At 34.7% G+C, this 144,179-nt stretch overlaps 3 protein-coding genes, 1 long non-coding RNA gene and 1 other non-coding gene across 9 annotated transcripts in view; 1 reads left to right on the top strand and 4 right to left on the bottom strand.

Moving 5' to 3' along the window:
• The window catches only part of si:ch211-198m1.1, a 31,656-nt gene extending 5,672 nt beyond the window's left edge, over positions 1 to 25,984 (bottom strand). Inside the window, exons 1-2 of the mRNA NM_001328094.1 lie at positions 25,361 to 25,984; positions 20,278 to 20,359 (exon numbers count right to left, since the gene is read on the bottom strand). Of these exons, the coding sequence (NP_001315023.1) occupies positions 20,278 to 20,359; positions 25,361 to 25,439 (161 nt within the window). The 5' untranslated portion in view covers positions 25,440 to 25,984. The remainder of the gene's footprint in view (positions 1 to 20,277; positions 20,360 to 25,360) is intronic.
• On the top strand, positions 3,317 to 6,320 carry LOC137490529 (uncharacterized). 2 transcript variants are annotated; one of them, XR_011010124.2, is made up of 7 exons: positions 3,317 to 3,417; positions 3,522 to 3,629; positions 4,420 to 4,502; positions 4,623 to 4,677; positions 4,777 to 4,852; positions 4,927 to 5,103; positions 5,437 to 6,320. It is a non-coding gene; the product is annotated as an uncharacterized lncRNA (long non-coding RNA). The 2 variants fall into 2 exon arrangements; XR_012400917.1 differs by lacking the exon at positions 4,927 to 5,103.
• A 15,488-nt stretch (positions 25,985 to 41,472) lies between the features above and the next one.
• Positions 41,473 to 121,749, bottom strand: tmem104 (transmembrane protein 104). 3 transcript variants are annotated; one of them, XM_688664.11, is made up of 10 exons: positions 121,501 to 121,749; positions 121,156 to 121,216; positions 116,041 to 116,162; positions 108,720 to 108,801; positions 106,397 to 106,493; positions 106,208 to 106,288; positions 99,618 to 99,717; positions 96,285 to 96,381; positions 65,016 to 65,109; positions 41,473 to 42,554 (listed from the first exon to the last, which is right to left on the bottom strand). In XM_688664.11, exons 2-10 carry the CDS (start codon positions 121,198 to 121,200, stop codon positions 41,791 to 41,793), a joined length of 1,482 nt encoding a protein of 493 aa, XP_693756.3. In that variant the 5' UTR covers positions 121,201 to 121,216; positions 121,501 to 121,749; the 3' UTR covers positions 41,473 to 41,790. The 3 variants fall into 3 exon arrangements, with proteins under 3 accessions (XP_693756.3, XP_073800385.1, XP_073800386.1); XM_073944284.1 differs by lacking the exon at positions 41,473 to 42,554 and adding an exon at positions 63,613 to 64,767; XM_073944285.1 differs by lacking the exon at positions 41,473 to 42,554 and adding an exon at positions 63,613 to 64,715.
• A 4,725-nt stretch (positions 121,750 to 126,474) lies between these two features.
• Positions 126,475 to 144,179, bottom strand: part of tnpo2a (transportin 2a) — a 28,656-nt gene continuing 10,951 nt past the window's right edge. Inside the window, 18 exon segments of one of the 2 annotated variants that reach the window (NM_001004003.2) lie at positions 126,475 to 126,995; positions 128,832 to 128,974; positions 129,084 to 129,158; positions 129,556 to 129,655; positions 133,285 to 133,360; positions 133,547 to 133,642; positions 135,123 to 135,221; positions 135,356 to 135,443; positions 137,274 to 137,432; positions 137,511 to 137,618; positions 139,315 to 139,401; positions 139,483 to 139,654; positions 140,661 to 140,886; positions 141,433 to 141,585; positions 142,632 to 142,803; positions 142,992 to 143,052; positions 143,663 to 143,781; positions 144,166 to 144,179. The exon segment at positions 144,166 to 144,179 is cut by the window's right edge and continues 109 nt beyond it. In NM_001004003.2, the coding sequence (NP_001004003.1) occupies positions 128,867 to 128,974; positions 129,084 to 129,158; positions 129,556 to 129,655; positions 133,285 to 133,360; positions 133,547 to 133,642; positions 135,123 to 135,221; positions 135,356 to 135,443; positions 137,274 to 137,432; positions 137,511 to 137,618; positions 139,315 to 139,401; positions 139,483 to 139,654; positions 140,661 to 140,886; positions 141,433 to 141,585; positions 142,632 to 142,803; positions 142,992 to 143,052; positions 143,663 to 143,781; positions 144,166 to 144,179 (1,913 nt within the window). In that variant the 3' untranslated portion in view covers positions 126,475 to 126,995; positions 128,832 to 128,866. 2 annotated transcript variants of the gene reach the window in all.
• Positions 142,879 to 142,947, bottom strand: LOC137490812 (small nucleolar RNA SNORD41). The gene has a single exon (XR_011010873.1). It is a non-coding gene; the product is annotated as a small nucleolar RNA SNORD41 (small nucleolar RNA).

The following is a 144,179-nucleotide window of genomic DNA, read 5'->3' as shown; positions in this document are numbered from 1 at the left end:
TTTTATAAACTGCTACTTGTTGATAATAAAAGTTGTTATTTTGTTGTTGTTTCAGTATTAGTGTTTGGTATTCAGTGTCTGACCGGTTTAGGCACAAGCCAACAGTTTGGTGATGCTGTCTGAGCCTTACTTCATATTTTTTTCTTTTTATTCACCGTAATACCGTATATCTAAGTAAAATAGAGAGTTTAAACTTTATCAAAATCTGGATACCACCCAAGCCTAGGGTGAATGAGGATGTTTTTTCAGTACTAAGTTGCTGCTGGAAGGGCCTCCGCTGTGTAAAACATATGCTGGATAAGTTGGCGGTTCATTCCTCTGTGGGGACCACTGATCAATAACAGGACCAAGCCGAAGGAAAACTAATGAATGAATTTTCCACTGAAAAAAAAAAAAAGTCACCTACACCTTGAATGAGCTGAGAGTAGGAACAGATTATATTTTACTTTGTTTTGTGTGTTTAGATAGGAGGTTTGAACAAAAAGCTTTTAAAAATATTATATCAACATTATTTAAATATACATTTTCAAATCACAGTTTCAATGAATAATTTAGTGACTCATAAAACTTAATTACCAGTGTTTTGAACAAATCTCTTGAAAATATTATTCAGTGTTCAAACTTTTAATGGGATAAAGTAGGGCTGCACGATAATGAACAAATCTGACATTGCAATATTTCGTTTTTGTGTGATATACATTGCGATATGAATACAATTTTGTTGCATTCAAGCAGCAGGAGAGAACAGAACATAAACATGTTTGCATATGAGCCCCTGCGTAATGCATATTTCATCTGTCCTTGACACCCAGTAACAACCTCCAGTCTCGAGTCTAATTTAATCTTATTATCAAGGGTGCTGTTTTTCATTCTGCAGACATCTCTACTGAGCAAACCTCTCTCACATGCCCAATTATTTCAGATAACACAGGTAAAGCATGAATAATTAAAAATGCATACTATATACACACCCACATTTGAGTACAATGGAAATGGTTTCATTGCATTCGTTTTTGTCCACTCTTTTAATTCAGTCAAGCCATGAACTATACCAGGAGTGCAAATGAACTTTCCTCTGCTCTTCCAATTAAAGGAGGAAGGTGTGTCATTTATTGATCTGCGTGTGTGAGTGACAGCTGAACTGCGGAGACTTGATTTAAATGGACATTTCCTAGAGGAGGAAAATCAGGTTGAAGAACGAAAAGTCTCTGAAAAGGTTTAAACGTACCTAAAAACAAAAGTCTTCATGTCATTGCATTACATAACAAAATATCAACCGAGGCTTAATGGACTAAAATTAAATCAACACTACACGATAACTAGCAAAACTTAAAAAAAATAAATTAATTAATTAAAAATAAATTTAAAAAAAGAATAAAAAAAAACATTTAAAAGCTGAACTAAACACTAGAGGTGGCAAAACACCAACAACTTTTAATCCGTTTCATGTAAACATTCGGTTCAAGATTATAAATGAATGCAGATTGCTATGAATTTTTATGATGAAACAATTTGTAAACTCAAATATGTAAATATTTTCCCAATTCAATCTCATATTTCTATTTAAATGGCTTTTAAATGTAGTAAATGCGATAACATTGTACTTGTACTAAAGTATATGGTTTGGCAAGAGCTTAAAACCCTGCAAAAATAAAAAAGCATGTCTGCTTTGGTAAATAATTTTTTTGAGTGTGTTTTTTACACAATTGGTTAGGTTTTGTGTTGGTGGGATGTTATTATCAAACATGGAATTGTGTAAATGATGTGAATAAATCAACAGGGAACTAAGGACAATTTTTTTCCACAACTGGCTGGAAATTTCCCTCTAAAACCCTAATGAAACACTAGAAGCAAAGTAATGTAATGTTTGAGAAAATATCACCACAGGTGCATAGTTTTCAAAAAATTACTTCTCAAAAGAAGTTTAGGTTTTTTATAATCAAACAGCAGTTAATGGAATGTGGTTAAAGGGATAATATGTTGATTTTTATTTCTTTTTTTTGACTTATGTACTTACATTATCCCAAATGTGTCGAAGAATGTTCGAATCCAGAGAAATCAGCAATTTTATCTATAACACAGACTGTGTGCTGTGTGTTTATGCTAATGAGGTCATACACCCTCAGTTTCTGGTTTGATTTTATTACACACTTTCAAAAATATAGGTACACGAGCTGTCACTGGGGTGGTACCTTTTCAAAAGGTACACATTTGTACTTGAAGGGTCCATATTGGTACCTAAAAAGTATGTATTAGTACCTTTACATTTTCACTTTTGTGCTTTTTAGGTACTAATATGGACCCTTGAGGTACAAATATATACATTTTGAAAAAGTACCACCCCAGTGACAGCTGGCATACCTTTATTTCTGAAAGTGTAGAAAACAGAGAAACACACAAAAAAATGCTTTAATATGGTGTGTGTTTTACTGCATTATAACAGAAGCCTAAAATATATTTAGTATTAAAAAAAACAAAACTGCTTCTCCACAGGAAGTAGATAACTGTGGCATAATAAACGTTCTGCTGCTTTTTTTCCTCCTTGTCAGACTCATTTCTTATGAGCAATTGCTTAAATGTCTTGTTTTACTTACTATACTTCATGCTATATAATGATAATATTGAATAATGCCGAAAGCTCATCTATGACGGTGATTTCAGCAGGAGTGCTGTACACTCTCAGAAAAAAAGGTACAATGAGGGTACAATTTTGTTCCTAGAGGGAACAAAATATATAATTGTACCTTTAAAGATCCCATATTGGTCTTTAGGGTACAATTTTGTACCCAAATGGGCTATAAAGGTACAAATGTCCAGATTTAGGTTTGAAAGGTACATTTTTGTACCTTTTATAGCACATTTGGATACAAAATTGTACCGTAAAGGACCAATTTGGCACCTTTAAAGGTACAATTATATATTTTGTTTCCCTATAGGAACAAAATTGTACCTTCAGCTCATGATAAGATCAAGACACTATATAACACTAATTTAAATGCATTAATACTAAACATTAACACTAAAATACATAATTTAAAAATATAATAAATAAATAAATTGATTGAATTAAATATTTTAATAATTAAATTTTTTTTCATGTATTTAAATTACATTTTTTTCTCAAAAATGTTAATAATTTAATTTATAATTTAATGTAATTTTAATCATTAAAAACGTAAATACTGGTCTTTGCTTACTGTTTAAGACCCTATAGTTTATGGGATGTAGAATAAGAACCATGCAGAGTGACAGCATCTTCATACAGGTGGTGATGTTGCTGTCTCTTTAAGAATTTGGCTTGTTGAGACGTTATAGTAGTGTTTGTTACTGAGGCGGTCCGTCGAGTATGCTGGGTGTTTACACAGAACTTCGCACGCTTTTCAAAGAAAAGTCTATTTTGGAGTCCACACTTTTCAGGTAAGAATGCATTAAAGATATATTTTCAGTCTCATTTTTACATGTGAAGCCGTGTTCTGTTGATTTTGTCTGACTCTCGGGTCTCGGCTTTCCCCCGCTTTTAGTGCTCCGGGCTGGCCTGCAGGATGGAGTTTGCTAAGATGTCTGCTGCTTATTAAAGAAGTTAATACAATGTGATATCGAAGTCACCGAGGGACATAACGTTATAGACGGTGAGTACTATATGCTGTTAGTTTTATCGGTGTAAAAGTTCCCTTTATCGCCTACGTTACGTATTCGCGCCTTATATCTTACGTTACGTTACTGCTTTATTAATAAGTGTTGCCATGGCGGAATATAATCGCAACCCAATTAGCAAAATACACTCGGGCCAGTTGCGGCGGCAAAAGCGAGCCGACGCTGCCGTATCCGTGCACCGGAATCGGGCCGTGAGTAATGTGCGGTGTGGCCCGGAGCTCGCGCGAAGTCTTCATATACCTTGATATAAAACCTTTTGTTATTAATACTGGGAATTTGTAATTATCGATAATGTTTTATATTTTTAGGCCATTTTCTAGCCACGGTTGACCGCTGAAATGTAATTTTAGACGGTTATATAAGTTACACCACCATTTTGTGAAGAAAAAATCACAATTTTGTCACCGACAAAGCGACTGATTATGTAAACGTGGCTAGTTACAAACGTGGCGTACATATCTTCATTTCAGTGTCTAAGTTACATTAATGTTGAGGAGTGTCCACAAACTCTCATGTCCAGAATTGGTGCTTTACTATCGTTTAACGTTATACTTATGTTAATGTAGAGTTATTAACATACCATGTTGTATAAATCGACGTTTTAAGTTATACTTTGTTTTTTAATGTAATAAGTTGTCTCATCTGTTCTGAAACTGGTACCTTGAGCTATTTTACCTATTTTATTAATATCTCAAAATAAATAAATAGTTATTGCTTTATCTTATTGCTTTCCAGAAGTTTTTGAAGTTTCCAATTGTCTTTCAGGACAAGATTGAACAACAGAATGCAGCCTAACAGCATCAGACCAATGAAGGCATGTCATATGAAAGCATGGCTCAGTACAAGATGTAAGTATGTCTCATTATCTATACCATGGTTTTAATGGCTTACATACTATTTTAAATTTGTAGGTTTTTACTTACAAACAACAATAAATGTACACCCACATGTTTAAAATTATTTTCTAGGTTTTCATCGAAAGATGAGAGATCAACTGAAGAATGCTATTGACCTGACTCTAAGGTACTCTTTCTAAACTTTCTCCACTTGATTAATATTATTAAATTCTAGCTTTGGATGGATTCCTTCATATTTGTTTGTATGCCACATCTTATGTTCCAGGAATTGATTTTACAGCAGCACTTCTCATGTTGCCAGCCTTGTTAAGCGAGACACTTCAACATTTCGTTGTGCTCCGGTGCGCATGTTGTTTTCTGTTTAGTATATGCTGTGATAAATGCATTTTATAATGCTTGATATTCTTTATATTAGGATGACGCAGTGGGTAGTGCTGTCACCTTACAGCAAGAAGGTCGCTGGTTCGAGCCTCGGCTGGGTCAGTTGGCATTTGTGTGAGGAGTTTGCATATTTTTCCAGTATTCGTGAGGGTTTCCTCCAAGTGCTCCGATTTCCCCACAAGTATAAAGACATGCGCTGTAGCTGAATTTGGTAAGCTTATTTGTCTGTAGTGTATAAATGTGTGGTGAATAAGTGTGTCTGGATGTTTCTTAATACTGGGTTGCAGCTGGAAGGGCATCTGCTGCATAAAACATGCTGGATAAGTTGGTGGTTCATTCCACTGTGGCAACCCCAGATTAATAAAGGGACTAAGCCAAAAAGAAATTGAATGAATGAATGAAATTTATATTAGTCTTTTAATCTGTGATACTTTTTTTTTTAATCAGTGAATATTAATTATTTGACTTTCTATGCATGTTGATTTTCTCTTCATCAGTGATAGAGTGACTGATATTAATGTAATTATTGCTTTGTCATTTACAGTGAACCATCTTCACCACATCCAACAGTTCAAGTACAGGAGGAGGCCACCGACTGGACAACTGTGTTAACAAGACGAGTCACGGCAGTCTTCAGAGTTGATGGGATTGCGATTGGCCGGGCTGATGATGTGGACGAATATACATTTTTGACATATCCATCTTATTAGAAGATCACCTTGATGTTTCTGCAGTGGAATGTTTTGAATGAACGGCGGACGGTGACAAGCCTCGATCTACTCCAGTTACCAGAGTGATCAACCTTGTTTTTTGTTTCTTTACATGCTCTTGGGATAATCACAATCATCAAGTTACTCCAGCACACTGCTATCATTCATGCATAAAGCAAATTTTTTAAATAACTTGTGGTCCTAATGACTATCAAAGAACATTTTCCAGATATGAGTGCTTTACATGTCATGTTTATCAAAAGCATAAACACATATTGTGTTACAACTAATTACAACTCCACTAAAGGAGTAATCTACTGATGTTGAGGAAGAGGCTACTGATGTATTTGGTTTTCTGCACTGTTGAAGCAATTTATAGAGAAACATTGCCTTCATTCTGAAATTCAGAGAAAATGTTGATGACAAATTATTTATTATGACCGAGTATTCTGACTAAAGACAAATACTTTGGACTTTATAAAGTGCAGTACTTGATGTAGCCTGTGTAATGTGTTTATAAATCTTAAACAGTATTCTTGTGGTCTTTGTATTAAGTGTAGATTATTTAGTTTTTATTCTTATCTAAATTGTTCTTTTTACTGTTTTACATGTCTGCTTTATACTTGCTGTGTAATTTTATTTCTTAACACATTCAGTTGTAAGTTGTAATGAAATATTTCTACATTAATAAATAAAAATGGACATCTGTGAACCAAAATATTTTATTTATTTATTTGTGCATGCAGTCACCAAAGGATCAAAATGCCAGGGTCAGTACCCTGAAAATACTATATAATATAAAAAGGTACATTTTTGTTCCTTCAGTGTCTAGGGTACAAAATTGTCCCTTAAAGGGTACAAATGTAGAAGGTACAATTTTGTACCTTTAAATAGAGGTACAAATTTGTACCCTTAAGGGTACCACCCCAGTGACGGGCCATTTGTACCCTAAAAGGTACAATTTTGTACCTTTTTTTCTGAGAGTGTAGGTTACAAATAAAGACTACAACTGCCATGACTCCACACTCAAGCCTGGTTTATACTTGTGTCGAGTGATTGGCGTGACCCATGGCGGCTGCCCTGCGTGTAGCTGTGCATTTATACTTCTGCGCGCTGTTTGTTTTGCTCTGCAATAACACTTCCAAATCGCTAGCTGACAGTAGGTTCTTATGTTTCTTTGTGTCGAGATTCTATACTGGTGTTTTGTTTTTTCAGAAAGCTACCTTAATGTTCAAGTAGTTAAAACGTATTCATTCAGAGATGGGAATTGGTGGACGTGCAACAACTTTAATTATAAGGTAAACACAAAACTTTCGATTCGATACTTGTAAACATTTGCTCCAATGAGTTTGCATGGCTCTGGGTCCCGGCCACTCTTGTTAGCACTACCAAGCAGACCAATCACAGAGCTTACAATACGCGTCTTTGCGACGTGTAGTTACTTTTTTTGAGAGGTATGTATCAGAGATAATAGCATACTGGGCCTTTATGTCTCTAAAAATGGAAAATTGAAGTCATTTAAAAATCAATAGAACAACAGCAGTTTTGATGTCATTTGGTTTGTGTTACAAAAAAATTACAAAAATTTAAAATCAATCATTCTCCAAAAGTGTCCAAATACTACTCCTGAAAAAAGCAGAAAACAACAAGCTTTCCTTTCTCACCATGTTGGACTATAAAAAGACAAAATGAAAAAGCAAACGTACTGTGTGTTCTCTGAAAATCTTCAATGTGACCAAGAAAATACACTTGAGGAACTCCAGACACTGTACAGCTATTTAATAACTTCGTGCTAAACTTTGTGCCTAGAAATGACACTTTTAACAAGCTTTGGGCTGCTTCTTGTTAGTTGTAAACCATCCTTTATTGTTGGAAGCAACATCACCATGATGTGCTCTTGCTCTCAGTACCTCTGACCAATCAGAACTAACCCAAGGCTATTTTCAACATATGAAAGTGAGGAAATGAAGTGAAAAAAATAAACAGCAAACATTTAGACAGACATGACACTTGAATATTTTCTGTGGCGGGTGATGTAGGAAAGTGCATACGGCTCTTTCATTTTGATTAGTGGAGCTCGGTTACGGACTTGAACAAGACCCAAACCTCACATTTTAAGCTTCAGAGCGTATCCGTTTGTATTACGCACATAACTGACTACTCTTTTGAGGAGAGAAGTGGGCTTGTGTACTTTTCCAAGCAGCCTGGCTTAAAAGTTTGGCTGGGAAGACTCTAAAATGGATAGGAAAACTTTGCAATAAGGACGACACCTGAAGTACATCTGAATGTTAGCGGCATGGAGAAAACACACACACACACACACACACACACACACACACACACACACACACACACACACGTGCGCACACACGCGCACGCACACACGCGAACACACACGCGCACACACACACGCGCACACACACACACGCGCGCGCACACACACTTTACCTCAATTTTTAGCAAATGCATGCAAGGTCTTTCTTCTGCTGGACACAAAAGAAGATATTCTGAAGAATGTTTGGTAACAGAGGATGTTACCCAATGACTTTCATAGAAGGAATATAATATCATTATTAACTGCTTGTTTACCAGCATTATTCAAAGACACCAAATGCTAAAAAAATACTAAGACCAAACAAACAAACAGACAAACAAACAAAAACAAACAAACAAACAAACAAACAAACCAATACTATATAAATAAATTGGGTGTAAAGGACATATGGTGTACAAAAAAAGTTCTAAAATTTCTTTCCCATCAGGATTTTTCAGGGACATCTTTTATGGATAGGGCTTTTCTATAATAAGGCTTTGGAATTAATCGAATTTCAACTTTTGACTGGAATGATTACTGTGCCCTATCCGGCAACCTTTCAGGCAGTCCACATTTTTTCATGAAATTTAGTTTTGTTACTTTAGTATTTCTGTGTGATATTGAGAACTTTAGAATTTCAAGATCTATGAAATGTACAGGTGCAATAGCAACCTACATTTATAAAGAAAAAATAAAAATCTTATATCTTGACACAAGTCTCCTCATATCTGGATAACAATATACATGTAGAACTATTTCAGTAAATTCAATCAATTAATAGTTGATATATACCAACTGCACCAAAAAGGACTGTTTCTTTTTTTTACATTTTAAAGTATATACTCAGAAATGTACTCAGGATCATATTTTTCACTTTATTTAGAACTTCAAGGCAAATACTTGATTAAAAATATAGAAACATCAAATAAATATTATTAAAATTTAAATTTAAAACACTACAAAAATCGAATGATATACAGCATCATATTGCACAGCCCTAACGTGATAATAATATACAGTATATAATAATAATAATAATAAAAAACAATAATAAAAAACAATAATAATAATAATAATAATAATAATAATATATCGTAAATAATCAAAAAAAATTGAGCAGCCCTACTCTCTTCTATGTCTTTGATTTCCTGGGTAATGTAGCAATATTCAGGTGCAGAAAGCGAAGAATCAATACAACAACATTGTGCCTATCAGAAACAGAAGGAATCTATATCAGTAAAATGAACTCAGACACCCAACATGCAGCGTGCGCTCGGAGTGCTCTTGTGAACAAATTAAATTAGTGAGTTTGGCTGGTGCACTGGCTCGGGTTGAATACCTCTGCCCTACAACCTTCTTGATCAGCTTTCCTTCCGACTTGGCAACAAAACAAAGGTGATAACAAGGTCGAAGTAAAAGCACTGCATCAGAACTTTTCTTTTTTTTTTTTTTGAAGCAGTCAGCTCTACTGAAACAAAGTTGTTGCCTGGCCCACAGCGTCCCTATGAAACTAGAGGGTAATCTATGGGATGCCAGGCTGTATTAGGAATGATTTAACCTGCATGTCCTCCATTGGCCCTGGGCACCAATACAGAGTATCGGTTTCCCCTCGGCGGCCGATGGGCGGAGGAGAAGAGCAGGCATAAATCCGTACCCTCCATTATGGATGAAGTAGCAGACAAAGAAATAGAAGTAACGGATTTTCAGACAGGCAAACATTTAGTATTCCAGCCATAAATAGTGACTATAAAACAAGGCCTTGGCTCAGGCTCTCAGAAGGTTCTCAACAAATCAACTTTGCAGATTATTGGTGTGGCAAGGGCACCGTTTGTCCACACACATAAACCTGTGGGACAAAAGTGTATTTCTGAGAAGATGCCATAAGATTAAAGTCTGCATGAACCGGAAGTTGCTGAAGCTTTTATTTCAGTATGTTGATGTACTTATAAGTGAATCAGAATATTGAGAAGGGACGGGGCTTTCTTCTTGCACATCATTCCCTCATAGCACACTAATGGTAGGAGGGGCGTGGTTAAGAATGTTGTGGTGGAAGCCGTCAAAATGACATCATCAGGGAATGACAGATGCTCCAAACGCAGAAGCAAAAGGTTTTTGACTGAAGATTACACAAAACAAAATTTGTGGATTAACTTGCACTGATTAATTGTTCACCAAAAGAATAACAATGTGCGTAAGCAAAATAAACATGGTAAATTTTGATTTCACACAAACTTTAATGCTCATTAGTAGTGGGAATGTTTAAGCATCTCCAGAATTTCAAAAGCAGAAGCAAAAACTTTTGAAGTTTTGAAGCAGAAAATCAAGGGAAGTACAGGGAAAAAACTTTGAGCCTGGAATTTAACCTGGATCGCTGTGTGCACTTTGGTGCTATGTGTCAATAGGCATGGGACGATAACCATTTTCAAGGTATACCACAGTTTGGTAAAGTGAAGTTTTTAAAACCACCAAAATTTTCTGCTATACCGTTCCTAAGGTGTGTGTAAAAAATTTTTTTTACGTTTTATTGTAGTTTTTTAGGACAAGAGTATCTCCAGCTGAAAACATCTCCAAAGATGTCGTTTTAAATTGTGAAGAAATCTTTGTCTTGGTAACTAATGAAGACAGCAAAAATCAGCGATTCTTTTCAATTATTAAGTCTGACACGTTTACTGCTCCAAAAGATGTTAAATGTTTCTCAAAATAAAATCTATTTTGTTCAAAAAGGAAAAAGTTGTTGTTTTTACCCGGACATTTAAACAGAATATAATTTAGAGCAGTAATCACAATACAGTGAAACTGTGAAATTTTAATCCAAGGTTATCATTCCGTCAGAATGTGTCAGAGCACTTAACCACTAGGCCAGGGGTGGCGCTGTCTGGTACGGGCCCTATGAAAACATTTTGTGGGTGTCATGGAAGAAAGTGAGGAGCTTAATAGCATCTCTGAAGGCCCCAAAACGGTGTGGGCCCTTAGAATCGTCCTGACTTAGCAGCGGCCCTGCACTAGTCTACTGGTCATGATTGGATCAAAGATGTTTTTAATGTTTTTCAATGTTTAGCGGTCTTTTATGCTCAGTAAGGCTGCTTCTGTTTGATCAAAAATATAGTAATTTGTGAAATATTATTAATATTTACAATAATAATAATAATATGTTTGTATTATAATTAGGGCTAGGCGGTATATCAGGTTCTGGGGATATATTGATATTATTCCCCAACGCGATGCAGTATTATCCAATATTGTTTATATCAATATGGTTTAAGGCCACACGTGCGCATTCTGCGCAAAACAGACCCCTCCATGGTAGGTACTGTAGCATGCGAGCTCCACTTGCACAAATCTGCGCATGCGCAAATGAATGATTCACTCCATGAGTCAAACAAAAGATTTGTTCAAAATGAACGAATCATTCAAGAACGACTCATCACTGATGCGACATGGAGGACTCAATGTGGTTCTTTTCTATCCTACAATTTTTTTGTTGTGTTACTATTTAAGTGGGTTCCTTTAATGCTCTGATGATGTAGCTATGGTTTCTATGGTTCTGTTTACTTTGTTATTTGCACAACAGCACAGTAGTGTTTCCTGTTAAACAGAAAAAAAAATGTACTGTATTTATTTATCAAAGACTTTGTTTACAAAGTGAAATGTTGTGCAACAATTAAGCAGGAAAAAAACCTGTACTGTATTTTATTTATCAAAGATTTTGTCCAGCTGTTATTTTTTATGCAGCTGTTTATTTGTAAACAAAGAGGGGAAACCCCTGTGTTTGAATTATATCTTACTCAAAACATGTTTAATAATGTTTTAATAAAGGCTTGAACTTTCAAGTAACCATTTATGGAAAAATACCAGATATATATCCTATACCTTCATTCCTCCTAAAAATATTTGGATATGATATTTGGCCTATATCACCCAGCCCTAATTATAATTAGTACTGGGTAAAAATGAATTGTGATTAATTGAATCCAAAATAAGTTTGTTTTGACAATGTACAGGGGCTGAAGAATATCACTGAAACACTGGCCAATTTTGTGCTGGAGGTTTCATGGATAAATTTGAGCAGCCTGGTGGCCAGTCTTGATTGATTGCACATTTCACCAGTAAGAGCAGAGAGTGAAGGTTTAATTAGCAGAGTAATTAGTCCTTCTTCCAGATTTGCTTAAAATATTGCAGTGCACACAACATTGTGTGAAATTTCAGACGTCAAAAGAGGACAAATTGGTGCATCTGTGACCAAGACAGCAAGTCTTTGTGATGCATAAAGAGCCACGTTATCCAGGGTAATTTCAACATACCACCAAGAAGGACAAACCACATCCAACAGGAGTAACGGTGAATGTAAGTGGAAGCTAACCTGGATTGTAACCAAAAAAACATAAAACCACAGCTGCCCAGCGCACTACAGAAATAAATGTGCACTTCAAGTCTCCTGTTTTGATCAAACTTGTTCATCAGGAGCTCCACAGGGTCAATATAAATGGCCAGGCTACTAGAGCCAAACCTTTGATAACTCATGCCAATGCCAAACGTGCATTTCAACGGTGCCAGTAATGAAAATTTTGGACTGTGGAAAATGCAAAACAATGCAACCTTTACTGTCTTTTCCACATCTGGGAGAGTTATGGTGTGGAGAAACCAGAAATAATCCACACCCAGACTGCTGCAAGCCCATAGTGAAGCATGGGGGTGGATCAGTGATGGTTTTGGCGCCAATATAATGGCCTAAACCCAATACTTATACTATAATGGTGCATCACTGCCAAGGATGAACCATTCTGGAGGACCATGTGCACCCAATGTATCAAACATTGTAAGCTGATGGCAGTGCCGTGTATCAGAATGATAATTCACGATACACACAGCAAGACTGGTGACAGAGCGGTTTGATGAACATGAAAGTGAATTTGAACATCTCCCATGGCCTGCACAGTCACCAGGTCTAAATTTTATTGAGCAATTTGAGGTGTTTTTGAAGAGTGAGTCAGGAAACCTTTTCCTCCACCAGCATCACGTCGTGACCTGGCCACTGTTCTACTAGAAGAATGGCTCAAAATCCCTTTGGCCACTTTGCAGGATTTGTATCTGTCATTCCCAAGATGAATTTATGCTGTATTGATGCTGTGAAACAGGCCCTACACCCTAATAAATTATTGTAATCTAAAACCAGGTGTTTCAGGTTCATGACGGACGGACGGACAGATTCATATAGTCCCCATGTGGATCTTTATTAAAGTTCAGACATTAAAGGTCAGCAGACAGCAGGATGAACTATTCTCTTTTTGTTTATTGATCATTTAATCAAGTGTGTGTTAAAGGTCATGTAGACGGAGGTCACATGACGCACCTGCACTAACCCGTCTTCACGCTCTGCTCCACACGACACAGACAAAAACAGACCTTTAGATGCTGCACTGTCTTCCAGCACTCTGCACTTCATTCACACTTCCTGTTAATTACTTTGGCCAATCAACACCTTTCCAGGCCACTTCCTCCTAAAGAAATTGCGTCTTTATTCAACATCTCTGGTGGAGATTGCAGATATTCAGAGGGAAAAAAACTAATCAACTTATCTTCCAGATATCAAAATGTAAATATGAGCATTTCTAACTTTGAGCATTGCATTAGTTATGCCATTTGTCATGTTCAATACTGTAAATCAAAAATAAAAATGTATGAAGATTATTCTTAGCTAATTTTAACTGATGTGTTCTTGGGTAGTTTTAACATCAGAAAGATAGCCCTCTAAGCTAGTTTTTAAAAGTAGATGGTGCTCTATGCTAGTTTTTAACAGCAGATAGTGCTCTAGGCTTGTTTTTAAAAGAAAATGGCGCTCTAGGCTAGTTTTTAACAGCAGAAAGTGCTCTACACTAGTTTTTAACAGCAGATGTGGACATAGGGAAGTTTTTGACAGCAGATAGTGCTCTAGGCTCATTTTTAAAAGTAGATGGCGCTCTAGGCTATTTTTTAAAAGTAGATGGCGCTCTAGGCTATTTTTTTTACAACAAATACAGCAAATGGCCCTCTAAGCTAGTTTTTAATAGCAGTCAGATGGCACTTGAGGATAGGTTTTTTAAAGTAAATGGCGCTCTAGGCAAATTTTTAACAGTAGAAGGTGCTCTACACAAGTTTAACAGCAGATGTGGACATAGGGAAGTTTTTAACAGCAAATAGTGCTCTAGGCTCATTTTTAAAAGTAGATGGCGCTCTAGGCTATTTTTTAAAAGTAGATGGCGGTCTAGGCTATTTTTTTTACAACAAATACAGCAAATGGCCCTCTAAGCTAGTTTTTAATAGCAGTCAGATGGCACTTGAGGATAGGTTTTTTAAAGTAAATGGCGCTCTAGGCAAATTTTTAACAGCAGAAGGTGCTCTACACTAGTTTTTAACAGCAGATGGGGACTTAAGGGAGTTTTTAACAGCAGATGCAGCTTCAGGCTAGTTTTTAACAAGCAGATGCTATTCTAGGCTAGTTTTTAACAGCAGATGAAGCATATGGCACTCTAGGCTAGTTTTTAACAGCAGATGGCGCTCTAGGCTAGTTTTTAACAAACAGATGGCGATGTAGGCTAGTTTTTAAACAGCAGATGGCGCTCTAGGCTAGTTTTTGACAGCAGAATGCGCTCTAGGCTAGTTTTTAAAAAACAGATGGCGATGTAGGTTAGTTTTTAAACAGCAGATGGCGCTCTAGGCTGGTTTTTAACAAACAGATGGCGATGTAGGTTCGTTTTTAAACAGCAGATGGCGCTCTAGGCTAGTTTTTGACAGCAGAATGTGCTCTAGGCTAGTTTAACAAAAAGATGAGGTTCTATGCTAGTTTTATCAACAGTTGGCGATCTAGGCCTGTTTGTATCAGCAGATAGTAATCTAGGCTAGTTTTTAGCAAGAAGATGGCACTCTAGGCTAGTTTAACAGAAGATGGTGCTCTAGGCTAGTTTTTAACAGCAGATGAAGCAGACGGCGCTCTAGTCTAGGCAATTGTTGTTGTTTTTTTTACAGCAGATGAAGCAAACAGCCCTCTAGGCTAGTTTTTAATAGCAGGCAGATGGCACTTTAGGCTAGTTTTTAACAGAAGATGGCGCTCTAGGCTAGTTTTTAACAAGCAGATGGCCCTCTAGGCTAGTTTTTAACAGCGGATGGCGCTCTAGGCTAGTTTTTAACAAGAAGATGGGGCTCCATGCTATTTTTTATCAGCAGATGGCCAGTTTTTATTAGCAGATGGCGCTTTAGGGTGGTTTTTAACAAGAAAACTGTGCTTTAGGTTAGTTTTTAATAGCAGATGGAACTTTACCTAGTCTTTAACAGCAGATGACGGTATTGGCTAGTTTTAAACAGAAAATGGCTAGACCAGTTTTTAAAAGCAGATGGCGCTTTAGACTATTTTTTAACAAGCAGATGAAGCAAATGGCGCTCTAGGCTAGTTTTTAAACAACAAACGGCGCTCTAGGCCAGTTTTTAACAGCAGATGGTGCTCTAGGCTAGTTTTAATAACTAGATGCTGCTCTAGGCTAGTTTTTAACAAGCAGCTGGTGATCTACGCCAGTTTTTAACAGCAGATTGCACTCTAGGCTAGTTTTAAACAGCGGATGGCACTCTACGTCAGTTTTTACCAGAAGATGGCACATTAGGCTATTTTTTAACAAACAGATGGGCTCTATGCTAGTTTTCAACAGCAGTTTGCGATCTAGGCCAGTTTTTAACAGCAGATGGCACTCTAGGATAGTTTCTAACCATACACTCGAATGCTTATGTGGAAGATCGCTTGCGCGTTCAGCGGAGTCATGTAAGTTGGCTTTTATGTCATGAGATTAACGTAAACACAGCTCACTATGAACAGTTGTAATTCGCTTAAACCTTTTCTAACTTTAACAATTATTTTATGTTTGAGTGTCATTCGTAAGGAATTGGATGCAAGTAGAGTACAGCTCAGTTTGTAAGGCTTACATCATACCCTGATGTTAAAAACCAAGCTAAGAATCCATAAGCGATGAAAAGTGACACATTTTGAAAATAAAAAATAAATAAATAAATGCAAAATCAATTTCTCAAATGACTTCGCCACATCTCTATCCAATAGAAAAGCAAAATTATCTAATCAACTCCAGACTGAAAAAAATGCCATACATTTGTCTTTTTTCAAAAGAATTTTCTTCTCTATTGTGATGTATATCTGTGTCACGATAAAGAAGAAAAGTTTATTGAGACCTTTGTTTCATGTCAATGTCAAGTCAAAATCAGGCATGAAGCACTGTGGCCTGATTTGCCACCAGTGATCAAATGCTGGAGAACTCATTATTGATGTCTGTGACCTCATGACAATGTCAGGCCAACAGTGTAATAAACCTAAACAACTAGCAGAGGCAGAAAGGTAGAGTACTTCATGACAGAGGCCCTAAACAAACTGATGAGGACAGCCAGACAGTCATTGAACTCAGTTTGCCATCTGTCAATAAGTTAAAAGACCTCTATGCACCGGCTTTTTTTATGCAAAATGCTTTGAGAATCCAAACAGAAGAATATTGCAGCTTCATATCTTGCATTATGCAATTTAATATTATTATTAAACCTTTACCATTGGTTACATTCATGACATCGTCTAATAGGCTCTTCAATAAGTATCAGAACACGAATATGAAGAAAATAAGTGTATCAGATTATGACTAAGTATCAGAATATGAATATGGATTTGGTTGCTTATAAAGGCCTATTAAATTATACAATATATATTGTGTTTTGCTTTTTACTTGATTCTTATTTAAAGAATATACAACATTTCCTCATTTTGCATTTAAAGTGCATGTCAGACTACTTGAACATGTTTAATACAAGTGAACAAACTTTTGAACCCTATAGAGCCGCATAAAGTCGTCGCATATAGTTTCTAAGACATATATAATATCAACTAGATCAATACTTTGTTTAAAAAAGCCTGTTGTAAATGATTTTATAAAAGGTAAAAAGTAAAAAATATAGTGGAAAAACTGCCTAAAATATAGTGGAAAAAATGCCTAAATGGCAAAAAATGTTTGTCATCAAAACTAACTTGTTGTGAGCAACAAGCCTTGCACAAACGCCTGATGTATCAAATGTGTTACAAAATAAATATCATGTATATGTATGCAAATCTGGCTTTTTTGGCATTGAACAAACCAATGATTGCTGAAATTAGCATTATGCAATGCATTTTTTCTCATTATTCCTTTACTTCACAACATCTATTCAATCAAATAAAATTTAATTAAAAGAATCTAGTAATTTAATAAAAAACTTTTAATAAACACTAGTTAGCTAAATTTAACTAAAACTAAAAAGTCTCTGCATTTAATTTAAAATAAAATATTAATATTTAAATTGATCTAAAATTATTTAATTAAATTTAAATTAAAATGAAATAAAACGAAACGCTGGTAATTTAAATGTATCTAAAATAATTTCATAAAATAAAACACTACTTTGCTTAAATTTAATAAAAATAATTTAATTAAATTTAACTAAAATAAAATAAAAAATAAAACACTAGTAATTTAAATGCATCTAAAACTATTTGATAAAAATTAACAACAAAATTTTAAAAAATAAATAAAGCAAAAGTAATTTAAAATTGATCTAAAATCATTAAATTACATAAAATAAAAATAACTAGTTAGCTTAAATTTAACTAAAACTATTTAAATAAATTTAACTACATTCAACAAAAAGTTAAAAAAAACACCAGTAATTTAAATGCATGTAAATTCATTATTAAATAAAATTTAAATTAAATTAAATAAAAAACATAAATTTGTCTAAAATCATTTAATGAAATTTAAAATAAAATAAACACAAAACACTAGAAATTTAAATGTATCTAAAATAATTTAATAAAAACACACCACTTAGCTTAAATTTAAATAAAATCATTTAATTAAATTTAACTACTTAACTGAAATAAAACACTAGTAATTTAAATGTGTCTAAAATAATTTAATTAAATTAAAAATACTAATTAATTTAAATTTAACCAAAATTATTTAATAAAATTTAACTACATTTAACTAAAATTAAATTAAAATAAAACAAAAAAACTAGTAATTTAACGTAAACTTATTTTAAATCATAATAAGATAAAAATAAAAAATGTAAAAAATACACAAGGAATTTTTAATGCATCTAAATCATTTACTAAAATAAAATAAAACAAAAAACACTAGTTAGCTTAAATTTAACTAAAATAAATAATCAAAAATAATAATTTTAATTTTAATTTAATTTTATTTTATTTTAAAATCACAAAAATTTTAAAATCACAAAATAGGATAAAAAAATAAAAAAAATAGTTAACTTAAATATAACTAAAGTCATTTAAAAATGATTAAATGTCACTGTGTGCCTAATATTAGGAAAATATCAGAGAGAAAGCAGAGGGGGAAAAAAGACATACGTAGAAATTGTGCTCCAGGAATGAAAGGCCATCATTTACAGTTGATAACCAGTTGTCTACCATGAACATTGACCTTAAAACGCAGTTTTGCTCTGTAAGAAATGAGCCTCAGAGTAGATGCTAGAAAATTGCATTTGCCGACCGACTGTGGGAAATTTAGAGAAAGGAGCACTCAAGACTCGGGGCAGGTCAGGATGACTTCAACTAAGAGCACCTCAGTGATGAGTTCCAGACCATGCAATTAAAGGTAGAGCGCTGAATATCGAGCAGGACCGTGATGGTATTGAGGAGCTGACAGGTTTATGAATGTCAGTGTAACCAGTGTTCCTCCACACCATCTCAATGAAGCGGAGAAGCCCTCTGGGACCATCAGTCAACTCCATGTCAATGAGAAAAGACTGCCGTGTGGCCATCTCGTCTGCATCGTGAGAATAATTTTCAGATTCTCCCTCAACAAGAGGGCAATATCTCTAAAGAAAGCCAGTTAGCCTTTCTTGCCCTTTCTATCCTCTCAATGGCCTCATGAAGACACAAAAACAAATGATATGATACAGTCTCAGTCAATAAAGGAGCAGAGGTTACCATTTTCACGTTAGCAATTAATTTGGGGTGCAACGACAACAACTCAATTAAGCTAGCTTTCACACTCAATTCTGCAACTTCACTACTGATAATTTATTATACATAGACGGCACCTTTTATATATATACTGCATTATAAACTTACCGGCCACTTTATTAGGTATACCTTACTAGTACCGGGTTGGACCCCCTTTTTCTTTCACAACTTAATCCTTTCAGTCTTAATCCTTCGTGGCATAGATTCAACAAAGTATACTTGAAATATTCCTCAGAGGGTCATATTGACATGATAGCATCACACAGTTGCTGCAAATTTGTCACATCCATGATGTGAATCTCCCATTCCACCACATCCCAATAGTGCTTTATTGAATTGAGCTCTGGTGATTGTGTAGGCTAATTTTGTACTGTGAACTCATTGCCTTGTTCAAGAAAACAGTCTGAGATGACTTGCGCTGTTATTCTGCTGTAAGTAGGCATCAGAAGATGAGTACACTGCGGTCATAAAGAGATGGACATGGTTAGCAACAATACTCAGGTAGGCTGTGGCGTTGACACAATGCTCAATTGGTATTAATGGGCCCAAAGTGTGCCAAGAAAATATCCCACCAACAACCATGCCATGATCAAACTTAAAATCACCTGTCTTCCTCATTCTGAGGCTCTGTTTAAACTGCAGCAGATCGTCATGATCATGTCTACATGCCTAAATGCATTGAGTTGCCGCCATGTGATTGGCTGAATAGAAATTTGCGTTTAAGAGCAGTTGAACAGGTGTACCTAATAAAGTGGCCGTTATATTGTCCACCCTATACACAACACCTTAACTCTGATTTTGACTGTAATGGAATAACGGTGACCTTTTATAAAGCTGATTTGAAACATTAATTATTGTGAAAAGCGCAAAACAGAAAAATCTTTAATTGATTTGAATTTGAGTTACGTTGCATTGAGAGGCTTTCAGAAATTCAAGTGTCAAGGTTTTACATGCAGACAGACAAACAGATCAGTTTATTCTGTCACTTAAAGAAATGCGTGCACATTAATATATACATTCAGAACTTTGGAGTTGATATGTTTGTTGTTTTTGGTTTGTAAAAATCTCTTCTGCGCACCAAAGTTACGTTAATTTCATTAAATGAAAAAACAAAGTGAATGGGAATGTGTCATCAGAGCACAACAATGCATTCTGAGAGTTTAGGACTTGGGAGCATGAAAGCTATTGATCTCTATAGGTTTATTGTATCATATATACACTGATTCGCAATAAACTTTAAGTGCTCAGACAGCAAATAAAGATGGAAATTATATATGGAAATGTTTTCTTGTGGCAGCTCATTGATATCCTCTCACTTACGTAGAAGCTGGTTGATTTATTTGACTCGCTCCTTCCACTAGTTCCACTTCAGCACTGAAGACTGAATATTTTGGAATGAATCCTGTAATTTCAGACACACAAAGAGCATTTGCTTAAATAAAGATATTTTCACGTTGGTCAATTTTATTCAGAACGTTTAAAAGATTGAAAAGTATTACTATAACAATATAACGTGTCCTTTCTATATATATATATATATATATATATATATATATATATATATATATATATATATATATATATATATATATATATATATATATATATATATATATATATATAAACATGCATTTCTAAACTAATAAATCAGTATTCTGGTAATTTTTTGGTGAGGTGGACCACATGGGAAAACTGGGTTGCTGTTGGAAGTGATATTAGAGAGGCCAGCAGGGGGCACTCAACCTGTGGTCTGTGTTAGTCTACATGCCATAGTAAAAGAGAAGGTAACAATACACTGTCAGTGGGAGCCGTCTTTTAGATGAGACGTTAAACCGTAGTCCTGACTCTCTGTGGTCATTAAAAATCTCACGGCACTACTCGTTAAGAGTAGGGGTGTAACCCAGGTGTCCTGGCAAAAGTCCCGCCATTGGCCCTTACGATCATGGCCTCCCAATCATCCCCATCCACCGAATTGGCTCTACCACTTTCTCCACTCCACCTATAGCTAGTGAGTGGTGAGCGCACTGGAACTGTTGTGAATGCTGCACACTGGTTGTGGTGTGGAGAGACCCCCCTAATGATTGTGAAGCGCTTTGGGTGCATGGCCATACACAATAAATGTGCTACAGTATATAATTAAATACACATTACATACACACAATACAAGTCACAGGATTCCTGCAAACTAAAATCTCATGTATGTGTTTTTATTGTTTATTTTCTCTATACTGTACAGATTGCTGAAAAAAAGTACACAGAAATAAATTTCTTTTTGCCAAATTGTTGCCAAACATTTATTTAGGTTGAATTTAAACAAATAAATTAAATGTATTAATGTTCAATTTAATTTGCTTGTTTAAATTCAGAAAAAAAAAACTTTTAAAAAATTTTTGAAAATCCAATGTATCTTTTTGTGGAAGAACAGAAAGCCTATATCTTTACCTGAACTTCTTACATTTCCAATTCCCATCAACTAGGGCTGTCACTATACCATAAATTTAGACCATGATACTATAGACCATTTCAATGTGGTCATGTCATTGGCCCATTAACATTTCCTGCTTGTTATCGTTGTTTTTGTTAAGATTCTTAAAAATGGTCTAACCAGCTGAAGTATCACGATCCCAAGTAGTATCATGATATTGTATTAATTCATAACTCAAATACACAAAATAAAGCAAATTGTCAGATTTTATAATATTTCACACTTAAATTCAGAATTCCCTAATCATTGAAAACCTATTCTTTGTTATTTGTACAGGCATTCTCTGTTTTATTTATATGTACTGTGACTGTTTGTTCTTAATGCAATAAATAAACAAATAAATAAATCATTGATCCCACCATTTGATCTGTCAAGACTGATTCTACGCAGTTTTGCAGCCTTAATGTAGTCTGTTATTGATGATCTATTGATTATTTGCCTGAACAAATGTATAAGCATTTTAATGACTTTTCCCACATGCAACATTAACTATTTTAGAAATATTAATGACGATACTACCATTTACAAACTACAGAGGCACTGCCAGTATTTTGGAGACTTGTGGTGCTGCTGAAGTACCGGTAAACCACGCAACCCTACCATGAGCTGAATTGAAACTAACTTTGGTGCAGCACATCCTCATCTGCACTAGGGAACCATTATTGCTCTAACACTTACCTTTTAGCTATAGCAGGACCATATTTGAGACTACCTGTTAGAAGAGGCTGACATGCAGGTTTAATTGAGGCCAAGAATAGTGTTTAGACCCACAATATGGAAGCTTCTTTCCAATCTCAGATACAAGCTGGCAAAAAAAAAAAAAAAAAAAAAAAAAATTCAACATCTGGTGTTCCCAAAGTGTAGTCAGGTTTATTGTTGAAAATAAACCAAATGAAAACTTTAGATCTGTTGTACAAATTGTGTTACGCTGCCAATGAAATAGTCCTGATTTTGCCACGTGTCAAGGCTGTATGTATTCAAGTCACTGAATCTTTCCTCAGCAAAAGATGTAATCAAAGACATTAAGAAAATCAGCACATAGAGAGGTTAACCAGAAAGGTTAAATGCTCCTTTAGAGGTGTGAACGCCACAATCAATAGACGCCCAGTCAGCGTGTTGAAAACATGGACATCATCCTCTACATGAGAGATCTGAGACTAACCAATAAACAAAGTTCATCTGCAAAAACTCTCAGAACAACATTGAGCGTGCCCTTGAATACCGAGATGGAGAGAGAGTGAGCTATGTAGTCTGCCATCAATACTGACGAAACTTGTCTTGTTTGCTTGTTTGGGTCAAAACTATTAATATCCAACATGGGCTTCAGGCTGTCGGTTTGACCCTTCTGTCGGACAACATCAATCCAAAGGTTTTCTCTGAAGCTGCACCAGCCCAGACGGAGGCCCTCCAGTGGGATGGGGAATCCAGAGATGAAGCACTCAGACGCTCTCTTAACGAGGGTTCATCTAGTAGTTTTATGACGCAATTAAAGGTGATGACCTGACTCTTAAAGGGATAGCTCAACCTAAAAAGGAAATTCACTCACATTTTACTCATTCTCAAATGGTTGCAAACTAGGCATGGGACGATAACCGTTTTCAAGGTATACCGTGGTTTGGAAAAATCAAGGTTTTAAAACCGCCAACATTTTCTGTAATACTGTTTCTAACCTATGTGTAAGATTTTTTTTGTTTACATTTTTTTCCAGCTTTTTAGGAAAACAGTGTCGCCAGCAGAAAAAAAAAAATACCCAAAGATGCTTTTTTAAATTGTAAAGAAATCTGTGTTTTTAAAACTAATGGAAAAAAGCAGCCTGATATGTATATTGCTCCAAAATATTTTAAATGTTTTTAAAAATAAAATATATTTTGTTAAAAGGGGAAAAAAAGTTTTTTTTTTTTTTAAAGGTGTTCGCAAGGTATTAAAATGTCTTCAAAAACTAAATTTAAGGCTCTTACAAAATTCACTGAAATATGCTGCTGTTGGTCTTAAATACTTTTAAACAGGTCATAATTTTCACTATTTGTCAATGTAAATCTATAGCCAATCAGCGCAACCAACAAATCCATCTGAAAAAAAATAGGTTTAACAAAACTAACATTAACTATTTAACAAAATTGTTTAATTGTCTTAAACCTTACATCCTTACAATAACATTTGTTTGAAAGTTCTCCATGTTTTCATGCATAAATTTATGTTGTGCCTAAATGTTGTTTATTATACCCTTTAAAACTTTGAGACATTCTGATTGTCTTTGATACTGTTTATGCCACATTGCATTTGGAAAACTGAAAAGTATTCTGTTTTCGTTTAATTTCCTTTTAGATAAGTGTCTCATTGTGAGCGTCCATTTAAATAAATGACACCAAAAAATACTGCTTTTTTATAGCACTTTAAAATAATCTAGAAGTTAAAGGTGTAGTTACCCCCAAAATAAATATCAACCTTGATTTAGACCTCAGAATTCTGAAAATATTTTATTGTACATTAGAAATAATAAACATTACATTTTAAAAAATGCTATTTATTTTATGCATGAATTATAGCTTTTAAAACTTATATTTTTTAATAGGGCAACCTTTCTTTAAAAAAAAAGACATGTACATAACTAGAGTTTGCTTGCTTTGGCACATTATTTAAATATGTGGCTAAGAAATAACTGGATTTTAATTTTAATTGGGCAAGTTAAAAAAAATCCACTGGTTATTACAGACAATTATTAGCGTTTTGCCCTGTGATAGTCTGAAAATTTCATTTATTGATAATGGTCATATGAAGGAATTAAAAAGTCTCAAATTTGACGCGATGATCATGAAACATGCAGAAACCCTGTTTTTACCCAGACATTTAATAAGAATTTATTTTAAAGCAGTAATAATCACAATACTGTAGAACCGTGATATTTTTATCCAAGGTTATCATACCGTCAGAATCCTAAACCGGCCCATGCCTATTCCAAACCTTTAAGTTTCTTTTGAACACAGATATATTTTGGAGAATGGTATAAACCTGTAGCCATTGACATGCATAGTAAGGAAAACAAATACAATATTGAAGTCAATGGTTAGCAGTTTTTACCCTTTTTCATCTTTTCTGTTTAAAAGAAGAAAATCAAACCGGCTTGTAAGAAGAGAAGGGTGAGTAAATGATGACAGAATTTTTAATTTTAGGATGAACTGTCCCTTTAACTGTTACAAAACCTATTGCACTGTGAAAACACCACATAACTTGTGATTACTGGAATAATGCACTCCTAATGCATAATATTTAATCATGTTGATCAGTATTTGTGTACAAAAGTTGAGGCTGTTACTTGTGTATGGAAATAAAGGTACATCTGGCATCCCGTCTCATGCTCCAGCAACATGTTACTGTCAAGCTGTGCATAATAAACAAAACTTGTAATAATATTAATATTAGATGTGCAGAGACAGTGCTACCAAATCAGGAGTTGGTTCCAGAAACATTTGAGGAGATTAGTGACACAAGCGCTCTCAGATGTTAGTATGGAGCCCCTTGAGTCACATACTTTTAATCCACATAAAAATCAGTCAACATACCTTTCTATCTTATAGACAACATACGAAATCAAATAAATTAAAATGTAACAATTAAACAAAGCATTCACATCAATTTAAAAGCCAATTGTCTGACTGTAAACAGCCAATATCAAAACTTATTACTGATATTTTCCTGTCCAATACATAATTGAAAAATCTTATTTATTTAGCGTTTGCAGGTGATGTAGGCTATAAATCTCTAAAGGATAAATGTAAGTCTGGTTTTGTGTGATCAATTGTCACAATTTTATATTTAAGTTAGTGGCATATCGATACAATATCATTCAATAAGCGCGGCGTACATACAATACAATATAGCTCGGCGGCTATATTTCAAAACAATATTGGGCGCTCTTACCTTCTACCTGACAAGAGGGTGAAGCCATTTCAGGTGTAATTAAAATAACGATGGCGTCATCATACTCCAGAAAATCCATTACAGACAGCAAGAAAAGTTCTCAGATTGTGTAGGATTCTTGTAGTGGAAGTCTTTCAACACAACATTATGTCATAAGCAAAGTAGGGCCAGGTTGCATGAAGAAGGCTATCATGACTAATCACGTGTTTACTTTTTTCTCAGCAAACGTGTATTCATCTAGAAAGTGTCTTGTGTTTTGAGGGTTGCTTTATATCCACTGTATTTAGATTCTAAAAGGAGATCGTCTGTCGTCTTGCTAAAGTGTTTCAGTCCAGTCTTCAACAGTGGCAGAGGCGTTTTCTCCGCTTTTCTGTGCGTTGGTCGGGAAACGCCGACGTGTTTTGTAAACTGCTTTGTTTGCTATGCGTGCTATTTTGTGGAGATTTAACGATTCTTGCTGGTATTCACTGTAAGAATTGTAATCTTCTGATGCGGTTCATCAATTCTAGACACTTTTGTCTCTCGGTGATCTAAACAGGCGAGTTTCCGTGTGTTTTTTGTTCAAACGAAGATGAACGAGGTTCTGCAACAATGAAACAATCAAACCTATGCACCAGTTTACCGCGCAAAAGTTTGATTGGTTAATTAATCAATCAACAATCAATCAATCAATCAACAGTCTTTTTGTCCCAGTAAATATTGGAAGTCAGTTTGAGTTCAAAAACTCATACTGAGAAGAAATAATCTGAAATTAAAGCTGTAACTTGGAAAAGTAAGGAATAAAAATCTATTTTACTTGATGCATTTCTGACTTATTCACCATGACAGTGGTGGATTTAGACATGGGCAACTTTTTGATGTGCCATAAATATTTCCTAAAGATTGAGAATAAAAATATATAAATATCATATATCATTAGCCAAAAAAAAGTTCTTAGTAAAAAACTGTGGCATATTGTCATTTATTAGGCAAATAGCAAACTGGCCAGCACATTCAACTGGCCATTTAAATTAAAAAAGAATTAAAATTTCCCTGGCCCACACAATCAACTTTTACTTGGCCCACATGCCGCAGTGAATTACGGTACATGACTAGACCAAGTCTGGCTTCCAGAAAAGGGCCAAACATGGACCTTATCTGGATCAAGTCTCACCCAAGTTAATCAGCCATGTCTGGGCCTAATGGGACCCATGACCCATGTTTGGCCATTTTCTGGAGGCAGATTTGGTGCATCACAACTGCAATGAAATAGGTAAAAATCAATGCATCACCTGTTTTTCGTTTTTCATTTTAAAGCAGAACAACTCTATGTGTGCTCATGCATGAAATGATCCATTCAGAAAAATATTATGAATAATAAAATTTCTTATAAAAAATAAATATCTTATTAAAAAACTACCATTGATATATGGCTAATAATTTGTAGAATAATAAATCGGTTAGTGAAATATATGTAATGTGGGTTAACTTCTTAAATTATCATCAAGATAGGCCAAATTTACGAGGCCAACATATAATTTTTTTCAAATCTTGGCCAAATATTACATTTGACATCTGGCCCATATCTTGTGTGCCGCCTTAAATATGGTGCCACCTCTCCCAAACCTGGGCCATGTTTGGCCTTCATGCTGTATGCCAGTGCCAGATGAATGCTTGCTGTGCCAGCTTTTTGCCAAACCCGGGCCAGAATTCTTTATCACCTGGGTAATAATAATAATAATAATGTAGAGCTTTACATTTTTTCTAGCCTCTTTTTGTAGAAATTATGTTTGAAAATTCATGGATAATAACCATAGCCAAAATATATTCAAATTAATTTTAAATGGGCCACTTTTGGTGCTTTACACCTTTTTATTGGTCCTTTTTGTTTAAAGAATAAGCCCCAAAATTTATATTAAAAGTTACTTGTAACATATTTTCTCTATTTAAAAACAATGCAGTAGCGAAAGAAGACTTCTCTTACGTCAGACAATAAAATTTAAATATTTGTTAGCATTGGTCAAAACTGATAAGTCACGCCGAAGGGACAGCCAACAGAGGATTCCGCTTGGTCTTAAAGCCTTTTTTATGGGTTATTATCAATATTTCATGATGGCATAGCAGTCAAAATAGGACCCATAAGCTCATGTATTGGACAAATTCTGGAACTTTGTTTGTAAGGGGTGAGTCTTCTGAACCACTCGAACCCCTCCAGCCTACAGGCCTGTATATAATCTGCGTGTGTTCAAAAGTAAAAAGAAGTTCTTCAAGGTTTAGATTACACACATTCTTCACAAATTGGTTTCTTTCACTAAGTTTACTCACTCACTGAAACATTTGCAGTAACAGTGAATTTTACAAGACAGAAAACAAATATAACTGTGACTCGACGTGTGATATGTAGGAAGTAAAACATGTCAGTAACAAGAACATCTGCATTCAACATGAAAATGACTCTATACTGCAGGGGAATATCCACAACAGAATCAAATACAAAGCATCAAAATAGAAAGACATGCTTTGGGTCTTATGCTCCTGAAAGAAATGCAAGTCAAAAAGTTCTTAATGTTCTTATCAGATCTAGTCACTAAAAGAGGGCTACACTAATGGCTTAGAATAGCAGAATATGTTTACTAACAATGCAGCAACTAATTTAAAGTGGTCCAGAAAACTTTCGGATTTGATGGCTGGCAACATTTATTATCCATTAACTCTTGACATAAGAATGACCCACACACCGAAGGTCAAAATGGCACTGTCAACAGGATTCCACATTAGCAACCAATTATTTCCCTGTCTCAGGCAACTGGAAGTAGATTCACAGTTTTTTTTTTCAACCGCTAACAAGCATTATGCTGTACTGAATTCATGTTTTTAAAACTGTTCAGCCAAGCACAGTCTATATGAAGAGCATATTGTGAACAATTTATCAAAGCTTTCATGCAATGCATACAATGAACACACAAAAGTCCCAATCACTTTCGTCATTCATACTCTACAAGTAGCAAAAAGTATACATTTTCAGCACATTCATTGAATGCTTACACTCATTTCATTACTGTTAATCATGGGCCTTGCTAGGCCTATTTTAGAGGGGTTGTAGCCCCCCTATATTTCTACTCAGCCCCCCTAAAACTTTTGCAATTAACTCACAAACTGTGCACTAAATTATCACTTCAGTCCCCTTTAAAGTTAATATGAAAACGGCAGCAGAATTCGTTTTAACTGTCACTGACAGAGATACTGTAGAAACATCAAGTGTTGACTAAAAAATCCTCATTTATTATTATCATTCAGATCATGAAATATGGGAATTAGCCAGTAAGTTAAAAATATTTATATGTATGCCATTTAATTAGAAAAGCGGCAGTTAATTTATTAAAACATGGAAACAAAAAAAATACACTTGAATATAGAAGGTGTTTTTTACTACAGTAAACAGGTGGGTTGAGGCTATGTGGCTTATTCAGAACTCAAATGCTATGTCTGTGTAATACAGTGGAATACTAGTATACAACCCCTATTAACATTTTTAAGTGTATTACTATTAAACTACTACTTATAAATAATATTAGGCTTTATATATAGGGAGTTGAGCCCCGCTAAAATGAAAGTCCTAAAATTGCCCCTGCTGTTAATCATTCCCTTACAGACCCTTTTTTCTAGGCCATGTAGTAAACATGGGCATGAGACAAATGTGCATGGGCTTTTATTAACATCAATAGGATAAATTGTACATAAAAACAGTTTGTGATAACAGAATTATGCATTTATTGAACATGCAATACCGGGTTGGAACCACTTTTGCCTTCAGAACTGGCTCACTTCTCGATGGCATGGATTCAAGAAGGTACTGGAAATATTCCTCAGAGGATCCATATTGACATGATAGCGTCACGCAGTAACTGCAGATTTGCCGGCTGCACATCCATGATGCGAATCTCCTGTTCCACCACATCCCAAAATCTCTGAGGAATATTTCCAGTACCTTGTTGAATCTATGCCATAAAGAATTGAGGCAGTTCTAAAGGAAAAAGAGGGTCCAACACGGTACTATTAGGGTGTACCTAATAAAGTGGCTGATGAGTGTATATAGAGTTATATACACATATTATTTGTGTTGATATCGTAACTTGTTGGGTTTGTGTTCTGCCTAAAATACTCAGTTTATGAGTTACCATAACTCTTTTTCATTGAGCCAAATGAACTTTTATAAATAATTATAAGTTAAACTAACTTCATTTATTTAGTGATTTTTACTGTTGGGTTTTACAGTGCAGATTACATTTCCTTAATATGCTAATGATGTACATCTTAAAACAAATATTTTTCTTGACTATCTTTCATCTAAATCTGACAATTTTCATCCTGTGATGAACCTGGGTTAACGGTTTAGCCAGAATATCCCTAACCTTAGTTTGCCACCAGTGAGAGACGACAGTGCTGTCAGTCCAGGAGTCTGACATTTGTCTTTTCACCAGTCACCAAGACTTTTCCAATGAATAATATCATTCTTAAAGGAAAAGTATTATGATGATTGATGTGTCTGTTCATTGGTGCATCAGTTGATTGTTCGATTTGATAAACAATAACTAAAATGAACTATTGATTTTGCTGCTTCCCAAGAAAGAAAAGGAATAGGATCAGCAGATTTATATTTTGTTATTATTATTATATATGAGCACTCTATGTTTTCTATTGATTGATATTGAGTGTCTTTTATTCAAATGCATTTCATTTGGTTGAATGAACTTATGCACGGGCTTGGTCTCAGCATTGATGGATGTTAGGAGACTCATGTGAAAGGCTTGTTGCATATGTTCCAGACAGTTTAACCAGCCTTGTTCTGTCAGCTGGGATATACAAACACACGTCTGGAAAGCAATTGGTGTCAAAAGTGAATGCGATTGTGTCAAAATGCAGTTTTACTATGTATACGTATCAACATGCACAACTACCAATGGAAGTGCTGAATTTGAGACTATATTTGCATGTGCGCTGCTTCATCACAAGTAATCTGCCTTCTTGAATTTACATAATTTTTAAAGATATGATCAAACTGCATATGCTGAAGAAAAAACTCATTAAAAATTATAAATAAATAAAAAGTTGCTTTGTGACCAAACTGCATCTACGTGTTCTTAAAAAGCATATTAAAAAATGCTACTTCTTTGTCATCTGCTTTATGACACAGGTGTCAAACTGCCCTTAAGATCTGCAGCTCTGCACAATTTAGCCCTTTTTAGCACAATTTAAAGGCAAGTTTTTTTTTTAAAGCCCCGGTCACACCACACTTTTCGCCCCATAGACTTCCATTCATACGCATGCGAATGTGGCAGAATGCAAATGTAAGCTTATGTTAAAAGTTTCAGTTCGCTGCGTTAGAAAGTTTAAGCATGGTAAACTCTGACCTGTGAAATCGCATCATATTATTGCATGAGACCAATCAAAAATCAAAACATGACCTCTCTGAACAGAAATTTAAAATATGGAGCAATCGCTCGCTTCTTTGAATGTCTAATCATCTTGTTGAACCCCGCCCCTTTTCGCAGCGCCATAAGACAGAATTTTGAAACTCAAACTCTAGTGTGACCACAGCTTTAATGCATTAAAACAGTCTTCCAGTTTGACACCCTTGCTTTATGACATTCAGACTGTGTTTGTCTGCACTATTAAATTTTACATCTTCGGTTTAATGTTTTGGCACTAATAGCCTTCCATATATAATACATATACCTGTTTGTAAATATTCCATAATTTGGTACTATCGATCACCCTAGTTTTAAGATGACATTTTTTGTATTTTCTCCATATTTAAGCTTATACTGTATATTACTGGTCCAAAATCCACAGATCTGTATTAAGTGCATTAGTTTTCTTTTTAAAGTGGTCGTTAAATCAATAAAAACAATATATCTTCAGTTGTATCGAAAGATTTTCTTAGAGCTACAAATGTTTAAAGACAGTGGCTTTTTTTCACAAATATTTTAAAGGCTTTTGGCACTTATAGTCTTTCATACCTACATTTAGTCCTTCATAAATGGTTCAAATGATCTTTTTATATTAATAGTCGTGAGCATCAAGAGATTTTCTTAGAGCCATACATTTTTTTTATTGACAAATATATTCTTTAAATTTAGTCAATATTCCACACAATTCCTTCCGGTTGTCCCAACACAAATCGATTAAGTTAACTTAATTGTTTTATGTTTAATCCACTTACATTCGGAAAAACGATGAAGTCGTCCCCTCCCCAAAAAAAAAAACCTTAAGAATTGTGTTGCTTTAACTAATTTTAAATAAGTAGTTTGAACAAGCAGTTCAAGCAGTCCATTCATGATTATTACCGTTGAATTTTGCACACTAAAATTTTACTTATCGTTACAAAAATTAAGCATGTAACTTACTGTAAAACAGGCAAACTCTGCAAAAAGGGACATTTAGCTTTGCACACTCCAATCAAGAATCCCATTCTATATTATCAAGTCATTTATTTTCAATATATATATATATATATATATATATATATATATATATATATATATATATATATATATATCTGCCCTTTTCCCCATTATCTGAAAATATTAGTATTTATTGATTTAACAACAACTTCAAAGGAACATTTTTATTCTTTACCAATTTTATTTTTGAGCCTATTAGATCTAGGCTTAGATATAGAGGACATACAAAAAAGTTGTCTGGGTTAATTCATTACAGGGATTCCTTCATCTCAGGGGTGATTTAAAATGATGGAATGTGATCAAATCCACTCAAAGTCTGTTTATATGTAAACCCATGTTGAACTAAAAACTTAATTTCTGAATGGCTTTTAACATTCCTTGAGTTTCATCAGCATTTGACGTCCTCTGATTTTTCATTTAGTTCTTGTAAAGCACTTTTATTAATATCAGATGTTTTATTTGTGCTCTACTGTATAACTAAACTTGTGTTGTATTCATGTCGGTTCATCATCCAATCTTGTGTGTGTCCTTGAACAGTGTTTCCCAACCCTGTTCCTGAAGGCACACCAATCCTATTCAAACACGCCTGAATCAAATCATCAGAACATAAGAAAAGATTCAGAAACCTAAAATAAATGGGTTGGATAAGGGAGATATCTAAAATATGTTGTTGTGCCTCTTTGAACAGGGTTGGGAAACACTGCCCTAGAAAGAGAGTAATTCTTTGTAGTCCATTAGTGCTTGTTTTTGCACTCAGCAGCTGAAATAAAGAAGGATCAGGTGTTTAAAGCATCGGTGGAGGTGTGGTGACTGTGAGAGAGAGAGAGAGAGAGAGAGAGAGATGCATTTGATCTGAGTGATAAAGCTCTCTGTCAGAGCTGTCCTGTGTGTGTGTGTGTGTGTGTGTGTCCTGCATGGACAATGAGGACGCGCTTTCACTCAAACGCTATAGGTCACAGCACTTGACCACTCACTGCTGCTCATTCACACAAATAACCTACTACTTTCATCTTGCATAAATAGTAAATAGCTGCAAATTATACAGTGCTAAGTATTTGCACAGTATATATACTGTATTCGCATTTTATAGGCTCTTAATGAAGATACAAACAGAAAATATGTTTTACATTTTTGGAAAATTTTGCTTTACTTTTTACTTTAAGCAAAAGTCTTTGTTTATTTTGACCACGCGAGGCACCAAGAATAACTTGAGCAGTTTTGGGGAGACTATCCTGACTTTTTTCTGAGATAATTGGTAATAGCAGGCCTTCTTTAACACCTCCCAATGTTCTACTTTAGATCTATGCTCGGTTCAAAACAACAACAAAAATAATAAAAAAATCAAGCCTATGCACAAGTAGATTACATATGAAGTTAGGGTAAATGAATGAACAGAGGTGAAATTCCACCGGGCTGTGCGAATGACAAAAGATTTGTGGTGCATTTTATGCAAATGCAGGGAATTCAACACAAACTCATCTACTGCAAAAGTTCAAGTAATTCAGCTGGTAAAAAAACATCCTGTGAGAAAACTAGAGCGAGTGACAAGGAGGTCCGTGTTTGTTGTAAACTCAGCATTAGGCTGTCATATCTTTCTTTCACTGTCCAGACAATCTCATACTGCCTCTATAATATTAAGGTCTGGACTCTATGGAGGCCATTTCATGTATCACATATAAAATTAGCATATATTGAAATCAATTATGCTTTCGCTACATCAGAACTAATTTGGCAATGGCATTTCCATCAACCATCACATTAACTCTTCTTGCAGGTCAAAAAAAAAAAACAACCTCAAGTGCATAAAAACTTTTTTTTAGTGATCTATTTAAATTCTACATGTGGCATTTTATCACTCATTTCTGATGTGATACTTCAAATTAACCGCTAAAACAGGGGGATGCAGAGTTTCTCACAATACATCCATGCTGCCCCAGCACAAATCGATTAGGTTAACGTAAAAACATTTAAGTGGGTTGAACAAAAAACAATTCAGTTGCCCCCAAATAAATCTCAAGAATTGTATTGTTTCAGCTCATTTGAAATAATTAGTATGACCAAGCAGCAAAAATCCTCTTTTGAGTGTACTGACTCTATAATAATAATAATAATAATAATAAGGTCTAGACTCTATGGAGGCCATTTTTATGACTTTTTTTTCCCCCTCTAAATATGATTTCAGTGGATTAGCATACATAGCATACAAATATGTTTTTATTGCATTAGACAAAGTCACAATTAGAGAAACACTCTAAAATGTACTTTTGCTATTTGTTCAAGCTACTCATTTAGTAGGAGTTGAAACAACACAATTCTTATTTGTTTTATGTTCAATCCATTTAAATTTGTAAAACAGTTAATTTACCTTAATCAATAGGTGTTGGGAAAACATGAAGAAACTGTGTGGAACCTTGCATTTTTTTAGAGTGGAAATTTTGCTACATCAGAATTGATTTGGCAAATGTGTTTTCATCCACCATTATTCAAATTAACACTTTTTTGCACTTCAAAAAACAACAATAAATTATGAACTTTTTTTTAGCCATTTAAGTTAGATAATTTCTAAATGTGGCATTTTATCACTTGTTTCTAATGTAATACAACAACATTTCTATCAACCATTATTCAGATTTATTCTTTTTGCAGGTCAAAAAAACAAACAACCTCAAGTGCGTAAAAACTTTTTTTAGTGATCAATTTAATTTCTACATGTGGCATTTTATCACTCATTTCTGATGTGATACTTCAAAATATGAGTTTAAACAGGGTGATGCAGCGTTCCACACATTTAATTCATGCTGTCCCAACAGAAAACGATTAATTTAACGTAAAAACATTTAAGTGGATTGAACAAAAAACAATTCAGTTGTCCCCAAATAAACCTCAAGAATTGTATCGTTTCAGCTCATTTGAAATAATTAGTATGACCAAGCAGCAAAAATCCTCTTTTGAGTGTACTGACTCTATAATATTAAGGTATGGACTCTATGGAGGCCATTTCATGACTGTCAGTGTTTTATCACACTTGTTTCTTTTTCCTCTGAATATGATTTCAGTGGATTAGCATACATTGAAGCAAATATGATTTCACTGCATTAGACAACGTCACAATAAGTGGAACACTAAAATTTACTTTTGCTGCTTGTTCAAACTAATAATTTATTAGGAGTTGAACCAACACAATTCTTAATTGTTTTATGTTTAATCCATTTAAATTAGTAATATTTGAATTGTGAGAAACCCTGCATTTTTAACAGTGAAAAAGTTTGCAACATTAGAATTGATTTAATACTTTAAATGATATTTAAGTTATATAATTTCTAAATGTGGCATTTTATTAATAGTTTCTGATCTGTTACTTCTAAATATGCATTTATAAGAGGTTGATAGAAACAGCTAATGATTTTATACGATAAAGAAAAACCAATTCAAACACTGTCTATTTACTGTGCTACTTTTCGATTGTTTTTCAATCTCCGTCTTAAAGCATGGCATCCGAAACACCTGGGGCTGCGCTTATCAACACGTTTCTGATAAGAAAGCAGTTATAAAGCCACAATGCAGAAATATGATTAAGATGGTTTTAATACAGTGTCACGTTGAGAAGCAGCGTCATAAATCAAACCGTGACATGTTGTCCGGCCTCTCGCTTCACAATACTCAAGCGGCAGCTGTCCAACAGTTGATCAATAGTCAGTCTGATGGTGTGAATTACAAACGCACTATTTACAAAGCAATCTGTGCAGCCGAAGTCAGTGTTAATCTTAATTAAACATGAAATTTACATCTTTTTCCACTTCAAACTAAACAAAAAGTCTGTCTGGTGATATTCTAAGTGGTTCAAGCTAGAAAATGTGAAGTGTAAGCAACACAAGCAAGCGGATCTGCTAAATAAAACTGTTGTTTTATGGATTCTTCTATGCAAACTCTCGACTGTACTTTTGTTGCAAGCACAGATTGGCTACAGTTGATGTGCTCTGCCCGTGTTGTACTCTATTAAGTCTAGTTTGTGCAGCAGATGGGATCAATATCCTTCTTGATCTGATCAATAGAGCGCAGCTTAAAGGCAGGACATGAATGAATGCAGGTGAGGCTGTTCGATCACGGCTGACCTGCCGAAAGATGTCCATCTATGAGACTGACTGACCATGTTTACCTGCATACAATACACTTAAATCACAGAAAAGACAGCTTAATGAAATAAGCTGCTGTCCCAGTTTACGTGCAACCCAGTAACCTGGTAATGGAAGTAAACAGTGTTTACAAGATGATGTTAGTATATCAGTTTATTTGGTGGAAACGGCATCAATGAATAATTTGTTTACCTAGCTTTGAATGTTTTTGTCTCGGTGTAGATGACAGGATTGGTTTATGTTTAAGCCATTTATGACCTTAGTATTTTAAAGGAATACATGACCGTGTGGACGGTTAACCTACACTACCTGACAAAAGTCTTGTCATCTATCCAAGTTTATGGAACAACAATTAATAACTTGGCTTCTATAGTTGATCATTTGGTTTCAAAAGTGGCTTATATGAAAGGCAAAGGCCTTTAGATTACACTTGCTTTACCGAAATAAAATATGATCATGGCTTGATTTTTAATTATTTAACTTTGCAACTTTGATGTGGAGGATGGAGTATGAGAAGGAGCTTCCTGCTGAAGAATTTGAATGTAACCCCAAACCATGATTTTTCCTTCACCAAACTTGACTAATTTCTGTGAGTATCTTGGGTCCATTTGGGTTCCAATAGGTCTTCTGCAGTGTTTTAATGATTGGGATGCTTCAGATGATTCATCTGAAAAATCCACCTTCTGCCATATTTGCAGAATTCGGCGAGTTTCCCTCCCTCCAGGACATCTACACCAGGCAGTGCATGAGGAAAGCCAAGAGAATTATCAGTGACTCCAGCCACCCAAGCCATAGACTTTCCTCTCTGCTACCCTCAGGCAGACGGTTCCGCAGCATCCGATCACGCACCAGCCGACTGAAAGAAAGTTTCTTCCCTCAGACTATCAGGCTGATGAACACTTAACACACCCCACACAGACTCTTCCATATCCCTCACTGCACACCATCAATATGCAGCATGCACTGCACTTTAACCAATCCATACTTGAAACAATACTGCCTACAACTATGTGGACATCTATTTACTGTACATATCGCTGTCAATTTCACATTGTCGTTGTATTTGCACTGTATTTTGTACTGTCTGGGGCCAGCACCTAAGCTTTTCACTCATCATAGCACACGTGCTGCTGATGATGTGACCATAAAAGTGATTTGATTTGATTTCCAAATTATCAACTAGAAGTCAAGTTATTATTTGTTGCTCTAACAACTGGGATCGACTACAAGACTTTTGTCAGGCTGTGTATATATGAAGCATAATCAGATTTTTTTTTTTAAATGCATGTAAACACACTTATAGAACTGGTAGAAATAATTGAAATTCTGAACAAGTTATAATAAACTATATAAAAATTAAAAAAATGATAGTAAAGCGAGGTTTATGATGAAGTAGTAATTGGCTTCTCCAGCATTATTACTCAGAGCATGTACTAGAAAGCAATGAAAACTGTAAAAATGCCAGATTTTATCAAATCAAATGAGCACTGTGAAACCAGCATCATCAAATCTGCATAAATTAGGGAAATAAGAACGGACGGGGAGGTATTTTTATTTGACAAAACAGCCCAGAATGGACATAAAAAGACAGGGTTTGTGATGAAGCATGTGGGACTAACATTCAGAGGTTTATATTGACAATAAAGAGCTACAGTAGACCTGTTAACTTGGAGACAAGGAAAAGGCATTGCTACAAATATCTACAAAGACGATGCTTTATACCCCGCAAAGCCATGTGGGGGCTCTCACTCCAGCTGCTTTTTTTTATCCTTTAGGATCTACAGTGCATCCGGAAAGTATTCATATCTTGAATTTATATCCGTTAAAAATTAAGCAAATGATTTTTTAAAAGTGCTGAACAAGTATAGAGAAAACCAGATTAAACACGAGTAAATGATTAATTAAAAAAGTAAAGTTTTAAAATAAAAATGCATTAGAACTATAAAAAATAAAACCAAATACTAATTACTATCAAAGATAAATGTAAATAAATACACACATTTAGAAACTAAATTCTTTATAAAACTTTTAAAAACATCCGGAGGTATTTCTGAGGTAATTAAAGAATTGTTTTATCCGACACTACAAACAGTAAAATGCAAAAAGCGAGAGAAAAAAAATGTCTCGAAGATCAAAACGAGCATATCCATTTTTATTTTAACGAGACATCGGAGGATGTGATTGTCAAGAATTTGAAGTGACTTACATGCAAGTGACGAGCAGCACAATACACACACTCAAGACATTTGACAGAGAAAGAAACAGACATGGTTATTCCTGTGAAATCGGAGAGATCTCTGGAAAGAAGGCACATTTGTTACACTGAACACAGAGTGGACATTTCACAGAAGCATTGGGTAATATTTTAACAACATGTAAAATAAAATAACTCACTTTGTGCTTTAAGGGGTCCCAAATTCAAACATTGTGGAGCAGATCAGAGTAAGAAGTAAATAAGGAGAAGTCGGTTCTGTCCACAAACAAGAAGTGTTTCCCTTTAAATCATCGGCTGAAAAGGTGTAAATTAAAGAACATCAGCTTCTCTCAGAACTCTCACAGAGAGCAGTGATCAGTTTACAGTATCAAACACGCCACCGATGATCAAACCACTCAACCTCTGACATAAAACACAGAAGAAAACAGAAGAAAATGTGTCGAATCAACAAACCGGGGACAGATTTGCAATGCCTTTTTAAAATCTGAGGCAGATATGAGGATGGACAGAAGAAAATAAACACAGACTTACAAAAACGCTAAAGGTAAAGTTCTTTTTCAAATTTACATTTGCTTTTAGTTCACTCACCCTTAGTTTGTCCAAGGTGTATGTGACTTCTTTTTCAGTTGAATTAAAAGATATTTGAGGTTTTTGGTGTTTCCTAAAATGAAAGTTAATGGCTATGGCACTTTGAGGGTCCAAAAAAACTAACATATACAGGCAAACCAAAATTTAGACCCAATAGGGAAGATTTAGTTATAAGAGACATCAACACAACAAGTTTTTAACATTTAAGATGCATAATAACGTAACAGGATTCTTGTAATCCAGAAAATTAGGTCTGTTTATAGAGGTCCTGGATTAATAATGTTAGAAATAATTTTCAGTTACTTGTACAGACAAAACATTAGAAGAAGATTTAACTTTTCATGTATTTTTGACCCCTAAAAGCACTGCTTTAAGCAGGCTAAAATGTTATGAATCCTCAAGGACTCCAAGAAATCTATAATGTTATACTGGAAAAAGGTCACCTACACCTTGAATGGCCTTAGGGTGAGTAAATTAACAGTATTTCTTTTATTTTTGGGGGGTAAACTGTCTGTTTAAAGAAACAGAACTCAGAACCAAAACTGAACTCATTTACTTGCCCACATGACATTTTAAACTTGACTTTCATTTCTGTGCATAAAAGGTGAGGTGAAAAGGGCTTTGTATGTTTGTCTCCAAAACAAAGGAGGACAAAGTCAACTTCATGACAACAGGGTACAAAAGTAAACTGTGCATAATACGGGCAAAAGGAGTTGAAACATGCATCAAATTTCATCAAAAAGTGTCAAACTATTTAAAACAACGAGAAATATGATTTCCAAACCCATAAGACTCAATCATCTTCAAAACACAAATGAAAATATTTTAAATCAAATCTGAGATATTTCAGTCCTTCAATTGATTGCCTTCATGAAAAACTTTAACGGGTCATAAAGACATCAAAAAAATTAATTCAAATAAATGATGTAGTTTAATCCAATTATTATCAATTGTTTTTTATGATGTGCAGATTTAATGTAGGCATGTGTTATTCACATGTAAACATTAACCAGCAAACATGAGCAGAAGCTTGAATAAAAACAAACCCAATTGGTTCATTGTGAAGCTCGAATGTGGCATGTGACAACTGAAAGCATACCACGTTGGTTCGCACACTTCAAGCAAGCATGACCAAATTCCAATACTGTAAACATTGTTTGCTGATCAATGTTTATATTTAAAAAAAAAAAACATTCTAATCAATCATGTCTTTACAAAAAACAAAGCGTTGATTTATATGAATTATTTTTGCTGTGTTTCGTGTTATGAAAGATTTGGTGGTGACAGAAATCTCTTAATTTCTTGACTAAATCTTGATACTTGACTGATCATTTGACTAAAATATTTTGTTAATTGTGTTTGGAAGATAAACAAAATTCTTACGGATCTGGAAAGACATGAGGGCAAGTAAACAATAACACAATGAATGAACCATCCCTTTTAGGAACGTAAAAAGTAGTGGAAAAAAAAAAAAACACACAAAATGAAGGCGGAGTAGGAATCAGCTGCCATACATTTAGACTTGAATTTAAGGGATAGTTTAACCAAAAATGCAATTTTTGCCAACATTTACTCATCATTCAGTTGCTTCAGACCAACACAAAGGAAGATATTTTGAAGAACGTTAGAAAGCTGTAACTATTAACATTTATAATTGTAAAAACACTATGGAAGTCAATGGTTAAAGGTTTTCAAAATATCTTCCTGTGTGTTCAACAGAACAGCAAATAAAACTTAAAACTGGTTTGGAACAAATCAAAGATGTGTTAATGATGGCATTTTTGGTTGAACTATCCCTACTATTAAAATTGCGACAGCTTCGTCAGAACTAAAGTGACGTTAATGCTAATATTCGCATGAGGCACGGTAAGGTGCTCCATTTTGATAATGATAAATATCAGTCTCTGTAGATCCCCAGGCAGATGTGTCCATTTAGTGCCAAGTTTGTCTTCCCTTCCCGCTTCCCTAAGGGCCCGTTTGAGCACCCATGAGCTCCGGGTAAGACGTCAGTACATGGAGAACATATGGAAGCTTTCAATGCCTCCATCAATCTGCTGATGAACTGAGATTGAACTCCAGGTCTGGGTACATTATTCAGACCCGCGTTGCGCCCGTGTCTCCATTCGTCAGTGCAGGAACGCCGCAAATGCCAGCTGTGAAACGCTAACAATCTTGGAAGACCAAAACTAGGAACGTTTATTGTCAGTCTGTTCGTCTTTGACTTGATGGATATCAGACATTTATATTTGGTGTATTTGTTTGGGCTTTTTTTCTTTTTTTTCTTTTACAAAAAGGACGACAACAAAAACCAAAAAACTGAATAAACATACAAACAAACAAACAAAATTAGCATTGTTTCTTGTGTATATATATATATATATATATATATATATATATATATATATATATATATATATATATATATATATATATATATATATATATATATATAAATGATGACAAAAAAATCTAATAAAACATAGCAAGGCCATATTATTTTTCCCAATTTTAAATAGATGCAAAAAAATAACAGATTATGATTAAATAATTAAATTATGGAATATCTAAATGTTTTTATTTAAATATTCCATAAATGATATAACATTTAAAAATGTTTTTTTGCTTTTAATCCATGTATATACTGAAAATAAATTACTATAATCTATTATGAACTATAATGAACACCATCTTACAGTAGTTTTACCGCAACAAAAAGTATCTTTTATCATTATATTTTTTCTTATTTAGGAATTTATTTATTTATTTCTTATATAATCGTCTTCCTTATTCAAAATAAAAATGTTCAAATTTTGAAATATGAGCCAGGCATGTTTTAATAAGACTCATAAGACGGAAAATACAGACTGTGCTTGCGAGACCAAAAACTATCTAACGTTTGTACAGTACAACTCAAGTAATGCCAAAACATCCTTTGGTCCCTTTTACACATTCAATTAAATTACACTGTATTAGACGTCAGCTAACGCCGCTGCTTTAATGCATTAGCAAACAAACACCCTTGAAAAAGAACACACAGATCTGCTTTTGATCTTAGTTCTTGGTTTCGTTAAGGACGATATTAGCAGTCACGAACATTAAGCAGAACGTCGCCCACAGCACCACAAAGCAAACCCAGAACGTGTGTCGGAAGGGTGACCGGTGCTTGTTTACAGCATCCCTTCCTAAAACAGGCTCTAAGTGGCGTCGGCTAAAATACACCAGGAAGGCCGGGATGATGTACTGAATGCCCGTTCCAGCGTACGCTCCAGTGATGCCCACGAGCGACTCCAGATCGTGAGTACAGAAGGCCACGATAATGGGAGGCACCAGAGTAATGAGCGGAAAAACAACACGGTCCACCACCCAAGGGTACGTGCCGCCATCCCGATGGAAAAGAGTCTTCCAGTTGTTGCGTAGCGTGACTGCTATTATGGGAAAGTTGGTGCTGATGGTGAAAACGGGAAAGAGGCCTAGGAAGTAGCGCAGCACTGGGACGCCTAGAACGTCGCAGTTGTCAGTGAAGTTTAAAGTGTACATGTCGCGCAGAAGGGAACTGTCGAAGCAGAATATGGCTGTGAGGGAGAGCAGGGCATAAAAGCACAGGATTAGAATGTAGTCGGCCATGACCAGGATGCTCATTCGCTGCTTGTTGGAGATGGGCGTCACGAGCGAGGGCAGAGAGTGCTGGCACATGAATGAGTAAACGCAGACTCCGAAGAGGTTGGGCACTCCTGAGATCTGAGCCACGGATGGCTTGCCCTCCCCGTGACCCTTGCCGATGCGGATTAAGGCCAGGATGATCATCATGGTGAACGCTGAAAGAGACACAGAGATGGGAAAGGCATTGAAATGGTTATATATAAAATAAAAACAGTTATCTGCTTTTGTATCATCTATAGAAAAACAGATAAACTAGAAATAGATGTATGTATTGTGGGGTCTTCAAAATGACTTAATCTAAAGGGTTTGTTCACCCCCAAAAATGAAAATTCTGGTATTAATCATTCATCATCATGTACTTTCAGTCCCCTGAGACATTTATTTATCTTCTGAATACAAATTAGGATATTTTAGAGGAAATTTGAGAGCTCCCTCATTCTCCATACACAGCAATGGTCTCAAGACTATGGATTGGGACAACAACCGGTTTCAAGGTTTACTGTGGATTAAAAAAAGTCAAGGTTTTAAAACTGTCATATTTTTCTGTTATACCGTTCCTACGATGTATGCACGTTTTTTTTTTTTTTACAACTATTTTATTTAGTCTATTAGGGAAACAGTATCTCCAGCAGAAAAAGACCCTCCATATCAAAAGCTACTGTCCCAAAATAGTTTTATTGTTTCTTAAAATAAAATATATTGTGTTCAATTAGGGCTGGGTGATTAATCAAAAAGTAATTGAAATTGACATTCAGAACCTATAAATCAATCAAATTTTTTTTAGATCAATTCTTTCAATTTCTTTTCCCTACCGTGTGTAGAGTCACATGACCCCGCTCTGTTAGGGCTGATTTATACTTTAGTGTCGAATGCACGTGTATGGTCCGGCGCAGCCTTTGCGTGGTCGCATACCTGTCCACCTCTTACAAAATATAACTACACGTCCCACGTTTGCAATACACTGATGATGACTGGAAGCTGCGGCAGAGATGCCTTGAGATGGCATATTTTTATAAAATAAAAGAAAATAAAAAAATGAAATAATCGTTCATTAATCATAATCAAGTCAAAATGTTCAATTAATCAAAATTTACATTTTTGGCCTAATTGCCCAGCCCGATGTTCAATAGTGAAAAAGTGTTTTTTACCCAGAGATAAAAAAAAAATAAATAAATAAAATAAAAACATATTTTAGAGCAGTTATCACAATAACATGATACCACAAAACCGAGGTTACCATACAATCAGAATCTTATACCAGCCCGTGCCAACTAAGACATTTGAATTACATTCAAATGTAATCATAAGATGCTCCAAAAACAGTTTTGTAGACCAAAAAAATCACTTTGTTTGCCAGTGTCCTTCACATCAGGTCCGGGTGTGCATTTACTATGGCTAATGTGATGAATTTCCATTACAGTTCGCAGCGCAAAATGAAAGAATTGTAGCAAATGGGCTATAGTGAATGCATACCATAATCTGACATGGAAGACATTGGAGAACAGTCATTTTTACAGTTTTTTAGAGCACCACTGAAGTCACATGAAACACTTTGACAATTTTATTGGTTTATTTTCTAATAATAATAATAATAATAATAATAATGCGTTACATTTATATAGCGCTTTTCTGGGCACTCAAAGCGCTTTACACAATGGGGGGGGAATCTCCTTATCCACCACCAGTGTGCAGCATCCACCTGGATGATGCGACGGCAGCCATTTTGCGCCAGACCGCACACCACAAACCAGCTGATTGGTGGAGAGGAGACAGAGTGATGATATGCCAATCATGATATGGGGAGGGTTAGGAGGCCATGATGGACAGAGGCCAGTGGGCAGATTTGGCCAGGATGCCGGGGTTAAACCCCTACTCTTTTTCGAAGGACATCCTGGGATTTTTAACGACCACAGAGAGTCGGGACCTTGGTTTAACGTCTCATCCGAAAGACGGCGCTCACTGAGCAGTATAGAGTCCCCGTCACTATACTGGGGCATTAGGACCCACACAGACCGCAGGTTGGGCGCCCCCTGCTGGCCTCACTAACTCCACTTCCGGCAGCAACCTAGCTTTCCCAAGTGGTCTCCCATCCAGGTACTGACCGGGCGCAGCCCTGCTTAGCTTCAGTGGGCGACCATGTGAGACTTTGAACATCTGGGGACTGCTGCTATCCGTGGAGGATAAGAGGGCTCTTGGGTTTCATCTAAACCATCTTAATTTTTTTTTTTACACATATGAACAAAGATCTCAGGGGATTGGAAAGACATTTTAATAATGAGTAATGATTAACATTATTTTCATATTTGGTTGAACTATTCCTTTAAAATTATTGTTTGATTGTTATTCAACTTTGTTATTATTGCAGAATACATAAAATATCCTTGGGGACCTTTAAATTGTGTCTTTTTGTACACAAGAGTTCCAGTGCATTTTACGGTTATTAAAGTAAGTCATTAAATCTTCCTCCTACAAAAAAAGAAAAGAATTGATGCAATATCAGGCAAGAAAGCAATAATAAATATATATTTTTATATATATTTATCTCATGCACCGAGTCAGAAATCTCTCTAAATTTCAAACATTTTATTTTTTTAAATATGATGTTGCTTTCCTGAAATCTATAAATACCCCAGAGTAAAACCTTTAACACAGTATAATACACCAAAACAAAGGAAAGAAGAAGAAATAAGACTTTTAAAACATTGTTCAGTCTGGAAAATATGCAAATAAACGTAAACTTAATAAGGCAAGACCTCGGTTGCAAAGTTATACTTAAAATTTCATAACAAAAACTTAGGTTAATCAATCACCTGGAGGACTATGTTAATATATTTTAGATACTTTTTTTTTTTACCCTATTTACCTGGGATTTCTTGCCTTAACACTGCACATTCATCTCATCCACTATTTTGCCAAGTTGAGATGATTATTTGTTAACACTGGCTGACTAAAGCCGATTTTGAGGCATCTGACTCAAATCCTTTTAGTTTCATTTGTAACCCGAATAGCCAAAAAAGCATGAAATCTGATTTCAACTAAATCATTTGAAGTCTCACGAGGATGTGACTTGAAATCCAGTAAATTGGATTTTTGTAGAACCATTTGGGCATCAACTATACGAACAGATATCAAGTTTGTTTCTTATTATCTGGGACGTAACTAGATGTGGCTTTCCGTCCCTTATGTTGTAAGCTGTTTGGCCTGCCATAATAGATATGAGTGTTCTGGTCTGTCCACACTGACAGATTGCTGCCCATAAACAGTGTCTACACTGGAAGCCAATGACGCAACAACTTGAGTCTGTCAACATTGGCATGACACAAAGCTATGATGCATCCAATGTTCACCAACCCCAGGCCAATCGGCTAAAAGAGCAAACCAAACTTTAGCAGTTTATTTAGCCATTTTACTCTAACAGATCCAATTGTATATCAAGTAGACTGAGTATTTTTTAAATAAACAATTTTAGCACTACTCCATTCTACCTGGAAAGTATAGCTGTGATTTTAGCATATTTTTGTGCTTTTGTCACAATTATTTCAGTTAATTACCAAAGTCTTTGCAATGCAATGCTGCTTACTTTCATCTAACATTTGGAATGGATACAGCATAGGAAATGAAAGTGATAGTTCACTCAAAAATTTAAATTTACTCACTCACTCTCAATAGATTCAAACCTTTGTAAGAAAGCTGAAAACCTCAAACCAATAACTTCCATGGCAAAACAAATATTATTGAAGTCAAGCATTACAAGTTTTAAACCTAAAAAAGGGTTACAACATTTAAAAAAATATCTTCCTGATTGTTTCTTAAAAAAGAAACTCAAAGGTTTAAAACAAGAAAATTGAGAGTAAATTATGAAAGAATTTTCATTTTTGGGTGAACCATCCCTTTATCTTTAAGCTCACTGTCTAAAAACAATTCACAGTTTAATTTCAGTCAGTCAGTCGTAGTGTACATTTCTTGTACCATCTACAACTAATCGTAAACACATTAATGCAAATATGTGCCAGTGGATATACATTAATAAAACTGACCTCGGATTCAGCTATTTCCAATTGGTTTGCACACAGAAATAGCAACAGGTCAAAATCAGGGCCTTTAATTAGCCCTGTTTATTAATGCGTCTGCAAATTCTAACCTATTTACTTTAAGCTCTTTGTTATTTCTATAACATTGAATTTACAGAGGGGAAAACACATTCTGTATTTCTAATTTGATCACTGTTGCAATCAATACTGAACAAGATGAGATTGTTAAGGATCTAATGGGTTGCTGGAAAATGCTGAGCCGGTGAGAACAGCCCAATAACTCCTCTAGGTGATGTTTCCTGCATGGACAAACAAGCAGATTGAAAAAAAAAAACGGGTGATAAAAACCCCAATCTACTGCTACACCTGCTCCATTTGTAAGTTTGTTAAAGCTTGATGCTAATTGAAGTCTTTACAAAAACAATTAAGTAAAAAGGAAGTCATTTAATAATAAAAAAGTAAAAATAAAATCATAATAATACAACTAAAAAAATGCATTTGTAAGTGTATTAAAGCTTAATGCTGCTAATAGAAATGGCAGTAATTTGACAGCATGGAAAAAAACTAAATTAAATTAATAAAAATAAATAAATAAATAATAAATGAATCAATCAATAAATAAAAGAATAAATGAAAAATGCATTTGTAAGTTTGTTAAAGCCTAATGCTGCTAATAGAAATGACTTTACTTTGACAGCATGGAAGTTAAAATAAAATATTTTAAAAATGAAATAAAAAAAATAAAAATAAAATAAATTAAAAATGCATTTGTAAGTTTGTTAAATCTTAATGCTGCTAATTAAAATAGTAGTAATTAAGTGGCATGGAAAATAAATATAAAATTAAAGAAAATTAAATAATAAAATTGAAAAAATTATAAAAATAAATAAATGAAAATAACATTAATAAAAATACATTAGTACGTTTGTTAAAGCTTAATGGTGCTGATAGAAATGGCAGTGCTTTGAGGGCATGGAAAATAAAATAAAACAAATAATTAAGTTAAAAATTAAATAAAAATAAATAAATAAAAAATAATAAAATAAAAAGTCGCATTTGTACGTTTGTTAAAGCTTAATGCTGCGAATAGAAATGGCAGTACTTTGACAGCATGGAGAAAATAAACAAACAAACAAAACATTTATATAAAATAAATTTTATTAAAAATTAAACAAAATTCTAAATAAATAAAACTAAAAACAATATTTGGATTAGGGACTACAGTTATAAATTTTGCATGCAAGCCTTTCCATTCAAAGGGTAAATGGATCGTATTCTTCCATGCATGTGAGAGTCCAACAGACGTGCAATTAATTGGCAGTGCTCATGACAGCAGTTCTGACCCAAAGGTCTCAATTAAAGGTGTCCACACACACATGCTCATTTAGTTCTTGAAAAAGATGCATTCGTCCCAGCAGAAGTAAAACATTCTGGCTGTAAACAAGGGCCAGAGTGCATGTCACGCTAATCTCAGTCTATTAATCAAGGCCAGGTTGCATGTAAGGAGAATAGATAATTCACTACTTAAAAAAGAACAAAACATAATCGCAGTGATTTTGCAGTACAAGGATACACGTCTCTGGAGTGAACGCTGCCTCCCTGACAATGAGATTTGGAGAAACTACAGATAACTAAAAGCAAATAATCATTATAAATGACTTTATAAAGGTCTTGCAAGTACCACACAAACAAAGTAAAGAAGAAAAGAAAATCTGTGAACCCAACACTGCATTCAAACAATAAAAGTCTGGTCTTGTTTCACACCTATAAATGATTTTAAAACACTTTCTGGACTGGCACAACAGTCTATGAGATTATACGCAAAAAAGATGATAACTTAATAAATAACTCTACATAATATACACTAACATTCAAAAGTTTGATGTTGATAAGATGGGCCAGGAGTATAAGAGATGTTCATTTGGTTTTGGCTGTATCTGTTTTTTGTATAACGGCTGTACTGTAAGTGTTTTATTGATTCTAAAAACGAAGCCATAATCTTAAACTTTATGAATATCCAAAGAGAACAGTTTAATCTAAATATCTTCTATAAGATCCCTTTGAAGAACTATTGCCATCACCTATATCGCTTATCAGACCCCCTAGTTTTTCATTATTTTTTTGTGATAAAAATCACTGATTTTGTGCTGGTAAATCCCAGAAATTTGCAGAAAATTTTGCAAAAAAATAAAAATTATATATTTTTATTTAACATATCAGGTAACCTACTATTTTAGGTGTGCAATCTGACATAATGACAATAACACATGTCATAAAAATAAAGCTTCTTTATTTTGGTCTTGTCAAGACAAGATCTAAAATGATAGGGATTAAACCAAGGAAAGGTTGTATAACTCTCATTTTTATCCAGGATCTTACTTTCAGATTTCACTCCCTGGAGCATCTGACATCATGTACCTCACTCTAGACATGCATTAAGGCTTCCCCTACCTTAATAGACCAAAAATTTAAATTGTCGTAAAACGCATCAATAGAAGGGAAGCGTTTTCTCTTGTTAACTGCAGAAAAAAAGGTATACAAAAACATCTATTGATTTTACACACATCATAATACCAGCCTTAGGTAAAGAACAAATAATCTCCTTCAATACGGTCATATCCCACGGCCGTCATTCTTTAACCGACCTCCATCATTGTATGCTGCTTGCTTTTCTGTCTCTTTCATTGCTCCGTTTGTTAGATGTTTGCTCTAGATTTGCTCACTTTCCTTTGCGGTCTGAAGTGAGTCAAATGCATAAAACGGCCATTTCTTGCCACTGGATGTCTAATCCAATCTTTGCATTGATTACACATGTAAATCACTCGTGCTTTACCCACGTCTGCTTACTGCACAGGTGGAAAAACACTTTGTTGATTTTGCATTGGATTCAGCCATCGAGGAATCGTGAAAAACTAGGGGCTCTGACTTTTTTTAATGTCCAGATGGAGAGCACGCTGTAACACAATTCTGGGTCCCGCAAAATTCCTTTGTGTTGTCCAAACACAAATCAACTAAGTTAATTTAATTGGATCTAACATAAAACAACTAAATTGTCCTTGAAAAAAAATCTAAAATTGTGTTGATTTAGCAAATAAGGAGTTATTCATATTTAATATATAAGGAGTTATTATATATTAAAAATTATTTGAGTGTACATTTTTGGGGAACTGTCCCTTAAATTTTGTATAAATTTTTTTTATATATTATACGATACAGTATGATATTGGAAATCTGTCAAGCTGAGGATGTACACTACAATGACAGACACATCAGCTAAAGTTAAACCAGGAAGTTGCAAACCCCACCAACAAAAAATTAGGGGTCAACGAACACAATCTAATTTGAGGGTTGGATAAAGGTTTGGTAATAAACAAATTCTCAACAGTTACTGTTTTAACAATCCTTAAATGCATATTTAATAACAGCGATTCGTAAAAACTCTGTCAATTCTGCCCAGCATTAATCAGAGTGAGTCCCATATTGAGTTTGGCTTGTGTGAAAATATGAAGGAAGGCAGTGAGAGATTTTAAACTGAGTGCTAAGAGGAACTACATTAATTGATTTATGAATGAGTTAATAAATGTACAATGGAATGGAACTGACTGTCTTGGGACAAGTGTCGATTTCCCTTTTCCATCATTTTATATACTAATATAGTAGATTTTGTGCAAAGTAGTTATGAGGGAAACAGCATTTCAGCTTTGTTAGAAGCACCATCCAATGTCAGAAAGTGTATTTAGAAGAGGATGGTTCAATGCAATTTTACCTTTTTAACTTTAGCTGAATTTTAGAGCTGTTATACTTATATATTTAAAAGGTGGCAACAACTAAATATGGATTAACTGCTCTTGCTATTAATCTATAGATCTTTAAGGATGTTTAGTGTTAATAGAAGTCTCCAGAAAAAAGTTTGGGAACCACTAAGCTAAATCAAATACAGTCAAATTAGAACACAAAGCCAAAAAGTGCAACAACTGCATTAACGGATAACCTTCATTGCACAACATGCTTAATATAGCAAAACGGATCGGCAAGAGATCAACTAGAGGACACAATGATGGAACAGCAAATCGCTTGAGAAAAATGTAAGCGATGAACCAATCGGAGTGGATGCAAGCATGGATGGGTTGTAGTCAGATTCAAGATGCATGACTCCTACTCATGACGAAAGAAAAATACAAAAGTCAATGCACCGAAAGAATGTGGTAAAAAAAATATCAAGGGCACACTTAATTCAAATACTCTTGACGTATCACGGCACAACTGAAGTCATTGTATAGACGCTTAACCTTCAGCACGGAGGCCTTTTGTTGTTTAGGGATGAGATTTGATTGCATCCCGGCACATACGGCACAGCGATTCATCACCCGCTATAAATTCCCTCAGTGTAAACGCTGATGGCCATAGAAAATGCCACTGGTATCTGTGTCTTCAAGTCTTATTCATCATGATATATTTGTATCTGACAGAAGACGCCACACAGGTAGACAAAGAGGACACCAACAAAAAAAGACCAAATAAATTTACACAGTGAAGCAAACATATCATGGCATTATAATAAAAAAAAGACTTTAATTGCAACAGTTTGCCTAAAGGACTGCATGTTGGGTTTTGAAGGACACTATTCATTAACAAGACACCCATGAGGTGTTGAGTCACGTGACCATCAAGTGTATAGAGAATGATGCCTGCAAAGTACATTAGGCAGACGTCTGGGAAAAGATCAATCATCATCCATAAATTTTGTTATTTAGCTATCAAAAGCAGCATGCGGTTATGTTGATTGTCAAGTAGTAAATGTCCCTGAATCAATAACCTTGCATGTAAAAGAATCATGAAAAAATATGCATCCATTGCTATTAATGATGCTGAATAATAGGAATAAATGTCACTTTAAATTACATTATAAATGGAAAACAGTTCTTTTCTTTTCTCATTTTTGTGATCAAATACGTACAAAATTGTTGAAGAGGCTTATTTGAGAATTTCAAAATTAAAATATCTTACTGAATTTTGAATGGTATGAATAGTATCACTATTAAAGCAATGACTGGATCAATTTGTAGTGATTTATTAGAATACAATAACAATTTAGAAAAGAGTACAAACGTAAAAAATTTAATCAAGTCAAATCAAGAGTTTAAAATGCTTCTAGTAACCTGAGTACATTGCGATAATGAGCATATTTATTTTGATGACTAAGTTTTTATAGCCTCTGATTATTTACATACTTATTAACTGTTTACTTAAAAAGCTGTATGTAGTTTTAAAATATTACTCAAAGACAAAACACAAAACCAAGAGAAACAAACCAAAATAAAAAATAAAACGAAACCAAAAACAATAAACAAAATTAAACCAAATCCATACAAAAAAAATAAAAAATAAACCTAACCAATAAAAAAACATAAAAAAAAATCCAACATAAAAACAAACTAAATAACAAACCAAACAAAAGTAAATGAAACAAAGCAAAACCAAACCAAAACAAAACAAAAAGAATCCAAACTAAATTAAACCAAACCAAAAGTAAACAAACTGAATGAAACAAAAAACTAAAAGTAACCAAACTAAATTAAACAAAACAAAACCATAACAAACAAACAAAAATAAACACAAAAGCAAAACCAAACCAAATAAAAAGCAAAACTAAAGGAAACAAAATCAAAAGTAACCAAACTACATTAAAGAAAACCAAACATAACCAAACTAAACGAAACAAAACACAAAAGCAAAACAAAAACAAACAAAAGTAAACAAAGCCAAACCAAGCTACCAACCAAAAACAATTACTTACAGTGAATGAGTCACAAGTATGACAGCACAATAGAACTATTGCAATCAGCAGAAACAAATATACTGCATAGAAATGTCCTGTTGATGCATTATTTGAGCAGACTTAGCTTTTTTTAATGGTGAGCATGTGCAAATCATGCAATAGCCTACATTAGCATACAAGTACATGAGTGAAATATCTACAGAGCGAAATATTGAGATACTTTGATCTTTGACCATGGATGCTGCTTAGTACAGCAACAAACTGCCCTTGTGTGTCATAAGCCATTGAAATGAATGGGTTTCATAGCACAGTGACAACAGCTGGAGGATAAAACCAGTGTGCTGCATAACCTTTTTTCACCCATTATTAGCCCTAATTACAGCAGATAAATACACACTGCAAAACTAAAGCAGGTGAATGCATAAATTACTTTATCAATTTTCCACAATAACCCTCATGCAGTATGTCAATCCACCAGGTAAGCATTGTGCTTGTTTTGGTGGAAATAAAAAAAATAAAAAATTCATAAGAATGCCGTACTTAAGAGAGACACAAATAAGCAAATAAGCAAAATCAGAGTAATCGGAGCAATCTAATGTCTTGCTCAAAGACACAATTAAGGGTGCTTTCACACCTACACTTTTGTTTCGGAACGTATCTCGTTTGCCCAGTTAGTGCGGTTCGATTGGCATATGTGAACAGGGCAATCGCGCTCTGTTCCGCGCCAAAGTAATCGCTCCGAGATCGCTTGAATGAGGTGGTCTCGGCTCGATTGAAACGAACCCTGGAGCGGTTCGATTGCAGTGAGAAAGCGATCCGATCCGAGCGCAGTTATATCACAGTGTTTTATGGATATGTAATAGGCTTACGGCTATATGAAGAGAGAATTATGATTAGGGCGGGAAGTTTCGCGAGTCTCCGGATGCCCGCAAACGAGTGATGATCTCCCGGTAATCTCGCGTCTCTCTCCCAGTCTTCAAATAGGCATCGTCGCGCACCCTTCTCACCCGTCCCTACCGTGTCTCTCCTCAGACACGTCACGCGCGCGCACCCTGTCAATCACCACCAAACCACCACCTCTCCTGACAGCTGAGCGGGACGCTGCAAAATAAACTCTGACACTCTGACCAATTTAAGGAGAGTTTACTCGCACGTGACTTGTTTTAGCTCTTTTGGTCCGATTAGAAACTTTGCAGTGTGAAAGCGAACCGCTCCAAGAGCAAAGAGCAACAATGTAACAATTTTAATCTCTGTTTCGGAACAACTGAATCGATTCACAGGTGTGAAAGAACCCTTAGACAGTCTTTCTGGTTCCCAGAATATATTCTGTACTATTAAAACTGTTACTTTGAAATCCACATAAATTGATTTTTTGACATTCTTTGTCAATATGTTTCTTTTAATTTAGTGAAAAAAACTCAAGTAGCAGGGGTTGAATATACAGTGTACACAAATCTCCCTTAATACCTAAACTTTATCCTGCACCTAATTATTAAAGTAATTAAAGTTTAAACAGAACCTCATTAGGGAGGCAAATGCGAATATCAATACATAACAGGGCTTAAGAGAGCTCAAAATTTAAGACATCTATTTTACCGCAGCTAAAGCAAGTCATCCACACTTTAGACCAACCAAGCCATTTGACATCACTTGATGATCCTCTGAAATTTTCAAGCAAATGAGCGAGTGGTTTTATGGTCTGTTAAGGAAAGTAGCGAATGGTAGTTTGTAGCTTGTCCATATCGCAGGCCTTGCTAAATGAGAGACGCCGATGCATTTTCCTCAGGAGCAATTTTCAGGTTCTATGAGCTGAACCCCTGCCTGCGGTATTCATTAAGGCACAGCTATATTTCAGAACACCTTGAGACTACACTGCAGGATATCCCACAGCCAACACCTTTTACAGGGTTTCTGACCTATAAAAGCACCATAAAATCCAAATGCAATTTTAAGGGCTTCCCCTTCAACATTTAAAAAGCTGTCTCCTTATAGCAGCTATGTTGTTCGCTGTTAATCTGAAGGAGGATGATAGCTATAATATATAAATATTTTTTTCCAACCTTTTTTTTTTTGATTACTGAACTTTCATCCCTGACTACTATTCCCTTACTTTCAAGATTAGATGCAAGATTTTTAATTTACATCCAATATACAGTTGAAGTCAAAATATTAGCCCTCCTTAGGAATGTTTAATCTTTTTAAAATATAAGTGAACAGAGCAAGGAAATTTTTTAGGAGCATTTCCTACTTCCAATTTCCTATTTTTCTTCTGGAAAAGTTTATATATATATATAAGTAAAAACTGCTAAGGTCAATATTATTAGCCCCCTTAGGTAATTATATGTTTGATTGGTTTCAGAAAAAACTACTGCGGTTCAATTACATGAGTAATTACCCTAACTCGCCTAGTTTAACTAACCTAGTTAAGCCTTTAAACTGCACTTAAAGCTTAATACTGGTGTCTTGAAAAAACAAATAGTACAATAATACATTCTGTCATCATGGCAAAGACAAAAGAAATTAGTTCAGACTTGAGAAAAAGAATTGTTAAGGCTCACAAAGGAGGAGGACATGTTCATCAAAGCATTTTCAAGTGTCAAGAAGTGCCGTGAGAAGCATTATCAAGAAGTCTAATGAGGTCCACACAATGGGTAACATAACTGGCAGAGGTAGCAATTGAAATATTTCCAAAACCTTGGAAAGAAAACTAGTGAGAGAGGTTTCTAAAAACCTAAGAACAACCGCCAAGACACTACTGAATGACTTGGCCAAGTGTGGGACTGACGTCTCAACGAAGACAGAAACTAGAGGCCTGCATAGGAGTGGACTGAAAGATTGTCAACCAAGAAAGACTGTATACAGGGTTCAAAATGGTCTTTTTCTAGGAAGCACCAAGAAAGCATCTTGAGCTGAAACAAAATCCCCTTTCACTCCCTGCCCCCCTAAGTAAATGGGCAATTTTTGATTATTATAATCAGATTATTATAATCCAAACAGTTATGTAGCATGAAACGTTATTTTTAAAATTATTATTATATAATTTTAAGGTTTCAGCCAGAGCACAATTGCCTGGCTTAAAAAAAGTTTTTATTTATTAAAAAATAACTTTGCAACTACTCCAATTCAGTAAAAGCCTAAATAAAAACAAAGAAACCCTACTCTAAATCTTATTTCAAGATCTGGGTCATGATTTATTACAAAACACCACATTTCTAGTCTATAAATAACTTTGATCGCAGTTAAATAAGCATCAACTGAGAGTTCTCTACTTTCATTAATCGATGTGCATTGATGTATGATTTCATATTCAACGAATGTGACTAGCTTGAAATAATTACATAAATGCATTACAAGAACAATATCAAAGTAATATCGATAATATAAGGTCTTGCTACCCAACAAGATAATTTTTTTAGCAATGTAACAAAATGAAGAGCAGTAATGATGCTGGATGAACAGTTCCGCTAACTAAACTGCACAGTTAAAACTTATTTTGATAATTAAAATTAACCAATAAACCTATGGCATTATTATTATTATCCAAAAAAGCAAGGACATTAATTTGGTGGTACTCAAAGGTGTAAAACATTCCGACCAGGCATTGGGCCTTTAAATCTACACTGGATTCTTTGCACTTTGTTTTTATTGTATATGCACATTTCCTTATAATATATTTATGTTTTAAAAGCAACTTGAGTGAAACAGCAGAGCTATTATAGCTACCAAAAACATAACCATAAAACAAAACTATTTGTGTTGAAATAAAAGTTAAAGGGGTCCCATTATTATTATACTATGCAGTAAATGCCTCTTTTTTGAATGGAAGCAAAACACATCTCTCTCTTTACACCTATTCCTCTTTTTCTTTGCCAGCTTCAATAAAGATGCTGTGCCTTACAGCTTGTGCCTTGTATTTTACTTAAATTCAGGACATTGAGATGTGTGTGTTCTCGAGGCTACAGTCAAGGAGTTTAAGTGAGGTCAGAAACAGTGTTTACAGATAAAGAGAATAACTCCCTTTAGAGAGGACTTTGTATTTTGTAACTTTGCAGACCAAGACCAAATAACACAATTACACACTAAAGACTGTTGCAAGTTATAAGAGTCTCAAGTAAAATAAAATAACGTAGAAACTCTTGTTCTCTTTCAGACAAATTAAACATTTCTCAGGTTCATTTAAACTTCACTTGATGCAGAATTAAAATTAACTAATTAAAATTCAACAAAAACTATACAGAGCGGTGGTTCTCAATTTTGTTGTGACACAAAAGTGGGCAGCCAAAAACTTTAATTATTTTTGTGATGCACAACTTTTATTTTGAAAGATGTTAGTGAAATTTGTTGACACCTCAGTCAGGTGTGGTACATGTCTGTAAGAAAATGTAAGAATACAGTTGTGTGTAGTTCATTTTCAATGAGAGAAATGCAGAACGTACCAAATCAAGCGAGGAGGCGGCACATGACAGTATATATTTTCTGTAGTTTAAGAAATAAAATGTCTCTCAAATTGTCTCTCAAACAAGATGTTATGCTGTTCTCTTGAATTGCACACACAAATGTGGCAGCGCACACTGTACATCATCTCCTTGTAAATGAAAAGCTAAATAAATTACCAGCATGCAACCTAATGTAAACAACTGTGCTTGCTCAAACCACTTTACTAATTTTAGTAAATCAACAAAAAATAGATTGGGCCTGACATTTAAAGGGACAGTTTTACAAACTATTTACTCTCTCTTAAGTGGTTCCAACCCGTAATGTGTTTCTTTTTTCTGTTGAACAAGTGAAGATATTAAAAAAAAAAAAAGCTGAAACTTGGTAAACACTGACGTTGATATAGAAAAAACAAGTAGTGTGGAAGTCAACGGTTACAACTTTCCAACTTAAAACAAAAAAAAAAGTTATTTTGTGTTCAACATAGGTCAAATAGTCAAGTGGAAGGTGAGTAAACAATGAATTTGTACTTTTGGTTGAACTATTTCTTTAATGTTCCCTCATCAGTTTTAGTTATATTCTTTCAATTTAAAATAGGTCACAACCAGTTGAGAACCACTGATATAGACAATTTGAAAGAAACAAACGCACACATCAAAACTACTAAACATTTAAAATGAAAACTAATTCAAACAATTAATAAAGAGGACAACAGTATAAAATTACTAGCTATGCTTCCATCCACCTATTTTTTTGTGCATTTTGGAATATCTCATAAAAAAAAAAAACTGAATAAAAAAAACACCAAGATGCGCATAAATTTAAAAAATACGCATAAAGAAAATGATGCGCACAACTGAGTAGGATAAACTTTATTCAATAGGAATAAATACACAAACTGCAATGGAAACACTGTTACTGAATAAACTCCAGTAAAAAAAAAAAAAAAAAAAAAAAAAGTCATGTGATTTTGTTACAAGAGATCATGTGATGATAAAAACAGCATTAAAACAGAAGGCTGACAGTCACCTCAGCGGTTCAGTATTATTATTACCTCTAGATGTATCATGAGTGTCTCTGCTCCCAAAGAGCATCTCACAAAGAGCATCTCTAAAATTCACCACATTTATTGCATCTTGTCTTCTGAGGTGCAAGTAATTGATTACGTTAAAAAAATATTTACGCAGCTTCTTCTACCTTAGCGAATTCAGTTTTTCTTTTTGATATCTGGTGCCAGTTTATTAGAAAGTGACGAATTTATTCTATTTGACTCAATGGATGGAAATGCAGCATTATTCGCAAATCTTTTATGCGATATTTCAGTTTTGCACATAATTTCAACATCTTTGGATAGAGCTATAGCTATGGATAACATATCCTTGTGTAAAAGGTACATGTGTATATCGGTGTAATTTGATTTTCAACCAGACCAAGATTTATTCTTTTTTCCCCATCTTGAGAACCTTGTTCTAGCACCATTAACAGTAATACATTCTCCGAGAAACAATCTGTATCCCACCTCAGCGATGCAACCTGAAGTCATTAATCTCCAGTGAGTAATCACACGCTCTTTGTCCGTTCCTCAACGTTCACACTAAATATGAATTAAAGCGGCAACCTCACTGACTCATTTCACTCTCTGTGTCAAACGCTGATAAATGCTCTCTACTTCAGTGCTGAGGAGAGGTGATCCTTCCCATTTAAATTACCCCCGCAATAAAACCGCCTTTAAATAATGCATGCCAGCTTTCCATACAAGCTTTGCATACAAGACGCACACATCTTTGTTTCTGGTAAACAAGCGGCTTCATGCATTTCATACAAGTGACTATAAAGGGCTACGGGGAGTCCATGGATTCTGAGGTTTTATATCTGCACACAGACAAGTAATGACTTGCAACAATAATAATAATAATATCTCAAGTATGAGGCCGCGTAATAACTGAGCTCCGCTTTTTTTGGTGCGTAAGGTTCAGCAGAGCGACGACGTGCTGGCGGTTGATGGCATTGAAGCTAAAACACAAAGTGGCTCCCTTGGCGCCAACTGAACCGAACCCTACTTACCACATCTCATTTGACACAGGAGCAGGCACGGTCTCTCCTTCTGTGCATTATGGGTGAGCGGAGGCACACAAGGGACGTGCCTGCTTGTCCTGCTGTCTGCTGTGAGTAATGACTGAGAGCTGAGAGGATCATGGGAAAAAAGCAGAAGACTGGAAAGAGCGAATGGAAAGAGGAAAAGAATTAAGCGACTCGTCAAGCCTTTGACAAATCAGCATGAGAAGAATGTGCGTTTCATATTCAAACACAAAGGAGGAGGGCTGCTCTAATATAAGTCAATATATGTGAGTCTTATTGTTAAAGGTTGAATTCACTTCAAATGTATATATTACTTTATCATTCACCCTCAAGAGCAGGGGTCTCAAACTCAATTTACCTGGGGGCCGCAGGAGGCAAAGTCTGGGTGAGGCTGGGCCGCATAAGGGATTTCACAAAAAAAAAGTCCTCAAATGTCATTATTAACAGTTTTAATTATTTCTTCTGAACATGAAGTGTCCTGAACATTAATAGAACATTGAGTGAAGATTATGAACAGTTCTTCTGAACATGGCATCTTTTGCATACTTCTTGCTGCCAGAGACTTGACAGCGCTTCTTCTCACAAATCTGAACCACATTTGGCTTTAGAGCGGAAGCAGTTGAGACCCTCAGTATGGCTTGAAGATGATCATCATTAAGTCTAGACCAGTACTTTGACTTATTGAAGTCCTAGGGAAAAAAGTGGGGGAACTCACTCAAAACTTCCATTCCATCACCTAAAAAAAAGGCGTATATATGTATAAATGAAACACCCCCACCCCACTCCAGTCACATCAGTCTGTACCAGTCTGTATCTACCTATAATATCAACACAATCTCACGGCAATTCGTAACTTTTTCATTTAGTGGCTAATTCGTATGAATTCATACGATCTAATTCGTACAATTTAGTACGATTTGCTTATCCCCCAATGACGGTTGGGGTTAGGGGTGGGGTTAGGTGCCACGCCTCCTTTTAAAAATCGTACCATTTCGTACGACTGAACTCGTACGAATTCGTACGAATTAGCCACTAAACTGGCAAAACGTAATACTTACGTTTTCTCGTGAGATCAGGCTGATAATATATATAAGATGAAGGGCAGGCACGTGCACACATAGGGCTCAACCTGTGCAGAGCACATGCCCTTTTTAGTCTTGCATAGAAAGTGCCCTTCCAAAATGATCAAAAGTGCCCCCGCGACGCGACACACCCTTGGTCCCGCCCTTCAGTAGGCGCGCAATAACACCGCTCTTGAGTACGCACGCGACAACACAGCTGATCAGAACGCGCGCGACAACGCGCATTGAGTGACAAGCGCGCTGTGTACGGATAGAATCAGCGGAGCGGGGAGCGCTCTCTCTCCCCGCTCCGCTGATTCTGTCAGAGTACAGCGGTCGGCGCGGGCCACAAAATATTGCACTGAGGGCCTCGAGTTTGAGACCCCTGCTCAAGAGGTTGCAATCCCCTGAGACCTTCATTTAGCTTTGAAATACAAATTAATTCAATTTAGATTTAATTGGAGAGCTCCCTCATCCTCCATAGACAGCAAAGTTCTTGACTGGTAGATCCTCAAAACAGACCATATGCATTCAGTGGCTCAAATGCATTATTATCAAGCTATGAAAATACTTGTGTGCATGTAAAACAAAAACAACTTAATTCAACAGTTTATTCTCCTCTGCGTCAGTATATTCATGAGCACTGTGTGGTGTGTGTCAAGCAAGATGTCCCATGATCGATACACAAGGCACAAGAGCATCCGGGGTATGCATCAGCAGGTGAACGAGCATGACACACATAAAGAACACAGTGCTCTCATGAATGTGCACCCTATACTGACACAGGAGAGAAGAAATTGTTGAATAAAGTGGTTATTTTGTTTTATGGGGTATATGGCGTCTAATAAATAACTATTTAATTTTTTGCATGAACTAACCCTTTCGTTTGTGACAAAAGAAGTACGGTTTCTGGGTCCAAGCCTCTACAGTCATTTGATTTGAGAATATTCTCTTTTAGAAGCAGTTTAGGACCACTGTTTTATCCTATCACACAATACAGTGAACTGTAAATCTTTCATAAGCTATGATGTTCACTTCAGTCTGTGAACTAGCTGCATCCCAGACACCAATATTTTAACTATTTATTCAAATTAGATCACAACGGTAATCTATGACGTTAATCACGTAGGTAGAACTATGTTTTAAAGCTTGTCCTCTAAGGCTTTTCAGCATAAATAACTTAATGCTCTCATGAATGTGCACCCTATACTGACACTGAGAAGAAGAAATTGTTGAATAAAGTGGTTATTTTTGTTTTATGAGGTCTATAAATAACAAAAATGGGGTCTAGTAAATAACAAAAGTGTCATTTTTTGCATGAACTAACCCTTTAACTTGTGACAAAAGAAGTACTTTTTCTGGGTCCAAGCCTGTACAGTCATTTGATTTGAGAATACGCTCTTTTAGAAGCAATTTAGGACCACTGTTTAGTCCTATCACACATTATAGTGAACTGTAAATCTTTCATAAGCTATGTTCACTTTAGTCTCTAAACTAGCTGCATCCCAGACACCAATATTTTAACTATTTATTTGAATTAGATCACGGCGGTAATCACGATGGTAGAACTATGTTTTAAAGCTTGTCCTCTGAGGCTCTGAACTAAAAGCCGTTCTAATAAGTTTATATAAACATTTTTGCTTTCAAGACATTTTTATTTAAACTTTACAAACAAACATTTCCTTTTAGAATTAGAAGTCTTTATAATTGCTCCTTACAATCTGGCATTTTAATGTTACATTCAGAGCTTGATCATGCCGAATATAGCTTTGTTAATTACTAAATAAATAATTTAATTAAGTTATTATATAAAAATCAATAATAAATAATGAAATCATTTCAATAATAAAATAAAATTTTATTACTGCATATTTTAGTTCTAACCCCAATCAAACACACCTGAACAAGCTGATCAAGCTATACTAGAAAAACACCAGGCAAGTGTGTTGAAGGAAGTTGCAGCTAAACTATGCAGGACACCGGCCCTCTAGTTTGGACACCCCTGTTTTACGATAATGAGTACCTGACTGTATATTATAACTGCTATTACTACCACTCTACCAAATGAATTGAATGCATAAGTATTGATTTGAGATCCAATTATTGTTTTAAAAGGGTTAAAAGAGGCAATGGAGTTAAATTAAAGAACATGAAAGTAGCACCAGTATGTGGTAAATCAGCTTTCAAAGCGACTGCCAATCAGAATCAAGTATTCCAGGGAACAGTGCAATAAATAAACACTATTTTTTCTTGTCATTCAAGACTGCTTACAGAATAAAAAGGCACTTTATATTCAATGCAAATGTTGGCCATAATAACATCTCTGCTGAAATTTACAGCAAACTAAACACGCTTTATAAGAGACAGGGTGCTTTCTCTACCTGATTTCCACCTCATTGGATAAATACCAGTGCATGCTTTAATCTGTGGCAAGTCTTTCATCTGACTTCTGACATCTGTTTCATTAACTGATAGAATGAGATAATTGCTAAACTAATTAGAAACTGAGAGTATTTATATTATGATAATTACAGAAAATGAACTACAACCTTTGATTATTGCTAAATATCTTCTGTCTGTCTGTTTTTTTTCCTCCGACTTACAATTAGGGCCTGTTTTATGTTTTGCCTTAAATCAATTTGGTTCTTCCTATAGGATTAATAAGAATGACTGAAAAACAGTTTGTAATGTAAACTACTCTTGTAGAATATCTAAATATAATATAGATTTTATATCTTAATTCGTATGAGAAGCAGTTGAAAATATTTATAGACAGATGGGTAATCTTATAATTGATAATTATATACTTTATATATTATTTAAATTTGGTAAACCAATACAGTGCTTCCCACAGGTTTGAAATATATTTGCGGTGGTAGCCGGATAGAGTTGAATAACCATTTCTAACAGTGTACATATATTTTGCAGCTAGTTTAGATGTAATTCCGTCCTCTCTGAGTATACAGAAACATTTATCTGAATTGTTTAGATCAAAGAATTAATTATTATAATGTTTCTCTTAGTCTTGCGACTGTGCACTCGCTGTCAGCTGCGAAGCCAAGCGAAAGTAAATCAGGCCTAAAATAAAGATGCAATGCAAAAACACATACAATTAACGACGGCTTAGAAAGCGAAACCAAAAGTCAAATCCCGGACAATTTAGGGGATTTAGAAAAACCAACCGGATGCATTAAGTCTCAAAATGGCACGCCTCATTGGGTCTCTGCCGAGCATGTGAGATTGTTGACCGTGGAGTCTTGTCAGATTCCACGCACACACAGCGAGAAGTAGAAACTGTGTAAGGCTAGAGAAGATTTTCCACTAGTTATTCGATAGCGGATGTTTGGCTATTGAGTGGACGAAAAAATAAATAAATGTAAAAAAAAAAAAAGGGTAAAATAATAAAATGATAATAAAAAATAAATAAATAAAATGTCACCAAATATACTTGGGTGGCCGTTAATATACAGTGCATCCAAAAAGTATCCATAGCGCTTAACTTTTTTCACATTTTTTAATGTTATTATGGGATATTGTGTGGAGAATTTTGAGGAAATAAATTTAATCAATTTTGGAATAAGGCTGCAACAAAAAAAAAAGTTTGGAAAAAGTGAAGCGCTATGAATACTTTCCGGATGCACTGTACCAGGGCGACCCACCCAAGTAAAATCTAAGAAGTGGGAAATGCTGCAATAAACAAGTAAATAATAAAAAAAATGTAAATATAAATGAATTCCAGTATCATAACAAATATAAAGTGAAACAAGTGTGATCTGTGTTGATACCGAAAGTATTTTAGGGATTGGTAACAAAATAAGATTCTCAAAAATGTATTAAATGTATTTTTAATGGTAAAAAAAACAAGCTTCTATACTATGGCAGATATGCAATCATTTCTACACTCATAAAGCTAAAATATAAATTTAAAGCATTTTAATACGTTAAGGACTCGCTGATACCCTCATTCTAGATCTGAATGGCTCTAAATCACACTGTAGGCTAAAAATGAGAATGCATTATCAAATAATTACTTCAGCTCTCTTGAGGTTTGGAATAGAGAAGAAAAAAAAAAGTAGGAACAGAAAAAGATAAGAGCAGCACGCATACAAAAAGATGGCCATTTTGCTCCAGGGCCCCAATGATATATTTCTCCCAGAAACAAAAAAATTGCAACACAAAGCAAATGGTGACCAGCTACACCAGTGATGTCTTTAACGATCCAGTGGAATCATACATAATACATACACTGTGCAAATGAGCCCATATTGATTCAACTGACTAATAGAGCAGGAATACTTTCCAGATTAACAGTCTGAGAAATAACAGCACTGCTATGAAGTTCATCACCTGCATTCAGCACTATATGTTGCTGAAGCAAGCAGGATGAGCTACTTCACCCCTTAGGTTATAGCGCCCTTAAATGTCCAAATTCATTAAAAACAGATGGCAGAAATATGGATGCAGATTTCCAAAGCCTGTCTACACATTTCTTGATGCATTATTTTCGGGTAATAGCTACACAATGTTGCATAGCACTTCTTTACAAACATTACTGAAAGCTACAAAAACTATTTTTTGTGATCTGTTTTAGGAAACATATCCAACCTCCACTGACTCTCAATTATAATTCATTGCGAGTCAATATGACGAAGATCATTTTTAAAAATGGATTATAATTTATTTCTATTTCACGCATTGTTAATATGTGCACCAACATTACATGTTATTCATAGTTTGCATGTTGGATTTAGTGCGGCTGTGATTTGAACTGCAGATGAGGATGTGCGGTTTTATTTTGGGCCTGTCGTCTGGTAAGTGACTGCCCAATCACGCCTGAGACGGCCCGTCTAGGCTGTCAGGCTGAAGTATGAGGGAGACAGAAGGCGGAGACATGAAGCAGGACGAATTTATGATGGACAGACTCGGGCTACACTGCAGAGAAGAGGAACAATGTGCTAACCATGATGGCACACATTTGAGATAACTAGATAAGGTGAATTGATTATAAAAACAAAATGAAAGACAGAAAAAAAAGCAAGGGAAAGAAAGAAATGAAGGAAGGATGTAAGGAAGGAAGGAAGGCAGGAAGGAAGGCAGGAAGGAAGGAAGGCAAGAAGGAAGGAAGGAAGGAAGAAAGAAAGACCGAGAAAGAGAAAGAAAGACAGAGAAAGACAGAAATAAAGAACAATAGATACAATCAAATCAATAGATACAAAGAAAGACAGAGCTTACCTATCCATCTCATTAATGAGGTGAGGATCTGAAGGTATTTGGTCTTCTGAGCATTGAAAAAGGTAAAGGGTCCCAGTAACAATGTGAAGATGGCCTGAAAAATAAAATACAGACAAGTTAATGAAAACAAGGAACAGTTTTGTTGTAGACAGACTTTACATTATGACCCACTTTGCCAGAGGTAGAAAGGCCAACTTCTCTAATCAATGGGCAAAAAGACAACAATAGCCAATTTAATGGGTTACATAATTTTTTAAACAGGGATTGACATTAAGAATTGTTCTAGACAAAGGGTTCTGGGTTTTTAAAAGGGTAAAAGAAGCATTTTAGTGGACCGACTAAACAAATATCTAACTAGGGAAGCACCAAGATTTGGCGAAAATAATAGATGGACGGCTGGATGGGCGAATAAAATGATACTGATACATGTATGGATGAATAAAATGATACTGATCGAAGGACAGTTGGATGAATAAAATGATACTGATGGACAGATGGATGGATGGATAGATAAATAAAAGAATACTGATGGACGGATGGAAGGATGGGGGAATAGAAAGATACTGATGAACGGACAGACGAGCAAATAAAATGATACTGACGAAGAAACGGAAGAATAAAACAATACTGATGGACAGACAGGTCGGCTAATAAAATGATACTGATGAAGAGACAGACGGGCAAATAAAACGATACTGATAAACAAATGGATGAATAAAAGATATACTGATGGATGGACATGGACAAACAATAAAACTGAAAGAGAAATGGATGGACGAATAATATGATACTGACAGATGGATGGACAAAGTAATGCTGATGAATGGATGGGGGTGTGAAAGAATAAAATGTTAAAGAATGGATGGCTAATAAGAATTGATGGATGGATGAATAAAGGATGGATAGATATATGGATAAATAAATAAAATATGGATGGATAAAAGATGGATGGATGGATAAATAAAATAAAAGGACGGATGGATAGATGGATGGATGAATAAAAGATGGATGGATGGACGAATGGATAGTTGGATGGATGAATAAAATATGGACAAGTGGGCGGATGAATAAAATAGACAGGTGGGTGGATTAACAAAAAATGGAGGAATGAATAAAATATAAATGGATTAATTAAATATGGATGATGGATGGATAAAATATGGATGGATTAATAAAATACAGATGGATGCATGGATGGATGAATAAAAAGTGGATAAATAGATGGATGAAAAAATATGGATAGATGGATGAATAAAATATGGATGGATAAATAAAATACAAGATGGATGGATGAATAAAATATGGATGGATGAATAAAATATAGATGGGTGGATGTTAGAACAAAATATGGATGGATGAAAGGATAAAATATGGATGGGTGGATGGATGAAAAATATGGATAGATCAATGGATGGATGGATGAATAAAATATGGATGGGTGAATGGATTAAAAATATGGATGGATGAATAAACTGAATGGGTGGATAGATTAAAAATATGGACAGATAGATGAATGGATGGATGGATGAATAAAATATGGATGGTAGACAGATTAAAAAATATGGATGGATGAATAAAATATAAATGGAGGAAGGATTAATAAAATATGGATGAATTAATAAACAATTAATGGATTAATTAAACATGGATGGATGGATAAATAAAATATGGATGGATGGATGAAAAAATATGGATGGATGACTAAAATATGGACGAATTAATTAAATTTAAATGGATGAATAAAATATGGATGGATGGATAGATGGATGGATAGATAAATAAAATATGGATGGATGGATGGATGAATAAAATATGGATGGATGGATGGATGGATAGATAGATGGATGGATGGATAAATAAAATATGGATGGATGAATAAAATATGGATGGATGAATAAAAGATGGATGGATGGATGGATGGATGGATGGATGGATGGATGGATAAAAGATGGATGAGTGGATGGACAGATATATAGAGATAAATTCCACTTTAGCTTCACAAAGTTGATATCAATGTTTATCGTTTTTTTCATTCAGTCAACAGTCAACTTCATATTGTGTAAATCAATTTCCCAATCAATTTTGAAAATTGCAAGTGGCTAGCAACTTTGGAAAGCCACTAGCCACCATAGGAAAAGTTCAAGCCTTGGTGTCACGGTTAAAATCAAAGTCAAAAGTTTGTCAAGAAAACAGCTTGACTCAAAGTGTTTGTTCTCATTTGACCTAGTCAAAGTGGTCAGACTAATAGACCGCAGACATGCCTATTCTAGCAATAACTGAAGTCAATACAATGGACATGAGTGCACAGAACTTCATGTAGACTGCTCCAATCCTATAGAATTCTGTCTAGCAAAAACGGCTTTGCTTATGATAATTGCTTTTATGTGCTTCTGTGTACAAGACAGAGTTCTGGAACCACTTGTAATAAAACGCCTGGGGTTGAGTGCTGATGAGAGACGTGCCAGGAACTTTGATATGTGTATTAAAGACTTGGTATATTCACAGAGAGCTTCAGAACTGGGCAACCCATTCCTGATGTACATGACCATGCAAAATAGCTAAATGATCGTGTGGAGGTATCAGTCGTAAATAACACAAAATTGCTCTAATGAGGATAACATCTCCTACATGTGAAACAGCATTTGTAATTTTAGGTGTGATTTTTAAATTCCACTTAAAAAAAAAAAATATGTCTAAAATTCATTTTAATATTCCGGACTGTGTTTGTTTACCACAGTGGTACTTTTTTTTTTTTTTTTTAAGTAATCTCTAATCTGATTCAGCCGTCCTCTTCTGGTACATTGTAGAAGCTCTGACTCACTGTTTTGCATATGGTGATTTGGTTTTTCAGACCACTAGAATACAAAAACGTTTTATTTTCTTGCATGACTGAAAAAAAAAAAAAACACACACACACATACACGCACGCACACGCACACACACCATTGTTTTATCACAATTAGGACAAGGGATATAAAATTAAGCAAACTGAAATTTTGATGACTTCAATATACATATACCAGACTAAAAATACTGGTCAAAATGTTGACAATGGATGTTTTTTCTCTCAAAAGTTTCTTATTCTGTTCACCAAGGCTGCATTTGTTTAATCAAATGGGTTTAAGAGAAAAAAAAGCTAAATTGTGAAATATTATTACATTTAAAATGCAGTTTTCTTAGTAGATAGAGTTTAACTCAATTCATATCATGTCATATGATCCTTTAAAAAAACATTATAAATGTCTTTTTTTTTCTTAATGCATAAACGACATACAGAAAACAATGCCAGGGGTGTATATAAAAAAATATGAAAAGCATGATAGAGTAACATAAAAGTACATAGGCTCAATAGGTAAAACAAAATAAAATGATACAAACATAGAAAAAATAATATCAAATATAAATATTTATTACGCAGTGATGGACTAAAAATAATGCTAGGCTTTGCCAAGTCACAATAACTTATGTGTCACCGTTTTAACAGCTTTTTTTTGTTTTTCTTTGTGCTCCCGCCAGGTTTTAGTCTGAACCCGAACGCTCCCACTTAGATTCAGCATTTGTTGTCCTGCTGCCCGACCTGCTTCGTTTTCTACCTACCGCACCAGTTCCCACTAACGGGCGGAGGAGGATAACGCACACACGCATGCAGAGAGAAACAAACAAGCTAAACACAGCATCACGCTCTCTTATTCACACATGCATATACGTGTGCTCACTCGCTCAGGAGTCGGGAGCGATATTGTTAGACCGCCCGCTCCCATTCAAAATTACACCAGTTACCAAACGCTCCCACGTTTTATTCGGAAATGTATTCCCACGCAGCAAGAAATCTGATTGGGTCATGCGGCTCCCGCGATACAGCGGGAATGCAGACCTCTACTCCACACTACCACCAGTGTGCACCATCCACTTGGAGGATGCAACGGCAGCCACAGGACAACGGCACCAATGCGCTCACCACACACCAGCTATTGGTGCAGTGGAGAGACAGTGATAGAGCCAATTCAGAAGATAGGCATGATTGGTAGCCCGAAAGGAAATTTGGCCAGGACATCAGGGTTACACCCCTACTCCTTACAATAAGTGCCGAGGGATTTTTAATGACCACAGAGAGTTAGGACCTCGGTTCAATGTCTCATCCAAAAGACGATTCCCACTGATAGTACAGTGTCCCCTTCACTTTTACTGGGGCATTAGGACTGCAGGTTGAGTACCGCAGGTTGAGCACCCCCTGCTGGCCTCACTAACACTACTTCCAAAAGTACCTAGTTTTCCCATGTGCTCTCCCATCCAGGTACTGAACCAGGCTCAGTCCTGCTTAGCTTCAGAGAGTAACCGGTCTTGGGCTGCAGGGTGATATGGCTGTGACAAACATTTTATTTTATTATTAAACCTTATTGACCGCAAATTTTACACCAGTAGTGCATACATCCATGATTCTACTTACAGTAATGCACTGCATATTACTGATGGATGTCTCTCATTAGAGAATGAAATGTAAATCATCGTGACTCATTCATTCTTTATCTTAAGAGGCGAGAAGTGCATTGGTTTTGTATAGTCAGATAGGATGAGAGTGAGATAGCAGTCCATCACGATGCCCGCATGTCTGTCCTGATAAAAGAGCTGACAGAGGCTGACAACGGCTAAAATCCTAAAGGGACAAGACAAAAGAGCAAAAGATTCTAAATCCATGTGTCGTTCCTTAAAAGGATTAGAATGGGCCATGAAACAATATGGCAGAAGTTAAACAGAGAGCAACAAAAGGTTTGGACTCAAGAATGGTAGAGGAAAAATGTTCATTCTATTCACTGAGTGCTTTTTCCATTTCAAATGTTAAATAAGGACTTTAAACACAGGGCCCTACATGAGATGTAATTAAATTACAAGTGAAAGATGGACAAAAAAAATTATGAGATGATAAACTTCCTTCATAAAAGTAACATTTAGTAAAAACAAATAAATAGTGTATTGTCATGACTGTATCCACCATAGACATCGTCACAATATAGTTAAAAATAAAAAGACAATATAAAGCACTATAAATATCTTAAAGCATGCTCAATATATACCATGACATTATATATCTATCTATCTATCTATCTATCTATATATATATATGTGTGTGTGTGTGTGTGTGTGTGTGTGTGTGTGTGTGTGTGTGTGTGTGTGTGTGTGTGTATATATATATATATATATATATATATATATATATATATATATATATATATACACACATACACAGATATATACATATATACATACATATATATATATATGTATATATATATATATATATATATATATATATATATATATATATATATATATATATATATATATATATATATATATGTATGTATATATATATATATATATATATATATATATATATATGTATATATATATATATATATATATATATATATATATATATACATACATACATACATACATACATATATATATGTATGTATATATATATATGTATGTATGTATGTATGTATGTATGTATGTATATATATATATATATATATATATATATATATATATATATATATATATATATATATATATATGTATGTATGTATGTATATATATATATATATATATATATATATATATATATATATATATATATATATATATATATACACATTTAATATATGATATACTACATCATATATTAGAACAACGTATAGCTGCCACAACATTAACAAAATCATTATTAACTTGAAAAATATAGGAACACCAGATTGAGTAAAAGAAGAAATGAACATCTCCATCTCTGGTGAATAAAACCCGCCTTTATAAATTCCCATAATGCACTGCTGTCAGCGCAAGTTATCTTGAAGCGCATCACTCCCACGACATTGAAAATAAAAATACAACCAACCCCCTGTTCCATGACGGTCTGCAACACCCACAACCATAAGCATCAAACTATAAGCAACCATTCCTCCTACAGTCCAGAACAGCCATAAAAAACCCAAATGCAATCTCGTGTCAACACAAAATGAAACCGAAAGCACCTGTAAAACAGCTCAGTTTCTTTATGGGATGCGATGTGGAAGCGAACACATCACCCAATCTCAGCTGTGATGGCCTGGGTCTGTTGCAGCTCTCAATCTCAAGCTTGACTGATAACATATGCTGCAATTTCCGGTCTGAAAAAAAGGACGCTGGCAGAAATGTTGGAAACTTTCACAAGCCAGGATAGAAACGAATTTCCATTCCCAGTCCCAATGGATGAGTGTTGTTGGTGCTGATAGTAGAAATGGTGCAGCAACGTTGGCATGCCGGTGGAAAAACGCATGCCAGGAAAGGACAACAGGAAGGAAGTTTGGCAATAGATTGGAGTGAAAGGAGAAATGGAGGGACAGGGCCAGCCAGAGAGGGCATCGGGGAAAGAAGAGCGAGAGCCACGGGACGCAGGGTGACTCACTCATGACATCAGGAGAGATGGAGAGGCACAGTGACATACTGTACTTGTTATCAGAACACAGAGCTCATTATCACTCTAATAGTGTCAGATAGTCATGGAAGTGGTTTAGCATTGTTTGCTTAGGCCAGCATCATTATTTTAGTGTTTGGGGTTAATTTTGCATGATGATGATGATGATGATGATAACAACAACAACAACAACAACAACAACAACAACAACAACAACAACAACAACATGTCTGATAGCATATTAATAGAGATTTAAATAAACTTATACAAACGTTTATTTATACAAAAATAAATTAATTGAAACAAAACAGATGTGCACAAACTTCAGTCCGAGGGAATAATGCAGCAGCAAGGAGATCCATAAATAATAATAATTTAATACAAAAATAATAATTTCTTTTCCAGCAGCACTAATTCCAGAAGTTTTTTCAGAAGTGATTGTTTAAAAAAAAAAAAAAAAAGCACTGTCAGCTACGAAGTTATTCATTAAATTCATATCTAGATTTAGATTAGATCCATTTATTAACATGAGATTAATAACAATAATAATAATAATAATAATAATAACAATAACAACAACAACAACAACAACGTCACTTTGTTAAACATTTATTAATGCCTAGTATTTTAATTGTTTAAAAATTATAAAAATGTAAAAAAAAAGGGCAAAAACCAAAAAAACTTTGTTTAGAAGATTTTTTAAAATATTTGATAATAATAATAATAATAATAATAATAATAATAATAAGTCATCAATAAATGTTTTAATACAGTGACTAGTACACTAATAGTGTTAAAAAAATTTACAAAAGAAAAAATATACGCAAACAAAAAAATGTGTTTAGAAGATAGTTTTCAATATTTGCTAATGCACAATAATAATAATAATAATTGTAATAATAATAATAATAATAATAATAATAATATGTCATCATTAAATGTTTTAATACAGTGACAAGTACACATAATTGTAAACAAAAGCAAAAAAAACATACACAAACTTCAGCACAAAGAAACGATGAGTTCAGAAGAAGAGTTGTCAATATTTGCTATAGCACAATAATAATAATAATAATAATAATATTAATAATAATAATGCCATTATAACGTTTTAATACAGTGACAAGTATAACTTTACAAAACAAAAAACTAAATGCACAATATTAATAATAAATCATTCATTCATTTTCTTGTCGGCTTAGTCCCTTTATTAATCTGGGGTCGCCACAGCGGAATGAACCGGCAACTTATCCAGCAAGTTTTTACACAGCGGATGCCCTTCCAGCCTCAACCCATCTCTGGGAAACATCCACACACACTCAAACTGTATGGACAATTTAGCCTACCCAATTCACCTGTACCGCATGTCTTTGGACTGTGGGGGAAACCGGAGCACCCGGAGAAAACCCACGCGAATGCAGGGAGAACATGCAAACTCCACACAGAAACGCCAACTGACCCGAGGCTCGAACCAGCGACCCAGTGACCTTCTTGCTGTGAGGCGACAGCACTACCTACTGCGCCACTGCCTCGCCCATATAAATAATAATAATAAAAATAATATAATGCCATCATTACATGTTTTAATACAGTGCCTAGCATATTAATTGTTAAAAACTTTATATATATAAAAAAAAACATACGCAAAAACTTTAGCACCAAAAAAATTATGCATCAGGAAAATAATGCATCCTTACACATTTAATACAGTGACTAGACAAGTATCTTAAAGGTGTTTAAAAAATCCTTACATATTAAAAAAGTATATTATAAATATGGTTAAAAACTTAGTATAAAGAAAAAATGTCTCAAGAAAATAGTTTTTAATATTTGGTAATGAATAATATTAACAATAATAATACATTTCTTTTTCAGCAGCACTAATTCCAGTAATGTTCTCTCTATGCTTTTTTTTCAACATGAATGTAAAAATTAAGTGCTGTAATCATTGACAAATCATTAACAAACTTTAAATAAATATGAACATGTATTCATATGTACATATATAAATATACCATTTGATTATATAATTTGCAGTGCTTAATGGCAGGGCTCCAGACTAACATATGACAGCACTGGCACTGGTGCCAATGAGTTCAACAGATGGTGGCACCAGCACCTGATTTGGTAGCACTGCACATGCAATAGCAATAATATTAAATTAGAAGTTTTGTCCTTATGTCTCACATTTGTTAGAGAGCAGCAAGATTGTAAACTGTGATACAATTGTAATAGCCTCATCGATTGTGCATTTGTAAATCATGATGACTACGTTTATAAACCTCACTTCTAAACCTTAGATCGTTCTCAAAAACTTAAACACGACCCTACCTGAGCCCGAGCCAATCAGACATATTAACTGTAATTCTGAGCCCGAGCCAGATTTTAACCCGAATATTTTTTAATACTGGGGCCATTATAACAGACATTCTCAACTACAATTCAGAGTTGTTTGAACAACAGAAATTAGTTTAGATTTATCTTAATGAATAAGCTTGTAAAGTCATTGTTTGTTCAGAATGGATCATGAAGGCTGAAAATCATCCTTTCTGCCATGGCAAGTCCGCATCCTGTGTCTGTTCATCATGGAAGTCCCCCTATTTTGCTTTTACCTCTCTTACACCGCATTTTGCCTTTGCTTATGCTTCAAAGAGAGATTGCATTGATAATAATAAAAAAACGAATTGATTGACAGTAAAAAGTAGCTACCCAATAAATGCATTGATAAGATCCACCGTTTCTGCTTTACGAACGCACTGCTTCACCTCTGCTTCCGCGTGCGGTTTGAATGTGTGCCAGTGAAGGAGATGCTGTTGCAAAGCTTGAACATATCTGCGCATGAAACACATTGCGAATTGTGCAATTTTGCGTTGTGAATATCCACACTTGTTGCTTATACTGACTTTGCCATAATTTGAAATATTATGCAAAGATTTTAGCATAGCTTTCCACACAATATGGCTAATTACTGTGAGTAATGACCAAAAAAAATGCTTGACCACGGCCCAGCCCAAAAATAGTGGCAGGAAATATCAGGCTGATCCGGCCCACGGCTCGGGTTAAGTCTGGCTCAGGCAGGGAATCTAAAATCTACTTACTACCATTGTTAAAAACCTAATTTTATGGTTTCTATGATGTTTGTAAAGAAAAACAAAACCTTAATGATATTTATTTTAAATAATAATAATTAGAATAATAAGAATTGAGAATGTAGCATTTTTATTTCATTAATTCAATCAAAAAAAATGTAATAGATTACTCACATAATACAATTCAATCTGATTACTGTTACTACAATAAAACCTTGATAATTTATGGTTTGTAAATGACATCGAATAATCAGCGAAACACACTCACTCTACATTGAAGCATGCAAAAAGTCTGTCTTTATTATTACTATTATTAGTAGTAGTAGTATTATTACTACTATTATTAACAACAACAACAATAACAATCTTTTAAAACCTTACTGTTGCGTTATATTGCTCGCCAGTGCATTGCAGGAGAAATGCTTAGCTTGCATACAATCTGTTCTGTACAAAAAAAAAAAAAAAGGAAAAATAAAACTTCAGCACTACCCAGTATAATGATTTAAAACCTGCCTTGCTTAATATCTACTTCCTTATTCCATCCATTTGATGTTGTTTTTAATACATTTTATCATCTTTCCAAATAAAAACCTTGTTGCTGGGTAAACACGGAGTCAATTTCCATGCTAATTTCATCTGCCAAAATTGTGGTCATCCAGGGCATTCTGACAGATTTGTGTATATCTTCTTGTGGAAGACTGTAATGCTCCTAAAGCAATATAAGAAAACAAATTCAGCAATACTGAGCTCATCTAAACCCAACACTTGACCAAAATGAGATAAGCCAAGTAAAAAAAAAAAATTTAATGAGAAAATGCAAGAGGGTGAATATAGCTTGATGGAAGAGCAGGACTTATCCTATCAATACAAGTGAAATGAAACCAACAGTCGCTGAGACTCCAGGCACAAGACATCAAATCTAAGATAACAAGCATCTGGACAGATCAGATATTTGGATAACAATTTGAGTTTCCTGTTTGGGTGTTGAGTTCCCTGTTTGTTTGTTTTTTTATTAACTTGTGGCATAAGATGGAATTACAGTACAAGTGATTTCAGAAACTAGCCGATGCATAACGCTTTACAAAGCCAATATGGTTTCATTCATTTTGTACTCTCCTAACCTCACACAAAGCGTGGATGACACACTAGGGGACATTTGTGTCTCTGGGAGAACCCATGTGGTGGCACAGAATGCAGGATTATAACACAACTAAAAGTAACATGCATAGCGGGGATTATATCCAATCCCTACAGAGCCAAGATCCCAGTGGCATTTGTCTCCAGTACTAATCTTCGTTAGACATTCCAGACAGGATCAACAAAAGGAAAGCAGATATGCTGCTACATGAGCTAACAGAACGAACAGATTAACGTCTTACTAATAAAATCAGTTTGAACTTTCCAAACCTAAAAAGCTATCAGTGAAACACATTTGTACAAATATAAATATTGTGAACAGACAAATATTAAGTCAATTATTAAACTACTATATGCATTTTGTGGTATATTACCTGAACTTTGCACAACCCTTTGCCTTCAGATTTAAAATGTAAAATCGGCTAATAAATCATCTAGAGGTCTTCTTGGCTCCTTAAATCAACATCTGGCCAGAATGGACCCCAAATCACTTCTTACTAGGGATGCTCATTTCGATTAATTTTGCCAACCGACAACCAAAGCTCGCTAACTGAATATTAACCGTTAACTAGTGAAATGAATATTAAATTAATACTTATTAGAAAAAATTGTGTGACACATTATATATTGCATTTTAAAATACTGATTTATTTTTAGTCATTAGTTTTAAGATTATGCCTTATGATTAATATAATTTTCTCTGTCTCACTCGCTGTTCATGTGTGCGTGTGATGAAAGACAAAGGCTCTTGTCGACTTTTTGGAAAGTATAGGCTACTATGATAGTGATATAATGATATTGCTGTCGATGTTATGATGGTAATATTTAATAACATTGTGGTATTTAATATCTGTAAAGTCATACAGCTCTGGATAACTTGAAATAGTGAACACCAGTCTCTCCTCTGTCTTCAAAAGTCATCTTGACGACACAAACATTGCTGTCACCTCAATGGTAACCTCGCCTCTGCTTTCATTCCGATTAAAGAATGATAAAGATGCGATCGAGGTAACATGTTTTTTCGCTTAGGTTTGACTTTTATTTCAATTGTGAGCACTCAGCACGCAACAGCAAAAACATGAGGCGAGCAGGGCGCATTAGCTGTGCGCAAAACACTCCCGGCTGTTAGTAAACCATTCAAAAGATGACAACGCAACGCAAAAAGTGCGTTCGACGATCGACACTTTATGCAGCCAAACTTTTCAAATATCTAAAATAATATTTTAATCATTTGACTGATACCATTAATCTGTTACAAACACACCCTTTCGGTTAATGGTTAATCGGTTATTTTGAGAATTCCTACTTCTTACCCAAACCATTTATTTTAAAACAATGTAATTAGACTCAAATCTGACCAAACCCAACTGCATTTCAATCAAGTTTGTTAGAACAAAAATCATGGTTACATTCAGTATGGTGGCGTGCAAGAGATCTGCAGAGTGGATGGCAACATCAACAGCCTGAGGTCTCAAGACATTTGTGCTGCCCATTACATTACAAACCACAAGAGAGGGCAAAGTCTTCAGTTGGATAGCGCTGCTCCTCATACTTCAGCCTCCACATCAAAATTTCTGAAAGCAAAAAAAGCCAAGGTGCAACAGGATTGGCCAACTCAGTCACCAGACATGAACATTATTATTATTGAAGATGAATGCAAAGAATCTTGAATTCTGGGAGTCCTGCAAGAATGCTTTCTTTGCCATTCCAGATGACTTTATAAAAAAAGTTATTAGAGTCATTGCAGAGATGTATGGATACAGTCCTCCAAGCTCATGGGAGTCATACACAATAGTAATTCTTTTTCCACTGCACCATGACTTTACTCTATTTCTGTTTAGTGACAAGACTTTAGTCTAAGCAAAGTCTGACCTTACTGTCCTAATGTATGATCATATTTTATTTTGGTAAAATAGGAGTAATCTAGAGGCCTTTGCCTTTCATATAAGCTACTTCTGATACCATATGATCTACTAGAAGTCAAGTTATTATTTGTTGCTTCTAAAACTTGGATAGGTGACAAGACTTTAGTCAGGCAGTGTTTATTCTATGAAGATATTTTGCACATTTTCTACTGTAAATCTATCAAAACTATCCATTTATGATTAGTAATATCCATTGCTAAACACTTAGACAACTTTAAAAGGCAATTATCTCAATATTTTGATATCATTGAACCCCCAGCTCAAATGTGTGTATATATATATATATATATATATATATATATATATATATATATATATATATATATATATATATATATATATATATATATATATATATATATATATATTTATGCTCAAATGTAGCAAAATACTGTCCCAACCTAACAAACCATGTGTCAACAAAGCTTATTTATTTAGAAATAATGTCATGTAGAAATCACAATTTCCAAAAATTGACAGTTATGACTGGTTTTGAGGTCCAGGGTTGCGAGCTGCAGGAACAAGTGTACTACGATGAAATGTCCTGTCACTGTTATTTGAGTGGACTTTGCTTTTCCGGTAAGCATGTGCAGTTCATGCACACGCAGATAAAATAGAGCAGAATATTTACCAGTCAACATTTGGATGTGAAAATAAGGGATAACCCTCTGTTTAAAGGGAACCTATTATGTAAAAATCACATTCATAATTATCTAAACAGTCTGCAGAAAGACGTTGATTGATATTATTCCTTTGTACATATCATAAGATGGGGAAAATCCCACCCATTAGTGACGATCTCTTCCTCATTAGCATAGCATCATCAACCCTGAGTGAGAAACAGCCACCTGACATTGGAGTTTTCACCATACGTTTTGAATATAATCTCAGCGACAAAGGGGCTTAGTAGGTCTCTTTTAAATGTAAAAAGAAGCTGCATTAAAGGGATTGGTCAGATCGGGCCCAGTTGAATCAGGGGAAATTAATACCAAAGCCAACCAGCATCTGAAAAAAAAAATACACTGAAGTTTTGGACATGGAGCCATAATGGTTTCCGGTTGCTTTTAGAGTTTTCGATCCATTTAAACCCATCAAGACTTCTAAACTCATTTCAACATGCAGCAAGCAGAAAATAAACCTTCAACAAAGCCTCTGTAAAAACTGTAGCCTGATAATGAGTCCATAATTGAGCTCTTTTTGAGCTTGCTGAATCTGTCAGACTGAAGCATCATTAACCTCCAAAATGAGCTTCAATAAGCCATCACAACTAAGAGCTCTATTAATGCATAAATGAATGTGCAACAAACGCATTAAAGAAAGCAAACAAAAAATTCCAAAGCAGCTGCAGCATGACCCACGCAAGAAAGAGATGCAATTAATGCTTCGCTCTGATTTGGAGTCGACACACGTCCATGCTGAACACTGGATTCAAGCATAATACAGCTGGTAAAATGAAGCAAGCCTTACTGATCATTCAAGGTCATACGTGGCACAATCTGAAATAGATATTGTACATGTACAATACCACCACTACTGCTGCTACTATTGCTAATTCTAAGGCTGTACTTTTTGGATTTCAATAGAACTTTGGGGTAAAGCACACTCAACATAAGATCCACAGATTCCATAAGGGTACGACGATAGTTCAAGTTCGGACTCATTCGCTCTCTCCTTAAAGATGTTTGACTGTCCAATACAGTAACCAAAGGCAAACATAATATAAAAAGCAGCAAATCTGTCCAGAAGTCTAGCTCGGAGCTGTTTAGACAGATTTTCCTTCATACTAATCATTGCAATAACAAAAAATAACAATTTTTATTAGTCCCAGTAGATTTAAAGAGCTAGAAACCCCACTTTTATAGCAGAGTGTTTTCATACCTCTACTTTGGAAAAAGTACCTAACCGGCTGGACGCAGCTTTAAAAGCTCGTTTCAAACCGGAAGAACAAATTTGATCAAAATAATACAAAAATAACCAATTTTCACTTTTTTTTTTTTTTTGGGTGAAATTTGTGTCCTAATAGTGTTTTTAGCAGCGTGGGACACATATATGATCGCCACCAGCTCAAAAAATAGTTTTGTGTTTCGTGATCCTTTAATTATTAAACCAATTGTTTTTATGATACTGACAGATTTTCTCAACGTTATCCAAATTCAAAATAAAATTATAAAAATAAATGTAATAAAATGAAAATAATTGTAAATTAAATAAATTAAAATTATAATATAATAAAAATATAAAATAAAATATAAAAAATTAAATAAAAAACAATTATATAAAAAATAAAATAAAATTATATAATACGATAAAACATAATACTATAAAATATGAAATTAAAAAAAAATATATAGAATATACTAAAACAATTAAATAAAATTTAAAATAAAATAAAAAACTAAATATAAAATAAAATAATAAATACAGTATAATAAAACATAATTAAATTACAATAAAATATACACTATAAAAATAAAATAATAATGAAATGTAATAAATATAACAAAACATAAAATAAAATATAAAAAATTATAAAAATAAAATAAAACATAATAAAATAAAATATAAATACAAATTAAATATAATGAAACATAAAATGAAAAATAAAATAAGATACAAAGTATTAAATAATATAACAAAGTATAATATAACAATACATAATAAAATAAAATATAAAAATAAAATATGAAATAACATATAAAATTAAAAAATACATAAAATACAAAATAAAATATAACATCAAAAATCAAACTAAATTTAATTTAATTTCCTTCACTCATGTTTGTTTATTTATTTGGAATTGAAAAGTAAGATACTATTACAAACATACTAAAGCAAATTATTTTGTACTTTTTTTTTTAATTATTATTTCATTTTGTACTGCTCTTGGTTTGTTGTTTTAGATGGTCCAATAATTTGAAAATTATTAGATCCATTATGGTATAAGAACATAAGTAGACAACACTTAACAGAGTGTAAATGGGGTCTAAGGTTCTACGCTTATCCACTTCATACCTGAACATTTTTGAACAGGACAGATTTAAACTTTGCCATCAATAATCCTAAATTTAGCTTAAAGGTGAAAAAAAAAGTACAGTAAAAATGAAATATTCTACCGATACCAAAATGATGCATAAAAGCGCATCTTAATACCATATGCATACAGGGCCCAATTCTATTATCATTTACATGCCTCTATCTCAAACATACTCAGCAAGTCTGTTGTGATGGTCAAACTCGCCTTACTCTCATTCATATTGAACAATCTGTATTCTAACGGTCACAGTAGCAATAAATCACTGCTTGACGCGATTCAGCCGGTGTTCATTAAGGCAGGACACTTGCATTACTCCGCCATTCATGGATCAACAACTCTCTCCAAAAGGCTACAAAAAAAGCATATAAATAAATAATGTCTATATATGTTATTAAGAAGAAACTATTCATCCGTTAAGAGTCATTTACAGCATGATTACCCTGGCAACTGCGGTGTGAATCAAAGCTGAAACCTTTCTAAAACAGCGGGAGCCACTGAGGAGCAGGTCTAATTCTCATGACTTTGTAATACTGTGTCAAGTTCAACAAAGCACTTAAGTTTTCTTCCAACCACAGAGCTCTCAGTTTTGTCCAGTTTAGCTGAAGATAAATTGTTTTTTTCTCCCCCCTCACCAAGATCACAAGGACAAACTCACCAGGAGCAAGCTGGAGGTACATGCACTGATAGAGCACGCAATGATGACAGCTGAAGTTTTGACAACTGGGTTTTAACATGTAACCTGTTGGTTAGACACCCAGATGTACACAAGTGTCTAAGGAATTTCAGCGTTATGGATGCGATATTTACTGTAAAAATTGAAAACTAAAACAAAAATCACAGAGAAAGCATATGTTAACATTATATTGAAACATCAGTTCAAATGTATTTTAATACAAAACAAAAAACCAGAGAGTTATGGCATCAGAAAAATATCAATCTGAAATCATTTTTTAGATTTTAAATCAGGAAAATAAACATGCACATGGTTTCCGCTACATTCATTCTTTCATGGCGGGGGGCCAAGCCAAAAATTCATTCTGCCACAGCTATATTACAAGCTTCTCATTCAATGTTCTTATCTCATTCTCATTTTTTTTTTATAGCGTGTAATAAATCACACCAAAACGTATTAAAGGGTAAGTGAATTATAACACAGCAAACTTTTCTGTAACCAACCGTAGTAGTGCGTCATTTGTTTAACCCTTTAAGGTTACGTGATGACTACCTGACTGGCTGACTGACAGGTGTGTGATGTGTGAGGTCAGCAAACACGACATATAGCCGTTTCACTTTACTTCAGGACCCATTGATACCGCTCTGTAGGTCTATTAAAGACGTTCATATTTATATATATATATATATATATATATATATATATATATATATATATATATATATATTCCTAGCAAATCTAATAAATGTTGGAGACATACTTGTTACATAAGTGCACTGTGCAAAAGAAGATTTGCGCTTGAGCAGCGTATATTTGAGGGTGTGCAAAAAGTTGTGCACGAGCAGAGGACATCGGCCTTTGTAGAAATACTGTGAATTAAACTGCACAACCCAAAAGAAATAATGCTGAACAAAAAGGTAAAGAGTTGGCTCCTCTCCATTACGGATTTGAATGTGTGAGTTTGTCTATTTTCTAACTATTAAAAAAAAATTAGAAACGGTTTCCCTATTTTGGTGAATGTTTTGTGAAAAATTATCATTTTATGGATGGATGGATGGACGGACGGACGGACGGACGGACGGACGGATGGATGGATATGAAAATGAGCTTATTTGAGGTGGATTAAAGAATCTGCAGCCGATTTGAATGTTAACACTTGATTGAATGGGCATGATTAGCGGTTATCAGCTGATAGATATGGGCCAGTAATCATCCATCCACATGGTTAATCAGCTATAGATCACATACGGCTATGTTAACGACAATTATTTTAATTATTTATAAAATTTCCCATTCATTGCATTTTATTAACGTCTGACTTTTATTAACTTCTGATTACACTCAGATCTATTTAACCTTACTGCCTATTAACTACAGCCCCATTGACACCCTCTGCCAATGCATTGATGAAATGAACAGTTGGATGTGCCAAAACTTTCTTCAGTTAAACAAAGAGAAAACCGAAGTCATGGCGCTTGGGAACAGAGAAGAGGTTCTCAAGTTGAATACATACCTTGGCTCTAAGGGTCAAACAACAAAAAATAAGTTCAAGAATCTTGGTGTAACTCTGGAGTCAGATAAAAGTTTCAATAGTCATGTCAAAGGACTTAGTAAATCGGCATACGATAATCTCAAAACATTGCAAGAATTAGATGCTTTGTCTGCTGTAAAGACTGAAAGTTGCTCATGCTTTTATCAGCAGTAGAGTGGATTACTGTAACTGCCTCTTCACTGGCCTTTCCAAATATACAGTCAGGCAGTTGCAGCTCATCCAGAATGCTGCAGCCAGGATTCTGACCAGATCCAGAAAATCAGAGCACATCACACCTGTCCTCAGGTCTTTACACTGACTCCCAGTTACATTCAGAATAGATTTTAAAATATTATTACTGGTCTATAAATCACTAAATAGCCTGGCACCTCAATACATTACAGATATGCTCACTGAATATAAAGATCACTCAGTGATAAACAGATCACTCATATCTTTAGGATCATACAAACTAGAAATTCCAAGAGTTCAGGCATAGCAGGGTGAATTGGCTTTCAGCTACTACGCCCCTCGCTACTGGAATCAGCTTCCAGAAATGATCAGATGTGCTCCAACATTAGGCACATTCAAATTAAGACTGAAAACACATCTGTTTAGCTGTGCCTTTACTGAATGAGCACTGTGCTACGTCCGACAGATTTCACTACTGTGTCTTTCTTTTCTTTTTCATTCTTTTATAACGTTTAACACATTTTAATCATATTTATTATTTGCTTTTATTTTCATATACTTGTCTATTTTCTTCCTGCTTATGTAAAGCACTTTAAATTGCCACTGTGTATGAAATGAGCTTTATAAATAAATTAGCATTGCCTTGCCTTCTGAGCCTACAGAAGGTCCCTGGCCCATATCAATCAGCTAATAACCATAGATAACACCCATTCAATCGAGTGATAACATTCGAAGCGGGTGGAATCTGATTTGAAGAAATGAACAAAACTTGTAAACATAAAATGTATAACAATAACTTCCAAACATCGCACATCGCAATAGGCAGTGTAACAGAATAATTCACAGAGAAAGGACTACTTGGTTTGCTGATAAAATAAAAAAATAATATAATTTTTTTTGTACTCATAACTGGCTACATGTAGCAGAATGAGAGGAGGTTGTGCCCAGTACTGTCATTCTCATGCCATTTTTTTTAGCGCAGTCATGGGACTTAACAATATTTTTAAAGACAAAGGTCAGGGCTTCAGTGTCAATGCGACTCAAAATGATAATTTAAAAAAAAAATAATCTGCAAAAAAAAAAAAAATCTAGAAATTTGTCCTACCCATTTCAATCCTTATATATATATATATAATATATATATATATATATATATATATATATATATATATATATATATATATCTGTTAGCAAAGTAGTGAAATGAAGCTCAAATAAACATACAGATCCACTTCCATCTTCTCAACAATTATAACACAAATATTAGTGTAGATCTAATACAGTGTTAAACAATCAACCACTTCAGGCAGGTGTGAGAAATGAAGGTCATATGACTAGCTTCTGTGTTCAGGGTGACATACGGATTGAAGGATGTTTTGATAATGAGGCATCGCTTGTGCTTGTGGATTTCATTTCATGGAAATCACGTACTGCCTCGTCCTGACACCCACCGAGGAAGAACATTACATCACTCTGCGATGTCCTTGGACCAGATAACCAGCTTTTCCAAAAAGGAGAACAATATTGTACCCAGCAGGTAGCTCCGGGTGAACACACAAGCTGTTCTGTGGACTGAAGTTAAGCCTGCAGAAATTGACTTTTTTTTACTGAATTAAAAGTAATTATATTAAGGGGGCTACAGCAGAACACGATGTGAATGAAGCACCAACTTTTGCCTGGGTTTTCTAGGTATATTTTAGAGCAGTGGTCACCAAACTTGTTCCTGGAGGGCGGGTGTCCTGCAGATTTTTGCTCCAACCCTAATCAAACACACCTGAACAAGCTAATCAAGGTCTTACTTGGTATACTAGAAACACCCAGGCAGGTGTGTTGAGGCAAGTTGGAGCTAAACCCTGCAGGGACACCGGCCCTCCAGGACCAGGATTGGTGACCCTTGTTTTAGAGTCTGGACATTTTACTTTCTGGTCAAAGTCTATATGGTCTTGTTTGCCTGTGGATGCATTTTTGTTCACACAAGTGATTGACAAACCACCGGCTAGGAGGTTGTTAAGGTGTTTTGAGCTGGTAGGGTGCTTTAGATTGCTTGGAGTTCCTTACAGTGTTTACATTTGATGTCACGATATAATAGAAATGCTCTATCCAGCAATAAATTATTCCTCAATCAAAAATTCCACAATTCAATTTGAATTCTATCCAGTTGAATATTTTCTAATATTAAGATATTATGTGAGTGGCATGGTGGATTGGTGGTAAGCAGGGTTGTTTGAAAAGCAAGAATTACCATGGTTTGAGCCCCAGCAATGACTGAAGGTCTTTATTTGTGGAAGTTTGCATGTTCTCACTGTGTCAGCATGGGTTTACTCCCACAGACCAAAGACATGCAGTTTATGCCAAATTCAGACTGCATGATTTTAGCCCATGATTTTAGCCCAAATGCCTGAAATCACATGTAATTCAGTGCTTGTTTACACAAGTAACAATCACAATGTGAACTACCAAAGACACGATCTGAGAGAATCACCTGAGTCGATGACACTCGTGAGATATTTGGCATGCCAAATACGCTGTCAAATAAGCTGAAGCTGTCGACAATTCAAGTCATGCCATGTGAAATGACCTCTGACTGAACATAACATCGGCGATTCTTCCTATTGTAAATTCATGCAGTGTGAAAACCCCCTATCGCCGTTCCATCATGAAGTGTAAACAAAGACAAAGTAGCAACGAAACGCTACCCCAGATAGTCATAAAGTGTAAAAACATCTGTGACACGGCTACTTTGAAAATCGTGCAGTCTGAACTTAGCATTAGGTGAACCAAAAACTTAAAATTGGCCATCAACTTGTGCGTTACCAAAGCCCAATTTATACTCATGAGGAGTGATCACCATATGGGCCAGACAGAATCTGTGGATAATTTTTTCTATTTCTGCACAGAATTTTGTACAAACACAAAATGATTTTGAAAATATAGTATAGTAACTAAAAACTTAACAGACAAAACCACAAGTGCTCTAAAATGTGCATTTTTATTTGATGGCTGATGTAATCTCAACCTAAAAATGGAGAGAGTGGAAGAGTATAGCTCCTGCCCTTTAGCCAATAGCGTTTTGTTTTTATCGGCGCTCTGCCAGTGAGAGTGGTTGAGCCCAAGCACATCAAATGTGAAACTTCTACTTCTGCTTTCTGCCTCTATCAATAAAGACCCGATAAAGAGTATAAAGAACCAAGCACAATAACTTGATAATGATAAAGATATCATTCTAAACATTGTTTGCAATGTTGAAAAACAGCATACTTCAGCATTCTTGCAGCAGCATACTTCAAACAATACTGCTGGGATATAACCATCAGAAGCTATTTTCCCTCAGTTGATGAGCGATAAAACACTGCGATCCAGTCAGAATCCAATGATGCATAAAGAGATACGCAGAAGATGTGGTGTGTAAATAATAATATCGGTATACACACTCTAATGGTAATACATTAATGCACAAGACTGTACATAGAGGGAGACTGTCAAAATAAAAGTGTGTCATAAAAATAATTAACGGAAGTATTAATATTTTTTGCAAATTATTGATATTTCATATAGTACCGCAAGTCATTCAATTAATATATTGATTCATATAAATGTATTTTTACACTCATATTAAATATAGGAGCAAATGGAGGTCTAAAAACTTTATTATTATTATTTTTTATTTTTTTTTATTACTATCATGATGATGATGATGTCCACTACATCTTCCAGAGTTCCAAAATTGTGAGAGTACCACTGAAAACCAGCGATTGTAAAAGGTGAAAAAATAATTTTTACCATTCTGGACACTTTGGCGTAAATCTATGGGATTTCTCAGCCATAGATCACCGCTAATAACAAAACACGGGCCGACAGCTGTAACATCAACAACTGCTATGTTTACAGCATAGTGACAGACTTATCTTTGCATATCCTACAGAAGATATAAAGAGCTGTCAAGTGTGCTACAGATGCAGTATATATCATAATCTTAAGCCAAGGTTGAGTTTGTTTTATCTGCATTTGCTTGCCTGTCTTTCCCCTTTACGCTTATCTGCTGTAACTTTTTTCATAGTGCTCTTCTACAACTTCTCCTCTTGGCAGGAATCACGAGTTTGACTGTGTGTCAAGCCAGTGTTTGCACTGGCACGATGGTCCCACTGTGGATTAGAGAGAGGACTCTTCCCCTGGTGGGCAACTGCTCAAACTCCTCATCCTGCTGTGCTAATATCCACTAAACCATCTGCGTTGTCTTATTCCTGCAGAGCCATCCACAGCATAACAGCTTTCTGCTACATCACAAAAATCTACTGCAGTTAACTTGAGCTAGCACATTTGTATGACATTGCTAAAAAGGAATAATAATATTGTTTGTATTATATGTTGAACATTATGAAATTCCAAGTTGGAAAAAGTTTCATGGATCCATGGAATAATATAGCTTCCATACACATTTTGAAACTTTTTATAAGCTTTCACCTTATTAAAAATACAAAATCGCATGTACATGCATCAAAATAAATATTCAAAACAATATTAAACAACAAAATAAACAACATAATTTTTTTTTTAAATTCAGTGAACTAGGACTGAATGTATCTTTTCAGTAATTTAGTCCAAATGGAAAGAGACAACTGTGTAAAATAAATATCTTAATTCATAAGCACTCTTTCCCAAAGACGAGAAAACCGAAAAATGTAATTTGATCAAGCATGTCCTCATGCTGGTTTGTGACCCATATTTCACATAGTGGGTGAATGAAGTGCGTGTCCAAGGAGGGCAGTCGTTAAAACTGAGGGGGTTTTTTTTAAATGAAAACAATCTGGCCCGCTCAGTGGGCATACTCTCTTGACAGGCAAAAGGGTCAGATAAAAGTTGTCCTACAAAGAAATGCTCTTATATAATCAAACATAAAAACCGTCCAAAGCACTTGTGTATAATATATAATATATTTTTACGATTGACTTATTACATCTTAAAGTTGCTTTTCTTCTTTTTAACATTTAACAATTTGATTTAAGATTATAATTTTATGATATTACTTTACCTGTAATGCAATCCTAAACTTCAGCAATTGTAAAGAAAGTCTTTTATTTCAGATTAAAACTAGGTACACCCCAATATGAAAATTTTGTTCGATACTTACAAAACTCGATTTATCTGGAATCTAATAAATTAAATATATGCAGATAAACCAAATCATGTATTCGTTTGCCAGAGTTGAATAACAAAAGCAAAACGCAAACAAATATAGTGGGCAATTGATTTTATATTTTATTATTAAAGCTTTAATGGCAGAAAACTTTCTACTTATTTCACAACTACAACTTGATTGGACAACTTGATATGACCATGACTATATAGCCATGTTGCCATCCACCAATTTATATGACCATTTTGGCATTACATTTTTTTATTTATTATTTTTTTATTATTAACAAATAAACAAATAAAAACACTGGATGCATAAGCCAAGATGTGCAACAATTGAGTAGGATTAAGTTTTTATCTGACAAGAAATATTTTCATAAACTAAGCTGGAAAGACATTTAGGGAGTAAATTCCAGTTTGCGCATCAAAAAGTTGCAATGGTTTTATTCCTTATTTATTTTTGTAGTTTTGGTATATATATATATATGTATATATATATATATATATATATATATATATATATATATATATATGTATATATGTATATATATATATATATATATATATATATATATATATATATATATATATATATATATATATATATATATATATATATATATATATATATATATATATATATATATATTAGTTTTTTAATAGTTTTGTTAATATGGTAAATCTACAACCAGTGATGTTCTTAAAATTTCACTGAATGAGTATTTTTATTTCACATTAAAGTTACTTAGGTGGGTATTACTACAATCATCAAAAGGGTTCTAAAAATAAACTTAAATATTACAAAAATGAAAAAGTCTGGGATACACATTTTCTTTGCCAATATTTTCGAACTTTAGATGGAAACATGGTTTAAGAATAATCATTTAAGAACAGACTAACAAGCCTGTTTGAAACAGGTTGAGGTTTTCCTCATCAAGCTTGTTAAGGAAATTAACTAATTTAACAAAGAGCCATAGAATAAAGGTGAAATTGTTTCAGCCATTAATCCAGATTCCCCCTTGGAATAATTACCAGCCCAATGAGGAAAAAAGAAGGACACCCTCCTGTCCTTGATATAATTTACAGCCTTGCTCCAAATCACCTCTTCCATATACATGCAGATCCATATACATGCAGATCTATGAAAAACAAAAAAAACTCATATACATCCTGCAAATAAACAACAATGCTATAGATTCACATTAGAATACCAACAACATCACATATTTTTAAATCCAAGTTAAAAACAGATCTCTTTACTATGGCACTATATTGGAAAAATATAACATTGCAATATTTTGTTACTATATACACTATGGTAATATGAATACAATTTCACCAGATGAATTCTCCATTTGGAAATAATTTATAACTTTAGACAGATTGGGATGATTCTGTAGGCATGTATAAAAAATTAAAAGCATAGATAAGTCCCATAAAGAAACAGTGTTGTATTGTTTTCTAACAGTAGATTGACAGTAGTACAGTGATTGAATGATAAAAAATAACAATTCAATACAACTAGTTGTTATTAAAGTACAATTTCTTTTTTTCCTCAAAATCACATGCAAATTCTAAATTATAATCCAGACTCAACATTGCATATCCTGTGATGTGACTATTGCGAATGATCACATTGCAATATTGATGCTGAAATTATATATTATGCAGCCCTACTAAGGCCTATGACTTGTGATGCGATTTATTGTTTGCATTGATAATATGTAGTTGTTTTTAATTGTGCTCTATAAATAAACTGAGATAAGAACAATGTCTTGAACTTAAACTCAAACATTTTTTTGAACTTTAAATGTCTTTTTGGCAACGTCTGGGCCATAAGATGCATGTTAATGGGAAAGAGTAAGACGCCACTGACAAACAGAGTCTGGTTCTTTAAAAAGCTCTTTAAACTGGACACCGAAATGAATTGGCAGCCGATGAAGTCTCAGCCTACTGATCTGCTTAACAGCTTTCAGCAAACACGACAGATAAAACAGCAGTTTTACACCATGTGGACCTTTACTACTGATCAAAGCAGCCACGACGGGCCTGTTTAACTTGACAGGCAACAAAAAGATTCTGCCTTATAGTCTTGTCAGTTTCAGACAGCCCAAAGAGTTTCACTTCTGACAAAACAGCTTAATTAAGGATAGAGAAATTAGCGCTATATTGCTCCCTTTCTTTTTTTGCCCTTGTCCTGCATCCCTAATATTTTTTTTTTTTTTAGTTTTGTGCGTTATCAAACTTGGATATTAAAAATATAGCATTGCTCAAGGACAGCTGTTGAGCCAGAGTTCAAAAATAGCTCTTTGTTTGCTGTGCTTCTAGAACGGCAAGTGCTGGAAAAGTTTTTTTTATATATGAAATAGGAGATAATAGTGACTGCAGTGTTCTACTTAACACTTAAAGTGGAAGTGAAGCAGTCAGTCAAGTTTACATTATAGATTTTCACTTCAATGAAAATATATATTACAAGCTCGATTGATGTAACCATTTTGAAGAAAATGGCATGTTTTACTAAAGTTTTTAGAGCTAGGGTGCCGCCATCTTGGAATATCACTATTTCTGATGTAATGAGGTTGGTTTTGTTCCTCAGTTGAGCAGATACAGTGGAGGTAATGGACTGAACACGGAGACTGCAAAGCCTAATATAATCCAATGCGTGACCTTGTGGGCGTGGAACTGGTGCAAATACAAGCATCAGATGTTTGTCTACACTTTAAATTGGTGAAAAGTGTGAAGAAATAAGAGGACAATTAAGTGAACAAAGCATGAACGCTGATCATTGAGAAATAATGTGCAATACATGTAAATTGGGTTATGCATGTAAAATAAATAACTGTCCCACTTCCTATTGTGTAGGATTATTCAGTGAATAAAATTATCAAATTTGACCTATAGTTATAAAATAAATGACCATTTATCGCATATTAGATTTACATTCCATATGAAAGTATAAATCAATAGCTATGTTTCCATCCAAAAAAATTAATTAAATTTTTCTGCAAAACTGGAATATCGCATAAAAGACATGTGAATAAAGCAGCGTTTCCATCCAACAGGTCAAAGAGAATAAAAACGTCACTCCCTGATTAACTGGCGCCAAATATCAACAGTAAAAACAGAATTTGCTGCTGTAGGAGAAGCTGCGTGAATCTTTTCTGTAGTTAATAAATGACACGGAGCACAGGCGCTCAATAAGTCTTGAGGTAATTAATAATATAATAACACTAATATTGAAATGGTTCAGGCGTTTTATAATGAACAAAACAACATTTCAGTTGTTTTACAATGTGCTAAGCCTGCTGGATTGTCTATTCACACACGTTTTAATAATCACATGATCTCTTATAACAAGTAACTTTGTTAATGCGTAAACTGAAATTTGTTTGGCCAAAGTGTTTCCATTGTAGTTTATGTGCATCCTACTCTGTTATGCACATTCAGTTTTTTATGCGCACTTTCAAAATGTATGTGCATCTTGGTGTTTCCATCAACTGATTTTTATGCGGATCTCCAAAATGCGCATAAAAATAGGTGAATGGAAACATAGCTACTGTGTATATAGTGGTTCCTTACCATAACGCAGTTCAACTTACAATTTTACATATTTCTTTAGTGCAATTTTTAAGTTGTTGTTGTTTTTTTTTTTTTTTTTTTTTTTTTTTTTTTAACAGTGCATTGTGTTCTGCATTTTGATTGGCTACAGACCATTGCTCTATACAAGAAGTTTGGCCAGAGGAGAAATTATCCTGCCAAACTGAGCCTGGTTTCTTTTGTGCCATGTCTCCTGTACTGTACAGAATATGTTGTGCTTGTCAGTGTGACTCTAAAGTGCTGTACTGTATTTGTTTGCAAGTTTTCTACCCAATAAACCCCACAATGTCGACGAAACGTTCTGCACTGTCAAGAGTACCTTTGGTAGCACCCAAAAGGCAGAGAAAGATGCTAACTACTGCACAAAAAGTTTGACTTCTGGACATGCTAAAGGTAGAAGTTACGCGGCCGTAGGGTGCTAATACCGATTAAATAAATCGTTTCGTTATATAAAGAAAGAAGATAACATAAGGATGACAGCATCAATGAGCTTTAACCACGATGCAAAAAGGTGAAAAAAAAAAACTGTCCGCAACAAGACCTTTGTGTATCGGTGACTGCAGGAAAAACGTTAATGCATGTCTGAGAAAAGTGTATTAAGTGTGAAGTGAGGGGTTTTAAAGCTTATACATCTTTTAATTGTAAAATTTTTTTTAAAAAAAGCAGACTACTTTGCAGATTTCACCTATTGTGGGATATTTTTTAGAATGTAATTCGCGTGATTAAGGAGCAACCACTGTATATCTATCTATATTGAATTATTCACTTATATTTATAAAAAAGGGTTTTGTTAAATTGACTATTTTTAGATGATAAATTTTCGGTTGTCGAAAATTTGGTATATCTCTAACATCAACACAATTCTAGATTCCCATTGTTGCAGATTTCTGCTGTGTGATAGGCTATTAGATCAATATAGAGTAAAGAAAAATTCCATAGCTTACCATTGTTATTAACGAAAATTTTATTGCGATTCGATATATTGTTTATCAGCTCAGCCTTACATTCTGAGTACAAGACAGTCAAAACGTAGTCAGTGTATATTGTAAAGCATAAATAACTTTTGCCATTTCACACTCACACATCCCTGGAAATGATAGCACTATTTGATGGCAACACTCACTCAATTTTGTCCATTAACAAAGTCCATAACGTTTTAAAGCACCACAGCTTTACAGAAAAAGAAGAAGAAGCAAAGACAACTAGTCATCCATCCTCACCCATCCTTACTATACAAGACAGAGATGTCATCCTCTGCTGAGGCAGGACGTTTCACAAAATGTACAGTTGTGCTGTAATAGGTGTGAAGAGTCGTAAAGCAGTACAAAGCAAAAAAAAAAAAAAAAAAAAGGCTATAAAGACCTTTGCTGAGTTATGCAGTTTTGAAATTCTTGGACGCTCCATTCCTGGAAACACATTGGCAGCTGCATTGCACAAAAGAAAGACATCCATAACATCCCTCTTTTGTGTGTCACAAGTGGGGAAAGAACAGCGTCATGGTCTGCCACCCACTCGGGGATTACAGAGAGGCAAGGTGTTACGTGAAGGCATAATATCCCTTCTTAATCTTCCTTTTCTAAAAGCTTATGCCATGAGGCTGCACTAATGTGTCAAACACCAATCCCGCAGGCCACCGGGGGATACAACTGACCACCGCTGTCAAATATTCTCAGGCAGACCACGTACAGCTCTGAGTCAAAGTCAAGGCACACCAAAAAGCAGAAAAAAAACAAACACATCTGCATTACAGTAGCTGTAGGGTCATGATTAACTCGGTCTCCAAAAGGGAAGGACTCGAAAGTAAAGAGAGCAAGGGATGGATTAAAGAAATGGCATTATAAAGACAAAGTTTGAAGGACGTATGGGCATTTAGATACAATTCAATAATCTGCAATTATTCCCAGAAACATGACGCTTCTCCAGAAACTGCCTTGAATGCACTTCTGAAGATTTAAGATGTAATAACAGGTGAAAGTGTTCGATCTTCTCATTTTTCCTCACACCATGGCGTCTGGAATAGATTTGCGCCTCATCTCTCTTTAATAGGACAGGAGACAGATTTGCATGATCAGCACTGATCAAAAACACAAGGCCAGATATGTGAACAAGGACACTAACCAGCTTCCTTTGATTTAAACAATTTTTTACTGAAAGTGAATGTCAATTAAAGATGAAACTAACGCAGCCGGTTAAGTGATCTCAGACCAGGCCAAGAATAAGCTTAAAAATGAAGCTAGTTTCAAGATGGTGGATTTATTTTTGTAAATGTCACTCATTTGCATGCAAATGTGACCTGACATTTTTGTGATCATGTTAAAACACTGAAGCACCAATGTGTGTTTAAAATCTGCTGGCATGGTAAATTTGACGGAACAGTCTCAAAGGGTGAATTCTTAATGAAAAACTTGAAAATAACAGTTTATTTATTTATTTATTTATTTTGTAATTTAATGTAATGTGTATTTATATAGCGTGTTTTATTGTATATGACCATACACCCAAAGCGATTCACAATTAGAAAAAGGGGGGGCAGGGGGGGCTCTCCACACCCCACACCACCACCACTGTGCAGCCTCCACTTGAACGATGCGAAGGCAGCCACAGGACAACAGTACCAGTGCACTCACCACAAACCAACTATTGGTGGAGTGGAGAGGCAGTGATATAGCCAAGTCGGTGGATAGGAATGATTGGGAGGCCATGATGGGTAAAGGAAGATAGAGGAAATTCACAGAATAGAATATCCCCCCTACTCTTTACGAGCAGTGCCATGGGATTTTAATGACCACATTGAGTCGTGACTTCGCATCCTAAAGATGGCACTCACTGACAGTATAGTGTCCCCTTCACTATAATGGGGCATTAGGACGCACACAGACCGCAGGTTGATCGACCCTTGCTGGCCTCACTAACACCACTTCCAACAGGAACCTAGTTCTTCCCATGTGGTCACCCATCCATGTACTGACAAGGCTGAGCCCTGCTTATCTTCAGTGAGTAACCACTCTTGGGCTGCAGTGTGATATGGCTGTAGTTGGCAAAGTCACATTCATGACAAATAAGCAGAATTATATGAAATTCGATTTATGACAAATAAAACAAACAAAAATAAAAAAAAAATTATATGAATGAGAAAAAACAAAAAACAACTTAACTTATTAGCAAAAAGTTAATGTTTTCAAATAAACTGCATTCGTGTTGAAATCACTTCAGGTTTTTATTTGATAAATTCAGATTTGAAAGTGTATTTCACTTTCACTTTCCAACACTGTAAAAAGATTATGACAAAAAGTCATGAATAAATGTTTTTGTTATTTTAACTCATTTTAATAAGTTAATTAGGTTTCAACTATATTTCATTAAGCTATGCAAAGTTTAACTTGATATTTTTATTAGGATTAATGCAATTAATTTCAGGAACATTTTTTATTATTTTAATGTATCATTATTTTATTTATTATTTTTCATTTTAATTATGATTTAAGTAACAAATAAAAAATAAATAAAATACTTTTTGGTAATTAAAGTTGAAAGAAAGTTTTTTTTCCCCAGTATTGAGGACTGGAAAATGCCTTTTTAAAATGGCAGAAGTCGTAAATATATCCTGTAGCACAGATTTTTCTGGTCTAAAAAAGCTCATAAAGTTGGTGGCTCAGACAGTCAGCCCCTTTGGACATTCCCAGACTCAAAATTGGCCAATTTTCCTCCTATACAACAACCGAGACAGGTGAAGGTGAAGGTGAAAGGAAGAGCTCCAGCGACACTCGGTTCATAAGCCAGTCAGATAAATATTTCATCAAAGAAAAGATGATTTATTTAAGAGCATGTCCAGAAGGAAAATTAATGATGGCCTTTGTAGTTTTGGGTATGGAAGATGTAGGTTTTGTCTTCTAGATGTATGTGTACACTAGAAAGGATCTAATAAAATAAACTCAATTACAGACGATACAGAACTGCATGTGATCTCATCTAAAAACTCAATACACGATGACAAACCAAGCATGAAGGGCAAAAAAAAGAAATCCTCATCTGTAAGGCAAGCACATATCAGCAAATATTCTTAAATCAGCATCATTTCCTGTGGTTAACATGCTGTAAGAGGCTTATCCAAGTGATGAGATTAAAAAAAGGAAAGAAAAAAAAAAGCTGAAACAATGCTTTTTATTGGCAGACAGGACAGCCACTTCCCTCGGTTGTGGAGATGAAGAAAGGTGGAGAAGAGCAAAATGAATCAGCACATCAATCACCGCAGCAAAGCTAAAGCAGAGCAGGAAATCACAGCAGAGGCTTGCACTGTGGTTCTGCGTGAATTTCAAGGGCACTCAACAGCGTCCTGATACACGGTGGGCAGGAGTCCACAGAGATTACGCAGAAGTATTAAGCGTCTCGTTTGTCTTTCTTACCTTTAGCCTTCAACCGGTGTGAGCTCAGCTCCCTGCCGAGACATAAGTGCTGCCAACAAGGTGCGTTTGTTTGACTGTGTAACAGGCACTGCTGCACTCACCAGAAACACTCGGTAGGCATCTTTGCGTCTTACAGGGCCCCAGCACGACTCTGTGTCATTGTATTTCACACTCCCGGCACTGCACGAGTGATTCCCACTGCGAGAAGGCAAACAATTAAACACTTGTGACCTCTGAGAATCGATTCCAGGGGTTTATACTGTTATATGTAGCACTGACAAAAACTAAAACACACATTCAAACTCTGAAGGACAATTTAGAAATGCTAGAGGGTTGTGAACTCAGAGCTAAAAAAAAAATCATTTAGACATCAATTATAAATTTGTTACGCTTTGTTAAGGTCTATGCCATGGCAAAATTTGTTTAGTTTCTTAACCTTGTACAGCCTGATATATGAAATTACACTGATAGATCAATGTTTTGAAACTGTTTGTTGAACCTTTAGAGAAAGCACAGGTATATAAAAGGTCACAGTTATTGAGGAAAAATGAAACAAACTTGGGTGAAATTGGACAAACTTGGAGGGACGCGTGTCCTAAAAGGTTGAAAACCCCTGGACTAGTGTATTGGGCATTGAACTCCATTGTGTTATAAATTGTGTTAAACCATGCTTTTATTGTAAGAATTTTACTATAAAATGTAATTTTTCCATTCATTCATTTTATAAATATTAATAAATTAGGAAAATTAACATGAAAACTTTAATGCAATAAAGTTTGGTATATTTATCATCGACCCACCACCCTCAACCAAGTTTGGTTTTTGGTCATTTATGAGAAATTTCAATCCTGTTTAGAGTTACAAACTGAGAAAAGAATGCAATTTTGTGTAGTTGTTTATTGCCTAAAGGTAAGATTTTTACCAATAATGTAAGACTTAAAAATTGAGTTAAAGAAATATAAATTGGTTTCCCAGAGATGGGTTGCGGCTGGAAGGGCATCCGCTGCATAAACATGTGCTGGATAAATTGACGGTTAATTCCGCTGTGGCAACCCCGGATCAATAAAGAGACTAAGCCGACAAGAAAATGAATGAGAGAATGAAATATAAATTGGTGATAAGCAATAAAATAAGTTAAGGCAGTACATCCGGAAAGTATTCATAGTGCTTCATTTTTTCCACATTTCTTTAAGTGTTACAACCTTATTCCAAAATAGATTAAATGTATTTGTTTTGTCAATTCTACACACAATAGATTTTTATAAATTGTTGCAAATTTATTACAAATAAAAACTTGAAAATCACATGTACAGAAGTATTCGCAGCCTTTGCTCAATACTTAGTTGATGTACCTTTGGCAGCAATTACAGCCTCAAGTCTTTTTGAATATGATGCCACAAGCTTAGCACAAACCCGTCTTTGGGAATTTTTGCCCATTCCTTTTTTCGAGTACCTCTCAAGCTCTATCAGGTTGAATGTGAAGGGATGGTGTACAGCCATTTTCAGATCTCTCCAGAGATGCTCAATAGGATTTAGGTCTGGGCTCTGGCTGGGCCACTCCAGTACATTCACAGAGTTGTTGTGAAGCCACTCCATGATATTTTGGTGGTGTGTCTCGGAGACACACAGACAATTCTTTTGTCTTCATGCTTGGTTTGTGCTGACATGCACCGTCAACCCTGGGAGGTTATATAGACAGGTGGATTTCAAATCATGTCCAATTAACTGAATTTACCACAGATGAACTCCAATTAAGCTGCTGAAATATCTCAAGAATGATCAGTGGTAACAGAATGTACCTGAGCTCAATTTAGAGCTTCACGACAAAGGCTTTGAATACTTACGTACATGTGATTTCTCAGATTTTTAATTTATTTTTTTTATAAATTTGCAACAATTAAAAAAAAATATCACATTGTCATTATGGGGTATTGTGTGTAGAATTTTGAGGAAATAAATGAATTTAGTCCATTTTGGAATAAGGCTGTAGCATCCAAAAATACTATCTTGACCTCCACAAAATGAATTAGCAAAGATAAATGTTTTATGACAATCTTATGACAAATCGAATTTCATTGTTTTGTAACAAATTTGTTAATGTCTATAAATAAACATCAGAATCCAACAAAGATACGTAAAGGGCAGAATTTCGATATGACCTCATTCAATGGCGTCAGTTATGTGTTAAAGCCCAGTATTTGTCAATTAATACTAGATTTACAAAAATCCAAAACAACTGGGCAGTGCGTACTTATGTCACAGCTGAAAAATTAAACAAGTTTAACCCAAACACCCAGTTAAAATGTAAAAAATGAGGTAATTTCATGAGCCTTTACAATAAAAAGTTTTTTAAAAAATTTAATTAATCAATAAAACAAGCTTTGACCGTATGCAAGTGGTCACATTAGAACAGACACGATAACAGCCATTCATTCAAATGCTTGCATTTATTACACCAAATGATTGTTTATATAAATAGTTGAGATGTGGAATGTAATAGTTTTACTAAAAAAAATAAAATAAAAAAAATTATTATACATTTATTGTATCTGCTCTATTATTTGTTATTTACACCATTGTTCTAGCTTTAATAAATTAAAAACAATAGATTACATAGAAAACAGAAGGTATTATTTACAAAACAAAACCAAATTCATTATGATGCACTGAGAATTGTTTTATGAATGAACCATTAACATTTAAATTACCTCTTAGTGCACACTGTACAGACTTTCACACATACAGTTGAAGTCAGAATTATTAGCCCCCCTTAAAAATTAAAAAATAAATAAATAAATAATATTTCCTAAATTGTGTTTAAAAGCAAGGACATTTTCACAGTATGTCTGATAACATTTTTTCTTCTGGAGAAAGTCTGATTTGTTTTATTTTGGCTAGAATAAAAGTAATTAAAAAAAAAAACATTTTAAGGTCAAAATTATTAGCCCCTTTAAGCAATTTTTTTCTGATAGTCTACAGAACAAACCATCATTATACAATAACTTGGCTAATTATCCTATCCTGCCTTTTTAACTTAATTAACTTAGTTAAGTCTTTAAATGTCACTGTAAGCTTATAGAAGCGTCTTGAAAAATATCTAGTCAAATATTATTTACTGTCATCATGGCAAAGATAAAATAAATCAGTTGTTAGAGATGAGTTACTAAAACTATTATGTTCAGAAATGTGTTGAAAAAAATCTTCTCTCCGTTAAACAGAAATTAGGGAAAAACATTTAACAGGGCAGCGGATAATTCAGGGGGGCTCATAATTCTAACTTCAACTGTATATAAATGGTTTAAATATAATGCAGATTTGGACAACTTTCTTTTCCAATTTACAACCGCAACCAATATTTAAACATGGGAAAGGGTAATAAAGCGGAGTTTAATTTAATGTATTAACATACAAATATCCAAAGATATTCAACTCACCATGCTACCTCCATCAGTGACACAGGCACAGCAGCGGCATAAATGGCCAGGTCTCCATACAGGTACACGATGATGCAGATGTAGAACATATTGACACCAACTGTGGAAAGAAGCAACATGTGTGTCATTCTAAAGATTCATGGCTTTACATAAAACGCAAACAGGTGGCGAGGTTCACTGAACATGAAGATGGGCGGCACCCATTCCTAAAAGATTCCTATGATGTTCCTCCCCAACACTCCATACCCACTAAACGCACAGAGCTGCATCACAGCTGTATAAATCACCCTAATTAAAGAAGCGAGCACTTCATTACGAAATTCCCCCCTCCCTCTCTTCTCTTCATTAACCCCACACTCCTCTTCACCTGTTCCTCCATCCATCCATCACTCCGTCCCTGCCAGTTGGAGATGAGATGGAGAGCATTCAGGAGGAAACACAAACCACACCACACATTCATCATCTCCGAAGCTCCTGTGAGGATCTCGAACGGTCCAACCGACCAATCAGGTCATTAATTACTCTGAAGTTGTCTAGAGTGAACGGACTATTAAAACTAGATTTAAAGAACAAAAAAAATTTACGATATACTCTTTTATGAGCCTAATTAAGTCATTTCTCCAACCACATTAAAAAGCAGCCAGTGCTGCTGTCAGTTTCAGTTCATTTTACTGAGATAAGTGGCGAAAAGCTGGCAGAAAACGTGGCAAATTATGAACACAAAGTCAATGGAGGGAATCTGTTACTTTAAACACAGATGTATTAAGGTTTCATAAAAATATCAGCTTTAAAACTGTTTTAACCCATTATTCTTACTTTATTCGACTTCAACATTCTATTCTGTGAATAGAAATGGCTTTTTTGATTGCTTTTATGCATTTACAGATAAAAAAAAATCATACATTGATACAATAAGGGTCAAAATAATATTTCACAACATTGGAGTTCTGGAACAACAAAAGCTCAATTCTCAATCGGTTAATATAAAATTTTAACAGTAACTGATTAAACCATGGAGACAGATCAGTTGTCAACTTTAAGCTTGCAAATTAACCGCAAATTCTTTTGTTACACATATCTGTGAGCAAGAATTAGAAGATATCTCTTTTTTTTTATAATTATATTTAATAGCAGAATTTGAGCAATAATAACTAGTTCACAGATCTGCAGTAAGGACTCCCCGCTGACCACCAGCATGAGAAATTTGAGACAATTAACATGTCACTTGGCTAAATGGGCCATGGCTACATTGTCACAAAATTAATACTCGCAAATATTTTTATATCTAGCCAATTTGAACATTCCATCTATTTTAAACCATAAAAGAGCAAAGTGACATGAAAGAACTTAAGAGCTATTTTCTGTGTGAGCATGGAAACTGGAGTTGAGCTCTATTTAGAGTCTTCTTGCTCTTGAATGGACAGATATACACAAGTGTCAAAATACTAGTGTTTTTGAGTGTTCTCAAAATCAGCCAGTAAGGTCTCAAGTGAACAAACCACTGAAAAAGAAATTAGATGAGTGCCATTAATGGATTTTATTATTATGGTTTAGTGACTGTGGCCCAATTTAAAAGCTGCTGCATGTGTCTTTGGCATCAATCCCAAGCAAGAGAGAAGGAAAGAAAGCAAATAAGAAAGCAAGAAATCGCTCAAAATAACTTTAGTCTGCACTGAAATCGTTTAAACTACCTGAAAAATTAAAATCTAACTTATAGAGACACAAAATAACCAATTTTACATTACATATTTTTGATTACAACGTGCCATTTACAATCCTTAATGGAATTAATCTTTTCGCTCTTTTTTTTTTTGTGTGTGTACTTAGGTACTCAGACTTGTCAGTATGTTTGCCTTTTGCCAGCTATATACACTCACTAGCCACTTTATTAGGTACATCTGTCCAACTGCTCGTTAACGCAAATTTTTAAACCAACCAATCACATGGCAGCAACTCAATGGTCAAGATGATCTGCTGCAGTTCAAACCAAGCATCAGAATGGGAAAGAAAGGTGATTTAAGCGACTTTGTATGTGGCATGGTTGTTGATGTCACGCAGGCTGGTGCGAGTATTTCAGAAACTGCTGATCTACTGGGATTTTCACGCACAACCATCTCTAGGGTTCACAAAGAATGGTCCGAAAAAGAGAAAATATCCAGTAAACGGCAGTTCTGTTGGCGCAAATGTCTTGTTGATGTCAGAGGTCAGAGAAGAATGGGCAGACAGTAAGGCAACAGTAACTCAAATAACCACTCGTTACAGCTAAAGTATGCAGAAGAGCATCTCTGAATCTGTCATGTCGAACCTTGAGGTACAGCACCAGAAGACCACATCGGGTGCAACTCCTGTCAGCTAATAACAGGAAACTGAGGCTGCAATTCACACGCTCACCAAAATTGGACAATAGAAGATCGGAAAACTTTGCCTGGTCAGATGAGTCTCAATTTCTGCTACGTCATTCAGATAGTAGGGTCAGAATTTGGCATCACCAGCATGAGAGCATGGATCCATCCTCCCTTTTGTCGATTCAGGCTGGTGCTGGTGGTGTAATGATGTCGGGGTTATTTTCTTGGCACACTTTGGGCCCATTAATACCAATTGAGCTTTGTGTCAACGCCACAGCCTACCTAAGTATTGTTGCTGACCATGTCTATCCCTTTATAACCACAGTGTACACATCTTCTGATGGCTACTTCCAGCAGGATAACACTACAAATCATAAAGCGTCAATCATGTCAGACTGGTTTCTTAAACATGATAATGAGTTCACTGTACTCGAATGGCCTCCACAGTCACCAGAACTTAAGCCAATAGAGCACCTTTGGGATGTGGTGGAATGGGAGATTCGCATCATGGATGTGCAGCCAACAAATCTGCAGCAACTGCGTGATGCTATCATGTCAATATGGACCAAAATCTCTGAGGAATATTTCCAGTACCTTGTTAAATTTATGCCATGAAGGATTAAGGCAGTTCTGAAGGCAAAAAGGGGTCAAACCCAGTATTAGTAAGGTGTACCTAACAAAGTGACCATTGAGTGTAATGCATTACAAATTTTCATTTGAAGTAATGCAGTGATCCACCTTGTAGCTGATTGGTTTAAGTGTTTTACAAAAAAACAAACAAACAAAAAAAAAAACAACCAACCCGACTGTAAAAGTGGAGAGGCACTAACACACGTTCTTACTGATGATAACCAGTAATTGATCAAAACTACACCTAAAATTTCATTGATTAAACTCTCTCATCAAAAACTACAAATCCAACACGAAAAAAAAGACAATTTAACAATTTAAACACAATTTAAAGTATCGGCCTCGTATGTAGCATAAACAGTGACGCATGAATTCAATGCTAAGGAATTGCAGTTATGGTTGAGAGTTTTGAAAAAAAAATCCCATTATGAGCAAAGGCAATAATCTTAGCAAGCACAACCAAAAACAAAATCAATCATGGACTAATCTATCTCCTCTGTGACATTATCCGAAGCAGTCTTCCAATCAACCTGTCAGTGGGAAGGTTACAGCCACTGCGAACAGCCCAGATAAACCAGCGGCCATGAACAATCCTGTCCAACGATGAAACCAACTTTCCCGTTGTTCATTTCAATCCAGAGCTGATACAAATTACATTTAGCTTATGAGAGTAATTGCACCCAAACAATCAAGCCCATGGGTATTCCGTGTAAAAACAACCCTCCCTGACAATCCTAAAGTCCATTCACTAACGTTAAACCTCTTAACTACCTTTTATTTAGACATATACAAGCCTGCGGTTTCTTCCCACTGAATGGCAGCTCACGGATTGATCGTCCCATTACAAAGGCTGCATTTAGCAATTGCACTAGCACTAAAAAGACAGCATGTCCTAAGACAGGAGGGCAAACGTGTATTATATTTAAACCTACAATCAATACTGAAGTCACACTAACTAAACTAATCTCCTTCACAGTGAGTTACGCTTCCATTTAGCACATTTATGAGCAGAGTCGGCTATGCCGCTCAGGTAGTCATTAGTTTCTCCCAAGTGCACCTCCAAAGTGGCCACTTCACTCCATCTTATGCTGTTAAAGGTCAGCGCACGGCAAGCTATTTTAACACATCACGCTTAATAGAATAACAAAGAGTCGACAGGGTGAACGTGTGACGTCCGTGCTGAGAAAACACTAAGCTCAGGAGCTACAAATGTGTGTTTTTGTGCACCGCATGCGAGTGTGTGCAGCACATAAGAGGCAGGGATGATCAGGTTTGCTAAATGATGAAACAAGTGCACCACCTAGTGGGGGGCTTCAGTCATCACATGCTGTGGATCTTTAGATAATTCATTTCTTTTACATTAAAGACAAAGAATTTATGGATTTAATTTGTTTTGTTTTGTAGATGCAATATTTATGATCATCATGTGACCCTGGAACACAAAACAAGTCTTATTTTGCATAGGGAATGCACTTTATAGGTCTAAATGATCGATTTTTAATTAATTAAAGATCATGTAGATATATCAAAATGTAATTTTTGTTATGTAATGTACATTGCTAGGAACTTTGCTATAGTCGTCCCATTTTGGAATAAAAAAAATTAACGGCCTAATCTAATTTCACTTTTTTTTTTTTTTTTGTTAATTGTTTTACCTTTCATTCAATAAATAACATTTTCCTTTAATAACCCAGGTAAACATTGCTTTACAGAATGTGTTTTGATTCACATATGGTCTATATTCAGAACAAAGTCAGACTTAATTATTAATTATATATTATAACATTTTAAAATTGAAGCAAATACACTACCTGACAAAAGTCTTGTCGACAATCCCAATTGTAATTGCAAAAAATGATAACATGACTTCTTGTTGATCACTTGGAAATATGGCAGAAGGTGCATTTTACAGATGAATCATCTGTTGAACTGCATCCCAATCATCACAAATACTGCAGAAGACCTATTGGGACACGCATCGACTCAATTCTCACAGATAATCAGTCAAGTTTGGTGAAGGAAAAACCATGGTTTGGGGTTACATTCAGTATGGGGGTGTGCTAAAGATCTGCAGAGTCAAAAGCAACATCAACAGACTGAGGTAGACATTTGTGCTGCCCTTTACATTACAAATCACCGGACAAACTCTTCAGCAGGATAGCGCTCCTTCTCAGTCTCCAAATCAAAGTTTCTAAAAGCAAAGAAGGTCAAGGTGCTCTAGGTTTGGCCAGCCCAGTCATTAGACATGAACATTGAGCATGTCTGGGGTAAGATGAAGAAGGAGGCATTAAAGATTAATCCAAAGAGTCTGGAACTCTGGTGGTAAGAATGCTTTCTTTGCCATTTCAGAAGACTTTATTAATAAGCTAATTGAGTCATTGCAGAGATGTATGGATGCAGTCGTCCAAGCTCATGAGAGTCATACACAATATTAATTCTTTTTCCACTGCACCATGACTTTATATTCTATACTGTATATAATTTTGTTAAGTGACAAGACTTGTCTAAGCAAAGTCAGACCTCAATGTCTTTATTAAATAATAAAAAAAAATGCATGATCATATTTTATTTTGTTAAAATAAGCGTGATCTAGAGGCCTTTGCCTTTCATGTAAGCCACTTTTGATATAAAATGATCAACTAAAATTCAAGTTATTATTTGTTGTTCCTAAAACTGAAAAGAAGACAAGACTTTTTTCAGGTAGTGCATACATTACAACATTTGCAATTTTAACAAATTTACATGCAATTCATCCTCCATATTTAACCCCCAGATGCAGATTTTCAAATAGTTGCTCCTCAGCCAAATATTGTCATATGCAAACAAACCATACATCAACAGAAGCTTATTTATTCCACTTTTAGATGATGTACAAATCTCAATTAAAAAAAAAATGACACTTGAAACGGTTTTTGTGCTCTGGTGTCACATATTTCAATCATTAGATCTAAATTTTCCACCACTGACTTTAATCACACATTTTTTTTAAATATAAAATAAACGTATGCCCGCTCATCTTCAATTTGAGTGTAAATATTGTTCATTTTGGTGGGATTTTTTGCCTTAAGCCCCTGTAACGTTTTGTGTAGAAGGCCATTTCTGATGTCTGTCCTTTACTTGATGGTTGGAAAAGATGCCAAAAGCAATGCTGTTGAGATATTACAAGGCGGCTTGGGCCACTGTTGAGTCAGCCTTTACGTAACACCGCTTGTGAAATGATGCTTAGGAGGGCAAGAATCCTGAAAATAGGAAGCAGTATAAAAGACGCCTCTGTCTGTAGTTCAAGGTGAACATGTCTTCTTCAGATTCATCATAAGCTTCTCATTACCCGAGTTGTCCGTCTTTAAACAAGCTTCTCTTTTAAGCAAGCTTCTCCTGTAATTACTTCTATTACAGTAGATAACAAATCTTCTTGAGGTCATTATAACCAAAAGCAATTTTACTATTTCTAAATTACACCCCATTAGTAGCAAATGACCTTGTTCTGTGTTACAGAACAATCAGGCAAAACTTGACCTTCAGAAGCCATCCTTTGAGGCCTGTTTAATAGCCTAATAAAGTAAATGTCTTAAGTGAAGATTATACTGTAGTACATAATGACACAAGAAACCTTACCTTTGTTAAAAAACATGGAGGCCATCTGTCCCATCTCGACTCTCTCCACAATGTCAAAGTGGTCTATATTCGCGGCACGCTCTGTTATATCAGATGACAAAACCAACAATGCCCTTATGATTTTGATCTTGGCTAGCACTCCACAGCATAATATTGACAAAGGCACAATATAATACAAACAGTACTTACGGACGGACAGAATTGGCCGTGTCTCCACGGGTTCGGAACGTCCCCTTATAATGACCTCATCATCGGAATAGTCTGAGCTGGAGTCACTGTCATTAACCTTAAAATAGTTATGACAACAAAAATGGTTCATTTCATAAATCAAGGACTTAAAAAACGTTTCAAAATCTATTTTAAATAATGACTGTGCAATTCAATTTTTTGTATCATCACAGTTTTCACACAAACACAAAAAAAACATGTACACTTAAACAAAAGTCTTGTCGTCTATCCAAGTTTTAGGAACAACAAATAACTTGACTTCTAGTTGATCATTTGATATCAGAAGTGGCTTATACGAAAGGCAAAGGCCTCTAGATTACGCTTATTTTACCAAAATGTTATTATGATTTATAAATATTAAATCAGAACAGTAAGGCCTGACTTTGCTTAGACAAAGTCTTATCACTTAAAATAAAAATTGTCCAGTATAGAATACAAAGTCATAATGCAGTAGAAACAGAATTAATAGTGTGCATGACTCCCATGAGCTTGGAGGACTGCATCCATACATCTCTGCAAAGACTCCAATAACTTATTAATAAAGTCATCTGGGATGGCAAAGAAAGCGTTCTTGCAGGACTCAGTTCATCAAGATTCTTTAGATTCATCTTAAATGCCTTTTCCATCTTACCTCAGACATGCTCAATAAGGTTCATATCTGGTGACTGGGCTGGCCAATCCTAGAGCACAAACCCAAAACCATAATTTTTCCTTCACCAAACTTGACTCTATGCGGGTTCCAGTGCATCTTTTGCAGTATTTGTGTCGACTGGGATGCAGTTTCACAGATGATTTATCAAAAAAAAAAAAAAAAGTACCGCCTGACATCTTTCCAAATTATCAATTAGAAGTCAAGTTAATATTTGTTGCTCTTTCAACTGGGATCAACAACAATCCTTGTCAGGTAGTGCAAGTGCAACACTGATAATAATCAGTATATAAAAATTATTTCTTAAATATGATAAAGACTTGAATACACATTGAAAAGAGGGAATATATTACATTTTAAAATACACAAAGTTATTTTAAATTGTAGCAATTATGGATGTACTGATACTGATAATTTAATTTTGGATACCTGTATTTTCTAAAACAACAGCATATAATTTAATCATTTAAAGTAGTAAGTAGTGTGCCTTTATATAGTGCATTCTAAAACACATTGCAGAGAGAAAACGAAATATGAACCGTTAATTCATTTTGCAATTCTGCTACTTTCACTCTTTTCTGTTTGCTTTATCTTTCATTCTAATCAGTAATCCTGACATATCCTGCAGTAACCCAGAAGAACAGTGTTTTACAAAAAACAGCAAAATGTTCAGTTGCAAATGGTCTATTTTCTAAATAAGTCAGACTTTGTTATATTAAGCATGTTGCAACTTGTATCTTTAGCAAAAGTAATATTATGTTTGTGCCCAAGAAGAGACAAGAGTGCTTGAATAATGCATTTCATACATCAATGTTAAGAATAAATGTTGCTTGTGGTGAATGCCATTATAATGTGTTAGGTTTGTATTTACCGTTTTCTTTTGATTTAAATGTGTGTGTTTGAAGTGCTGACAGACAGAAATTAGTCAACCGTAGTGAATGCCATAATATTTGTTTAATATATTTTTGAATACGTTTATCACCTTATTTTATCGTGTTATTTTATTGTACATTTAACCCACTCAAGATGTTTTGCTTATTGAGATCATGTTATAAACAGGAATGTGTAAATAATATAATTATTATTTTAGGGTCTCTTTAAAAGAGTGCAAAATTGACATATGCTCTTGGAGAATACGTTTGATCATTGCAGCAGCTCACTTACCTGTAAAGCTGTGCACAATAAATGTTAAAAACAAAAAATAGAGCATTTTGCCAAATTACACTATCATTCCATGCCAACTCGATAAAATCACAATCTTTGGTATAGCTTTGTAAAAATAAGAGACTGTTAAAATATAAATATATAAATACAAATATTTAGCTTTTGCGCTTTTATAGGCCAACGTTTGCAGAAGACCAGTATCTATATTCTGTTTGTAGGAGTGAAATCATACTGAGCTCTGGCCTCGTTCTAAATCTGCTTCAACACATAATAGCTCTATTTTAGTATGTCTGCCCTAAATGGCACCATTTCCTTCACTGATAGGTCAGTGTCATTCAGAGCTTTATCAAATTTCTGACTTGATTACCTGCAGTGGGCTGTGCAGAATTTCCATGACCAGTGCAATTTACATAGGGAATAACCGGAGCACAATGTTTAGAGCTCTCAAAAAAAAAACTGGTGGTCACAAACCTCTTCCTGTTCTCTCCTCTTCCAGCGCAGCTGGGCATTGGCAGCGGCCATGGCTTCAATCACAAATGTGGTGGTCATGAAACTGGGAGGAGACAGAGCACATTTAAATTTAGATATTTAGCAGAGTCATTTAAGGATGGTGCAATCAATCGGCTGAAGATCAACATTGGCCTATAATCACATATAATGATCTGGCCGATCACATGATCCAACCGCAGGGCTTTGTTTATGAGTTTCCAAGCAGAGGAACTATTTTTTATATCAGTGTTAATATTTTCTGTAAAGCTGCATCTGGCCATGACATGTCCACACTAAATGGTTATAAGAGACATGTTTAATTATATGAAGCATCTTTCATTTATTCTCTTAGGCAAGGAGAGATCTCAACTTCACACTTAGAAGGATAATGTGCTAATGCATTTTAAAGCTTGAAGCATTTGAATCAGTAATTGGTATTGGCCAATCACCATGACAAGGAATCTGTACTCGGTATCAGATGAAAAAATCCTGATCTGAGCATCCCTAGAGTCATTAAGGGATTCAACAGAAGAAGTTTAAAAATGCAATATGCTTCAAGTTCATAAATTAAATAAGATTTTAAGGTGTTAATACATGATACAAAATTTAAAACATTTCTTGGTGTCACTGTTAAAAATGTCCCTAAGAGAGTTTGTTTTATAAAAAAACAATCTTAATCTTCTTCTTGAATCATTAAAAGGAGGAAATTCCAGTGAAATGTGTTTTACAGTAAGGAGAATTATGCACTACAAACATTGAGTGAGGTCTTCATCTTTAAGCAAAAAGGCATGGGTTAATCTTATATGTCCAAGTAACATCTGGTCTTGACATCTTGATCAAATTTCTTAAAATTATTTGACTCGGGTTGTATTTCATACAATTTGTTATTTTACAATGCATCCCACTCTTCTTGCCACTAATGAAAATTTTTTAATTGTAAACATTGATAAAAGGTCTCATTTCTGAAGGAGGAGTTTGGCCTTTGTTCACCACTTGTTTCAAAGCGACATTAGAAGCTGCATCAGCTCGCTCATTTCCTACAAGACCTACATATCCTGGAGCCAGGCAAAAATTATATGATAAAGCTGATTTTGGTGAAGTTTGGTTAAAAATGCTATCAATCAAAACATGATTTTTTTTGAAGATTCCATTGCTTGGAGGCATGATTTGGAGTCTGGAAAAACAAGAGTGTTTGACATTTTCTATACATTCCAAAGTTAAAGGTAAAGCAAGGGCTTCAGCTGAGAATATTGAACATTACGGAATCAGTCTGCCTGAGGAATGTTGTTGTCCAGTCACCATTGCTGCTGCTACACCATTTTCCACCTTTGAACCATCTTTAAATATTGGTGAGTGTTGAAAATTTTGGCTTTAATTTCCAGATATTGTTGTCTATACAGGAAATGACTGTGAAACAACTGATTTAAGCATCAATGTCTGCTTTAAAAATTGCTCTTAAAATGTGAAATATGCACATATTTATAATTCTAAAATACATAACTGTGCTAATTTAAGATGACTGAGATATTTATGAAGTTTTTATTAATAGATTGAATTACCTTTTAGTTATTTTATATAGATTTTCCATTTTAAATTTTAATTTAGTTAAGGTTTTTGTAATTTGGATGTGTTCTTTATTTTTTTTATTATTATTTTAATAAAAAAAGACTCAATAGGAGTTTTTTAACATGGAATATGACACTTCAGTAGTTTGAAACGTATTACCATTATCTATAAACCCTCTCAAGCTTGAACATTTTTAATAAGTTAAAGACTTATTGTACAAATTTATGATTAGGTTTGACAATTGTGATGTTTTCTCTTGATATTAAATTGTCATATTATGTTAGTAATGAATTTTAGTATTTATTAATATAATGGTTTTGAAAATGCTTTATACATAAGATGAGTTGAGATACAATATTCAATACACATACATTTAACTATCACTCAATGCCACTGGAAAATATATGAAAACTATAAGTCACAGAGCATGTCCATCTCATTTGGACATGGCCTCTCATAACCTAAATTTAAAGACTTTAAAAGCTGCTGTTGCCTGATCTTTTTCCATTGATATACAGCTCCATCCCGTTTCATCTAAACACTCATAACTCTCCCCGAGGCTCTGTCAGTGGCCCCGACAGTTGGCAGGTTGGCACAGGTTATAAATGTGTTTTGATGGCCACAGCAGCAGCAGTGGTGGTAACAGGGTCGAGAGGTCAGCTAAAGATGAGCGACTGACAGAGGAAAATAGCAAGCAACGAAGACCAATAGAAGGCTTGTTTTGCTCGTTTTGAGAAAAGGTACACAAAAGAGAGACAGAATTACACTTCTCAAATTCATGCTCTAAATACATCATCCAAATTGGAGACCCATTCTAACCCATATGGCAAAGCACCACAAGGAATATCAATGAAAATCTAATGCGTACAGACTCAAAACTGAATACAGTATGTGAAACCTTAAAAGTAATTAAGCCAAACAGCAGTATAAACTTATTTAGACAGTATAAAGATGGCAAAGGAAAACCACAACCTGTGGAAAACAAACACTGAAATAAATGATGAAACACCAAGATGAATTCATAAAACAAACAATTAAAAAAAATCTTAAAATAGGAATTAAATAAACTATTTAAAAATACATAAACCCATATGGGTTATGAAAAGTTTATTGTAAACGATTTTCCCAAAGCGATTTTTCTCTTTCTGAGCCATTTTGTCAATGATTTTTCAATGTGGCTATGTAGGATATCCTTATGTTCACAAATGTCCCAAAACATGAACAACAGGCATCTTTCACCACATTAATCATTCAAATGTATGCTTGAAATCTTCCAAATGAAAAAAAAAAAAAAAAAGATTTGAACTATACTTGATCCTACAAATTTCTTAATGCAGCCTTTTACCTAAGAGTTATCCCATTTTGAGGACATGCTTTCTAAAGTACGTAAATCTAAATCTCCATTGTACTAAAATGAAGCTTACTGTTTGAAATATCATGAGTTTTGGGTGAGTAAATCAAAAGAGGTGTTGTAGATCAGACTACACTGCAATACCTGTGCCATAAGAGTCATTGCATTTCTTCATTTGAAAATACTGTCAAATACACACAAACTCAAATGTCTTACTAAAATATAAGTTTGGCCTTAATCAAAGAAATTGCGACAGAATTATTAGTATTGCAGTACAGAGCTGCTAAACAGTTGGTTTGAAATAAATTATAATAAATGAAATTGATTTTATTTCATTATACACATTATTATATCACAGCGAGGTCACTGGTTTGAGTCCCAGGAGGCTCTTCTGTGTGGAATTTGCATGTTTTCCTTTGTTAACGTGGGTTTCCTACGGGTGCTCCACAGTCCAAAGACATGCGCTATAGGTGAATTGAATAAACTAAATTGGCCGTACTGTATGAGCGTATGTGAGAATGCGAGAGTGTATGGGTGTTTCCTAGTACTGGGTTGCAGCTGGAAGGGCATCTGCTGCGTAAAACATACGCTCAAATAGTTGCCGGTTTATTTCGCTGAGGCAACCTCTAGAATGAAAACTAAGCAGAAGGAAAATGAATGAATCAATGAATCAATCAATTTCTAAAAAATTAAAATCAAACTCTTTTCAATGCATTATATTTTTTAGAATTTTAAAAGCATTACTAAATAGTAATAAATTTAAGGGTTTGTTTCTTTTCAATAGTTTTTTAATAGTACGTTTGTATAAAAAGCTTTAATATTACATTTTAGAATAAAATAGATTTTAGAAAGTACATTTTATTCACTCATAAAACATAGAAACCAGAATTTTTAAAAAAGACAACTAAGAAATAAAACAGGTTTTGTATGGCTTTAGTATTATATAAATATCAATAATACGTTATTAAATTGGTTATAACTGAGATAGCTTTCAGTTGAGTAGAAATTCTTTTTGATTTAAATGAAGAATTAAATGAAAAACAAAGTAAAAAATAAAAATAAAACAAAAATAAAACATTACAAAGAAATGTTTCTTTGCAACATAACCCATACCTTTTTAAGTGTCACTTTGGTCCACTGGTTTTGCACTAGTTTGCATATATTTGATACATTTACATTTATTCAAATAACACACACTTTTATGCAAAGCAACTTACTCTGGAGTATTGAAGCAATTTAACAGAATTGATAATAACAACGTTACATAATGCCAAGTTAATTAGACAACCAGACTGAAAAATAAGCCAGAGAGTAAAAAAAATAAAGAAAAAGTTTGTTTGTTTTTTAATCTCTGTGTTTTTGAGGACACAAATGTGTATAAACTCATGAATACAACAATCATAATTAAGCAGCTCATGTGTAGATTGGTAGGTCTCTCCACCAGAGAAATACAGAGAGAGTAAAGGTTTTGGAAAGTGATTATTTGCTTTAATGTAGGACTAGCCACATGCAAATAAGCACTGTATTTATGATATAAAGTCAGGCACGTGCACTCATATGGGTCAACCTGTGCAGTGCTCATGCCCTTTTTAGTCTTGGATAGAAAGTGCCCTTCCAAATTGATCTGAATTGCCCCCTTGGTACACCAGTCTTTGGGAATTTTTGCCCATTCCTCTTTGCAGTACCTTTCAAGCTCCATCAGGTGGGATGGGAACCAATTGTGTACAGCTACTTTCAGATCTCTCCAGGAATGTTCGATAAGATTCAAGTCTGGGCTCTGGCTGGGTCACTCAAAGACATTCACAGAGTTGTTTTGAAGCCACTCCATAGATATTTTGGCGGGGAGTGGCTTCTGTCTGGCCACTCTTCCAAACAGGCCTGATTGGTGGATTGCTGCACAGATGGTTGTCCTTCTGTAAGGTTCTCCTCTCTCCACAGAAGAATGCTGGACCTCAGAAAGAGTGACCACCTCCCTGACTAAGGCCCTTCTCCCCTGATCACTCAGCTCAGATGGTTGGCCAGCTCTAGGAAAAGTCCTGGGGCCTCATGTTTTAACGCTGCGTACGCAAAAAAACTTTGCGTACGACAGGTTTCAAGCTCAGAATCGCTCACGTTTGGATTTACTATTGATGAACTGAACGTGAGAATGTGCGCAGCTCCTCGGCAGCTTTATGGCAGGCGTACGCACATTTTTTGTGCGTGTCTGTTTTATTTCCATTGGCGACTCCTAGAGGCAATTGTGTCAAATTCCTCTCTACAAAGTGTCTGAGCCTTGGCAGCTGTATGAGACGGGTTCATCTAGCAAGTATATAAGGTTTCCATACCATACAGTTAACCAGCTAAACATTAAAGCACAATTTGTAGCGGTCGCCTGTTTTCCCAATGTAATCTGAGCTATCTACTGCACGCACATTGCTATAAAGACACTATCTGAAGATGAATTTGCATGCGTGAATCAGAAACATTTCCATTCAATAAATGTGCAAATAAAATATGATGCACAAACTTATTAATGATTCCTACTTGTCTTTCTCGTGATAAATAGTTAGCAAAATCTGATATGTAGCAGGGAAAAAAAAAAAAGAAAGTTTATCAGACGCTGGTTTCGAACCTAGTTCAAGCTCGAACGTGTCAAAACATGTTGACATGCGTCTTATGAGCTGCACCACTAAGACTGTTTAGGGTACTGCAACATTTTACACCTATAAACCACACCATTTATTTTTTAATTCACTCAGTGCGATGTTCAGACCCAACTGTGTTAACCGCATCAGCTAAACTCTCCCACTCTATTTTTTTCTTTTGTTTTTAATTCCGGAGAACAAACTTGCAAATAACACCGCTTTTCTCCGGTCTACCTCCGAAAGCAGCACCTCCAATTCACATTCTGTTCAAAGTTTCTCTTTTTGCTTGATTTTGTCATTGCTTTTTCGTTGAGTTTTGCCAAAGTATAGTCATTAGCATATTCATACGGGGGAGGAGGCAGGGAAGGGGTTTTGTGCTCGTGCATGTTACGCTTAGTTTAACGTTCATTCGTGGTTGTGGCTGTAGTAGAAGCAGTAGTAGTTGTTATAAAAGTAACTTTCTGTAGTAGTAGTTGGTGTAGCACTTGTGATTTATTATTATTGTTGTTGTCAGTTATTACTGTTGTCCTTTCTCTCTTTTTACTCTCATTTTTACTATCATACATTAATAAGCATTGTTGTTACTCCCTACCTCTGACTCCTTTCTTTCTATATGTTTTATCTATATCTGTGACATCTGTGCTCGTGCATGTTGCGCTCAGTTTCACGTTCATTCGGATGTACAAAAAAATCTGTGTGAAATTCGGCATACGCAGTGTTTCATAGATCTGAATTTTTTTCTGCGTACGCACATTTACAGCTTTGTTTTAGTATGATTTCCACGCAAGTCTTCGTACATGAGGCCCCTGGTCTTTCACTTACAGATGAGGAGGCCACTGTGCTCATTGGAACTTTCAGAGCAGCAGAATTTTTTCTGTAACCTTCCCCAGCCTTATGCCTCGAGACAATCCTGTCTCGGAGATGCACTGACAATTTCTTTGTCTTTATGCTTGGTTTGTGCTTTGACATGCACAACCCTGGGACCTTAAATAGACAGGTGTATGCCTTTTCAAATCATGTCCTATCAACTGAATTTACCACAGGTGAACTCCGATTAAACTGCTAAAACATCTCAAAAGTGATCAGTGGAAACAGAATGTACTGAGGTTGTGAATACTGCTGTACATGTGATTTCTCAGGTTATTTATTTTTATTAAATTTACAAAAAAATTTAAAAAGTATTTTTCACATTGTCATTAAGTGGTATTGTGTGTAGAAATGAGGAAATAAATTAATTTAAATCCGTTTTGAATAAGGTTGTAACATAAAAAATATGGAAAAAGTAAAGAGCTATGAATATTTTCTGAATGCACTGTAATTATTAAACTTCAATTATGCATTGCAATATTTTGACTGAACAGTGTGTGTGTGTGTGTGTATGGACCATTTATTATGATGGAAATTATGACAGAATTAATAGTATTGTACAACAGAGTGTACAAAAAACTGTCTGATTGTTTGGAAATAAAAAGTCCATCCTATTCTGTCCCACTCTATACTTCTCAATGAACATTTAGTGCACTTCTCAAGTAGAAACAGAAGTCTGATTTATTAAAGCTCTGGCAGTGTCAACAATGCTTTATCACTAAATAAATTTAAATCAAATTAGTTTCAAGATTTAATCAGACCCAAAAATAATAAAAGTTTTAACACAGATGAAGGAAACCCAAAAGTTGTTAAAAAGCTAGTGTTTCCAGCCTTAGCAGAGAAAAAAAAGTTGTTGATGGATTAAAAAAGAATAAAACCAAAAACAAGAACATACCTCATAAAAGCCAAAAAGGTAATGAGAGAGACGCTGACCACCCAACCGGCTGCTGCAAAAGCCTTGGGCATGGTCAGGGCGCCGGTGCCAACAATCAGATTGAACATGTACACCAGACCAACCTGCATAAACACCAAATAAAAACAAATACATTAGCCATCACAGAATCAAGATAAATAAAATTATGTATTATCAAACAATGATCTGATCTCTGCATTCACAGAGGAAGTGTCTGCAATTCCTCGCCATCATGCATTTCAGGAAGATGATGTATGTGATTACTCATCTGAATGGCATTGCATTTCCTCCCACCTAAGTGCAAAACTCACATATCAATCGATCAAGCCTACTGAAAATTAGTGTTGAGGTTCTTATATAGTAGTGTCTACTGTTAAGTCCATTAGAGAGGGATAAGCATTTGCTTTATTGATTAGCTTACAAATGCTTTCCATTTACTACTGAGAGCAAAACATAGCTGGTAATAGACATTTAAAATATGATGCTATGTACTTTACTGTAAATGTGTTGATTCATTCTGGCATAAGTCATACGAGTCATTTCTTTTTAAAAGCATGCGTAGAAAACACTAAAAAAATAATTGCTTCTGCTTGTTCGAATGACTTATTAAAAAGGAGCTGAAACAACACGATTATAGAGAACTCTTTTTTGTTCAATCAATTCAACGATTCAACAATTTTATGCTCAACCTATTTAAATTGTTCATTTATTAATTTTCTTTCGGCTTAGTCTCTTTATTAAATTGGGGTCGCCACGGCGGAATGAAACGCCAACTTATCCAGCGTTTCTTTTATGCAGCGGTTGCCCTTTCAGCTGCAACCCATCTCTGGGAAACACCCATACACTCTCATTCACATACATACACTAGACAATTTAGCCTACCCTATTTACCTGTACCGCATGTCTTTGGACTTGTGGGGGAAACCTGAGCACCCGGAGAAAACCCACACGGACGCGGGGAGAACATGCAAACTCCACACAGAAATGCCAACTGACCCAGCCAAGGCTCGAACCAGCGACCATCTTGCTGTGAGGCGACAGCACTACCTATTGTGCCACCACGTCGCCTATTTAAATTGTTAACTAAATAGATTTGTGTTGGGACAACATGAATGAATTTTGTGGAACAAAATTTTAGTTTGCAGTGCATATTTGATTTAAAATGGTTCTATCATGTTGATTGGTTGATTGGTTAAATACAGATTTTCAAAGTTGTGGTATTCTTTTTGAATCACTGTGTATAAAACAACTGGTTTAAAGATATTAGCTGCATCTATTTTGAGGCTGCACAATATATTGTTTCAGTATCGACATCGCAATATGATAATTCGCAATAGTCATATTGCAGGACATGTATTGTAATTCATCATTTGCATGTTTTTGATGCCTGTGATTGTATGATGACTTTAAAAACATTCAGGATAAGAAATTGTAACATTTGTGACTTTAGCAACAAATCATTTTATTTAAAGGTGCAGTATGCAAGTTTGACACCCAGGGGTTAAACTAGGTATTGCACTCCTGGATCTAAAACACAAGCGAAGGTTGCCAGACTGAGGACAGGAGCGAGTGATTTAAACAGTTTTCTAAAAAAAAAGCATCGGCACCCGATAGAAGGAATACTTTTTTTCATTATAAAAGGAGTTTGTTCTAACCAACACCTCAAATTGATATATTAGAAACGGCTTCTATTTCTCACAGCTGAACAACAGAAAATTATGCCAATGATCATCTCAGGTAAACCTCATGTGCTTTATTTAGTGTGAAATACTAACAATGTGAGTTTGAATTCCATTTTACACAACAGTTATTGCCATTTACTAAAAGCAACAGCAGATTAAACATTAAAACTAAACACGTGATTCAGTATCTACATTTAATAATGTTAAAGAGGGTTAATATGTATTAAATAGATTATAGACCTTACCATTTTGAGTGAGTGCATATTCTGCGCTTCTGAATGGCTTTGTTTTAATTTCTGTCGGGTTTCATATGGTGCAAAGAGGCAAATTGTTTATCACTGCGTATCTCGTCATGAAGCGTGTTGTTAGGACACGGGGTTACAGTGTAACCTGCTCACCTAATGTTTAGGTTCGTAACAGTTATATTATTTGCTAATTAATAACCTCATGTGGAACCGAATTTTTCTCATTTCGGAATTTTTTATGATACTGTCCACCAGAGGTCGCATTTCGTTCATGGACTCATGCTTTAAGAGCCTTTCTAAATGTATGAATGAATGAATGAATGAATGAATGAATGAATGAATGAATTACACGGTTTTCCACCAAGGCAACCCGGAGTGCTAAAATATAATTGGCTAAACTGGCATTGGACAGGTTAAAAGAACAAATAAAGAGCGTTCTTGCATGGAAAACACATTTTCAAAAGCAGAATATCTGACTTCATCATTGTTTTTCAGATAAACAAGAATGTTCACTTGGCATATTTCATAAATATCTGCAAACATATTATGGTATCTTTATGCTTTAGATTAGTCAAAAACTTGCATACAGCACCTTTAATTATTTTTATCATTCAATTACTGCACTTCAATGCTGTTCGACTCGGAAAATGATAAAACATTTTATTCCAATTATAAATTTTTTTTATTGTATTAATAGATTGTTATGCATGAAAATACTCTCAACACATGCAAATACAGAAATGCACTGCAAATAGCACAGACCACAGTGAAAATGTGTTGGGGACCCCAAAAAGTTTATAAATTATTTATTAGATTATATGGAGATGCACTCCGACTGCAGAATCATTCCAATTGATCTAACATTATAAATTCTTTCCAAATATATTAAGTATTCTAGTGAAATTGTATTCTTATTGCAATATACACTGCATAATAAAAAATATCACAATGCTTGATTTTCCAATATCAAGCAGCCCTAATCTATAGAAATATTATAATTAAAATGTTATGAAAATATATTCTTTTTCTATTAAGTATTTTCCAGTGCTTCATAAGAGTGGGTGGGGCTAAATATTTATTCTGCTACTCTTTGATGGGTGGAATTTAAACATTTTTCAGCTTCTACTATTACCTGTTGGGGGAAAAAGGAGCACAATAAATCCGAAGTAATTAACATCTGAGCAATAGGTCTGTTTTTAAAAGTTAATCAGTTACTGTTAAAAACAAAAATCAACTTCTCTATAATGAAACACAATGTTGTTTTTACTTCTGGAACCATACAATTGCGTTTATTATTTTGCAAAATCATATAGCCATCTTCTCATGAGACTTCCAGTAAACTATAATATAATAAACAAACCACAAAGCTAGACACCAAATAAACACAAGTCTAGATCCTGGAGCTAACTTTCTGCTAATTTAAGCCACCGAAGCACATATCTCCTGTTCCCTGAACTTTCATTTCCTTTTTAAATGAGTAACATGAAGTGAGCGGTTCGAATCACATGTCTCTGACATAAAGGCACCTTCTGACAACCGTCAGCATACATTATTTGATTATCACCGTCTAAAAGCAGTGATAAGAGAGCCAAATTATCGACAGTGTCTTCCATTGCTCTTAAACAAACTACATGTCTTTAAATATTAAGCAGTTTAAAGGTATGGTTCACCCAAAAATTACTCTTTACTTGTTTTGATGAGTTTCTTTCTTCTGGTGAACAAAAATAAATAAATTTTTTAAGAAAGCTGAAAACCTGTAACCATTGACATCCATAAATTTTTACCTTTCTGCAAAATAAAAAGTTTTGGAATCACTTGAGGGCGAGTAAATTATCAATTTTTGGGTGAACTGCTCCTTTAATAAATGCAGGAAGATTTTCAAGTCACATGAATGACATGACAACCTGGCATGACAATATTCTATACAGTCACAAGACATAAACAGCTGAGTGTACAGAACAGTTAAACAGACACTGAGGTAAAGTTAGTTTTATATTTGCACATTCAGACTTTCTCCCTAATAATATAATTTCAGAAATGTATTCTTTGCAAATTCTGATTACTGAAATTGTATTAGCATAAATGACTATAAATAGGGTTTCTACAGGTTTCATCAAGAAAAATGTAAGACTTTTTAACACCCTCTTAAGACCATTTTAAGATAACAATGAATGAAATTTCAGACTTACACAAGGCTAAACGCTTTTTAATATTAATTTTAAAGATTTTTAATGGTCAAGTTAAAACCTTAAAAAAATCCTTTAGAAAAAGGTTATTTTAGGGAAAAATCAAACCATATTAATACATAAAAAGTTAATAAATAAACGTTTCTTAAAACTTTTATTGAAATATATTGTTAATGATTGAATGGGTGTTGGCCTGATTGTGTTACTGGCCAGATGGAATCTGCAGACATTTTTTGCTATTTCTGCACAGTATTTTGTTCAAAATCTGTGGATTTATGCAGAATAATTTTGGGAGTATCAGAACTAAAACCTTAACATATTAAATAAAAAAATTATACCTTTTTAACTTTTATTTAATGTTTACAATACAAATCCTGTTAGATCCACTTTATTTAGTAAACAGAGCAAGCCTCTCATTTAATATATCTACTAAAAGACAGAAAATATTATTTACAAACTATATTGTAAAAAAATCATATAACTATTTGCATATTAGTCAATAATATTACTGTAAAATACTTTAAAAACATAATAAATTTATACGCATTTACACAAGTAAATAAACAGAATCAATGATTGACTAAAAATCTGTGGAATTCTGCGCACGCAAATTCCATGTGGGCTTATGGACATCTACAACACAATATTTCAGTGGATTTAAGACCTTTTTAAGGTCTAAAATTTGGATTTTGAAGTTTAAGACATTATAAGACCCTTCAGATACCCTGTATAAAAGTACAACATTGTTCAGTCAATTAAGTAGTGCTAATGTTGTTTTGATGTCAAACTTAGATGCAATTTCAGCCCGAATATGCAAAGTAGCCAGGTACACGATATGGGCACCTTTAAAAAGAACAAATGTGTGAATATAAAACCAACTTTACCTCAATTAAACTGACAAGTGTGTTTATTTGAAGTACTTTGCGTTAATCAACACAAACTCAACTAACGTACATACTGAAAGTTACTAGAGGTAATACTTACAAATGGAGAGTAAGGCTCCCCTGTTTCTGTAATGCCTCCTGCCATCTCGAAGAGATAAAACCTGGAAGTTTACCACCATGAGAAAAGAAAAAGACATTGGTTTTAATATTTAATACACCACAAATTTACGAAAGGAGCGAAAGAAGGCCAGCAGGGTAACATGACTAACGTTACCGTTATGTTTTATTTAACGTTACATTCAAGCAGCTGTTAAAGAAAACAGTTAACTAGTGTAGACATTTTAAAGCTAACCTCCTTTATGACATCTTATGCGAATCATTCACTAAAGTAAACACACATGCAAATAGATACCTTTATATACCCACACTAGCACGAAAGGCTCACCTGTCGCCGTTGGAAATATATCTGCTGTTGTCCAGCGAGCGGTTGGTTTATGTCGTTAGGAATACACGGGACTGTTTTCTTGTGATGTCCTCATTATCAACAATGCGCTTCGTCTGCAAATGCGATGTAATGATTAAGCAGGACGCGCCGTGTTCACCTCAAACATTTGTTATTTGCAGACATTTGAGACAAGCTGCTGAAGTTTTCTGTTTGGGCAAAACATCTCCATTAAAATGAAACAGCTCACAGAACGTCAGCAGGAAACTAGTTCCTGATACATAGGCAGGGCGTAGGGACGTGTTTGCTGATTGGTTAAACGTGGTGACGATATTTTTATGAAAATGACGCTTGCACGTTTTGGGACATGTATATATAAAATAAATAAATAAACGTTTTAGGACATGTTTTGTTAGATTTTATTTAAAACAAGGCGTATTAGATTAAAATTTTAACTGCAGTTCAATTTCGTGTTATTATGTGAATGTATAACAAAATCAATCCGTTATGTCTCGTTCTTGCAAATTTGTCAAAACTAATTTTAATGTACATAAAGCAATTAAGATTCTCCCAATGTGTACATCATATATAACCCACGCTAAATTAGTTGTAGAGTGTATGAATGCAAAAGTATGTGGGTGTTTTCTAGTATTGGGTTGCGTCTGGAAGGGCATCCGCTACGTAAAACATGTTGGCGGTTCATTCCGCTGTAGAGAACCCTGATTAGAAAACAGCCTAAGCCGAAAAAGAAAATGTATATACCCAACCACCTGGCTTTATTACACACTTCACCCGTGTATAACTGTGTGTGTAATGTAAATTAAACTATATATATATATATATATATATATATATATATATATATATATATATATATATATATATATATATATATATATATATATGTCGAGCCTCGGCTGGGTCACTTGGCCTTTCTGTGTGGAGTTTGCATTTTCTCCTCGTGTTCGCATAGGTTTCCTCCAGGTGCTCCAGTTGCCCCAACAGTCCAAAAATAACATGTGATACAGGTGAATTGGGTAGGCTAAATTGTCCATAGTGTATGAGTGTGAATGAGTGTGTATGGATGTTTCCTAGTGATGGGTTGCAGCTGAAACAGCATCTGCTGCGTAAAACATATGCTTGATAAATGGGCGGTACATTCCGCTGTGGCAACCCCAGATTAATTAAGGGACTAATGAACGAATTATTATATATTTACACAGTTGAAGTCAGAATTATTAGCCCCCCTGTTAATTTTTTCCCCCAACTTGTTTAACGCAGAGATTTTTTTAAACACATTTCTAAACAAGCTTTAATAACTAATTTCTAATAACTGATTTATTTTGCTTTTGTCATAATGACAGTAACATTTTACTCGATATTTTTCAAGGCACTTCTATACAGCTTAAATTTAAAGGTTAATTAGGTTAGGGTAATTAGGCAAGTTATTGTATAACACTGGTTTGTTCTGTAGACGACCGAAAAAAAAACAGCTTAAAGTAGCTAATAAATTTGACCTTAAAATGGATTTAAAAAAATAAAAACTGCTTTTATTGTAGCTAAAATAACAAATAAGACTCTCCAGAAGAAAAAAAAATTCAGAGATACTGTGAAAATTTCCTTGCTCTGTTGAACATAATTGGGGAAATATTTAAATAAAGGACAAAAAAATTCAAAGGGGAACTAATTATTCTGACTTCAACTGTATTCTGATGTGATGTTATATACCGTGCAACCCTAACCACCAATGTCAGCTAGACATCAATTTATTGTATGAGAATAGTGCAAGCTTGACATTACTAAAGCTGTACATTTGAAACACTGTATTCAAAATGTGCTAAATATTCAATACTATGCATTCTACATACTCCACATTGTGGTTTTCATAATCTTGAATGATAATCAGAGACCAGACTTGGCTTTAATTTGACAGAAATAGTTTATTTCCCCAATCAAAGTATTTAAAGAAAGGTGATTACTGAAAAACAGGTCAACGTCCAAAATGAGAAAGGGGGAGGAGGGAAAAGACATCTTAATGCTTCAGCAGACTTTCTGAAAATCATAAGCTAAATGCATTTCTCCAACTGTCTGAATAAAACCAAATCAAAATTCTTTAAACAAAAAGAAAACCAAAAGAAAAACTTTTAAAGTCTAACAAAATCTTTGTGCGTGCGCACAAAACAAAATATTAAAACAAAAGCATATTAAACACTTAAAAACATTTAACTTAAAATAACTTTAAATAAAAGTTTAAAAATTAATGTAAATAAAAACGTTAAAAAAATACTAAGTTCTTGGAGGAACACAGGTCTGCTTGGCAGCATATTGTCATTACAGTAACAGGAGCAAATGCAGTGCACAAATCACTTAGAATCAAGGCTTCTCCATTATGTTAGTTTCAGTTAACCAATTCTAAATACTTAAAAGTATGATGTTACCACAATTTAAGATCTACTTCGCATTTACATTTTTCTCTTAACTAAGTTTAAACCAGAGTTCATTTGAATTCAAAAGGTCTCATCTAAACAGTTGTTCTCCAAATCTTTGCAATGTATTGACTAAATATCGAAATACAGGCCATTACAAAAAAATTAACGGGGAGGTGGAAAAAATATCCCTAAAGGGTAAAGCAGCTTACAAAAATGTTTACATTTTAAAAATGAGATTGTCAGAGCTAGTGTTTAATGATGAGGGAAGAAACCTTAAGATGCAACTGTCTTTTCATAGAAACGGACATGCATATTGCTTTAACAGGCATTTAAAACAGCGCAAGCATGATCAAAGCAACTAAAAATAAAGGGGGGAAAAGACTTGGAAACCCTTTCCCTAAATCTCTTCGACAGAACAACATCATATTAAAAACAACAATGAAATTGGACTATTTTAAGTTAAGCAGGACTTTACCTATACTGTTTGCATTTCCCAGAATTGATCAGTCTGTATATTGTGTAGAGGAACCACATTACGTGCTATCAGTCTAGATTTCCTTACCAAAATTATATTCAGTGTTAAACCTAAGCTAATTAAAGAAATACCATTTATAATCATGTGGCAATTAGATTGTCCTTATACAAGCCAAGCATTCTTACTCTTTAAAACAGCCTTCATATCTTTAATAGGATACCCATTGAGCGGGATCCTGAAAGTTCTTATTAGAGAAAGTGCACGTCGATAACACCAGCAACTAGAGTTCCTTAAATGGACAGTTCAAGCAAAAATGAAAACATGTATTCTATTTATGTCCCCTCAGACCTCCCAATGTAGGCGACATTGTGTCCTTAATCAAAACATTTTAGCCGAAACTGTGATTTATAAAATGCAAGTCAGTGGCTAAGACTCGGAAGACATACACAGGCAAAAATACATTCAATATCTAATATAATTAAACCATCACGCTAAGAGACTGCTGTGAACACATTAAGGTCTATAGAAAAACATAAGCAATCCACAATCTGGGCATACAAATGTTCTGCTTCATAAGAATTCAATGTAATTACTAAAGCCACAGCTTGGGTGTTGGATTTTTACCTTATTTTTGGACTCTCAAAAGCCAGCTTGCATTTCATGAAACACAGACCACAGCTATCTCTGTAAAAAAATTTAAATTCAACTCTTTTAATTAAAATTTGCTTATTTTGTAACTTAAATCTCCCCGTAACTTTGGTATGATTTTGAATTTGCATTTTAAGACCTTGACTATCTTTACTCCAGCAACTTTTGAGGTAGAAAAAAGAAGATATTGAAATTTGAGTAAGTGATGCATTGTTTGAGCTGGTGTTGTACATTATGGTTAAAAAAAAAACATGCTGGTAACAGTGTAGTATTATTTCATATTATTATATAATATTATCATATTATTAATCATGTTACGAACTGAATTTTCTATACATTATTATACATGATGTCAATAATAATAATCATTGTTTAAAAGCAGAGTTGAAATTTCAACATCAAAGGTTGACAGAGATCAAGATCCCATACACTGTAAATCGTGCTGGGTTCCACACAATCGATTTGTGTTAGGACAACATGAAAGAATTACGTTGGCTTATTAGTTTACAAATTTAAGTGGATTGATTACAAAACAATTAAGTTGTCCCAAAACAACTCAAGAATTGTGTTTCAGCTTTTTTAAAATAAGTTGAATAAATTCAGTGGAATAAATTGAAAACCATTAAAAACATGGGGGGGGACATGTTACAACATGTTTTTGTTTTAATTTTATTACAGTGCACATCTTGAAGGCCTGAGAGTGAGTAAATGAAAAGCATTTTATAATCATTTTCACTTGAACTTTCCTTTTGATAATTATAGATATTTATCTAGAGTTATTCAAGTTCTTTTAAAAGCAGCAAAAGGCAAATTAATCTCTACAGTGAATTTTTGGTGCAGGGTTTCTTAGATCAATATTCTTACGCAGCATTTGCGACACAAAATGAATAATAATAATAATAATGCTTAAATACATCTTCGCAGACAACAGCAACTAAATCTGAAAATTACTTTGCTATGACCACCATAGAAATCAACAATTCCATTAAGGTTCCTTTTACAGGCTACAGCAGAATTATTTGACTATCAAATGAAGCAGTCTCTTTATGGAATGAAATAGCTCAAATGTAACGCATAGCCATGAAGGAAAATCAAGCAAGCAGAAAATACAGAAGAAATGTACTTATTAGGTCATAATGATTGCATGCTTTTGTCATTAGCCAACCCTAAAGGTCATAAAAATGTAATTACCTTTTAAACTAATAACTTTTAAAGTGAAAGTGCACCCAAAAATTAAAATTTCTACAGAATCGCAAGTGGACTGCGACTACCGCTTTAAAAAAGCAAGATTAAGTAAACCTTGTATTGTGTGATAAAAATAGAACTGAGCAACACTCTCAGTGAACTACTTAAACTGCAGCCATTTTCTCAAACCATTGCAAGGCCTGATTACTTGAAATATGATGCACAGCGACTACAAAACTCTGTCCTATTATAAGATTTAATCCACTTGTTTTATGCAGAATAGAAATTGTGCACATTTCAAATGAGACGAGTGAAATTTGTCATTTTTGGGTGATCTATCTCTTCTAGAAAACAACTTTGTTCAGTTATGGTGTGCCATGAGCACGTTTGCCACTTGTGTTTTGCAAGCGTGCGCTTTTGGCATGGAGCCGAGAAGCCAGGCTTTTTGCTAAGGCTGGACTATTAAAAATGGCGTTGTTTTGTCCAATAAGCAGCTGGTGAATGTTGCCTGAATGAACCCTCCCCCTCCCAATCCAGATCCCTGAGCTTCATGTTTCATTCCTGTTCTGGGCGAGTCGGAAGCCAAACTGTGACAATAAAAAGGCTGATTTCACATTAACTCTCTCAAATCCTCTTTCACATAGGAGGAGGAAGTGGGAGCCTCCAGATCACAAACCATCACTCGACTCCGGCACTAACAGCAGGTAGTTCCCACAAACAGACATGGATGAGTTCCCCAGTAACCCTCCCGTAGATTTGACCTGCAAATAGGTAAAAACAAATAAATACATAATTTAATATTACGAGAGTGTGAAGCTGACATATTTACTTGTGAACATTTTTTTTGTATATATTATTACTATCAGACAAATGTCGACACACTAAAAACTCCAGTAAGTGGCACCAAGTGCAACTTGAGTGGTTGACTGTAGCAATTATTCAAGTGATTTATTCAAGAAGGCAGATCCATTTATTGAACAAACCTTTATAAATGGATCGACTCAACAACAGATTTATTCACCATTGTGGCTCTGAGATGCACAAATGCTCTGACAATACGGTCTTAAAAGCATACCTCATCACTTTAGTGTAAAACATTTTAATAAAAATAAATACATAAAAATCACCATCACTTTTATAATTTTGCTCAAACTCTGACCTTACTAGAAATGCATTTAAGCTCAAATGGAACATTTAGCACAAGTTTCCTTAATGTAACTTAATTAGACCAATCGCAGCCCTTTCTGTTGAGCTCGTAACGAATCATAGGCATTTAACAACTCGCACAACTCTTCTAAAAATCAAGCAGGATAATATTTATGTTTTTTATTCGCTGTAAATGCTCATGTTGTTCTGTGCATGTCCATTTGTGTTGACTGCAGATTGTTGAGCAGGTAAAATTAAAAAGGTACAGTTCATATATCTGACGGCTTGTAATAAATTACAAGATCATATTACAAATACATATAAAATATATTTTAAAATGATACATTTCAATTCTTGTATTGGGTGAGGGTTAGTACAATATATAAAATCTTATATGGAAAGCATGGTCAATGCACTGTGATGCACCAAGATGTCGAATTGAACCGAATTGATGGCATGATTATCGTAACTGAACTGTGAGACCAGTGTAGGTTCATACCTCTAGTCATTATTATCCTATAATAGATCATCTATCATCTTTTGTCTTACATATAAATATCTTATTTTTTTATAATAATAAATGGCAAATGTTTCCCTATTTGCATTAAATAGACTGGCAGTGAGGTTTTTATGTTCTTCTGTGTCTAATCTCTTCACAGGCGTTGAGTTTTTTGAGCACCCTTAATGTAAAAGTAGCTAAAACTCGCTCATTAAGAGGTGGGAACCGGCGGATATGCGACAACTTTAATAAAAGTAAACACAAAACTAAAGTTTCCATCTGGAGCCCCTCCATGGGACTCGACACTTGCAAACACTCGCTCCATCAGGCTTGCAGCTCCCAGCACCATTCACACTCGTCAGCGCTACCAAGCAGACCAATCACAGCTTGTGCTACGAGTCGTTGCAATGTGTAGTTACATCTTGAGAGGTGGCGTCCACGTCAGCCATGACGAGAGCTATGCCACCGGATGAAGGCTCAGAAGCATAAATTAGCCTTTACTAGTAGTACGAAATTAAATACATGTTCTCTGTTTGTTAATTTATTTATATTATTAGAAACGAACAAACAAAACAGACACTCGCACTATGCTACCGTATCATATCTTAAAATAACATTTAAAAAGCCTTGATTTTTTCATTAAACTAATTCCTTTTTTTTTTGCTTTAATAAACCGATTTACTTTATTATATATTCTAGTTATTCTAGTTGTATCAATTTTATTTATTTAGCATTATTATACCTATTATAACATGATTTTAATAAGCTTCTTTGACCCAGTCAAAGTTTTAGACTCTTAGTACATTTAGTTGTTGTTTACAGTGAGAGGCAAACTTGATAACATAAGTAAAAAAATAAATAAAAATAAAAATAAGACTATTACAATATCATTAATAAACATTGCACACCCCATTAGATAAGCTGTTTTTACTTGATTGCTGAGGTTACTCACCTTAATAGTTGGTTTTCCATGTCGCAAGAGTGAATCTACACACCATAGCAGGCTGAAAGTCTCTCCTTCAGCTGCGGTGGAAACTGTTCTGAGAACTGCTGCCAGTTTTCCTCACCGACCTGATCCTTAAAGCCATGCAGAATCTAGAGAAAAAGTTGACAAATGCCTTTGAAATGGCAAGTACTTGTGCTTCTATGCTGGCAAAACTATAAACTCATCAAAAGCTTAGTTACTGAAGAAAAATATTTGTACCTTGTAAAACATGTCCCTCAAATCGTCTTTTGGAGTAACCCAGGAGGCCACAGCATCACAGAAAAAGATGAAGTCCTGAGTGCAAAAACAATCACATTAAAGCCCAACTGAAACTACTAACACTAACTATTAACACTTTTTAAATAATAATAACCCAAGTAAAACATACACATAAATTTCTCCATTTATCTATTTTATTAGTAGACAAGTGGGCTAAAAAATCTGTATTTATACTTTATTATAATTAAAATGGGTACATTAGAGAACACAGAAAGAAAATACAAATTATACATTCATGTTTATTTTCGCTTTTATTTTTTTAATAGGATACTATGTAAATATAACATTAAAATACTAGATTTACCTTAATTTCAAAATATTTGTGTAGAATTAAAGTTCAGTGTGGCATTTTTGGTTATGGTTGACAACTGTCCAATGCAACTTATGGTGTTTGCCATTTATTAGCTCTCACCTGTACGACTCCTCCAGGATTTACCCCAATCATCACACAAATGCCCCTGAAGGCAGAGTCTTTCTCTTCATTATCCCGGATGTTTCTGAGTGACGTGCACCTAGATTTAAGAAGGGGAGGAACGTTTGTTAGACGGTGAATAAATTCTTATGCATAACTATTACAGATGCACAATATTATCACAATCCTATATGTGAATATCCCATATGTCTGCTTAATTTGGAGAAGCAAAATGCATGTATCAGATTCATATTTGATTTTTTCAAATACATGAATGAGGTCTAAACAGAAAAATAACTAAACTGCTTACACTGTAAAGGGTCAAGTCTAACCTTTATCAAACGAGAACAAAATCTATTTAAAATGTAGTCTTGAGCTATGGTGTAAATGCATTCAGGTCAAACAAATACTTTCTAAACACTGAATCACTTTGGGATTGAGTTTCATTTGTAGTATTAAATCAGACACAGATCTGACGTTTTGCAATCCGACTAATGCGATTTTTACATAATCTTTGAGCGACATGCGTCATGATCTGCACGTGCCTGTTTATAACTAAGTAAAATAAAATAACTCTGAACTGTGAAGGCAGAGTTGGTTTATCTCTTTGCAGTCTGCGGCTGCTCATTAACCCTTGAGCTCACTACACCGGTGGACAGACAAACGTGCACTGCGGTTGTCATAAATCACAAATGATCTATGCTTTCAATTACAAGTGACTTATTCCTGGTTTCAAATGGCAAAATACACATTAGTAGTAGCAGAACAATCTTTTACAGTTCATGAAATACACCACGGTTGTCTGTGAAAAGGGCAAAAATCCTTAAGAATAATCTGACAACGCGCTTACTTCATACAGTGCACACATTGTGTGCATAATTAGACATTTCATGCCATCCGTACCTGTACTTTTAAGCATGTGGGTCAGTTTAGGAACAAGATCTGTTCAAACTGAAAAATCTGATATTGGCTACATTTATAACAATGTGAACAACTATGCAAAAAAATCTGATTGAGAAAAAAAATCTGATTTGAGCACTAAGCTTTTGAGTGTGAACCAAGTGTGCCGCAAGCCTGCGTTTGAGTGAGGGTCTCGGCCGTAAGATCGCCCCCTGGGGGCTGGCTGCAGTACAAGTCATAAAGCCCGCCTCCTCCGTGTTAAAGGGCCATGAAAGCCCCTCGTTTCAGCAGGGTGTTTTCACACCTTTACTTTGGAAAAAGTCAGAAAAGTGGGCGTGTCCAGCTCTGTTTAGGGGGGAGTGTCGGAGGAACTAAAGTGGGATGGTGTGGGAGTGTCTATTTGTGCACGCGCGAGTTTCAGAGTCAAAATACACACCCACAGCGGACAATGTGACTGTGTTTACATGGACATCTGTAGTCGAATAATTTGCCAAATTATTAAAAGTTGGACTTTAACTGCAGTTTGGCTCTTTCATTCAGGGAATTCATTCATGCCTCTCGTGACAAACGAGATATTTGATTCAAGGAACTGCTGCAAGCGTGTATTTTTCATGCAATGTTTGATACCGCACGGCGAATGAGAGAAAAAACTCCGCATTTCCCGGAAACTTAGATGCACACGGCAGGTAGCGTCAGAAAGCCGCGTGTGTTAATCCGGTCACAAAATGCGGTGCTAACATTTCTGCACTCAGTGCAATAGTAACTTAATTCGATACGAACAAACTGAATAAACAAAGAGCACTGGTCGCTCACTTACCAAATCTGTAGAGACAGAACAATCACCAGCAACTAGAGCCGCGTCTTAATGGAGAGAATACTACAAGCAAATCCAGATTTCAGCGTTTGCAGATGAGAACAGCTCTCAGGTAAACAATAATCCTCAGACACGTAAGTTATTGTTGTCGAGCGTCGCGTACACTGTTAATCCACACGTGAGACTGAGCTCTCACAGAGAGAAAATGAAAACGAAACTTAACGGCAGCAAACTATAAAAGCAACACTTCACGCTTGTTTTGCCAACACAACGTGGCGTCTTTGTGGCGTAAACACGGTGACACTAATGAATATTAATGAAGTTCCACAATAGAGCGCGCTGATTGGTTTGAACCAAGCCTTACTCATGCATTAATGTATCACACTGTAAGACGTAATAAGACTCACTCTGGCACAGACGCCCAGTCTGCACGCTGGAATACACGCTATTATCTCATGACCGTGACGCAGCTTCAAAAATTCGTTTCAAACAGGAAGTACGAATTTGCTTGAAATAACGCAAAAACATCCAATTTACACTTTTTAGTGAAATATAGGTGTCCTAATAGTGTTTTTAGCAGTGTGGGACACATATACGACTGTCAACAGCTCAAAAAATGTGTTTTGGTGTTTCGTGACCCTTTAATGAAGGAGACTTGAGCCCAAATAAAAAAAAATATTACACTTGCAATAAAATGTCCCGAAAGATAGTTCTGGTCGATTAAGGCACTGGTTATTGTGCTGAAATAGGTGCAGATCTTCATTTTTGTAAACAGTTTGTTTTTAGCAGTAATTTAATGCTGGGCGTGTCATCGTGATTGACAGCTGTGATTGACAGTTTCTCAAAGCGCGGCGTCTGCGCTTCGGCAGGAGACTGAAGTAGACTGAAATGTTATTATTCGATTTCTGTGTTATTTTACCATGACAAAATGAGTTCAGCAGTAAACTATAGTTTCTGACATACATGATCCTGGTGGAACACTGTTTATTCGCTAAGTTCAGGGCTTTTTTCGGGCTTTATTAGTTTGCTGATACACGCCTAGCCACCCAGATAGCAAAACACAGTTCCGGCTAGATTCTCGCCTGCCGGAGACTTATCTCTTAGAGCGCAGACTGACTAACGTTACCTCTGCTGGACCTACTCCGGATGCCTGGACTCACTACCCAATTCCAGCCCGAGTCAATCGAGCCAGATGCGGCGGCCGAGCGAGCCGGTGCTGCCGCATGCGAGCCGGAATCAGCCCGCGACGCCGCGAGTAAGTTATGCGCTGCGGCCTGGAGCTGGCGCGATTGAATATATAAAACCCTCATATTTGTTAACGTTATTACATCCATTTGTGTTGATGTGACAGCAAACACATGCTGAGAAGTTCGGGGGGCGTGGTTGATTTTACATAAAGCGTTTGATTGGAAGCTCGACTCGGCTCATTATCGCGGCTCCTCCTCTGGCTCCATCAGACAGTCCTTCTGCGCATGTCAAGGCTCCAATTTCAGCAGTCTTTTGCGTCAGTTTGTGCCCGTCAAGCAGGCGTTTTGCCCTCAAGGCGTTCAATGGGAAAAAGGGCTGTCGCGTCGTCCATATTTTTTACAGTCATTGGTGTGAACGTAGACGTTACTGCAGGTTCATAATCAACATCTTATTGGCATACCCCTTATTGGCAGACCAATGCAGATTTTTACATTAAAGAGATAGAAATCCTAAAATTTCTTTCCCCTCACCTTTTCCTAACAGTGAGTTTATGTTTAACAAAGAAAATATTCTGAATAAAAGCTGGAACTATTGACTTTTCTAGTACATGTTATTCCTACTATGGATGTTAAAAATGACAGGTTTTAATGTTTTCAAATTATTGTTTTAAAATGTTCAACAGAAGGAAGAAAACTCAAAGGTTTAAAACCACTTATGAGTAAAATGCACTCGCTATTTAATTGAGTAAACTATCCCTTTAAGTAATTATTGGCAAATGTATTGAACATTTGGATATTGTGCATCCCTATAAAACCATAGCATCTTACCAAGGGCGAATGAACTGTGGCAACATAGGGGCAACTTCCTGTGGACACACGTATCCCAGTCGACCAATCGTAATGGCTGTTTGACAAACAAAGAGGACATTAATGCGTCTAAATCATTTAAGATTTACATTTAGCTACAGTCAAAAACAGAAAAATCAGAACAACAATTTCCACACAGTAGATTCAGGATTCGAATGTCTGTGTTAGTGTTCATCATAGTATGATTTTACTGAAGAGATGAAGTGCATCTGCATCACATTACCGGTGTTCTCCAGCAGAGTTTTGGGTGTGTTGGGTCTGTTGATGATCTCCACAAGGTTATTGAGAACCAGGGCCACAAACGGTTGCATCTCCGTACCTGGGAAATAGTACTCGATTAAAATTAAAAGAAAACCCTATAAAGACAAGCAATAAGTAAATAAAAAAGAGCCTCAAAAGAAGAATAAATAAAAAATAAAAAAACTTTAATATGCAAATTATTTTAAATGAATTAACTACATTTGTAATTAACACAGAATTTAAGCATTTAATAAAATGCACTCCAATAAATAAATTACAAATAAAAAAAGACAGCCTGCATTTATAATTCTAAAAAAACATCTTATTTTAACCAAACTTTTAAATAGTAAAATAATTTTGTTTAATTTAATATACATCACACTTAATTTAATGTAAAACATTCACACTTAAAGCAATCGTCCAAAAACTGTACTAAAAATGAAAATCTCTATGCAAATAGTAAAACAGGTTTAAATACTAAAATGCACAAATCAAAAAATACTTTGTAATAACAACAACAAACTAAATTCTTTTAAATACGAGACCATCTAAAAAGAGGGGGGTGGTGAAAAGAATACATTTTCAAATAACCATTACACAAACACAAAATAATCCAAATACTATACTGGATATCATCACAACAAAATAATATATTCAAAAACTAAAACAAAAGGTTTAAATAATAAAATAAATACATAAATTAAAGACAAATTATTAATGAGGATGATTAATTAATGATAAAATTAATTAATTAATCTCTATGCAAATAGTAAAACAAAAGGTTAAAAATACTAAAATAAACAGAAATAAAAAAATGCTAAAATAATCATTTATAATGATAATTATAATAAAATTAATAATAACAATAATAATAATAATAATAATAGCATGAACTTTATAAATAAATTAACTTAAATAAAAAAATTTAAAAAAAAAAAAAAAAAAAAAAAAAAAAAGAATGGAGGGTTTGGGTGAAACAAATACTAAAACAAACATTACTCAAACAAAATCATCCCAATACTATACTGAATATAATAACTAACCAAATTAATCTTTATACAAATAGTAAAACAAAAGGTTCAAATGATAATAAATACATAAATTAAATAATTAATATGTATTATTGATAAAAAACAACATTAGCAATAATAATAATAATAACAACAACAACAACAATAGAAAGCATGCATATTAAAAATGAATCAAACTAAAATGCAAAAATACAAGACAATATGTAAAAAGAGGGGGAAATAAAACCAATACTAAAACAATAACCATTAGTGAATCACAAAACCAACTTAAAATATTTAACAAAAAAAAGTTATAAAAATAAATAAATAACAACTGCCAACTACTACAATAATGGTAAAACAAATAAATAAACCAATATACTAAAACAAATTGTACATGCATTAAAACACTAAATGACATGTAAAATACACAAGAATAAATAGAAAATACACCAAAAATGACATTCCTGCATTCATCTTTTCAAATCAGTCAACCCAAGTGCCACAGTTAATATGTGAGAGCAGGAGTAAGTGTGAGTAAACGCTCACCCATCTGCATGGTGATTTCCCCGATGGCCCACGTGGCATTGTTGCACACGGAAATGAACTCAGGGTTGAGATTGAGGCCCAGCACAGGCATGAACTCAGCTGGAGAAGACAAACGGACACCAATGACAAACTGACCAGCACGACACACACAAACAAGCAACAGCTAGAATGAGAAACGTGGCTCTCCATCTGTCAGGCGTCACCCAGTATGACAAATAAAACACTGAACTCACCAACGCAGGGCTTGACATGAAGGAAACAGGCTTTAGTCAGGTCTCCCAGCAGAGCAAATGAACTCTGACGCACCTCCGGCATTGTGTCCTTTAATAACACCAGAACACAATATTTAGGCTTTTTTTTTTAACACAATTAAATGACACATATGTTCCCCTTTTAACAGATCAATAAATGCATTTGAGAATTAGAATTTTTGATTGTTAATTTTTTTAAGTATTTAACAGATTAAATATTATAGCAATATTTAAGCATTATTATTGATTTACTATTATAAATTATAATTAACTCCAATTAACATGAATATTTAATACTCTTTTTCAGTCATTTTTATTGTTGTTCAATTTAACATACATTTAAACTAAGAAATAACGAAAAGCAATGATTAAAACAAATTACTTTAATAAAAACACTTGGTTACAAATAACAAATCAAAGTAAATCAACAACAATACATTAATAAAGATTTAAACATTTAAAATAAATTATAAAAAATTTAAGTAAAAATATTTCTAAAATACAGGAGTTTCTATTTTATGTTAATTCAAAAATGAACTATTTTTGTGTTTAAAATTCTTTTTATTAAAGTATTTAACATGTTAAATATTACAGCAATTTAAGCATTATTATTGATTTGTTACTGTTATTAATACTAATTATTTACAAGCATTATTAAATACCGCTTTATGTAATTATTGCTGTAAAATGTTTAAATCTAGTTTTAAACTGAGAAAGCAAAAGTAATGATTAAAATTAAACAAGTTCCAACATTTTATCATTAATAAAAACATTTAAAATAAATTCTAAAATTGCAAGTGAAATATTTCTAATACAGTAGAATTTTTAATTTGTTAATTAAAAAATAACTTTGTTTAAAAGTCTTTAAGTATTTAACAGGTTAAACCTTACATCAATTTAAGCTGTATTATTGACTATTATGAAACTTATTACAATTAATTCCAATAAGTCATAATAAATACTCCTCATGCAATTTTTATTGTGAAAGTTTTAAATATACATTCAAACAAACAAAAACATGCTTAACAAATCACAGAAACTCCATTTTATTAATAAAAACAAACATTTAAAATAAATTATAAAATTGCAAGTAAGTTTTTAAAATATAGTAGGATTTAGTTGAACTATTAAAAATCAAACTACTTTGTTTAAAAGTCTTTAAAGTATTTTACAAATTAAATATTACAGCAACTTAAGCATTTGTTGGTTTATTATAATGAAATCATTATTAATACTAATTAATCCAAATAAGTATTGAATTCTCCTCTTTATGTAACTTTTATTGTTAGAAAATTAAATATACATTTAAACTAAAAAGAGAACGCAAAAGTAATGATTAAAATTTAACAAATGACTGAAATTGCAACATTTTATTAAAAACATTTAAAATAAACTATAAAATTGCAAGTAAAATATTTCTACAATGCAGTACAATTTTTAATTGATGTTAATTTAAAATTGAACAATTTTTGTTGGTTTAAAAGTCTTCATTAAAAGTAACATGTTAAATATTACGGCAATTTAAGCATTATTATTAATGGAGTATTATGAAACATTTTAATTTATTCCAGTTGGTATAAACATTAAATACTCGTTTATTTTGTTCGTTATTTTTATTGTTACATTTTTAATATACACTTAAACTAAAGAAAAAATGCAAAAGTAATGCTTGAAATTAAATGCTAGTCATTAATAAAGCTCACTTAAATACTAACCATACAAAATAATTCGAAGTAGAAAAAAAAACAAACAGAAATTACTACAATTTATTTTTAATAAAAACAACAATAAAGATAATAATGAAATTAAAAAAAACTTGTATTTATTAGTACTCCAATTTATAATAATAGGAGCAGTAGTTTTCCTGAAATAAACACACAATGAGCTTCTGAAACTATACCTGCATGCACTGGAAGAGCAGGGTCATGATGTTACTGCGAGTGACCAGCTGCTCCACATTTGCTCCGAGTCCTTCAGCCAAGCCGCTGAGCAGATCCAGAGCCACAATCATGAAGTCTTTATCAGGGGCCTCGTACTGCTCCGGCTGCTGGTTATACATCTGTAACGAGAGCATGACAACACCTGAGGAATCAGCCAAACACACTTCATTCCCAAACAAGCACAGATGTGGACTGACCATGGCTTGAGCGAGGTTCTTCTGGACCAGAGTGACACAGCGCTGATAAACCGGCTCACAGTAGGGCAGAAAGCCACTCTGCAGAGCTGTAGCCACTGAAGACAGGCACTAAAACAACAAGTTCACAGCCTTAAAGTGATAGTTCATACAAAAAAGAAATTACAGACACACTTTGATGTTCCGTTGTTGAATTAAGCTACATTCCATCTACATGCCAACAAATTCTAATTAGATTATAAGTAGACTGTTGGGTTAGGGTTAGTGCAAGTTGACATGTACTTGCTAAGTTTCTTTTAGTCAGTTAAATGTGTTGAAGGAGCATAGCAACAGATATTAAGCGGCAGTCTACTAATACTCAAATGCACCATCAATATAAAGTGCTACTGAAATTATTAATAATGTTCAATTACATTATTGAACATAACATGCATTACTTCCTTCAATAGAACATTAAAGATGGTTTAGCTGAAATAGTGGCCAATGGTATTTCAAAAAATGCAAAGTCTATGGCAGCAGGCACTTTAAAGGCACAGTATGTAATTCTCACCACTAGAGGGTGTGTATTCACAACAAACAAAAGTGTTGTTTGACAGTATTGCTACTAAGTGACTGAGTGTGAAATTGTGTTCTACTGCATTCTATGAGACTCATTCAACATGCATGTGCTAAAGAAATCAAAAGTTATTATAGTATGAAGCAGAATGAGGGGCTATTCACAGTGTTTTTTTGTGCTGGCAAGTTCATAATTTCCAATGGAGACATGCAGCATGTGTGCAAAAATAGGTAGCGGCATGCACACGATTGCACTTCCATTTTATAGAAGAACCTACAGCACAACGAGTTAAACATCTCAACTTTTCAGATTGCCACAAGTGCACCACGAACCATGATAAGAACCAACTAATCAGCTTTCCACTTTGTGTGACACATTTCTGTAATAACGGTTGACTAATAATCTCAGACAACTGCAGAGCATACAATTACTGCAGTGCTTTTTAATTTGCTCTATAAATAAAACTTGTATCAGAGCTGCAGCAAGGATTTGTCAGTGTTGGACCCTTAAAGAGCATGGCCAATGGTTGCTTCTTTGCGACAGAGAACACTGGAACACAAGCTCAGAATTCCATTAAAATTGGTTAAGAAAACATAATGCCTCATCTTTTCCACACAATTTTTGATATGATTTGTGAACGGCCCCTAAAGCTGAAAGCTGTCGAAGCGAAAGGAGAGCGTTGAAGCAATTACGGATGAAAGAGTAATCATGTGGATAAGCTGCATTGGTTTATCAGACTAAACACATTTTAGGGTTAAGTCATAATGCTGCTCTGTGCAGTCTAATAAAACATGCAACATATTAAAAGTATCTACAGCATTGGTCTCAAACTCAATTCCTGGAGAGCTGCAGCTCTGCACACTTTTGGTCCAACTCTAATCAAACACAGCTGATCCAAATAATCAAGGTGTTCAAGACTACCAGAGACTATTAAGCAGGTGTGAGTTGGAGGTGGTTGGAGAAACAATGCAGAGCTGCAGCCCTCCAGGAATTGAGTTTGAGACCACTGAGCTATAGTGTTTCTCTGTTTTCTATAAACCCAACACAGAAGTTAAAGTTGTGACATCATTAGGATGTCACTAGTTAAGGTAGCTTATTTCTTAAGAGTTGAGAATTCTTCAAAACACTGAGATTATACAAGTGCATGTCAGCAAAATATATAATATTGTTTTGGTGATTTTTGGATATTTTAATGTAAAACTTACATAATGTGCCTTTAAAGATTACTAAAGACCAACACAACTATTTTACCTCCAACAAAGGGAACAGATCCTTGTCTTCATCTTTCAGCTCATTCCATTTCTGAATGAGAGGCGGCATGAGCTTTTGGATGTATTCCTGTTAAACAAGAATCACAATAAGTGTTTTTCAGAATTGTAAACTGCCCATTAACATATGATAAAAGTGCAGTGATCATACTGGCTGGTTCAGATGGTGTCCGACAGAGTCTGCGAGGGTGCCAATAGCATCATATAGGATGAGCAGGTTTTTGTGCTGATATTTGCTGAACGCAAACACCAGTGTGTCCAGAATGTAGCTCAGGTATGGAACCAGCTCAGTACAGGCCTCTTCCTCCAGAGTCGCAAATGCACTGATGAAAAAAGAAAAAATGATCAGTATTGGTCTAATGTGTTAGGATTTCTTTAGAAACATCTAAAACAGGGGAGGTTTGTCGGTTTAAAAAGTTTATGGTGTTTATGCACATTTTAAATTACAGGGTTAAGAGACTAACCAATGAATCTGTATTATTTTCTATACTTCTAAATACAGAAACTACTTTTGGTTTCAGTTAATAATTGACAAATTAATATTTAAATTATCTATTTCACAAGTTTAACGCCATGAATTGTAAGTCAATTAACACATTTACTTTCATTTAAACAACATTGATGACTTTATTTAAAAAAAAAAACTTTGTTCTATTTGAAGGTCATAAAAAAGACCAATAATAAAATACAGTTTTATTTAATAGTTAGTCAGGAAATAACATGGAAAAAAACATGTGCCAATGTTCATTGTTGGTTTAAGGCATTTATTTTTAATTTAGTCATTTCTAAAGTTTTATTAAATTGATACTTACCTAAATGTATCTGTTTAATTTGAATTATTTTGAAATGTATGCAATTAAAATACATTTTTACTGTATTTTACAATTAATAATCAATTAAGTTAACATCACTAATTGATTTTATCACAAATGCATCAGCTTAATCAGTTTTAGATCAAAATCAGATTATTTTGGACCCATTTTAGATGTTTAAGTCGATGTTGATGTCCCACCACTCCTTCCAACAGATTATAATATAAAACAGGGGTCACCAATCCTGGTCCTGGAGGGCCGGTGTCCCTGCAGGGTTTAGCTCCAACTTGCTTCAACACACCTGCCTGGATGTTTCAAGTATACCAAGTAAGACCTTGATTAGCTTGTTCAGGTGTGTTTGATTAGGGTTTGAGTTCAAATCTGCAGGACACCGGCCCTCCAGGAACAAGTTTGGTGACGACTGATATAAAATGAAACCTTTTAAGGATAGTTTATGGTTTTAGAATTCAGACATGGTTAAATCAGTCATCAATATCAATGAACAGGTCAAACACACCTGCAGGCAGCCTCTTGAACCTTCTTGTTGCTGTCCAGGATGCGTTTGAGCAGCTCAGTCATGAGGGGCTTGAGGTAGGAGTCTGCCGGCTGACTGACCACCCAGTGTGCGTAGCGGCTCAGAGTCCAGCAGGCGATGGAACGAACCAGTGCCTTCTTATCACAGAGACACTGGACCAGGTGAGGAATCAGCTCCGGCAAGTACAAAACCATATCCTGCATACAGCCTGAAGATAAAAGGAGCAACCATTTCAGATACACTTTTTTAATGACTATTTAAATGGACTTGCATCCTAAGTGAATACATTTAATTTTTCACATTAAATATTATAACATTTAATATATCAAATAGATATTTTATACTTTTAATTGAAGCATTTTATTTAAATATCCATTGTAGAATCCAATATTATAAATCACAACACATTTCAATACTGACAAGAAATGTTTGACTTACAAATAAGAATATAAGGTTGATTCTGAAGAATTGTTTAACCTTGTTTAACTAGGGTTGTTTAATATAGCCATATTTCCATGTATATTTTATGGTGTCATTTCATCATCTTCACAACTAAATAAGCACCGCATTTAGCAAAATTTTTGGATCTTTTTAACAATAGTTTTAAATGGTGACTTAAAGATGCATTCTCGATTATCTTTCCCCATAACTGCTGTACTAAAAGCTAATGATATTTCAAAGAGTCATTTCTGTGCACTTCTCTCCAAACCTATAGTCTTATCAGCGGTCTCATCTTATCCATGGTCTCAAATACCTTCAGCAATGGCTCCCAGCACCAGGATGCCTGACTCTTTCACCACCCAGTCAGGGTGGAACAGCAGTTCCTTCAGCACTGGAAGCAGGTGAGGAAGCAGCTCATCCCGAAACACGTTTGCCAAGACATCAAGAGCAGCTGCTGAACACTTCCCTTCAGAGCAAAAAACACATCTCAGATCAAATCAGATCTTCAGTTACCTTGAGAATCATTTTAACTTTGTTTTGTGGATCAGGCAGTATGAATACTTGAACATCACTGACATTCATGATACAGTTTGTAATCATCTCCACAACAGACACTGATTTTTCTGGGCAAAGATTATTTGCTTTATTACAGTAGTAATGCACTGATTTAGATTTTATGGCAGATTTTTTTTACATTCAAATTGACCCATTTAGATTTTTTCTCTTTTATTTTATACTTCTAAAATATTTTTTTCAATACTGAATTACACTAATATTTTAAAAGGAGTAAAAAAAAAAACAATTTAACTTCAGCTTTGTAAAATGTTGCTCCATAAAACTCGTAGACAGTCTGAATAACACAGATGATCTTTAAAGAAAAAAACGCATACTTTAAGTAGACAACAATTTAAGCAGATCAGAAAATATTTTTAATAAGAAAAAAATGGACTTGCTCAATAGTATTACAACTTTAATGAAAGGTTTTAATCCACTTGTTTCAAATGCTAATTACTATAGTGCACTCTATATCTATAATGAAGCATAGATAATCACTTTTGCTTTAGATAAAGATTTGCACAAATGAAATGTACAAATATCCTGTTACTTTTGGCCCCAAACTTCGAAAAGCTAAAACTCCAACCGATAGTCTAAACGACCCACAAAAGTCTGATCTGTACAATCTTTTTAAGAAAGTTCGAAATGAACAAAAGGTCAATATTTGTTAATGCAGAATATTTTCTGTTTTGCTCTGGGTGCTTGGCCAATCCCTTGCAGCATCTGATTTGCATCTTTGGCTTCTCTAAACCCTGTCCATTAAAACACTTTGTACTACAAAATCACTACAGTGCAGTTTGTATGCAAGTCTGGGAAAAAAATTACAAAATTGAAGCACAAAAAAACAAAAAAATTCTGATTCCAATTTAGGCTACTCAATCAATAAATTGCTACATTACAAAATGGGCAACATTTTTCAAGCAGCAAGTAGTTAGTTTGTCATGGAAAAGCACTCACGTAGATTCCAGTCGGACAGACTGTCATCATCATCGTCGTCATCATCTTCACTGTCCTCTCCTTCCTCCCCCTCATCACCCTCGTGCCGAAGAGTGACCGTACGAGACTTGTGAAAGCGTGGCTTTATGTCCTGCTCATTGTCAGGCACGGCCTCGTCTTCCTCCACATCACCCTAATGGGAAGTAACAGATCAGTGTGATGAAACACGGCTGGGTCAATCGACACTGTAACAACTTAATTAAAGAGCTCAGGTCAGACAGTATGAATACTTGAAAATCACGGAGAACGTCAAGAGAAATTTTATCATCACACCTGAGGCCAAACTGCTTCTAGGAGTTACTATTATCTCCAACAACTAACCTTTAGCAAAATGATGTCAATCTCAGAGTACTTCATGCCGTTGACCAGAACAGGAACCAGTCTAGGAGAGAAGATGAGGTCATACTAAACTTCAGAATATTGCAGATGGATGTGATATTCATTTTATACTCTAAAGACTGATAATAAGTGCATCTCTGACAATAGGGTAAAAATGTGCTAATCAGTTAGCACTCTTTCAGTGTTCATATCTAGCCTTTTAAAATGTGCTGAATGGCTAAATGTTTAAAGAATTTTAGTGAAGCTTTCATGATTCAAACCAAAAACAAAAAAACTAAGAAAATGTCAACAAGTTTTTCTTCATTTTAACAGTCTAATGAAAATCGATTGTAATAATACTAAAACTAATAAAAACAATGCATTACTGAAACTATCATAATAAAACATCCACAGAAGTGTCAACTAATCTGGATTATTATATTTTGATAATATGTATTATATTTTCAGGCAAATAAACAGTCACACAAAAAGACTAGCCAAAGAAATTTGAAAAAAGGTGAATAATTATTCTTAAAAAATATATATATATAAATATTAAAAAAAAAATCATACTAGTCCTTACACAAACTCAGTGTTGAGCAAAGTTTTATGGCTATCGGAGAAAAAAAAATGCATATACTTTCAGTTCTCGTATATGCAAACTGGTCACTTACTGTGCAAGGTGTCCAGACAGGACGTCTTTACAAATGGGCTGTTCAGCCAGTGTAAGCCAGAACTCACAGGCCTCCAGAGACACGTTCTCATCTGGATCCTGTGTGCGCTGCAGCATGTACTGTACAAACAGTCAATATTGTACATATTACAAGGCTGCACATCAAAATCACAAAACGGACTACTGTTTGTAAATTTTACACTTTAAGAGACTACCTAAATATTTAGTTATTACTACCTAAATATGGCACAGTTATAACTACTAAATATTACTACCTAAATATGGCACAGGGTTCATTAAAATTAAAATAAATTAAGCTTCCTGAGTTTCATGATAACTATGATTGGTCTTTTGACTACTGAAAGTTTACCAGTAAAATAGAGTTCAGAAAAATTGAGTAAAAAATGAAAATTAATGGAGTAAAAATATAAGACTAAATGAATCATTTTTTTTTTAAGTACAGATTTTAAAGGGAAACATCTAGACAGTAAGTTTGCTTCTTACCTCAACGATGCTGC

The sequence above is a fragment of the Danio rerio genome, chromosome 3, assembly GCF_049306965.1.
Source record: "Danio rerio strain Tuebingen ecotype United States chromosome 3, GRCz12tu, whole genome shotgun sequence".
Classification (NCBI taxonomy): Eukaryota; Metazoa; Chordata; class Actinopteri; order Cypriniformes; family Danionidae; genus Danio; species Danio rerio.
This window is presented reverse-complemented; position numbering and strand designations above follow the sequence as displayed.

Coding starts and splice junctions, on each gene's coding strand:
- tmem104 (XM_688664.11), bottom strand. CDS start 121,200: ATGGCAGGAGGCATTACAGAAACAGGGGAGCCTTACTCTCCATTT. Junction 96,382..99,617: donor TCACTGATGGAGGTAGCATG/GTGAGTTGAATA, acceptor GCCTTCTCGCAG/TGGGAATCACTCGTGCAGTG. Junction 65,110..96,284: donor ATGCCTACCGAGTGTTTCTG/GTGAGTGCAGCA, acceptor TTTATTTTTCAG/GCCATCTTCACATTGTTACT.